Below are 144,179 nucleotides of genomic sequence, written 5' to 3'. Positions count from 1 at the left end.
AAGGCTTTAAAGTAACCCATGAATATCGTTCAGCTTAACAAAATCAATTATTTGACTTGCTTTTATGGAGCCTGCAAACAAATATACATTGATCATTCTATCATAGTGGCCACAAGGAAAATAAAATAAGGCATCCCAGTAGAATGAGTTCATTTGTCATAAATATAAAAGCTGAATTTTCTTTCAGGTCATATTTGTTATGACTCACAATCTCCAGTAAATCATTACTCACAGCGTATGACAGTTGAGTTTATATGGCACTCTAGCAACAATGAGGTGCGTGTTTCCTTTACTTTTAACAGATTTAAAAGTCTGCGGTGTTGCACAGCTACTTCACCTGTTGAGATGATTGATGACAGATGACATACCGTTTTTTTGTCAATAGATTTTGACGACAGCTTTTACAGTATGTGGGCAGGCTTGACCGGGTTAACTGCTTCATCATGATGTTCAGTATGTTTGTTCAAGCGTCACGTTCAAATCTCTGGTTTTGAACCAACTCAGGCATATTCTACTTCTAACATTCAGGGCGTCACGTTTCATGCCATAAATCTGTTATCTGCGACTTACTGTACTTGTCTGCACGTCAGCTTATGCAGATTTATTATGTAAGCATTCATACGGTTTTTTTGTAAGCGTTTTTTTCTCACGCACTTTATTTGACCTGAGGCGGGTTTGTCTTTTTCATTATTTGAAAATCCTTGAGCGTTAATGACGAACTGCCATAAGAGTCACACGTGCCACGCTTTAGGGGAGAAGTCAGCTTATAGGAGCACTTTGTCTAAAGTGATTGTTGTCTAGTGATTATACTACATCTTAATATTTTATCTTGTATAAAAGTAAGCAGGTTGATTGAGGGGGAAAAAAACATAATGTGACTGCAATTAAATATTAAAAAGGATATTTAAACGACACTAAATGAGACCTGTTAAACTGTTAAAACGTAACTTAACATACAATAACATTTTTTAAATCCACTTTTAAGGCTGCATGCCTCCTTTCTTCATCTGTCAGTCGAGTCTTCATCCCTCTCACAGTGCAGTTCTTGGTGAGCATGTTTCTCATATTGCTGTGCCATCCATCCCTGTCCGCTTGTCTGTGACTGCTTTTAAGAGGTTGTCAGCCTGCGCTAATGGCTCTAAGTGGGCATTCTGGCACGAGCCTGGAAGTGCCCTCCCTAGACCCATCAATGCTTGAACATCCACCCAGACGGCATCTGTTCTGTACTAACTCAACAGTGTTTTGATCTGTCCTTGTCCGTTCTGTTTCACGCTGATGGGCGCCCCTACAGTCGGCTGACCCAGGGAGACTTTGGGCATTGGGAGGACCCTGAGGCTGGCGCCATGGCCGAGAACAAACCAGCGTCTCGACACTTTTATCCCATTGCATTGCTGCTCGTTAGCTCCCACTTACTGGTTGTCTGGCTCATTTTAAGTCTTGTTTTTCTGCTTGCAAAATATCAATAAACTGCTGACAATGCCATCCCTATTCACTCCTTTTTTCCTGTCTTCTCGTTATTCTTTTATGAACGATGCTACAATTGATTAACTGATATTTTGTGGAAGGTTAATTAGCACAAGGTCACATCGGGATCAAGTGTGTTCATTCCCGAGCTGAACAGGAGAATCAGGGAAAGTTTCTTTTAATCAAGTGGTTTTAGGTCAAAAGATAAGAATAAAAAGTGCATAGACCTTGTACCTAAACATTATATATGCCTGTGTTAATAATGAAAAAGCCTGGTACCATTCTGTGTCTGTCTTATCTCTAACACCATAGATACGTGAGGTCTCAGGTTATCTTAGCCTCCGCATATCAGCCTGTTTTCACTCACTCTTAGTTAAAACATGAGGAATCTGTATGTGAAACTGAATAGTTACGTTCATCATGTAAACCAGAACAATAGAAATACATGGAGAGGTGGAGAAAGCTACTTAGTGTTTTATATGATCCATTTCTTTCTCTTGCTTTTTTTATTGGTGTTTTTTATTTAAAAATTCACCTACCAGAGTTAAACAACCCATGATCTATTAGCAATAGTTAAGGAGTGTAAATGTTCATTAGGAACCAAAACAATGTGAATCAATGCAGATTTTAAGTTAGAACATAATCTGTATTTGCAGCAGAAAGGAAAATGAATGTTAGATCTACAGCAAGACTCAAAAACATTCCACTTGTACAGACGTATAACATGATGACAGTAACTGAACAGAGATGTCTGCAAAAACCATTAAGTTATATATATATATTGGATTTGTCAATAGGATCACCATCATAACCGATCGCTTAAGTGGCATGACGCATTTGAGTCTTCCATTGTGGGAAGCCTTTCTACGGACGAAACCCAAAGTAATTTTAACTTTGTGAGTGTACAGAAATGTTTTTTAAAAAATGGCTATAAAGACATCCCCTTGCATAAGTTCATACAAGTAGACTTTTGAATGTCGCACAAACTAAAAATTAACACAAAAGGAGAAGAATTCATGGCCAGTTCTAGAGGCTAAAAGTTTTTCCCTTAGCGTGGTTAGCCAAAGTACTAGCCATTTGGCTGCAAAAGCATATTCTGTTTTCATTCAAAAATGCTTTGATTTATATTGTTTTGGTCGCTAATGAAGGTTTATAGTCCTGTGCGTCTGATAATAGACCCAGGGATGTTGTTTCTTTTATTTGTTGATGTTATTCATTATAATTTGGCTGTTAATATACATCCATACGGGTATTGTTTAATGGGTAATGGAACAATTGGTGATTCAGGAAGCTTTTAGAACGCTAAAAAATTCAGAGCAGACGTAATTTTCTCCGCGCTTCAAGCATCTGTTTTAGAGGCAGGCGGTTGGTCTCTGTGGGTCATTATCCTCCTCTTCTTTGTTGAACTCTCGCATCATAACAACGTGCTGCCCCGGCTGTCTTTGCGGCGGTGCCGCCTTCACATTCTTACTGTGACAGAGAAAATTTGATGAACTTCAGGATGGAAAAACAACACAAAGTGAAACATTACAAACATTATTCACAAAAGCACAGTGATCATACCACCGCACATAATGTGCTGCAAGTAAATGAAACGCTGACAGAATGCTAACCACATATACAACGAGTCCATACTTTAACATCACTGGCAAACAGGCAACAAAGACAAAGTGGACATCTGGAAATGTCTCTTTATGTGTGAGTCATACGTCAAAATTTTTAATACTCTTTTGGAAAAAGAAAAAATATATTTTTTAATTTGCTTTTAAAAAGCAAATTTATTGGCAGGATGTTTTTTCCTGGATTCAATTCCATTACTATGTGGAAGCTGTTGAGCTTGACATGTGCATTAAACATCATGTTTGAGTTAAACTAAAATGTATACATTTTTAAATGTCTCTTAAATGCTTAAGCAGCTATTTTCAGTTTCACTTAAAGATAATCACATGTTTTCCCGTCAAACAACTGACTCTCTAAAGTAAGTTTTGTTCCGTAAAAGTAACAGAAACAGAAATCAAAACTGGTACACGGAAGTCAGACTCAAGTGTTTCCTCGCTAAAAGAGAAAAGAAAAAGAAAATCATACTTACCGCAATTTCCTGTTGAAATTGTGTCACAGACGCGCTCGTTCGTGATCGTTTTTCTTGCACCATAACAATGCATTCAACAAGTTAAATGGAAAAATAAGAAGTGCTCTGCTCGTGCATTTCTTCACGTCTGTGCTTTTGACCTCCAAACCACCCTGCTGCCCTACTTCACTACATCATTCTCTGAAACGTGTTTTTACAGTTTGTTTTTAGCGAAGTGAAACCTGTATTCCCCTTTCCTTTCATATTGCTTACCACAGCAGAAAATTGAAGTTTGCTGATTGATTTGTTGGATGCCTGATAACATTCATCTCTGCTCACATTATGAAACAATATGAAGAAAATGTGCTGCAGATGCTTGCTCATCAGGTGTATAATTTACTGTGGGTTTTATGTCAGATTTACTTAGAGCCTTCTTACTTTACATTTTATTATCAGGAGCGATGAATTATACATTGGCATTATTATTATTCACTATGCAAAAACCTTACTTGTGTCAGTATTATTGGTAGTGGATTTCTTTTTTTTCTCCAAACAATTGCATTTCAATTATCCAAATTAATAAAAAAACTGTTTTGTTTTCTGATTGACAGAGTTGTTCTTTATACAGGCAAAACAGACTTTTAGGTGATAATGTTCTAAAGGCGTGTGCCCATTATTATCATTTCAAACCTTATTTCAAATCTCACTCATTTTTACTTTTGTTTTTGTTTTTTGCTCTCCATCTCTTTCTATCCTCCCCTCATTTCTCTCCTCCTTATTTGTTCGATCATCAGAGAAGGATGTCGGATTGAGAATGTTCAAAAGAACATCAGAGGCAGGAAATACGCCTTCAACATGTTGCAGCTGATGGCCTTCCCGAAGTGCTACCGACCACCGGAGGGGACTTACGGCAAAGTTGACTCTTAAGCACGCACAGCGTGTCATTTATAAATACTCATTCTGTGAGATCCAAGAAGTAAATACAAAAGCTTAAAAATAATGTTGAATATTTAAATTGTGCATTTGTTCAAAACAAAAACACTTGCTGTGTACATTTGTGTAGAAGGGAAGGTACAGTGCAGGCTCATAGCGTGGAGAATCTAACTTTGCAATCGTGTTATTGTAAACAAAATGCACTTTTCTTCTCATTTCCCACCGTCCAGGTGAAAATATGCAGTGCTACTGTGTGTGTGTGTGTGTGTGTGTGTGTGTGTGTGTGTGTGTGCGTGTGCGTGTGTGTGTGTTTATAAATCCCTTTAAATACTTAAGCAGAGTATTCTACTCTTGTACACATGAAATATAATCTATTTACTCAGGCAAGCTGTAAAGTTTTTCTGAGACCACGACTGTTCCCACGATCAAGGATAGATTGTTCAGCGATGGCTGCGGTCTAAACACTTTTTTCCACATTGTATTGTAAAAAGTCTGTTTTAACAATATTCTCAGTGTTACACAATGCAAGCTGGACTTTCAAAACAATAAATGGTGTACAATTATGTCCAAACAGTTAGTTTCTTAGTTTTGCTGCATTGGACTGTAATGTCACAGTGACCCAGAGTGGATTTTATATTGTTTGTTTGTTTGTTTTTCTCTTGAAACTGCCCGTTGAGACCAAATGAAGTACAGCTGGATGTTAAACATTGGACAATCATTTCTTAATGCTATTTTGTAATTATTTTATATTCTGGGGTAGATTCCTTGAAATTTATTGCATGTTTGAAATAATCAGTTGTATTTTTTTTTTATATATTTTGCATTTTTAGAAAAAGAAGTCTATTTAAGATAAAAAATAAAAAATAGTTTGACATTGAAACTGGTCATTTTCATACTGTTGGTCTTTTTTACACATACACACACACACACACACAAAATTAATGTACATGTTTCTTGTGTAAAAACATAATTCAAATGGTCTGACGGCAATGGGTCTGATTACTTGGCAAATAGTTTCAAACGAACAACACCATACAGCTTTTTTCACTTTCACTTTACTGGATTTAAAAAAAAAAAAAGGTCATGTGGTGAGGTGGGGAAGACTGAAATGCATGAAAACAAGAAGTGCCAAGAGTACAAACAAAGCATTTTACTAAATAAAAAATGCTGCAAGGGCAGGAAACCAATGCACAAAAAGCCTCCACTACAGGGAAACTTTAAAAAAGTTATGTCTCTTATAAATATGGAGTTTGACGATCTACAGTGATAAAGACTTCACAAAAGGAAAGCTCTTGGCAAGATAGTTACCAATCTTTCCAGGAGTGGATATGCCAGCAAATTTACTCCACAGACTGCAACACTCAATATAAAACAACCTGAGAGCTGTGGTCTGCTCATGTTGGCATAACAAAAATGTTATTTTGTCATACTGTATATTGTTTGAAATTGTTACTAATAAGTCTGAGATGTGTTTACAAAAAAACATTTTACATTGACTTGTATTTTGGATGGGTGCCAAAAGTATGTCATGCATTATGAAACTATTTGAGTGACGCATAGACTGTAAATGGTGTAAACCTCTCTCATGTCTTAGACGTTTTCCTGTTCTCTCAAAAGCAATGGCTGTAAGGTTAGTTGTTTATAATCTTTTTCCACGTGAACCACAACAAATTCACAGCTCAGGGCTGTGTATTTGCCGTGGTACTGACGCCAATTACAGACAGTTTGGGGCTAATATTAACATTTGTTAGGCAACATTCATGAGTTTACAAAGTAAGTTGCTGTGTTGCCAAAAAACCTTGTGCTCTTTGTTTTTTACAGCTTCACTCATTACTTTTAAACCTGTCATGCATGGAATTTGCCATTAAAGGAACAAGGATCTCACATGCTGGCTTGTGAAAGAACTAGTTAGACTGCCTATGCATCTGCTTAATATACAAAATGTTTGTATGTAACACAGAACAATGAAATGCAATAGATCAGTGGTTGAGAAAATAAAAACAAGAACACACCCATGGATTAAAGAAGCTAAGGTGGATTTCATGCTGTTCAAAATCAGAGGGTGAACGTATCATCAAGAGATTTCTCTCAATGATCATCCTCCTCAGAGCACTCTGTAAACTAAGACAAGGCAGAGCCTGCGCTGAAGCTGCACTTACAAGGACAGCCTAAGACACTTTCAACTTGAGAAGGAGAGAGCTAGATATAGTACAAAAATAGTCTACAGTACAAGCAAACAGAACTTGAAAAGGAACTGAAAAGGAAGGAAAGAATGCATGGGTAAATACTGAGGTCTGGGAAGCTGCTGCAGCTACAGAACAGGAAGATACAAAATATGAGGAGCTCTGCCTCATCACTAGTGGTTCAGTTGAGAACTTTGCACAAATGCAACTGACCACATGTTCCCCCCTGAGTCTTCATATGTACAAACAGTACCCCTCTTCTTATTCCAACACTCCATCAATTATAGATTTTTCAAGTTTCTTGCACACAGAGAATCTGTCTTCTGGTCTCAAACAATTTGATGAATACCAAGAGAGATTTAAAGCATATCAATCTTCATTCCTCAAAGCAATACAGAGCTCAGGGCTCGCATTGGACCTCTTAGTCAAATGGCTTGGCTTCTGAATATACCTGATCCTAATCAGATCCGAACTATTCACGTCACCAACCCACAAGCCAGAAATGATTCATGCTTTGCTTTATCAAACAGCAACCAGTCTTGCATCAAAACTTAATAGACTCACAACTTATCTTTGCGCCCTCCTTGACTTTTGGAGAAGTGCAGAATGCAGGAACACCAGGACGAAAATGCAAATTAATTACTTAAAAATCATACAATGTGATTTTCTGGATTTTTTTTCACTCACAGTTGAAGAGTACCTATGATAAAAATTACAGACTTCTACATGCTTTGCAAGTGGGAAAACCTGCAAAATCGGCAGTGTATCAAATACTTGTTCTCCCCACTGTATGTCACACCCTCTCCTCACCCACCTGTACCTGGAATAGCACAGATAGCTACATCCCTGCATCAAATGCATGTTTGCTTTTCCGCTGCTGCATCACTGACAGAAGACAGAGTGACACCACTGAAGCACCTAACCTGGTGTCAGTCTCTGGGTGATATTTAAACATAAAAACTTAAAGGATAATTGAGTTTCTAATTAACTAAATGTTCCTTTTAATCCTGGAGCTATCAGTGCCGAAAGACGATAACAGTGCATCTCAATCATAACCTTTTCAACTATGTGCACTATTGAGGTAATTCCAACAGATTCTTAAAGATAAGAAGCTGTATATTTCTTTGACATACAGCACATCCTCCCTTACTGTAAATTTACAGTGTGGAATGGGTAAAGAGCAGGTCAGCCGACAGATGCTGAGAGGGGCCTCTGAAAGATAAGTATTACACTATGGTATGCGTCTTGAAAGTTTTATTGGTGTTTCGTAACACTCCAATGTACTGTGGGGACAGGCAGTTTCACTGTAGGTGCCCCACACCACAACAGTTATGGGAAACTAGTTCATGCAGGGTGGTTTTTATACATTTCTGTTTGTGTCGCCTCACCATATGGGATTTGTGCACATTCTTAGGGGATGTATGTATAGGTGTATCATCAGGTTCTCTTACCAGGACCATAAGACCCCCTTGAGCTGTTTGACTGTGTGAGTGTGGCCGCATTATTTGTTTGGCAGCATGGGCAGCCCTTCTAGTTGCTTCATAATTGTTCATGGTTGCAGTTTTTGTACAAGTTCTGGATCTGCCAAAGCATTGGTGAAAATCTGCCATGTCTGCAATCAGCATATATGATAGAGACCTTATCATCAATGCCGTCTTGGAGAGCATGTAAGACCTCACCTTGTGTTGTAACAACATCGCTCTCTACGTCATTGCCATGGGAAGTCTCAAGTCTCTACCAAAAAAGGTCTACTGCACGTTAGTGTGAATGCCAAAACAGCATGGATTGAAAGTTAAATGTTACATCAAACTGTTGTGTTGAAATTTTGAAGTACTGATCTGGCTGCTGTATTTTATACTTGAGTTCCTGTTTAAACTCAAAATCCAAGCGGGAATATACGTAACGTATCACAAACTGGTTTATCCATTAAGTGTTTGTTTACTCACAGGTCACACATTTCAATTAGATTGAAAGTGTATTGTTCTCTTTTTATTTATTTTTTTTGTATTGATTCATTTAATGAAAATAGTAAAGTTAAACCCAGACATGGCTGAAATGTTGAAGTACACATGACCAAAAAGGTTGGAGCGATGTGACTGGGACATCCGGCCTAGCACTCACTCGCAGATCTTGAAGTTCCGCCAGAAATGTTGCTCTTGGCCACCACCGCCATTTCAACTCACAGGAACCCACTGAGTGATATGGTTGTTAAAATTAATCCTCCTAGCTCTGTGCTGGACAAATAGATCCCAGAAGAGCCCCCAGTGTTGTCTCTCTTTCAGACTCTTAGACCCCAAACCGTAGTAAAGAGGCTTCTGGTTTGTTAGACTATGGCTAGTAGCTGGTAACTTGCTTATCCAGTACTACTTGCTTAAACAGCTTCTGAATTTGGTAAGTTGAACTTCTTTTTTGCATCCACAGGGAACACAGCACAACTGCATAACTACTGACCATTGGTCTTTATCTCATAGCTATCATTTTTGTCCATCGTTCCTGTAGTTTCTTGTGCCGGCCCCCCTTTTTTCTCTTTTGTGTATGTTTGCAGGCCGGAGCCTCAGGAGCTGCGTTCTGGCCTGTGTTCCCGGCCCCCCCTCTGGTCATCCCATTGCTTCTTCCACCTGCCTACGTGGATGTCTGCTGTTGCTGCTTCCGCCTGCCTGCACCCCCCCCCCCCCCCCCCTCTGGTCATCCCGCTACTCCTTCCACATGACTGTTGTGTGCTGCTGACGCCCCCCCCCCCCCCCCTCTGGTCATCCCGCTGCTGCTTCCACATGACTGTTGTGTGCTGCTGACGCCCCCCCCCCCCCCCCCCACCTCTGGTCATCCCGCTGCTGCTTCCACCTGCCTGCTGTGTGCTGTCGACGTCCCTGACTCCCCCAGTCTGGCCTTCGGCAGGAGGGTCCCCCCTTATGAGCCTGGTCCTGCTCAAGGTTTCTTCCCTCCTAAAGGGGAGTTTTTCCTTGCCACTGTTTGGCTTAAGGCTTTTCTCCCACTAAGGGAGTTTTTACCTGCCATTGTTTATATAATAATTGCTCGGGGGTTTATGTTTATGTTTATGTTTATGTTTATGTTCATGTTCTGGATCTCTGGAAAGCGTCTAGAGACAACATCTGTTGTATTAGACGCTATATAAATAAAATTGAATTGAATTGAATTTATTGTGAGCACCCATCCCGGCTTACAGCACATTCTAGGCACATCCAAATTCCTCTTTTTTTTCTTCTAGGTTCTGCCATTGGTCTAACTAATGACCCTGACTCCTACTTCCAAGCAACAGACAGCAAACCCTTTCTTTCATGGTGTCGTCCCCAGAAACCAGGGCAGATGCATTGATTCAAGTGCCAAACAAGGCCCGTCCCTCACCTCTGTACCGCTGACAGGTCCTGATCTTAAGGACACTTTTCTTGGTGTGTTGTTGAGGTTCAGGAATCTCATTGATGTCACTGCTTATATCCAAAAAATGTGTTTTGGTGTTCTTGCGAAACCGGACGACTACTTCAGATTCATTTTACATAATGATCTGTCAAAAGAAGTAGGAAAGTACTGCATGTGGGTGCATGCCTTTTGTAATAGCCCATCCCCTGCAATGGCTATATACTGTCTCACACAAACTGCAAAGCAAAGTGAACTATAAAGCATTAAGTGGACATGTTTGTGAAAATATATTTCTACGTGGATAATAGGCATATATCACTCACCACTGAGTCTGCAGCTGTAAGCATACTTATACTTGATACTTTTAATACCTCACTGAATTAATAAAATAGTCAGGGACATGAATATTGGACAAGATAATTTTGTTTGGAAAAGTTCCAAAGAGCTTTAGCCTTTTCTGTTGAAAAAGAACATGGGAGCACAACTAATGGTCACAAAACTGCACCTGAGTGACCTGCAAGATTTCTGAACAGTGAAAGTGTTAAAACCAGCAGCAAGACCAAAAACAGCTTTTTTTTCTTCCCCTTTGTCTGTATATATATTAATGGTCTACAATAATTTATTGATCCCTTGAAAAAAAAAAAATCTACCAAAGAAGACTAAGATCACAAATGGTGGGACTAGAGAGCGGTACATGAAAGACAAGACAGTTATTAGTGTAGTTTGGTGACTGTGTGACATGGTATAGTGTATGTGAATAAGTGTTTAGCGTGTTGTGTTAGAATAAAATGAGACATTTAAACATAGGACAACCAGGTATTTACAAACAGAAGAGGACAGAGAGAAGGGGAGGAGCTTTCCCTTTTCAGTTGTTTAATTTTAGTGTGTGGCTTTTTGCCTGATACATTCTGAAACTGATCTTGGGTGCATAAGAAAACAGAAATACATTATTAAGAGCTACAACTCAGCAGCCCATCCTCCAGTTTGAGTACCGTATTTTCACGACCATACGGCGCATCGTACGAAAAGGCGCAGTCTGTTATGTGTGCCATTACTGTATTTAACACACACATAAGGCGCACCGTACGAAAAGGCGCCATCTACACACACACAAGCATACAAGTGTGTGTATTTCAAAATAGAACGGGAGCAAAACTGAGTTTGATTGTGCTTTATTAAAACAAGCGTCATTAATCAAACCCATCAAAGTCCTCATCCTCCGTTTCTGTGTCAGAGTCACTTTCCGTGCCGTGCGGCCCCTCGGAAATGGTGCCAACTTTTGCGAAAGCTCGAACAACAGTCCAGCAGACACGTTAGCCCACGCATCTACAATCCATCCGCAAACTGTGGCGTAACTTGCCCGGCGCTGCCTTCCACTCTTGCAACTGTGGTCTCCATCGGTCATCCATCGCTCCCATGCCACTTGCAGCCTTACTTTGAATGGCCGGTTCACACCGATGTCCAGCGGTTGGGGTTCCTTTGTCAGACCTCCCGGAATAACATCAAGCGCAGCGCAAATGAGACCAACCTTTCTAGCACTGGGCAGCACATCCGTCTTGGGACGTCATTCTAACCTGCACAGATTCAAGAGACTCTGTACCAGGGAGCCTGGATAGCTCAGTGGGTTAAGCGGGCGCCATTTACAGAGGCTACTGCCCTCGTGTTGACAGCGCATGTTTGAAAAACGGCCTGTCGCTCTTTCCTGCGTATTTTCCCGCGTCTCTCTATACCCGTTTCCTGTCCACTTTGAATAAAGGCTGCTTGTGCCAAAAAATCTTTAAAAAAGAGCCAGATACAGTAGAGCAGCCCCAGAATATAACAGAGTCTCCTCCATGTCAGTGCTCTTTTCTTTGAATGCATCTATGAATATAGAGCTGATGTGACTTGTCAAAGTGAGGATTTTCTAGTGAGGATTTCTTCAATGATTATGAGGCATTTTTTGATTCTTTTTTATGCTTTATTTTACAATATTTACATGGGTTTTGTTAGGAAAAGGGTAAACTTGCACTGGCCCTGACCAGACTCATCAGGCAAACATTTTACTTCACTTTACCCCCAGCTGACTCAGCTTATCAATTACCCCACACACTTCTCCCAGTCACTCAGGTGGATCCAGGGTGGGGCTTGGCAGAGTGCAGGCAGCAGACTCTTCAACTGGATGAGTCATAACAGCGTTTGTCTCATTTGTCCAAAGGACAATCTAACGGAAGCTTTGTGTCTTGTGCATATTCATTTCGACAAATTCCTGTCCAGCTTTTCATGCTTTTTCTCATTTCCATTTTTTGGATCAGATCATGTGTGTGTAAGTAATTCTTATACAGATAAAAATAAACATTAAAAAACAACAATAATAATAATTAAAGCTGCAAGCAGCGATGAACGGGCCCTCGCACTCTTGTGCACGTTCAGGCGTGCTGCAGTGGAAGCGCTTGTATGACTTGCATGTAGATGTCTTCAGGCCTGGACATTTAGCGGATGACACCACCCACAAGTCTTTATGTCAAACCGTTCAAAAGTTATGGCAGAAAGTAGGAACTATCAAATATGGATGAAGGGGGGGCGTGCTTTTTGGTGTCTATCATCGCCAAGGTAAAGCTTTCAACTGAGAAAAGTAATGTGCGTTGTCGCAGGATGGAGACTCACATTTTGATGTATAACACACCTGGGTGCACGTTACGGTTCAGGCGAAGAAGCGGCTGAAGAAATAGCATAAATTGCGCCAAAATTACAAGATTAGTAATTCAAAATGGCCGACTTCCTGTTCGGATTCGGCCATGGCGCCAAGAGACTTTTCTTTAAGTTGCATGATACAGGTGTGTACCGATTTTCGTGCATGTACGTCAAACCGTATTGTGGGGCTTGAGGCACGAAGATTTCTAGGGGGCACTGTTGAGCCATTAGGCCACGCTCATTAATGCAAACCATGAAATATCACATTTTTCGCCAGGCCTGGCTTGCATGCAAAATTTGGTGACTTTTGGGGCACGTTTGGGGGGCAAAATGGCCCTCCTTTCGTCGGAAAAATAAAGAAAAAAGAAAGAAAGAATTCCTACAGATACAGTAGGGCCTTTGCACTGTAAGTGCTCGGGCCCTAATAATAACAATATCATCTTCCTTTTTCATGATTTGCTTCCCTGCTCTTCCTCGGTCATGACGAGATATGATACTAATGTACCTTTGACCTACAGTTCCACTTTGGCAGTTGTTCTGGGCTCTTTGATTACAATTTTGGTTATCCGTCTCTTCAATTTGTCATCAATATTCCTCTTGCGACTATGAGTACTGTAGACACTAAACTACGGAATGAATCAAGCTGCTTGGCGATGTTCTTTACCGTTACCATGCTTGTCTAGAATTTTCTTTCTGATCTCCTCAGACAACTCTCACCTTTGCTTTATCTTTTTTTTTTTTCCCTTGTCTGCACACATATTAATGATTGATACCATGACGGTAGAAACCAAAAGTATATATATGTGCATTATTACTATATTTAATATATATAATAATAATAATAATAATAACTTGCATTTATATAGCGCCTTTCAAAGAACCCAAGGTCGCTTAACAGATCATAGGCCTTTTCAAGGGATGCCATGAAAAAGGATATATATACATATATATACGCATACATATGCGTACACATACATAAATATACACATACAAACCCAGTGATTTTTTTTTTTTTTTTTTTTTTTTTTTGGGGCGGTGACGACATCCACTGCCAATCCAGGAAGCAGGAACACACGGAAACACACGTCAAGCACTGGAAATCTGCAACAAAAAACAAAAAACCACAAACAAAGCACGAAACCGGCACGGAGCCAACCAAAACAATAACAGCAATCGACCTAAATCTTGAGATCTGATTGCATTCTGAGCTAAGCTAGCGCTACCGCTACCTAAACCCAAAAACTGGAGAGCCAGCATGCAGGTGAACAAGCCAGTGTGTATGTCTATGTGTGTGTGTGTGTGTATGTATATGATCATGTGTGTGTGTGTGTGTGTGTGTATATGCGTGTGTGTGTGTGTGTGTGTGTGTGTGTGTGTGTGTGTGTGTGTGTGTGTGTGTGTGTGTGTGTGTGTGTGTGTGTGTGTGTGTGTGTGTGTGTGTGTGTGTGTAATAAACCAAACAAAGTTCCACCTGAAGTGTATCTATAGTGGGGGAGGGGGGGGAGCAACCCCGCCACCCGCGAGACCAGACGCCGACACGGAAGAGCCCGGAACCCAGGCCACCGGCAGCCCCACAGAGGGGAGAAGTAGGAGGGAGGCAACCCACCGCCTGCGAGGCCCCCCCCCCCCGGCGGCGGCCGAGGGGGCCCCTTCAGGCCAACGACCCCCACCCGGCAGGGGGCCAGCCTGCCCGGAGAGACAGAGCCGCCCCAGCCGCCGACGCGGGCAGGCGCACCCGCCCCCCACGAAGTGGCCCTCCAAGACCAGAGGGGCGCCCCGCCGCAGAGGCAGCGGGGGGGACCGGAGACGGGCCCGGAGAGAGGGAACCCCCCAACAAGGCGACACCCGTGCAGGCCCGACAACGGAGGGCCCCAGACCCAGGCATCCCATTCATTCATCCATTCACCTATCCGATATCTATACTAATAATAATATGATATACTATACATAATAATAATACTAATAATAATAATAATAATAATAATAATAATAATAATAATAATAATAACCATCTTTGTATAATATAATAATGATAAATTATTAAGTTTTGATGTCCTGCCAATGGAGGCCTGAATCCTCCATGGCAGGACCCTTCCATACCGCATTCTCACCGACACAGACACACAATCACGCACCGTTTCCCCCTCCTCGGAGGGGTCCAGCACCGCCAGAAGGCGCCCCAGGCTGCACGACCTTTGCTTTATCTGACGTGGCGTATCAGTGTGGAGCACAGCATGATACCAAATAGCAGTGACAGCATTCCACTCTTTACATATGGAGACTGATTATTGATTGATTGAAATCTTTATTTCGAGCATTGCATAAAAAAAACAATTACACAAAACAACAAACAAAAAAAAAGAATATAAATAAACAGTCATTAAACAAAATCAAAGGGAAATAAAACTTCATGCCCGAAAAGGAGTAGGAGGAAGTAAAAAGCTTATGAGGTCCTACCCCTTGTTTCTATATCAATTTAGCTTGAAAATAAAAATAAGAAAAAATATAACAGCAAGCTTTACTACTTTATCAAAAAAGATTATACCTGTTATTACCTTATGAAAATAGTACAGCACTGCAATATTATACCTCAGCATTATAAATATAAATATACTTGAGCATTATAAATATTATACCTGAGCTTTATAAATAAATGATATATCAGAGCAATTATAAATAATATACAACATATACAATATATATATATTATATAATATACAATATATATATATATATATATATATATATATATATATATATATATATATATATATATATATATATATATATATATACATACACACACATCTTATCATAAACAATATAATCATTATTATATATACCATTTTATATACACATTATGCTGAATCCCCACACAATCACTACCTCATGTCTCATCTTCCCTGTATTTGGCAATTCTTTGTATTTGCTTTTGAACCTGTAGATGGTTGGACATTGTTTCAGCTCCTTACTCAGACTGTTCCATAGCCTCTCTCCACTGTTTGAAATGCAATATTTTTTGCTTGTAGTTCTACATGACTGTAATTTAAAATTAATTGGTTCCCTTAATTCATATCTCCCCTGTCTTTCCTGAAACATTTGCTGTATTTGTCCGTGTAAAGAGTTATTTCTGGCTTTGTATATTATTTTTGCAGTCCTTAACTCTGCAATATCAAACAATTTTATTATTTTGGATTTAATGAATAATGGATTGGTGTGTTCTAGATAACCGGCATTGTGCATAATTCTTTATAGCTCTTTTTTGGAGAATGAATATTGGTTCCAAAGTACTCTTATATGTATTGCCCCAGACCTCTATGCAGTAATTTCAATAAGGTAAAACCATTGAACAGTACAGAGTGTGGAGTGACTTGCTGTATAGGAAGTGTCTAGCCTTTGCCATTATTGAGATGCTTCTAGCTATTTTAGTACAGATGTATTTTGTGTGAGATTTGTAGCAGATTTTGTCATTTATTGTCACCCCTAAGAATTTGATTTCCTGTACCCTTTCTACGTCCGTCCCATCTATCTGTATCTAAGCCCTGTTATCCATATTCCTATTACCAAAAATCTCTTGCTTATATTTAAGGATAATTTATTTTTGTCGAACCAATGTTTTATTTTACTGAATTCAGATGTGACCATTCCCAAAACTGCTGTAGATTCTCACCTGATTCAAAAAAGTTGGTGTCATCAGCAAATAAAATGGATTTGAGTAATTTTTATATTTTACATATGTCGTTGATGTATATGATAAATAGTTTTGGTCCTAGTACTGATCCTTGTGGTACACCGCAAACAATGTCCAACCATCTAGACTGGCTCAGTCATTAGTTCAATTAATGCTAATGATGTTGATCTGCTATTCTGGAATCCATATTGATTGTCTGAAAGTAATGAATGTTTTTCTATGAAATCGTCTAACCTACTGCAAAAAAAAATTTCAAGAATTTTTGAAAACTGTGGGAGAATGGATACAGACCTGTAGTTTGTGAAGAGATGTTTGTCACCAGTTTTAAACAGAGGAATGACCTTGGCTACTTTCATATTGTTGGGAAATTGACCGGTTTGTAATGATAAGTTAAAAATGTGAGTTAACGGTTTGGAAATCCCATGAATCACTTTTTTTACTGTTTTCATATCTATGTCGTTACAATCCATGGATGTCTTGTTTTTGCAGATGTTTACAATGTCTATTATTTCTTTTTCTACGACAGGTTTGACAAAAATGGAGTTTGAGTTTCTATCTATTAAGTTATAATTATGTATTCCTGGTTCTTGAATTTCATTAGCTAATTTAGGTCCAATATTTACAAAATAATAATTTAGTCTATTAGCTACTTCATTCATATTGTTTATAATTGTATCATTTTCTATAAAATATTGTGGAATGTTCATATGTCTAGTTTTATTTCTAATACTATTAAGAATATTCCAAATACCTTTTATATTATTCTTGTTATTATCTAAGTTATTATAAAAATCTTTCTTACAGATTCTCATGATATCCATCCATTATCTATACCCGCTTTATCCTTTTAGGGTCACGGGGGTCTGCTGGAGCCTATCCCAGCTCATTTTCAGGTGAGAGGCGGGGGAATTCTCATGATATTAGTTAATTTAAAAAATAAATTAACTAATATCACGACTCTCATATTAGTTAATTTATTTTTATACTTCTTATATTTATCTTCCGTCTCTTTGTTTCTATGCTTCTATGAATTCTATATAAAGTATTCTTCTTTTTGTACGCATTCTGTAATCCTTTTGACATCCACTGATTATCTTTATATTTATGAGTTATATACTGTTTATTGGTTAACCATGTATCATATGCTATGTTAGTATCATTTTCACTATATATTGGATTCCAATTCTGTTGTAATAAGACTGAAGATACTTGTGTTGCTAATTACAGCACACTGTTTAGTTTGACATGTCACAATGGTCCAATTATGTTCCATCTTGTCTAGGGGTTCCGACTAGTTTGTCAAGGCCAGCCCTTTTAGAGGTATGTTTTTGGTCATTATTCCATTGGAAGACCCATGGACTGTGACTGAGACCAGACTTTCTGCCACTGGGCAGCATGGCTTTAATGGTCCTGAAACGACCATGGCATGGAGAATGTGCAGGAACTCCAGTGTTGTGGTGGTGTGCAGATCCAAGTTCAGTTTATCCAAGATGATCCTCTCCATCATCAGGATCTCTGACGGAAAACAGCTCCAGTTACTGGAGCCAGCCAGCTCCTTCACAGAGGGTTCACACCGGCCCTTTATGTATAATTCTGTACTACCATATTTCAAATGCACTGTCAGATTTTTATTAGTCAGTGTCCAATAAAATATTATTAACCATTACTTTTGTCAGTTTCAAGTTAAGGGGGAGAGGCACATCACTTTGCAGACTGGAATTTATGTACTACGTTTGGTATGATTTTGGATTCCTTAAGACTTATGTGACAATTATAATAACAATCCCTCCAAATATATGGTTCCATTCAGGTTGGGCAACATGGGCATTTTTTTAAACACCACACCCAATTTATGATTTTAAATTTTAAAAAATGTCACATTCAAAAGATAAAGTAATTCTTCAAGATTTTTTTGTAATTATAGAAATAAGAACTCTAATGCTTAATTTATTCTGGACAACATAATAACTGATGATATATCTATTTGGGTTTGATTGTATTTAGTATGTGGATGAACACAGGCCTTTGGGCTGTAAATTGATGATGTGAAACACCACCTCATCTGTAATCTCTTTCCACTAGCTGGTCTTCTTGTCATATGGGACACTGGAAAAAAGATGCTACCAATCTTATCTAAGTGTATTAAGCGTGTCACTGTCTTGAAAAGCTCACAGTGAATACCACATGCTTTACACACTTGTTTATAATGCTGGAATAAATTAGTCGTATTGCTATCTTTAGTTGTCACTGACTATAAACAAACTTTACAGTGGCAGCTGTTTGCAGATCTTTCTCAGCTGTTGCCTCTAGTTTCCACCACATTGTACAAGAAAAACTGGACAAATCCTTTTTGATGCTTTCCTTGTAACTTATGGAGCATGTTTTTGAAACTGCACCACAAAATGTTGCAACGGTAAGCCTGTTTGGACCTGCTTTCTGGGATTTTGCAGCACTTCTTCAACCTCAACATGAGCCTAAAGGTTTCAGTTCTGTGGAAAACTTCCTGCAGTCAATGATTATAGACCCGTAGCTATAACTTCTCATATCATGAAAGTCCTGGGAAGATTTTTATTGGCCCACCTGAATAAGCCAACAGGCAGCTTCCAGGACCCATTGCAGTTTGCTTATCGTCATGGGGTTGGAGTTAAAGATGCCATTATAGACCTGCTTCATTAAACCCACAGTCATTTGGACAAACCCGGCAACACCATGAAGACTACGCTCTTTGATTTCTTCAGTGCATTTAACACCATCGAGCCTACATTAATACGTAAGGAATCCCAGAGGAGAGGAAGATGCCTCCACAATCAGCTGGATTACTGACTACCTGACAAACAAACCCCGGTCCGTTAGATTGAACAGCCGTGCGTCTGACCAGGTGGTCAGCAGCACGGGAGCACAACAGGGAACTGTACTCTCACCACTCCTCTTCATGCTGCACACCTCAGACTTCCAGCACAAGTCGGAATCCTGTCATCTGCAGAAATACTCATATGACTGCAGTTGAGGAGTGAATCAATGATGGACAAGAAACTGAGTACAGAGAACTGGTGGACCGTTTTGCAGCATGGTGTGAGAATAACTCATCCTGAATATGAACAATACAAAGGAGATGATTGTGGATTTTTTAAGTCATATAGTTTTTCCATCATGGGAGAAGAAGTGGAGGTAACAGATAGTATAACTCCCTTAGTGTTCACCTAGACAGCATGAATTTGGCTGAATGTGAAGGAAGCAGTACTAACATCATTGGTTACTTACAATCCAGAATTGACTTCATCAAGCTTGCCCACACAGTTAATGTGAATATAACCTTGGCTTTTGAATAAAACATACTTTACTGACCATATCAGACAGCTGTGCTGATAAAAGAGGGCTGAAAAAAATCAAATGAAAAGATAGATTGAGATATTATTTACTGGAGTGGGTAAATACTGTAGTAAAGATACTGACGACACTGGAGTTGGTATCACACATACATTGTTCAACAGGTATTGCATTCAGTAGTGTTTGTGAGGTTTGAAAAACATGTATGGAAAAGACTGGCATGCTACACATCCAAACTGCAGACTGTATAATACAAAATAATAGCAAACATTTCATTCATTCTTAAAGACTGTCACAGGTTGTCATGGTTACAATATGATACAAAATAAAAACACTTATCTACAAATATATACATATATAAAAATGTGTACCTTACAATATTTACAATAAAGGCACAAATATATACACATAAAAATTTGTACCTTACAATATTTACATTAAAGGTTCCTATGTTTACTTTTCATTTTGACGAGCATTGATTTTTTGTAAAATAGTCGTTAGTCTTTCCAGGAAATTTGTAATATTTGCAAGTGTGTATATTTCACATGGTGGACAGCCAGTCTGAAATTCAAAAGATGACACAAATGTTTTACTAATAGAATAATAAGACAAACTGCATTAAGTAAAAATGCAAATAAAAGCTAAAAAGACGTACCTCCGGCCGCAGTGCTTCAGAGAATTGAAAGATGCAACTTGCTTTACTATCCTGTATATCCTCTTCATAAATGACCATCTTCAGTTCCAACATGTAACATTTGAGGGTCATATTTATACAGTTATCCTGGAAAAGAATAGGATCCCTCATTATAAGCCACAAATACATCCAGTATGTGTCAACAGCTATATTCTAAACATTTAATTTCTTTTCAGCTGTTTCACATCCTTTGGGGAATCCTGCCCAGATTATGGCTAAAAGGCAAAATTAGACCGAAAATATCCTGTCAAAGAATCATCTCAAAACATCACATCAGAATTACAATAACTTTATTAATCCCTGGGGGAAATTGAATTGTCATTAGCAGCGACCAAAACGAAGTAACAAGTTCAAGTTACAAGTTAAGAAAATAAGTATAAAACATTTAAAGTTAAGATTAAAAATATACACTTGTGTTTAAATAAGAATGAGAGATAAAATGAATTATCCACTATTAATAAAAGATCTGCAAGCTTTTGTCAGTGACATGTTTCCAATTATTGACAGACATGAATTGGTCTAAAATAACAAGACTGTCATTTTAGACCAATTGATATTTTACATGTCTCCCAGTAAAAATAATGTAAAGACCAAAACCAACACTGACTTTACGAAGCCTCCTCAGACTACTATACCTTTGGAGTATTAGTTTCCATTTGTGCCATAAATATCTTCACAAACTCAGATTATGTCTGCTGATAATTTAGAAGACATTTGTTCATGTTTATCCCACTTTCAGCAGAACTTCATTTGTACAAGGCTCTTTTAACAGCTACATTGTCTGTGTAGATTGCTAACCTGATGCAGCATTTGTTGTCTATTCCACTTGCACCACTGAAGTATAGACCATCTCCCTCCTCGTCATTGTTTTCAGGTTTTCAGGTAACATGGGAAGCCACTTCAACCGTTACTCAGAATAAGGGCCAAGGATGAGCACATTTCCACCATCATTAGATATGCACTGGTGCACCAAACAGTTGTTTACTTTGTCACTATTTCCTCAACTGAAGAGTGTCTATCTTGCAATGGAAACACACCTCTTCCTTTTCACTGTCATTTCACGGCCCATATGCCGCAGCTCAGACCGGCTAATCCGCCAAACCCTCTCCAATACCTTAGACAAAGGAGGAGAGATCTGAGGCAATATTGTAGCTCCTCATAAAATGTGGTATATGAGGTTAAAATGCAGCTTTAGATACTATAAGATGGGAAAATAGCACCGAAGAATATTCTAATCTTCTTGATCGACTGAGCGGTGCCAATCACCCCTCCTTTTCTTCTCTTCTCTTTTATTAATTATAAGTATCTCATAGCCCTAATTGTTGTCCATTGTTCTTGTAGTCTGTTGTGCTCTCTCTCGTTTTCTCTTTTGTGTATGTTTGCAGGCCGGAGCTTCGGGAGCTGCATGTCCCACCCTCTGGGTGGTCCCTCTGCTTGCTTCCGTCTGTCTGTGTGGATGTCTGCTACATGAATATGCTTGCTGACATCGTAAGGATGTGTTTATTATGTAATCAGTTTAAGATTTGGAGTTGGGGGAAGCAGAGGTTTTTGGGTTGGACAGAGCGCAAATATGTACTGCCACTAACTTAAACTGGTGGCTTATTCATATGTGAATTGTAGAATGACAGTTCTAAATTTTCTCTCCATACATAATATTTATCATAAAGATAATTTATTTGTTGGTTTTAGGCTTTTCATAGGCTCTGTTGATAATAACATAATAAGAAAACATACTGTCCCATTAACTTTTTCTTTTGAATTTAGGTTTAGAATTATGTTGGAGTTTCACTGACTCAACTTTGCAGATATGTACTCCTATCTTACTTTTTACTTAAGCAAAAAAGAAATGATCTCAAATTGTACTTTATAGCTTACTTTAAAGTCATTAACTGAAGGTGAATACAGCTTTGCGTCGGATTTCTGGAACAGAGGTGAAAAAACAAAAACATACGCATTAGGATTCTGGAAAATGAAGGAAATCAAACAAAAAAAGAAACAAGCTTTACAAAAGGACACAACTGCAGCCCCAATAAAAAAAAGAAGCTGTAACAGTTTAAAATGTGTAAATGGCAACAGAATGTAATGATTTGCAATTCAAATAAACTCATAGTTTATTCACAGCGAACACAAGAGAATATATTAAATCTTCATCTTAAGAAAAAAAATGGAAGTATTTTCAAATTTGACACCAATGTTGGGCCACAGCCATGGCTGAACAAAACAGACCTAACGGTAAGGCCTGACCACATGGTCTGAAATGAAGAAACCTTCATAATAATTATTGCTTTTCACAGTTAGGTGTGAAAGTCCCAAAAAAAAGGACCCAAAAACCCAGCAGGGTTCCCCGCTGATGCACAGCAGCCCTGGCCCGGCATTCTGAGTCATTTGAATGAGAGAAGTTGTTTGTGATTATTTTACACATATATTTAACATTTGTTGGCTTAGAGGCCTGTGCTCAGACTCCCTCCTCTCTGTTACTCTCAACCCTGGTGACAGGCTGGCACGCATAGAATAACAGTTATTTTGAGACTGATAGTGCTGTTTAGTTATTAATTCCTGATATTCAGGTGGTGCACCATTTTGATTTATCCATTTTGATAATTTATTCTGTTTATTCTGTTCTCTGACAATTATTATGTAATTAAAACCCCTTTAATAACCAAACAAGCACCCCCTTTGTTGCAAAACACCAATAACATGATATCTCAAAAAAGTCATGACAGGATGACGTTAACCACCCGTCTTGGTTTGCAAATGTGGTGTTTTCTACTTGGTTCTTTTTAAAGCATAGACAAATCTGTGCATACCAAAATGCATCGCCTAAACACAAGAACATCTTCATGGTTAATTGGAAAGCTGTGTCTGCCCCAGGAACAAAGAAATGCGAATAAAGAAAGAAGATCCTGTGTTGTGGAATATTCCACTTGCACTCCTTGTCCTATAATGAACTCCAACTGAGCTATTTAGTGAAAGATGAATACTGTCTCCTTGGAGAATAATTATCTAAGGACATTGTATTTATCTTTCACTAAATAGTTCAGTTTAAAAATGAAGTGCAAATGCAGTTGGACAGTAAAGGTTTAATGCACTCAAGTGGCTGCAGATGAAATAAAAAAATGGCACATGATAATACACTCACCGGCCACTTTATTAGGCATACCTGGCTAATTGCTTATTAAAGCAAATGTCTAATCAGCCAATCACATGGCAGCAACTCAACGCATTTAAGCATGTGGACATGGTCAAGACCATGTGCGACAGTTGAAACCGAGCAACAGAATGGGGGAGAAAGGTGATTTAAGTGACTTTGAACGTGGCATGGTTGTTGGTGCCAGACGGGCTGGTCTGAGTATTTCAGAAACTGCTAATCTACTGGGATTTTCATACACAACCATCTCTAGGGTTTACAGAGAATGGTCCAAAAAAGAGAAAATATCCAGTGAACGGCAGCTCTGTGGCACAAATACCCTGTTGATGCCAGAGGTCAGAGGAGAATGGCCAGACAGTAACTCAAATAACCACTCGTTACAACCGAGGTATGATAGGCTACAGCAGCAGAAGACCACACCGGGTGCCACTCCTGTCAGCTAAGAACAGGAAACTGAGGCTATAATTCGCACAGGCTCACCAAAATTGGACAACAGAAGATTGGAAAAATGTTGCCTGGTCTGATGAGTCTTGATTTCTGCTGCAACATTCGGATGGTAGGGTCAGAATTTGGCGTCAACAACATGAAAGCATTGATCCATCCTGCCTGGTAGTAGTGGTGTAATGGTGTGGGGGATATTTTCTGGCACACTTTGGTACCATTAGTACCAATTGAGCATCGTGTCAACGCCACAGCCAACCTCTCAGATTGGTTTCTTAAACATCACAATGAGTTAATTGTACTCAAATGGCCTCCACAGTCATCAGATATCAATCCATTAGAGCACCTTTGGGATGTGGTGGAACGGGAGATTCGCATCATGGATGTGCAACCAACAAATCTGCATGATGCTGTCATGTCAATCTGAGAAATGTTTCCACTTTGTTGAATTTATGCCACGGAGGATTAAAGCAGTTCTGAAGGCAAAAGGTTGTCCAACCCGGTCGTAGCAAAGTGCGCCTAACAAAACTGGCTGGTGATTGTACATGCAATAATCAAACAGAACTATAAACTATTTGATTTAGCTCAGCGTTAATCTCACAAAAATAAAAGCATATGCCCCATTCAATGCCTGCTCAAGCCATGCAATTTTTGTTATGTTTTGGTCCAGTATGTGTACCAATAGGAGGACCAAACAAGAGTTTTGCCTTTTGATTAAAATCAAGACTTCCTCTTTTTGTGGGAATGGGTCTTCTTGTTTTGTGATAACAGTGCTCACACTGCGCAAAGCAGAATCCACCAAGCAGGAAAGCATACTCAAGTTATTTTTAAATGGATTTAAGTCTATAGGAATGAAACCCTCATACTGAGCTTTAAATTGACCCAGATGTACCAACCAGAAAGGCCAAAAGCCTGCTGTCAGAACCCAAAGCCTCAGGAGGAATGCTTATTCTACAGAAAATTAATTTCCGCCACAAGTGAACTCACGTTTTTTTTTGTATGTGTGTATGTCTTGGGAGGGTGATCAATGTTATTTGTGCACTTTGACATTGTAGGTGATTGTACCTGGTCAAAGGGGAAGACTTTGTTTATTAAAAGCCTCTTTTGTACTCTGCTGTTGGTCACCCTCCAGCAGGATGCAAGGGGCTTCCTCCTGTAAGGACTGTGTCTACAATAAGTGCACACTAAACACCAACCCGACTCCGACTGGAGCATACGCTCTGCGCGTGTGCGAGGTTTAATATGTCCCCATAACTACAGGCGGCGCCAATCTGGAACCAGAAATGACGGATCGCTCTAGTCTAGAGTTCTGTACAGAGCCTGCTGTCATCAATCAGTGTTTTCACTTCTGATAGAAGTCAAGAAGGATCAAAAATACGGTGGCTTATAATGAAAATATACTGGCGTTCACAACACAGTCAAACACAATCCGAATCCAAACCAATGCCATGATAGTGTAGTGTAGCGACTGTGCCTTTGCTGTTTATCTAGTACGTTTACCATCATCATTTCCGGTTAAGTCTGATTCGCTACTCAAGGTTTAGCAATCCACCAATCAGATTTGTCATAGAGGCTGGCAGCTAGTGGCCGATTCTACACGTCGAATCGGCTAAAATGAACGCAAATGGACGACTACCCAGGACACACAAACCCGACTGGAGTCCCCAACCTCGCCTGACTACCTGACGGCGTCCGACGGCCAATTATCATATCGAGTTGGTGTGTCTCACTTTTATTATGCAAAACTGTACAAATATGTTCACATCTATATTATAGATAAATCCACTTCATGTAGTGCTGCATGCATGTTTGTGTGAATGTTGCTTGCTTAACTACATTTGATCATGACAAGAAAGGTGCTACATAAAATGTTTTTTAATCTTGAAAAGATGATTTGTAAGTGTCATTTTATCTCTATGAGGTCTAAATTCTGTTTTGATCCTGAAGTGCAAAAGCACTTTGTTGCAGTGTGCATAACTTCCCCAGATGTACTTATTCATCCTTAAAGAAAGCAAATTTTGCTAAACCAAGAGTTTCTGTTGAATTAGAAAGTGAAAAACCTAATCAGTTCCACAAAATGCTTTAGGGCTTTTGTAAGAAAGCTGTAACAAAATCAAGCACTGTAGCTCACAGCAATTCCCCCCGAAAAAATCTAGCAAAATTCAGGAAGGATCTACTGAGTATAACAGGACAATCATATACACAGTCTTACTGATTTGATATTTTCTCTCACCTCCAACTTGTCTCTCAGCTCTTCCAAACACGTCTGTAGATCTTCCGTTTCACTTACAAAAGTAGCACTCGTGCATATACTCAAGCAGCTATAAGACAATGAAGACACAATAATTACACATTAATTATGATCATTTAGTTTCTCCTGTAGGTGTTGAAGAGACTATACTGTAATTAACTATATACAAAACACTTTGCTTTTGTTGTTGGGTGTAAGGAATCATTTACGTCTTTCATCAAAAACATTATATCTAAAATAACATCAGTGCACACTTGAGTGCCAACCACTGTACCCAATTACTCGTACTAAGGGCCATGGGTGAGGGAGTAAGAGTGAGGACACGTACCCCCTGGACAGATCCCCACTTTGCCACAAGGCCAGAGACAAACAACTATGAACTACAAACTAAGTAGTTTGAATAGACACGAAAAAATCCACACAGGCCTGGGGAGAACATGCCAAAGTCCACACAGAGAGTTCCAACTAGGGTTTGAGGCAGGACCATTTTTATTGTGACGCTTGAGTCAATCTCTGTGTATTTAGAAAGTACAAATATTTGTAAATACATTTGAGAAGTGAAACTCTGGTTGACGTCCCGTTGTATTTTTTTGAGGGGGGTTGGTGTGGTTTTCCAGTACATTTGTAACACTGAATCATTTTGTTATTCCTTTGCATGATTATTATATTTTTACCAACCACTCACTGAATGCCTACCTCAGAATTAAGAAACAAAGCCACACCTGAGTTTTGTGGCTGTCTTGGCACAGGTTACAGGTCCACTGGAACCGATCTTCTTTCTAGAAAATTGTACAAGAAAATGTGATTATTTCATGCTTTAAAGTCCTGTGTCAAGAAGATGAATAAGGGTGCTGTGAGAGTAACATGGTCAACAAGATCAGGCCCCTGTGGATTTCATCAATATTGCAGGTTGCACATGAAACATAGTGTACGTGGTATAACAACCCAGTCTCACATAAAAACGTACCCTGCCTATGTCGGTCCAAAGTGCAAAAACGTAGAGGGGTTACAATAATATCCCTTGAATTGTATAACTGTTAAATTTTTCTGACTATTCGTTTTGCGTCCAAGTCACGTGACTTTCAAGATTCTGGCCGTGACAACAAAAAACATGGCGGACATTTCTAATTTTTTAGTGAAAAAAATCAATATTTTGAGCTAGTTTCTGCATATGGTAAGAATGACATACAGTAACATTGCTGTATTTGAAGTGATTCCCCCCACCCCCCACAAAACCCTCAGAATGATCCTACATGGTCAGGTTTATAGAATATTGTAGGGTAACATGGTTAAGGGGTAAAACATGGTTAAAATTAATTTTCACACATTTAACAATTATATATTTAAAGATATATAAGCGCAGACCGTACCAGGTGCAGTCAGACAGAGAGAGAGAGAGGAATAGGACTAGCAGGAATGGGCCAGAAAGTAAGATTGTATTATCAACCACTCCATTAATGCACTAACACAGCCGAGTGAATTTTTTATTTTTTATTTTTTTTCCACTAGTCCTCTTGCAAGTAGCACCGGAGCGACCTCATTAAATTTTAACTCGCACCTTAATAAATTTACAGAGTGTGACCTAATAGGTCGCACTCTGGAGCCCCGAGTGTCAGGCAGTTCTACCTCTCCTACCATTTAGCTTTAGTTTAGCTTCTTTCTTCTTAGTTTTGTAGTTGTTATGTTCCCTCGTTTACTTTTCTTCTTCTGACCCGTTAGCGGCGCTTGGCAACCAACGAAAATGAGCATTACCGCCACCCTCTGGATTGGAGTGGTATAATTTTTCTAGGTCGCCAAGTGGCGAGACAGCCAAAAATATGTCTCGCCACAGCAAAATCTAGGTCGCAAATGGCGAGTGGCGACTGCTAATTTCAAGCCCTGCACGCAAGACCGGGAAGAACCTGCAAACTCCCCACAGAAAGACCGGGCAAGGGAGTCGAACCAGGAACCTTCTTGCAGTGAGGCAACATTGCTAACCACCAAGCCACGTGCTGCTTAAGTTATCTTTTTAACATGAATTTTAAAGGGGACCTATTATGAAAAACACGTTTTTTTTTGCTTTAACATATATAAAGTGGTCTCCCCTCAGCCTGCCAACTCAGAGAAGGAGGAAAGCAACCAAATTCTGCAGTGTCTGTACAGCCGCCCGGATGAGCTGTCCAGTCTGATGTGGCTTCTACGAGCCGTTCAGATTCTGCGCATTTTCGTTTTTTAACCAAAATGCAAACCACGCCCACAACTATAAAACCGTGTGACTGCATGCGAGCGTCCGACTATCGCGTAGCACTGCGTGACATCGGACGCTCTCTGTCCATCTCCCTCCAGCCAGCTGCCACTTTATTGAGGTTTTTGTAGTGAAATGAGGAGGTATCATAGAGATAACTTCTCATTTCAACTAACTGGATCAGCCGTTCCTCATCCGTAACCGTTTCCTACAGTGCTTTCAACCGGCTTTCAACGCAAGCGGCAGGAAGAAAATAGAAGCAGGGCGTCCAACAAATGTTCAGCTCAAAACGGGGCGGCGCGCAGCCCAGCGTCACTGTGGCCAGTTTGGACAGTCCAATAGAAAATAAAGCAATGGAATTGATTTTGTCGCTAACGCTCGCTCGCATCACATGCAGTTAGGACACGGTGTAACTCCGCCAGCCGGATCTTCCGCCATTTTTTCGTAGCGCTGTATCCCGTCATTCAGGCAGCCAATCAGCACAGTGCCTCATTATCTTAGCCTCCCCGCCCACTCAGAATCCCGCATAGAGAAGGAGGTTAGAGAATGGGATGATAAAGACATGGTTCGGAGGCTGAATTTCTAATTTATTTAGAAAAAACAATCAAAAGCTTGTTTTTAAGACATTCAAGGCCTGTTTAAAATAGGGATTAGATGCCATAATAGGTCCCCTTTAAATGGGGTAAACCTATAGCTTGGATATATGAGGTGATGTGCTCCTGATGGGGATGTGATAAGAGCAATGAGTTATCAAGTATGGCAACCCTAACCCTGGCACCACCCTGTTATGTCTGCCCTGTTATGACTGGGAGACCACTGTTCATTAGGGGCTGCCCCTCTGGAGGGTAGTCAGTAGCGCTGGCCCCACTACAGGGGCCCGTGGTACACCCTGTTCTGTTCACACTGTATATCCATCCATCCATCCATCGTCCGCCGCTTTATCCGTTCCCGGGTCGCGGGGGCAGCAGCCTCAGCAAAGATGCCCAGACTTCCTTCACCCCAGACACTTCCTCCAGCTCCTCCGAGGGGAGTCCGAGGCGTTCCCAGGCCAGCCAAGAGACATAGTCTCTCCAGCGTGTCCTGGGTCTGCCCCGGGGTCTCCTCCCGGTGGGACATGCCAGGAACACCTCCCTAGGGAGGCGTCCAGGAGGCATCCGGTACAGATGCCCAAGCCACCTCAGCTGACTCCTCTCAATGTAAAGGAGCAGCGGCTCGACTCCGAGCTCCTCCCGGATGACCGAACTCCTCACCCTATCTCTAAGGGAGCGTCCAGCCACCCTGTGGAGGAAACTCATCTCGGCCGCTTGTATCCGCGATCTTGTCCTTTCGGTCACTACCCAAAGTTCGTGACCATAGGTGAGGGTAGGGGCGTAGATTGACCGGTAAATCGAGAGCTTCGCCTTTCGACTCAGCTCCCTCTTCACCACGACGGTCCGGTACATCGACCGCATAACTGCGGACGCTGCACCGATGCGTCTGTCAATCTCCCGCTCCATCTTTCCCTCACTCGTGAACAAGATCCCGAGATACTTGAACTCCTCCACCTAAGGCAGGACTTCTCCACCCATCCGGAGAAGGCACGCCACCCTTTTCCGATGGAGAACCATGGCCTCGGTTTTGGAGGTGCTGATTCTCATCCCTGCCGCGTCGCACTCGGCCGCAAACCGCCCCAGCACATGCTGAAGGTCCCGGTCCAATGAAGCCAACAGGACAACATCATCCGCAAAAAGCAGAGATGAAATCCTGAGGTTCCCAAACCGGAACCCATCCGGCCCCTAGCTACGCCTAGAAATCCTGTCCATAAAAATTATGAACAGGACCGGTAACAAAGGGCAGCCCTGCCGGAGTCCAACATGCACCGGGAACAAGTCTGACTTACTGCCGGCAATGCGAACCAGACTCCTGCTCCTGCTCCTGCTCACACTGTATACTTTTGACTTAATTCAATCCTTCTACATGCAGATGTGTTCAGATGACATTACAATTGTACGGTGTTGTAAGGATGGACAGGAGGGCGATAAAAACAACCTGGCAGAGGATATAGGGAATGGCATAGGGCAAACCACCTGCTGAAGAAGTCTTTCCTAGGCAGTGATTGTGGACTTTCAGAAGCCCATATCCACAATGTTACTAGTCTACCCTGAGGGGTTAATCTGGATGTGGTCAGGACCGACTTCTATCTGGTGCTGGTGCGCTCTACAGGGAAGAACAGAACCAGCAGTACCTCGGGAGGAGACTTATCTGTCTTCTATTCTTGTTTCCTCAACATCTGCAGTAAGCTTATGATGACAACTTTCCAGTCAGGAGGTACTAGACCGATCTTCTTTGCAGCAGTGTGTTCGGGAGGAATTATTCAGAAGAGCAAAGTGACACAGCTGAACAGAATGATAAGGAGAGCGGGCTCTATGGGTGTTAATTTGTTTATTTAAAAGGATCCCCAGGTGTACATAGACCTTTAGCCGCTTACATCAGTGACTGAAAAAAGTCCCAAACAGATTGCTGTCCATCCTATATAATAACTGGCTTCATTTGCTCATGGTATTCCTCAGAAAAAGAAGATATTCAATAACACACTGGAGTTGTCACAGTATCTCTGACCGATGAAGCCAACACATTCCCGGTATGGATTTGAAAATTGGGTTTACGCTAATAATATATGGTTGACTTGATGTCTAATTATAGTAAGGTAACATGGACTGGATGATGGTTGCTTGCCAGCACTACATAATTAGTTATCTAACGTTGTCTGACGTTGCAACCCGTATCCAACCAAGGACTGACTTCAATACAACATCCCTATGTCAGCTGGAAATGGTCCGACAATCAATCAAGTGGAGCGGCTTTGGCGCTTACCAAAGTCGCACTAAAACATTTTGACAGATTTTTGAGCGCAGTGTACCACATAAAATTGGTTTGAGGTCAGTAAGCGCAACAAGAATTCATAAGGCGCAGCTGATTATAGGACGCACTAATGATTTTTTTTTTTTAATTTAAGTGCCTTATAGTGTGTAAAATATGGTTAACTTAAAAGTTTTCCAAATGAATACACCCACAGAACATTTTTTGCATAACTGTCCAGCAACCACATATTGACAATAGTAGTTAACTAATAGGTAGCTAACAGCTATAGAAGTGTAGACGCTTGTGAAAGCAAGCTTTCATTTGATGGTACTTTTTTAAACAAATAATTATGAATTATTATTGGGCAGCACGGTGGCTTAGTGGTTAGCAATGTTGCCTCACAGCAAGAAGGTCCCCGGTTCGACTCCCAGGCCCGGCAGGGGCCTTTCTGTGTGGAGTTTGCATGTTCTCCCCGTGCTTGCGTGGGTTCTCTCCGGGTACTCCGGCTTCCTCCCACAGTCCAAAAACATGCATATTAGGTTAATTGATGATTCTAAATTGCCCGTAGGTGTGAGTGTGAGTGTGGTTGTGAGCATGGTTTGTGTGTTTATGTGACCCTGTGATGGACTGGTGACCTGTCCAGACCCCTGCCTTTCACCTGAAATGAGCTGGGATAGGCTCCAGCAGACCCCCGTGACCCCCGCAAGGGATAAAGCAGGTATAGATGATGGATGGAATATAATTATTAATTAACCCATTTGTCTACATTATTTTTATTTATTTATTTTTTTTTTTGTACTTTATTTTTCTATGTGCCACACCATAGTGACGTTCAGTATAACAACAAAAAAAACAACAACTAATATACATACATATATAGACATAAGACAGACACCAACCTCAACATATACACGAAGAAAAAAATAAAAAATAAAAAATAAAATAAAATATATATATATAAAAAAAAATAAAATAAATAAAAGGACATATCTAAAACAACAAACACAAACAAAGCAAAGAGAGGCCTAACATGCCTTTAAATACCTTCTAACCCCCCTGTTACCTCCCTCCCCTATACATCCCTTACACTTCACTCTTTTATGTATTAGCCAAAATTCCTATTTTCACAAATCCTTATTTCCATTCTTATTTCATGAACACAATACAGCTAGAGGGAGAGAGACGCTCCACATTTGTCTACATTAACCATATGAATATGGCCCTATGAGAAAAAAAATGTGTTTGCCACCACTGCTCTAATATCATTGCTGATGTCTTTCTTTTGTGGTATTGTGTTAATAGACACAAAAGCCAGTTTAGTATGTACAAAATTCATTTGCAAGTCAACTTAATTTTTGCAAGTAAAGTCAACTTAAATAAAGTAAAGTAAAATAAAGTAAACTTAACACAGTTGACTGTACTTGCAAAATGTATTATTTACATACAAAAAATGAAGTAGTTTAAAGACTAGTCTTTCTTGATCTACTGTACATAATAATCTCATGCAAAAAGTTAACTTATTTTTTTAAGTAGATCAAGCACAATATTTGTATCAGTGTAGCTGTCAAATGCAGAATTTAATTGCTGTTATTTACTTTAAAAAAAAACCTGCATGCCTTTAAAAAAAATCATTTAATCTCAGTTATACCGGTGAAACAATAATCTAGGTTTTATGTGCCTCTTGTTGTTCCCTCTCACTCGCAGCGGTGCTCAGTCACAGTGCGCCAACCACATAAACATGAAATACAGCTTGGGTGGAGCTTATTGAAACAGACCGAAAGTGAAAGTAAATTCTAGTGAAAGTCGTAACAAGTTTTTATACAAAATGTTGACCCCGACTTCATCGACGACAGGTGAAATGCCGCGCCATCACCTTGCTGCCACACCTCCGCCTATTCCCTCACCTTTTCCCACCTGCTTCCTGCGTGAAAAAGCTGAAGCCGGTAATTGTGCACCAACCACAAACCGAGTTTGACCTGTCACCGGTGATCTAGCACCTCAACCACACACACATACGCGTCCACACTCCTGCAGAAGGCGCCTTACCGCAGGCTGCGGGCATGTGGGCTGTAGGATGCGTCCAGGTCGCCTCTTCATGGAGCCTGTCATCCGCGCAGCGGCCGCGGGGGAGCTTCTACCCGGCACAGCAGCAGATCCAGATCACATTTTCGCATTTCATCTGAGACAGTGAAGCTGGTACGTCTCATTGGCCCGGATTCACTATTAATAATACTTGTGCGGGTCAGATTCCGCAAAGACCAACAACACACTCCCGCCCCGCTCCCGTCATGTTGGAGTCCACTCCTCCTCCTCGTCCTCTCGTCACTTGTAGTTGCACAGCAGTCACCGCAGTTTCCGAGATGTGTGGGGTTGTTTTTTTTTATTGCATGCACTTTCAGAAAATGCTTCTGTGTTTCTGCAAGTGTAGCTACGATCAGGGATCAGGATCAGGGCCGCTTTTTTTTTTTACTGCACAGTAGCAATCACCAAAACTTTATCAGCAGGTCTGCACTTACCCAGTCATTATGCCTTTATTTCATTATTGTCCAGCACCGTTTAAAGGTCCGATTCACCAGCCACGACCATAGCAACTTTATTTATACAGCACTTTTAGTTTAATTTTAGTTTAGTTTATTGGTCCTTTCAATTCCCACAAACCCAAAGTACAAGTGTAATTCGTGGGTGTTATACAAAAAAAAAAAATATATATATATATATATATATACAGTGCTCGAGTTGTAAAGGTGGATTTTATCATATGGGGACAGATAATTTGTGCTGATTACAAATAATATAATATATTACAAATAATAGAACTGACCAAAACACCTGCAGAAATAATGTAGGAATGATATAGCAGCAGTTAAATGCCTTCTGTAAGCTTTAAATATCCACTGGGCTTACAAATACATCAAAACACAAAAATAAAAAACAGTTTTCTGAACTTATCAATATGACTCTGTCCTTCACAGGATAAGTAAAATGGATCACTGCAAAAACTCAAAATAAGAATATTTGTCCTATTTCTAGTTAAAATGTCTCATTTTAGTAAAAAATAATCTTATTACACTTAAAACAAGATTCATCGCTGGAAAAAACAACAATTGTCCCCTGTTTCAAGTAGATTTTCACTTGAAATTAGTAGAAAAATCTGCCAGTGGAACAAGATTTTTTTGCTTGTAATGAGAAGATAAATCTTGTCCCACTGGCAGATCTTTCTAATTATTTCAAGTGAAAATTTACTTGAAACAGGTGAAAATTGTCAAATAAGTTATTTTTCTGGTGTTGACTCTAAATGTTGAAATAGCAGTAAAACCACATTCATTGATGAAATGACATAAGGGATGGAAAGGGGGGATGGAAGTTTTACAGGGGGGATGATTTTGACCGTTTTTATTTCATATATATATATATATGTATATATTCCTGAACGGCATACCATAATATATATATATATATATATATATATATATATATATATATATATATATATATATATATATATATATATATATATATATATATATATATTATGGTATGCCGTTCAGGAAATTAATATTTGAATATATTGAATGAATGAACCTAGAATATATTGACTCAACTTTGAATATATTGACTCAACTTTGATATATATTGACTCAACTTTGAATATATTGACTCAACTTTGATATATATTGACTCAAGTTTTGATATATATTGACTCAACTTTGAATATATTGACTCAACTTTGATATATATTGACTCAACTTTGATATATATTGACTCAACTTTGAATATATTGACTCAACTTTGATATATATTGACTCAACTTTGAATATATTGACTCAACTTTGATATATATTGACTCAACTTTGAATATATTGACTCAGCTTTGATATATATTGACTCAACTTAGACTGACGTCATCATTACCGCCATCTTGGACATCATGTGCAAATATGAGCCAGTCAGCTCGCAATAGCCACAGAAACCAGAGAAAAAAAATATCAGTATCACGTTATAACATGAAACGTTTCACGTTTATGTACTATTAATCACGTGATAGTTTGTTGTGGCTGGAGTCGGGCCGGGCTGAGTCTCATGTGTTCCGGTTGTGAACTGGCATCACCACGACCCAAAACATGGATAAAGTTACTGCACTGTTGAGCTTTCTAGGAAATCGCGGTGTACCAGAAGAGTTCCTCTCACGCATGGAGCAAGAACATGTAAGTGTAGAAAACTTCTTGTGAAAACTCTATTTCACTGCTGTCAAGGCTCAGTCATGCAGCTAGTATAACCTAGTTAACTTAGTCAGCCAGCCAGGGTTACCGGTAACACCGGTACTATGCACAGTTTTGCATCCCTGCCCCGAATTACCATGTGATTTCTATCAAACTATGATTTTAAAGAGTCATTACTGAGTGTTAAGGGGTTGAGTTTTGCTGCGCGGTGACGCAATTCTAGCAGGGATGCAAAACTCGGCATAACACCGGTGCAGTAACTACAGATGCTGCTGCTTCAAGTCCTCTGTATGGACCAAACTGAACCTACATTCAACCAGAATGACCCAATTTATACAAGAAACCACATTTAACGTTACGTCATAGGAATCAACAGTTATTGGGCTACTTATAAATTGTTTATACAGCCCAACATCTGCCAAGTAATTTGTCAACTATTTAGCACTTTTAAAACGGTATTACAAAGTGCACCGATTTAAGCTTCAGGCCCCAGTATAGTTGTTAAAGGTAGCCAAGTGTGTGTGTGTGTGTGTGTGTGTGTGTCGGCCATTTTGAATTAATCGAGTCATTTTGGCGCAATTTATGCCATTCCTTCGGCAGTTAATACGGCCCCGAACCGTGTTATACATCAAAATGTGCGTCTCCATCCTGTGACTACGCGCATTACTTTTCTCTTTCAAAAGCGTTACCGTGGCGACGCTAGATGCCAAAACGCGCGCCGACCCTTCATCTGATTGGTTCAGACAGAAAAAACTTTGTGCCTCAAGCCCCACTATACGGTTTGACGTACATGAACGAAAATCGGTTCACACCTGTATCATGTCGCAACTTAAAGAAAAGTCTCTTGGCTCCATGGCCGAAACCGAACAGGAAGTCGGCCATTTTGAACATTCTGAATTAATCGCGTAATTTAGGAGCAATTTATGCCATTCCTTCGACAGTTAATACGGCCTGAACCGTAATGTGCACCCAGGTGTGTTATACATCAAAATATGCGTCTCCATCCTGCGACTACGCGCATTACTTTTCTCTTTTAAAAGTGTTACCGTGGCGACGCTAGACGCCAAAAAGTGCGCCCACCAGTCATCTGATTGGTCCATATTTGATAGTTTCACCAAAAGTCACCAAATTTTGCATGCAAGCCAGGCCTGGCGATACATTTGATATTTCATGGTTTGCATGAATGGGCGTGGTCTAACGGCCCAACAGCGCCCTCTAGAAAACTTTTATCTGCCATAACCTTTGAATGGTTTGGCATAGAGTCGTGGGTGGTGTCATCGGACTCGGACTCATGAGTCCTTGACCTTCATTGGCCTGAATTAGCCCCGCCCCTTCTTCTGATTGGTTGTCCCTATTTTCTGCTATAACTTTTGAATGGTTTGACATAGGAAGTCGTGGGTGGTGTCATTTCTGATATGCTTATGGGGGACGGTGGCCATGAGTGCGAGGACCCGTTCATCGCTGCTTCCAGCTTTAATTTTGATTGTTTTTTAAAAATAAAAAAATGTAAACCTGCAGGAGGCCTTTGTATATAGGATTGTATGGTGGATTTACTGTCTGTTGATGATGGTGCTAATGTTTGTTTTCGAGTTTGACTGTATGTTTATGGTGTATGAATCAATATAAAAAAACTTTAATGATAAAAAAAAAAAAGTCACGGAGCTGCGTTTTGAACCAGCTGCTGACGTTAGACCAAAGACTGACCCACTCAAACATGAGGTTCATTACAGTAACCCAAGCAGGATGGAATAAATGTATGGATCAGTGGTTCAAAATGCTGCCTGGAAAGAAATAATTTAACTGTCCACCTTAAAACCAAGATTGATAAAGGTCTGTTTAAAATATGTTGTCAGGCGTCCCAAATCAGCAGAGATGGACTCATGGGCCACTTGGTCCAAACACTATCATGTTTTCTTTCTATTAAAATTTAAAAAAAATGTAGTGCCAATTTAGCTTTAATAACCTCCAAACAATCCAAGAGTGCTTTAATTGAGACGCCATCCTTCTGCTTTAAGGGCAAGTAAATCTGACAACCAGCCTAGCAGTGGAATGCAGCGGCAACATATACAGGGGAAAAGCAGTGGCCCTCAAACTGATCCCTGTGGGACCCCAAGTTCCAAGTCCAGTTAGGTGATTCAGGCCTTTCAGTGTTACCATGTCCTGGATGGCAACATTTAAACCAGAAATGACTAGAATTTCCCTCAGCAGTGATTGCCACCTCAGTGTAACATCTCTGCTGATGAAAGCTCATGAGTAACTGAGAACAATTCCATGTGTTTTATTGTTGACATTAAAATGTATGTTTTGAAGGATTCATTCTACTAACTTTACACGAAACCACATTGCAAATTTGTATCCAAAAAGGAAAAAGTTCATCTGCCAGTGAACTGGCATAATCCCCAGAATCAGGGATTATGTCATTTGGAACATGTGTTCACCCTTATCACATATGAACTCCTCCACAGCTTGGTATTTCATACGTGATCTCGCTTTTTTTCCCCCATACTTCGCATCCACTGAAAAACAAGCCAACTTTGCACTCAACATGCTCTATAAGCACCTCTGTGTGAGTGTTTGTGCAGGTGCGTCTGCATGGACTGGGTATGTCATATAAACTCTTGGGATATTCTGGTTTCCTGCGTGCCACAAGGACTCAAAATAATTCAATAGAACATCAGTCTAAAATAATGTGTAATGTGTAACAGGAAAAGGAGGCAGTTGGTGTCCTGTACTTGGCAGTGAAATCTTAAGTGTTACTGTACCAGGTGCAAAATGTCTGACACACTTAAAAAGAGTCGAGCCGGAAAAGGACTCAGATTCACTATTTTTATTCACTTATTTTAAAAGCTTGTTACTTTATTTGTGATAACTCCCATGTTTGTAAGAATATCAAAATAACCATCATGAATACTCCCCGAGCAGTCATCCAAATGAGGACCAACAACTGAACTCTGTGCCTCACTCTCCATTTTAGTTTAGGCAGCAGAGCCCTCTATTTTGAGTTCAGCCAACTTCTCAGACGGCCCATCTTCTTCTTCCTCCTCTTCTTCATCTTCATCTTCTTCATCCTCATCTTCTTCGTCCTCCTCGTCCTCATCTTCCTCGTAGTCATCATCTTCTCTGTAGCTGTCCTGGCCTCCTCCTCCAGCTGCCAAATTCTTCCAGTAAGCATCATATCCTGATGCCCCGTCGTCATAATCATCGTCGTCGTCACAACCAGCCTGGCGACCAAACTTCAAGGTGCGAGCTGCAGGGAGCATGCAGAAGTGAAATAAGTTTAAATCCTGTTTGCATATTTTAGACTAACTCTAGTTTTCATTGATATCCTTATGCCCCTTATAGTGAAGCTTGGGTGCATTTTATACACGCATATACAGTGGATATAAAAAGTCAAAAAGTCCCCCCTGTTCAAATGCCACGTTTTCATGATGTAAAAAAATGACAGCAAGACAAATAATTCACATGTTTTCCACCTTTAATGTGACTTATAACCTGTACAACGCGATTGAAGAACAAACAGAAATCTTCCAGGGAGGTAAAGTAAAAATAAACAACTGAGATAATGTGGTTGCGTAAGTTTGCACACCCTTTTATAACTGGGGATGTAGCTATGTTCAAATTTAACCAATTACATTCAAACTCATGTTAAATTGGAGTCAGCACACACGTGTCACCAAATAAGTTCAGCTGTTCTAGTAGGCTTTTCCTGACATTTTTGTAGCCACATCTTCCAGCTCAAGCCACGGTCTGCAGAGAGCTTCCAAAGCATCAGAGGGATCTCATTATTCAAACATATCAGTCAGGTGAAGGCTACAAAATAATTTCCCAGGAATTAAATATACCATGGAACACAGTGAAGACTGTCATAATCAAGTGGAGAAAATATGGCACAACAGTGACATCACCAAGAACAGGAAGTCTTTCCAAAATTGATGATAAGACAAGAAGAACACTGGTCAGGAAGGGTGCCAAGAGGCCAACAGCAACACTGAAGGAGCTGCAGGAATTTCTGGCAAGTACTGGCTGTGTAGTACATATGACAACAATCTCCCGTCTTCTTCATACAGCGGGGGAAAAAGTATTTAGTCAGCCACCAATTGTGCAAGTTCTCCCACTTAAAAAGATGAAAGAGGGCTGTAAGACAGAAGCTTCATCTTAAAAAAAAAAAACATCAAAGCCCGGCTTAATTTAGCAAAAAGACATCTGAAATCTCCCAAACGCATGGGGGAAAATGTGTTATGGTCTGATGAAACCAAGGTTGAACTTTTGTGACATAATTTCAAAAGGTATATTTGGCGCAAAAACACTGCTCATCACCAAAAGAACACCATACCTATGGTGAAGTATGGTGGCAGCATCATGCTTTGGGGCTGTTTTTCTTCAGCTGGAACTGAGGCCTTAGTCAGGGTGGAGGGAATTTTGAACAGTTCCAAATACCAGTCAGTATTGGCACAAAACCTTCAGCCTTCTGTTATAAAGCTGAAGATGAAGAAGAACTTCATCTTTCAGCACAACAATGACCCAAAGCACACCTCTAATCTCCACTAGTATCTACTCAGCGCGCTTCTACTCGCCACGCCCCCGTCTTGCACTTTTCCACTACGGGCAGAGGCGTGTGGAGCCGTGCCAAGCAGATACTTTTTCTGTATCTTTTCTGCCGAGGTTCTAAGCGTGCTGAGTCGAGCTGGATCTGACGTCATCACCCTCCACGCCACTGATTGGTCGGGGGGCAGGGCCGTCAGACATTTGAATCAGGAAGCGGGAGTCAGCGCGAGAGCGACTCGCTGCGATTTTATTATACAGCGCAAACGTCTGTTTGGTGATCCAACTCTGAGGTGCAAATGTTCATAAACCTGGTGGCTGACGAGAGAATTAAAAAAGGGATGTAGACGGGCGATAAGGAACGATCAGATCCACAGAAGCTCTGTTTTCTTCTCAGCCGCTCGCGGCTCCAGCTGATTTCTCATCAGCTCCGACACAAGCAAAGGGGTTGCGCAATCGAGTTTGTCACAGCAGCTTCACCCCAACCCGCTCACTTCTCACCTGGGTGTCGAAAAACAAACAAGCCGTCCCGAGGCGAGTTGGGCTGAGTAGGTACTAGTGGAAAAGCGCCATAAATCAACCAAAGAATGGCTTCACCGGAATAAGATTGAGGCTTTGAAATGGCCCGGCCAGAGTCCAGACCTGAATTCCATCGAACATCTGTGGGGTGATCAGAAGAGGGCTGTGCACAGGAGATGCCCTCGCCATCTGTCAGAGTTGGAGCGTTTTTGCAAAGTTGGCAAACATTGCCACATCAAAATGTGCCACGCTGATAGGCTCGTATCCAAAAAAACCGAGTGCTGTAATAAAATTCAAAGGTGCTGCAACAAAGTGTTAGTTTAAGGGTGTGCATATTTATGAAACCACGTTCTTTTACGTTTTTTATGTTATATTAATCCCCTTTAAAGGTTTGTTTGTTTTTCAATTGCATTGTACAGGTTATAGGTGACATTAAAGGTGGAAAAAGTTGTGAAATTATTGTCAAATAAGAACACCAACCCTTCCTTAACACCACATAAAAATGACAGAAATTTCAAAAGAAAAAATGTTTTGTCACGGTACAACATCTCTGAGCTGGTACGTTTTTGGACTGAATTTATTAAAGAAATACTGTGGAATTAATTCCGCCCCAGATTTATTTCTAGATGGTAACAAGTTTACCATCTAGTAGTACATCTTGGGTGGATTTCACTGGAATTTTCCTTAAAGCGATTGCCAGTTGCTGATCACAGTGGAAAGCATTTTAAAGCTGCTCTCACACAAAGTGTCCACCACTCCCAGTTTTATTGTAAAAAAAAACTAACTATAGGGCAACCATCTGTGAGTAGCTCCATATTTTACATATTAGCGGGGTGTCTGCTCTGATTTCATCCAACTTTAAACTGAATGACTGCTGGGAATTTGAAAGTCTATCAGCCAGACTATGGCCCTGTTCACTGTGTTGGTCATTTCCAAAGGTCAAAGCTTAATTACATGAGACTTTACACGCAGTATTCCAATGTTGCACTGAAGGGTAGTCATGAGGAATCAGATAAAATTCTAAATGGTCAAACTCCATTTAGTTAAGAAGTTATTTCCTTATAACGAGACATTTTCTTTATTTTTTTAAATCTGTGTGTCTAACGCTTCAAAATATCTGGTAGGAGTGCTGCAACTTTCTTGAAACAATGCAATTTACAGAAACTAAAACAGCTCTCTTGAGGAAAATGTGTGACACACTCACTGGACATGCTGAGGTCTTTGGTCTCTTGGGTCTCATGGCCACACTTTGGACACGGCGGTGCTTTGCCTTTTTCCTGTTTGAAAACCTTACTCTTGGCGTGGTCATCGCAGTAACAAGCCTGAAGTGGACATGATTCAATTAACATTTTAGTCAAAACACATGCTGCATAGTTAAACATGCATATTACATTGTTTTTTTCCAAACTCTAAACTTGCAACGAAAAGGCTGCTCAGTCTGGAAAGTCTTATTTTGTGTAGTGTGACTGAGATGCCGGTCAGGACGCAGCAGTTGTTTAATATCCGAGCCCAATCAGTGTCGGCTGCCCTGGCATGAGCACTGCATGACACGTTGACACCCCCCAACGCTTCTTAAAACTGTTCCATTTACAAGTTGATGCTCATAATAATGTTTTTTTTTTTTTTTTGCTTCTAGCCACTGGCTTTTGCAGTTCTTTGCTTTAATAGCTGTACTGTCTCTCTATCAAATGTCTTTGTAAAATGGATCCGTGAAGATTTCTAATCTGCAATGATTTATAAGTTATGCAATGTGACTCAGACTCTATAACCTGGTGACGCATCGTTTAATTGTCAGGTGGGAAAATCAGAGCTCAAGCACTGATCATTTTTACAGTATATGAATTTAAAGTCAGTCTGTACCTGAAAACATTTGGGGATCATTTTATTGCATAATCCTAATAATTGTAGCTAATTAAATGTCAAAGTTCAGTTATATAACACACACGCACAAAACTTCCTGATGTAACTGGGACCATTTTTGTAATTTTGCTATTAAAAGGTATCAGTCAGAAAACTACTTGTACATGGCAGCCTACCTACAGGTTGTTCTGTTTGAAGCCATATCTCTGATCGAACTATAAATTCTCTCTAATTATAAATTAAAATGGTCACCAAAGAAATGGAACTCACACTTAAAAGGCACCACAGCCTTCAATTCACAAGAAGTGCATGTTACAGCACACTGATCTATGAGATCTATTCCTAGAAATCCAGAATTATAATCTAACTTTGCATTCATTATTCAGCTATAGCCACGTTATGTCACCGTACAAACCTGAAAGCATCAAACTAATCATCGACTTTGAGCTTAGATAGAGGTTTACACTTGGTTATATTGCACAGTCTAGGTGCAGCTTGCATGCAACATCTTTAAAAGAAAACAGAAAGCGCAGATCAATGATTTACACATTTTTTTACACATGGTGTCCTTCTGTTGCACTTCGATGATCAGGTTTTCTCTAGATTTTATATAATTTTATTCTGTAACTGGTTCTGGTTTTACAGGCACACACACTGTTTGTACATTTGGTAAAAGATTTATTTGTTTTTTTACTTATATAAATGTCATTGTTTAGTAAGTTGCAAATGTACTTCATGAACAGAAATGTTCTTTGTTTCGCATAACTATTTTTTTTTTAAACACATAAATAGGTATATTTTAAGAACAAGAATACAACCCTGTAAAATTATACATATACTTGAGTTATCTTTTACATAACAATGACAAATCAAGATTTTTTTTTATCTTATTTTTAATACCAACCCAATAAAGGGGGGCACCTCAGTACATGGATTCAGCACTTCTTTGCAGCTGTGTCGGGAATAGTTTGTAAGAGTTCAATTATATTAAGATGTGCTTCACTGCTGCAGAAACAATTTGTGGTTGGTGGGTGTCAAATTTACATAGAAAAAAAATGTTGTGACGCCCGATATGTCCGCAAGTCAATCCTTTGGCACTGCCAGCCTCATGGAAAATGTTTTATGCTCTAAATATAGATGAAATCTCACCTTGCAGCGCAGGCAGGAGTGTTGTCCCAGTCTGTTGCACGAGACACCTAAAAGATATGACATGAGCCATGAGGCGAAGTGTAAACATTCACATTCCCTCCACTGCACACACACACCCTGTGGATATTACTCCTCAGGATGACACATCTGGTTTTCCCTCTTAACCACAGAAAGACTGAATGGCACAGTAAAGCCCAATGACTCACATTTGTATGTTTCTGCTTGAAGAACTTGGCAGCTCGCTTGGTGCTCAAACTGATCATCCTCACATAAGAAGTTTTGACAGAAGGAACACCGGAATATTCGACCTCCTGTTCAGGATGTTTAAACAGCTTTTGTTAATTTCTAGGAACACACTCAAATTAGCACGTGAATGTCAGTACAACAAGTAGGGAGTGTCTAACCATGATCCCACACTCCGCGCTCACACTCGATACAGTCTGCATCAGTCAGGGGACAGGAACAGGCGTGAGTGCTCAGACATTTCCTCCCATGGCATACCCAGGCTTCACAGAAGTCACACACGGCCCCCTTGTGGTTACAGAGAGAACTTACAAACTCAAAAGTTCTTACACTCCAAAACGCTGCATGAAAGTCTAAGTACATTTACTGTTTCCATGGTAATTCACCTTTTGCATGTATTTTCAATGCATGAAGTATAACACAAGCAAACACTGATGAGCTGTGCACTCTGAAACCATCTTGTTTTATATTATGTATTCAGCATTTTTCATACATGACTCATACACACTGGTGGTAATTTATAAATCCTGTACTGACAACATTGCTCAATTTACACAGTGACAGGGAGCTATAAATTATAGGAGCTCTCCAATGATACAGTCACACGCATGTGACTATGATTTATAGTTGCATGTGCAATAGAATAGCAATTTCTACAGTGCTGGTGTTTGCAGACTGTTGGGATGATCATATTACTTTGATTTCTGGTTATTGTGTGTTTTCCAACAGCACACTAAATCTACCAAATGTGTAGGACAGTGGAAGAATATTACTGCGTTAGCTGCTGCCGGGGGGCGGTGTTACAAACTCTTAATCCCTTTTACTATTAAGAAAAGACTGTTTTAAATGAGGTGAATAGGTGCATAAAATTAGGTCAAACAACCAAATATTTATAATCACAGTAAATCTACTTAGAAGAGGAAAAACATCTCTGCAAAAGGACAAGAAAGTGGCTCCATTACACCGTTTGAGGCTACATGTTTGTATATATTCTCCAGGCAGGTCACGTCTACACACGTGTCACACGATAGCAGGTAATGAGGGCCGACCGGAGACATCGAGCAGTAACCTTTGCAGCATTAGCAGTTTATTTTGTTGTTGTTCATATTCTGTTGTTCTATTTCCTGAGATGTGTTCAACGATTTGAGCTGATACTGTTGTTAACAGGAAATGTTGAAAATGTAAAACTGATCTGTTGAAAACGTATGTTTGTCCACCAACAGGGATCGTGTGTGTTCATGGGCTGCAGAAATTGGGGCAAACTTGATTATTATAAGGAAGAGCTTTTCCTTCTGTTTATCTCTGTTTGTTAATCTGAAATAATCACAGGCTTTTGTCAATATGCTGATGCAAAGCTCCGTTAGGAGTAACATATATTTAAGTAAAACAGCTGAAAAGTTGCATAATGTGGCCACTTTAAACAGGGATCAATCAGACTAGAGGAGTTTTTCATGCCAAGCAAGTTAAAACATTGAAAAGAAACATTGCAGTGAACTCACCACCATGCCCATCCCAGTGCTGTGGATCCCCGGATGCTTGATGACACAATCTGAGGACTTCATGCACTTGGTTTTACCTAACAGCACATGAAAAGTAACATTTCATTGATTAATAAAGAATAAAAACACATTTAAACATGACTGATATTATTCTGAAAGCTAAATTAAGGTTATTCACATATACACTGCCTGTCCAGAAAAACAAGGTCAGACACTTAGATTTTGTTTGTTTAGCATTGACTGTGTCAACGTTCCGACAAGCTTCTGCAATGTCATAACATTTATTTCCGTTCAGAGTTGCATTCATTTTTGCCAAGATCTTGTATTGATGTTGGGAGAGTTGGAGCACTGCACAGTATTCTCCAGCACATCCCAAAGATTCTCAGTGGGGTTAAGGCCTGGACTCTGTGGTGGCCAATCCAAGTCCATTGATGAAATAATCTGATCAATCATCAAACTCAGGCCACCAGCTGACCTCATTTTTTGGGGCATGTATCATTCCCGGACCTAGACCTGAGCAACTATAGCAACACCTCCGCCCCCACAAGCTTGCAGTGTTGTGCATGCTTCAATGAACGCGTTCATTTGAACGCGTTCATTGAACACGTTCATTGAACACGTTCATTTCTGTGAGAACGTTGAACTGAACGCAACATATTTACACATAAAGAACTTGAACGTGAACTTGTTCATTCTGCAGATCATGAACTGGAATTTGAACTGTTCAGATTATGTGAGTTGCAGCTTCACTGTTTAGGTCCAATTATTAGGGAATAATCCTTCTTATTTCACCAGCGGGCGGCGCACACATTTAAAATGCTCGACGAGCCCGTTGCAGTCTTTACGAATGTAGGCTGATTTATGGTTCCGCGTTACACCGACGTACGCGGCGTGCGGACCGTATGATTCGCGTCGCCGCGTACCTTACGCCGTAGTCTTCGGCGTCGATTTAACGCGGAACCATAAATCAGCCTTGACGGCTGAAGAGAGACGTTGCAGACGCAGCGTCAGCGAGCCGTCAGATGATGATCCGTTTATCATTATCTGCGGGAATTTTACACATCGTCTCCCAAAGAGTCTGACGGTAGGAAACTAACCTTTCTGTGCAAATTATGTCCACCTGCGCTGAGAAAACAAGTCTGAGCGTCTGCCTCGTCAACTTCAAATTTGAAACGTCATGTGGAGTTAAAGCATCCGCCCAGTGTGAGGAAATATCTGCGAGTCCTTAACAATCAAAAAAGTTCCCAGAAAGACCAAGGGGTCTGATCTCCCAGTAACAGGTAGACAAATTGATAATGCACTACAATGTTGGAGATTTACAGCCTCTGAATAAAGTTTAAACGTCACTAGGACAATACATGATTGTATTCAGCAGGGGTCTCCAACCCTGTCCTGCATGTTTTAGATGTTTCCCTGCATCATCACACGTGATTCTAATTAATGGCCGTCATCAGCTTGTCATCCAGGTCTGCACAAGTCTGTTAATGACAGTCATTTATATCAGGGTTCTGAGGGGAAATATCTAAAACATGCAGGACAGGGGGTCCTGAGGACCAGGGCTGAAGACCACTGGTATACGGTGAACAGTTTTAGGATAGGGGGGCTTTTCATTCGTACTTCTCACCTAAAAATATTGAAATGAACTGAATTTGAACTAGTTCAAAATGAAAATGGTGAACTATGAACGTGAACAGTTCATTTTTAAACTATGTGAACTGAACTTTGAACTAGTTCATGAGAAGTATGAACTTGCACAACACTGCAAGCTTGTATGGTAAATATTAAGTGTGATGGGTGCATCGCTTCAACTGAGTCTCTTCTTACCCTATTGTTCCCATCACTATGGATCTCTGGGTAAATAGGGAATAAATCAGACCACATGACATTCTTCCTTACACAGTCCAATCTTTATGCTCCCTAGCAAATGTAACCTTTTTTTCCCCACTTAGCCTCAATGATAAGGGGTTCTCTAAAGACCGCACAGCAGTTTAGTTCCCTTTGCATTGTTCATGTGGAAATGCCCTTACCTTGCCCTTATTAACAAACATTTATAAGATCACCAATCATGATCAGATTTTTTCCAATCACATTTTTTTCTCGAAGATGATGGTTGCCTACTACCCTTCCGCATTAATAATCCCTTGAACAACTCTTAACCCAATTTTAGCAGTGTCAGCAATCTCTTGGATGTTTTCTTTGGTGGTTTTATGTTAATGATTTGACCTTTTAGTTGAAAATGTTAATATTGTTTCCACAACCGCAGAATGTGTCTACCGACATGTTTGCTTAACAAATGAGAAGCATCACTGCATCAGTTGAGGTTAAATAGCTTGTTGCCTTCTGAAACATAATCACTCATTCAGCAATTACCCAATGCTCTTATCTATTTGTTTAGTGAAATTCAGGTGGTGACCTTTTTTTATTTTGACAGGCAGTTTGTTTAGCACTGACTACTGTTTGCCACCACTAGGGGGTGCTAAGATGAAATATTGTCTTTACTTCAATTTACACACAAGGCTGGTTTGCCTATCATAATTCATGCTGGCAACTTTATAAAGTATAATGGGGCTAAAGTTGTTTGTGGTTCAGTTCAGAAGGTGATGTTTAAGAGCAAACTGTGTGGGTACAAATGCCCATTTGCAGGGAATCTCAGGTTTTAACCATCAGGCGATGTAATTCTTCTCCCTCTATCTCCACATTAATCTACCTTGTAGATAGTGATTGCTGTGAAACATTAAAATACATTTCAGAACGTAACCTTCACAACCCACTGGCAGTGTCTTTGTGACCCTTAGTGGGCTGTGAGGGTTAACCTACAATTACCTTACTTTTTTTTTTTTTTTGGTACACCCTGGTAATAGCTGGTTGGATCCTCTCATGCCTTTATATCTGGCTTACTTCTTTGAAGCATTTAACTTTGTGACATGGCACCATGGATGTATTATAAAACTGGATGGGACGTCAAAAATGGCCGCCCATTCATTTCAATGCATTCTGCTCAGCCAGCGCATAAGCCGAAAAAATCTCTGACTTCCGGGTTTACTTCCGCATACAGCGGCCCATAGAGCATGCGCAGTTGAGTCACCTCCCATGATGCTCTGGGGCCTCCCATCATGCCCCGGGGCAATGACGCGAGTATTAATATAATATGTATTAATATAATATCTTAATTAATGTATATTATTACATGTATAGTATTACATATATTATTAATGTATTAATATAATTACATAATATATATTAATATAAACATCCGTGGAATGCACGGACACGGCTGTGACGTCAGCCGTGACGTCACGCCCAGAAAGAGACTTTTCTTTGACTTTTCTGGCCGTTATAAAACATTTTTGACAGATATAAAGTCCATGACTTAAAAATATAGAATACAAAGATTAGTAATAGCCGGTGATTACAGCTGGAGGTGTCCTGTGAACAGTTTTAGAGGCTTCTCTTTTACTATTGCGGTCTATGGGAAAAAAGCTTTCTGGGCCGCATGGGATTTTTGGTTGCAGTACCGCGGCTGGCCACTGGGAAAAATCGGCGCGCCTTCTGAGTGGGAGACCCGGGGGCTGCATGGCACTTTATCCTGCCATAAGGAGCCATAAGAAAATGAGTATACTGTGGTCACAGGGGGTTAGGTAGAGCGAAGCATCTCAACTATTCTCAGTTGGTATTAAAGGGTAACCATATCACTGGTCAGTTTGGACTTGAACATGCTATCTTGACCATGTCTACATCCACTGAGCTGCTGCCATGTGAATAGCAGGTTTGACATTTTAGTCAACAAGCAGTTGAACAAGTGTGTGAAATTACGTAAACGTGTTAGGAGCTAAATCTCAAGCTATCTTCACTTTCTACTCCACTCAATATTGCGTCTTTGAAAGATAAGTCTACAGTCCACCTATGCCTAAATTTTTTCACTGAAGATACTTCAGAATGAATTGACAGAAACATGATAATGTATGTCAGTTAGCATGCAATTCAATTTAAATAATTAGTTTCAGATCTGAGACATAAAATTGTATCAAGGCATAGATCTGAGGAAAAATAAAATCAATTTCTGCAACACTGAAAGAGCCTCCACTATCCTAAAAGTAAGGAAGTATGCGACCACAAACACCTTCTAGATCTGGTTGATTGACACTGCACCAGACACTGGCTCTGGTTGACGCTGAAAAAAAAAAATCAAGGACAAAAGGACCTTCTTCAGGTAACCAATAATGCAATAAAATGAGTCTCTGTGAAAATTAGAAGATAACTATCAGTGCAAAACTCAAGCTTAGAAAGTAGGGTGGGTAACAAAAGCTTTTCCTCTTTATAAATGACATGACAGGCTACTAGGAAGAAGGAACCAGAATTTGACTTTTCATTACTTGTCCAAAATTCCCAAATATTTGTACAGGAAACACCAGGAACCACACCTCATCGGTAATACCATCCTTGCAGCCAAACATGATTTTGTGAAAACATTCTTCTGCATCAGGGATTAGAGACTACCCTGAATAAAGGAAAAAGTATGATGGGGATATACCCTGAGAAAAACCCTTTCTCAAACTAAGCAGAATATCAGGACAGGAAGAAGTTTTAATATTTAAATTAAATAAGAAAACGCCACAGCATATAACCATCAAAACTCGAGAATGACTTCAGGAGAAAAGAAAATAGGTAAAGTACCACAGAGATCTTAGAGTCTGGACCTGGATCCAGTAAAACATCTGAAAATGTCAGCTCAAACCTTGCTGAGCTTGAACACGTTTGCCAGTAATATAACATCTATTGATGTTTGTTCTTTAAATATATTAGTTTAATCTATATTAACACTGGTCTAAAGCATGATTCATCATAAAAAAAAAACCCTGGACAAACTGTATCAATGCAGTCTGTTTGCAGTATGAACAAGCTTATATATCAGAACCACAGTTTAGCTCGAGGTGTGAGAGGATTTGAATGGTATTATGTAAGAATTCACACTGCTGCTAAATTAGATAAACCAAAGATAAACATGGATAATCTCTGCAAGGTACTCACCACACTGAGCGCAGACGGGCAGCTTCTGCACAGAATTACAGAAATAGCAGAAAGCTCTGTTCTTCTGTTTTCTACCAAGTGGCAAAGCAAGGGAAAAGATGTTAACTCAATGAAGTACACAGCCGTCCTAAACATGTGGTAAAATGCAGTGGTGCATATTTACCTCTGGCATTTCTCACATTCCTAAAGAAGCACAATAAAGCAACAGTTAGAAAAACCTCTTGGAAGATTATTTATACATTATATGCATCATCTGCATCATCCGCCTACCATGTTGGAGTTACAGGGGTGTTTGGCCACATCCACATGCTCCCGGTTAGCTCGACTCTGTTTCTCTCGCTCTTTGCGACTCTCGGCCTTTTTACGTGCCCCGGTTTTCTTTTTGGGCATTTTATTTCTGTCACTTTTCCCCTGTGGTGAGTCTGTTGACCTGAAAAACACTGAAAACACTGTAAATACAGTCTCTCCCTTGTAATCAAGGAGATTAAACACGGTTTTAAAAATAAGGTATCATGTACTAAGTGAGTGATTGGCATGGGGAGACTATTTGCAAGAGCAATAATCTATTACGGAGAAAGAAAGAAAATGACACATATGTATAATTTGCTAGCGTGTCAAGTGACGCCTCGCGGTCCATGACTTACATCACATTTTCACACTAACGGAGGTTAAGTTATTGGTATACAATGACGTTTTTTGGCTAAGAATCTCGCCTCTGCGCCTGGGTGTTACATGCAAGTGTCATTGAATACATATGTAAGCGAAGTTTTTATAAAATGTAAGTTTTTATCTACCTAGCGGCTGAACCCAGATGCTGCTCCTCGGTCCGTCCTAAAATGTGTTCGTGGATACACAATCAGGGATGATTTGTTCCGCAAGAGGGTTGAAATTGTTCTCCGGAAATGTGTTGCAATGTAACAACATAGGTGAACATTTACTATATAATGTAAACATTTTATGCATTTTTAGTTGTTTTTTTTTTAATTCTAATTATAACAATTTCAGCAATAATTCCTATGTATTTTACTCTGATACCTTTTTTAAGTTTATTATAAGCTATCAAACAGCTTAGACCGAACTCAGAGTCGTGCCAGCTCTTGAAATGAAACAGGCTAGTTGAAAATAAATACTAAACTAACTTTAAGCTTGACGAAGTGCATGGAATATCTATTTCATTTCAAATAAATAACGAAAAGGCAATATGTAAGTACAATGAAGCAGCCCTGGCCTGCATGTTATTACACACCTTGACAGATTTTTACGGTGCCCTTTGAAAACCCCTCAACTTTTCCTGAAATAACAATAATTAATAATTAACTAATAACTAATGAAAACCAGACTTTGCTTTTCATCTGTGGTTCAACAGAATCCTTTTAAAATAAACTAAGGAAACTGGCCTTGATAAAAAAAAAAGATGAATAAATAAAAAAGTGTTTTGTTCTTATACATTCTTGGTATTTTTACCTGTGTTTTGTCTCATTATCCTCCTGGTGGAACCATGAACTGCGACTGAGATTAAACCTTCTGACACCGAGCAACACATTTCGCCCCAGGATGCCTTGATCTTCAGATTTCATTGTGTCCCTTTGTGACCCTTGACCTGACGCAGCAGAGATGTCCCATAACCAAGACTCCTCTATGTTTCAAATAAGGTACAGTGGGGTTTTTTTGTTGTTTTTTTTTTGTTTTACTGCTTAATTTTGGAGTCTGTGTTCATAGATCTGATGTCACATTGCCAAAAAGGTCCAGTTTTTTCTCATCTGTCCAAAGGAAATACTCCTAGAAACTTTGTGGCTTGTCAAATTGCAGTTTTGACTACTTTCAGTCTGGCTTTTTATGATGTGCTCTTAACAGTGGCATCCACAATCATCCACTTTGACTCAAACAGTGACTGACAATGTGATCTGACACTGATGCACTTTGACCTCGGAGTTCACCTTAAATCTCTTTGGAAATGTTTTGGTCCCCATACATATTATCCATCTCTTTAATTGTCATAATTGTTCTTCTTATGTCCACATCCAGGTATGTTGGCAACAGTCCTGTTGACCCTAAACCTCTGAATGAAATTTACAACTGAACTCACAGAAAATTTTGCTCTACTCGCCTTTCACTGGTCCATGTTCAGTGTCATGCACATCATGCTACCAATAAGGAGAATGACTCCTTTTCATCCTTTAAATATACAGATGGACAACCAGATTGAACACATACATGATCATAATTACAGAACATGCTTTCGTTTTATAATATCACTATAGTCACATTATTTTCCACCTTTTCTACAGGTTCAGCTAATTTGTCAAGGCCAGCTCTATTAGTTCCTTTTTTAAAGTCATTATGTTGAACCATAATTCAAAAGCAATGTCAAATTTTCACAAGTCAGATTTTAGTTAATTAGTTAATTAACGTTATTACGTTCGTCAGCGTGAAGTAATACAGAGATCTTTGTGGATTCTTTAACTGAGCTTATTATTCCTATTATTTATTTATATATATATTATTATTATAATTATTATTATTACTTATTTATGTATTTATGTATTTATGTATTTATTTATTTATTTATTTATTTATTTATTTATTATTCCTATTTCTTATTTCTTATTTCTATTTCCCTTTTTTCATTGACTTGTTACTGTTTAATTGTGTATTGCTGCTTTTAAAGTTGATGTAAAGCACTTTGAATTGTGTTGAATTGTGCTATACAAATAAACTTGCCTAGTCTGAGTGGTACCAATAAATACATCTACATCTGTATATGGCAACCACATAATTTAGGTCAATTCATTTTGCGTAATCAAGTTAAACACAAGTGTTCAAATATTTCTACAATGTAACCGTTATCTGCAAAATGTATGAAAAGTAATGTGTAGTTATATAGTTATAGTTATAGTCATACCCCCTGAGAGGCAGGAAGATTATTTATTTGTTTTGTAATGTTTATTGTAATCTGAATTAACCTCAAATAAAAAAAATATATAAATATTTTCCTTGTGACTTTAACGATTAGGGTTTTTTTTTTTTTAACTTATTGTGATTTATGAACGTTAAGTTTCCCTGCTGTATGGCGATATGAGCCGTTACGTGCGCCTTGACCACGCCCAGGTCACGTGACTGTCTGCGCCAGCCAATCCTGAGCGAGGACGTTATCCAGCTGACGGGGAACAACAACACTTAAAGGCTGATTTATGCTTCCGCGTTACACCAACGCAGAGCCTACGGCGTAAGGTACCGCGGCGACGCGCACCGTACGCAGTGCGTCGCCGCGTAAAACTACGCCGTAGGGTACGGCGTAGGGCTTTGCGTCGATTTAACGCGGAACCATAATTATTCTGCGTTCCATTTACCTCGGAAGTCGGAACTCGGAACTGGGAATGACGTCACAGCCGAGTTATCAGCGTTCCAGTTACAAAGTAGGTAAACAAGTTTGTAGTTCGCATATACCACATGAAAAATGTAAATTACACTATAGCAGCATATATATGCCGAACAATACTTGTATACGACTGATTTAGTGTGACCAAAACTAGAATGAAGTGCTACGAATTATTACAGAGCTCTCTTCTACTGTTTACAACCGGGGCAGCCATCTTGGAATGTGAACTCGGGGGTGGTGAAGACTCTCCCACTTTCCCAGTGGGAAATCCAACTTCGAGGGGCGTTCCAGTTGAAAATTCCGACTAAAAACTGGGAAATCCCCACTTCCAAGGACAAATGGAACGCGGCATTATCCACGGACCAACTCCCCCCTACACAGTCTCATCTGTGAGGGTTCCTGTTTGACTCTGGATGTTATGTAAGTTTAAGATAATTTCAGGCTGGCCATCTTTTTATTTCTTTTCTTTTCTGTTTTTTTTTGTGTTAGTTTTATTTTAACGAGGGACGTGATGCCAGCCTAGGCGGACATCCACCCGTCCTCCTCCAGCACTATCATGGCACCACCGTCCCTCCTCATCCGAGCCTGCCGCAGTCTGGCTCTCTCTTCGTGGCTGCTCCTCTCGTTCTGTTTCGTCCACTTGCTGTGCCTGGACTTCACGGTGGCGGAGAAGGAGGAGTGGTACACGGCGTTCGTCAACATCACGTACCTGGACCCGGCCACCTCGCTGGTGCGGACGGAGCGGAGCGAGTGCGGTCGCTACGGCGAGCACTCGCCCAAGAGGGAAGCCCGGGGGCTGGTGCTGCTGCCCAGCCTCCCGCAGGACCGGCAGGCGTGCGACCCCCGGGTCCGGTTCCCCCCGCTCCCCCGCAGCAGCAGCAGCTCCTGGGTGGCGCTGGTGGCTCCGGGAAACTGCACATACCGGGAGAAAATCCGGAACGTTGCGAACTCCAACAACGTGTCCGCCGTGGTTATATTCAACAGCGCCAACGACACCATCACCATGCCCCATGCAGGTAAGATAAGAGGGGACAAGCCGTCAACTTCAGTCTGTTTTCCTATCTGGAATCAGGCCAAAAGTAATAACAATTAAAAAAACAAATAGTTTATATACTGTGTAAATACTTTTGCAAGCAAGGCAGACATCATCACCTCCACAGGTGTCAGGCCAGGTACCGCGGTTGAATTGGTTTGATATTGGATATTGGATATTATGAATTCAACACCCATAAAACTTGTGATACATACCACTGATTTTGGTCAAACCACTTGTGATGTGTTCATGGTCATCTAGACTATATATCACAAAACAGTAATTATTAAAAAATCATATATATGGGCTGGTTTAATGCGGTTTAATGAATTCAACACCCATAAAACTTGTGATACATACCACTGATTTTGGTCAAACCACTTGTGATGTGTTCATGGTCATTTCACTACCGTATATATCACAAGAGAGTAATTATTATAAAATCATATTATGGGCTGATTTAATGAGGTTTAATGAAAACAATTGGTGTTATGTATCACAAGTTTTATGGGTGTTGAATTCATAATATCCAATATCCAATATCAAACCAATTCAACCGCGGTAGGCCAGGTCATACCTGTCACGTTTTGGATTTAAAAATAAGGGACATTTTTTTCACCAGCCCAACCGAGGTCCAGTATAAGGAGAATGAATACATATTATCCACCACTTTAATTGTCATACTTTTTCTTCTTATGTCCACGTCCAGGTATGTTGGAAACAGTCCCATTGACCCTAAACCTCTGAATGAAATTTACAACTGAACTCACAGCAAATGTTGCTCTACTCGCCGTTCACTGGTCCATGTTCAGTGTCATGCACATCATGCAAATTTTCACAAGTCAGATTTTAGTAAATTATTAACGTTATTGCGTTTTTCAGTGTGAAGTCATTTCAGAGACCTTTGTGGATTCTTTAACTGAGCTTGTTATTCCTGTTATTTATTCTATCTAATAATATTATTATTTATTAATTTATTTATTATTCCTATTTCTTATTTTCTATTTCCCTTTTTTCAATGACTTGTTACTGTTTAATTGTGTCTTGCTGCTTTTAAAGTTGATGTAAAGCACTTTGAATTACCTTGTGTTGAATTGTGCTATACAAATAAACTGAGTGGTACCAACAAATACATTTACATCTGTATATGGCAACCACATAATTTAGGTCAATTCATTTAGCGTAATCAAGTTAAACACAAGTGTTCAAATATTTCTACAATGTAACCGTTATCTGCAAAATGTATGAAAATTAATGTGTAGTTATAGTCATACTCCTCAGAGGCAGGAAGATTATTTATTTGTTTTGTAATGTTTATTGTAATCTGAATCGGCTCCGGGAAATTGTACATACCGAGAGAAAATTCGTAACGTTGCAAACTCCAACGTGTCCGCCGTTGTCATATTCAACAGCGCCAACGACACTATAACGATGCCCCATGCAGGAAAGAGGGAAAAAGCCGTACACTTCAGACAGTTTGTTTTCCTATTTGGGAATTATGAATTTATTAGGATCCCCATTAGATGATGCAGTACATCAGCTACTCTTCCTGGGGTCCACACATAACAAACAGACATAACAATATACATTTACAAGTACAGAAACAATATGATCCATACTGATATTCCTTGCTTAAGTACACTTAACAGTCAAATAAAACAACCTTAACAGTAATAGTAATAATGCTAGATAACCTCAATAACAAAATGAGATAAAAAGTATTAATGATAATAAAATATGAAATAAACAAACATCATTATAAGTGTGTGTGTGCGTGCGTGCGTGCGTGCGTGCGTGCGTGCGTGCGTGCGTGCGTGCGTGCGCGCGTGCGATAGGCCAAAAGTAACAACAAAAAAACAAACAAATAGTTTACATACTATGTAAATACTTTTGCAAGCAAGGCAGACATCATCACCCTCCACAGGTGTCAGGCCAGGTCATACCTGTCAAGTTTTGGATTTAAAAATAAGGGGCATTTTCCACCAGCCCAACCGAGGTCCATTATCTTACATTTTATAGACAGATTTACGAGAAATGTAAAATAACTACCTGTCAACCACTTACAAACTACAATTATGTGCTCAGAATCTGATAAGTCTACCTTTGTTGACAGAAATGCTGTGGACTTTCCTATGTATGTAATTCATATAATAGAGCTTAAATGAAAACACAAAAGTGGATTAAAACACATTTATTTATTTTAAATATTTTCAGTTAATATACACATTAATTGTCTTCAAGTGAAACATTTACCGTATTTTCTGGACTATAAGCCGCTACTTTTTTCATAGGTTTTGAACCATGCGGCTTATACAAAGGTGTGGCTATTCTGTGGATTTTTCTTCCACCACTCGGGCGCTCTAACTGGAATTAGAATCAGAACTAAGACAAAATAAATGCAAAGAAGAATACGCTACTTCTTCTTTAGCAGATAGAAGTAGGTAGAAGCAGATTTCAAGCAGATAAATAGATAGATAAATACCGGTTATTTTCTCTTGGTTCTGTCCCGTTTTAATCAGCAAAGTTCCTGCCGTGTTAAAAGACACTGTTAGGAAAGGATCTATTTAGGTACAAACAAGTACATCATTTACAGTTCAAAATGGTTCTGTACATGTAGTAAATATCTAATCTAACAACATAAATATTTGCGGCTTGCATATCTTTTTTTTAAATAGAGCGGGTGCGGCTTATATACAGGTGCGGCTTATAGTCCAGAAAATACGGTAGATTTTCTTTTAAGTTCCACTCATGTGGCTCTCTGGCATTCACTGACTGATGACACAGACGTATGTTTCTGTATCTCCTCTTTAGGAAAGTAAATTCGTTTTTTGATTTTTAGAGATATTTACACCAAGTCTTCTTCTTTTTTGTCCAAACACATCTTCTTTCTCGTTACATCCATCCATCTCTGATTTGTTGCTGAGTTTGCTCCCGTTGTCACCACTAACATTGTGAGAACTGTCACCCAGGCTACAGCAGGTGGCAGTTCTCACGAGGCTAGTGACAATTCAGTTTGCTGAGTAAAAATTATTATTTTATAAAACTGTAAATTTACGGGAAAATACTAATACGGGAGGACGGTGGGACAGAGGCGTCAATTACGGTGGCCAAAACGGGAGACTTGATAGGTATGGGCTAGCTTTATGCCCAATTATGCACATGTCACTGATGGGTTTCAAGAGCTGGACATCTCAGTGGGTAATTACTCTCTCTTATTCTCCTTCTGAGGCTACAGAGCTGTCCTGCATCAGTGTAATCAGATACATGATCGATGTATATCTGGGTAAAGTAAAAGACAATCAATACACACTGGCTCCCCAAGCAGATTGGCTCCTTTCCATTTCCAATAAGATTGCTGACTGTCTATAGGACAGGACTGAGATCTTTGCTGAAGTGTGACAGTGGGGTTTGTAACATCATACCATTAGGTTTAAGTGTATCACTTTGTCCTTATGGTGGCTAAATTCATATATCATACCGTTTTGGACGCATAACTTTGGGAAAAGTAAACAGATGGGTACAGTATATTAATGTATGAAATGAACCATGTATCCTACCAAACAAACAGCTGTACAAGGTGGAAAAACTGTTCATGTTACAGATTGCAAAACCTATTTTTGGTACTCGTTATGTGTCACACACGGGCACTGGTTCGGTTTCCAGCAGTTAAATGCCCAAAAGCATACATATTTATCTCATTTTGCTTCCACAGTCCTAATTTTTCTTCACTCTGCAGTATTTTCTCAATGAGTGGTCCTCCTGAGCATTTTCTTTTCAATATTCAGTATGAAGGGTTGTAGATATGTTGTTTAAAGCCGCACACTTAATGAACCATGATAGATAATTACTTAATCCTACATATAAGTGAAAACAATGAAGCTCATCTTGTACATTATTCACAAAGAGAGGTGTAGAAGCAAAACTACAAACAGTATGTGAAAATTTCAAAATATATTGCTATTCAGTGTTTATATTAAGTTTCTCAGTAACAATTCCTTATCTGTATACATACAGTGCGTACAATCACGGAAGCTTAATACAATTTGCTTCAATGCTTAAACCAGATAAGTGTGGAAATGGCCTTTTGAAAGACAAATGGACGATCAGCAAATTCTTTTGTATAAGTACAGAAGATTTGTCTTGTAATATTAAGAAAAACAGACTGTTAGTCCTGATCTATGTCAAGTTGAATCATGTAGGCATTAGTCACCTCCTCTTAACCTGAATATTTGTTTCACAAGTAATGAGGTCCATTATACAATTCAAAGTTTTCCTGACAGCTCAAAGTGTAATGACTGCTCAACGAATAATGAATAACATTACACTTATCTTGTAGACAGTCAATAGACTTCCACAGGACCTATTTAACGACTGATATTAGTAAATAAAGGCTGTATAAATAACATAGCCAACATAACCCATGCAAAATGATCAGGAACTGCAAACCTGTCACACAGCGACTCATTCATTCATTCACCTTTTATTTGTTTGGCCCAGTTCACAACAAAATTAATCTCAAGGCACTTTATGCAGAAAAAAATCCAGTTTAGTGAAATTATATTCAGTTTAAACACATCTGTAATTCAACAGAGACCAGATTTAAAGTTCATATAATGCCAATCCATAAAGTAGCCTAAGAAAACCAACAGATTGCATTTAATCTTCCCCTGAGTGCAATCTAGCTATCTTGAGCAAGCATGAGGGGACAGTGGAGAGGAAAACAAAGCTTAAAAACCTCCTGCAGGACTAGATTAAGGGATCTGCCTCAACCTAACAGTTTTGATCCCTATGTATATTGATCAAGCACAACTATTGATTCCTTTTAGTGTTATCATGACTCAAACTCTTAGGTAGATAGTCAGATTGCACAGCTGAAGACCTCTGTTTTATGTGTTTTGTTGTGAGCTCCATGTTTGTCCTCATCCTTCCTCTGCTTCCCACTGACTCTTGTTATTGTTTACCTTTCTAAAGCAATTAGACACATTACACCCTGTCATATGCAGTACCAACAAAGATTGCTTCTTCTATAACTGAATCGAGTTTGAGGGGGCAGTACTGACCCCAGCTGAGTACAGATGTATTGCCTGGGTTGAGTCTCTTAACCTTTTACATATAATTCAGTAACTAACCCAAATTTTCAGAGCATTCTGGCATCTATACCGTGTTTAATAGTTTGAAGTTTGAAAACCGACCTGAGATGGAGAATTGAAGGGACCAGGGGGCTTATTTTTTATCTTTTACATTTCTTCAAATTAAGACACAATCAGGAAAGCACCATTTATACCAATGTTAGCTGATCGTATCCCTTTTCTTTGTAATATTGTGCGTGTACTTGTCCTCAGTCAGTGAAACCCAGCACTCTATTGCCTCTATCAGCAGCGACAACTTCCTTGGTTACAACTTCTCATCACTGTTCCCAACTTAGTAGTTTTTCTGTGCATTTTTCTTTTCCACAAAAGAAACTAATATGAGTTTTAGAAATATGATGTATTGACTGTTGCCAAATTCTCTCAAAAAAAGAAGGAATGGTCCTGTGAGCAGCAAAACCTGGTTATTCTCCTTTACATCTGTCTTCCCAGTAGTGCAACAGAGATGTAACCTGTTTTGTCTAAAATTAAAGATATCTTATTTTGAGGGCATATCACATAGCCTTGATGCAGTTTATAAAAAAAAAGGGGGGGCCCCTTGAACTACTGTTTTTATTTTGGACTTATTACTGGATCCAGAAGAATCCTATTAATGACACCTCACAGCACCTTATTATATATTATTAACACTTGTTATTAACATGCATCATGAGTGATCCAGTTATAAGTACACAGCCCTATACAGATGCTAGTGTGAATGCTCTCAGGATTGACTGAGAACGTTTTAGATACAGTTGCTAAGGTCATGTTCAGAGGTGGTCTGGAGCACTCATGACAAACATTTAGTGTATTTAGACCAACAAGCTTAAGGGGCTCTCTTGGGGTTGTGGGAACTGGAATTTTTTATTTTATTTTTTTTCCTCGTTGCAATTGAATCCAGGGATAGACAGACTGAAGTAAGGGCTAGCTGATGAGTGACAGATTAGATGGAATCATGTTGTCATTCCTGTGCTCTGCAATCCCCAAATTCATCTGGTTTCATTTAGGCTGCGAGAAGCTGACTTTGAGAATTATTGTTTTACTTTTGTTTTTTACTGAAATGACTTTTCACCAATATTTAGAAGCCACATTATTGTGGTGTTTGTGTTTTATTTATTGTAATCAAACCTGTTACTGTGCAGTAATAATATCTGGACCAATCATAATACCAAGATTGGAGCAGTCATGCTGTGTTGAGAGAGGCTTTGCTAATGCTTAGTGATGTTTTTTTGCCTTCTTTAAATCCAGACTTTATACTGTATAAATTGATATTCCTAACCAACATTACTAACACTCAATAGCAATAGATCATTTATATTTCATACTCACCTAAATCATCAGGCTCATGGAGAGGCTGGAGCCTTTCTCTGCTGTTACTGGGTGAGAAGATGAGTCAGGCCTGGACTGGCCTTCACTGGAACATTTTACTTATGTTTGCTTTTAATTACCTGGCCAATTTCATACTTGGGCAGTTTTACATGGTATCAGCTTCTTGTTTGCATGTTTAGTGGAGCCACAAGTTTCCTTTTAGAACAGGTTTAGTGATTTCTGATTGTGCTCTGCTGCAATCACTTCCCCGACTGCTTAGGTCTTATAAAGCACACCCAGGCTGCGTTGTGTTGCCATGACAACCTACTTTGCCAAACTATGTTGTCACGTCAGCAGCTGCTGCATATCTACACAATTAAGCCATTTTCTTTTCTTTTAAATCTCTTTTAGCTTGTTCCCAGCTTTTCTGTTGAGTGATTTGGCTGCAAGCTTTAGCCTCATCATTCCTTACAGACATTTGAGTGATAGCAGTCATAATATCTCACTCTTAGCAAGACTGCCCACGATTACATTTACCAAACTGTTGAGCTGTACTTTTAATCGTGATCTTAATATGTATTCTAAATATTTGTATAATTAAGATACACTGTAACCTACTTTTGTAGATATCTGATTTTTACTGATTAAAAAGGTTACCAGATAATTTGGTAGTAATCTTTTCTTGACGTTATCCACTGACAGTGGACCAGATTTTTAAAGAAGCAAAACTCACAACATGAACATGCTGGACTCACTGCATTAACCAGATTCAATATTACGCCTTCTTTGTTTTCACATTTTGGCCATATATTCTCACTAGTTCAGTCTTGGTCTCTGATATTGCGCTCCTGTTTTCGGAGCAGCTATTTTAGTCTGCCCTGGCTGCGTCACAGAAGAAGAAGATAAGAGTTGAAGCTTATGATGCTTTTCCACTAGTACTAGTATTAGAGAACTTGCCCTAATATGCCTTACCTTATTTCTCTTGGCTGTGGAGATTGAGATTGCCATACAAAAGTGTTTTTGTCCTTGTTTTTTCGTTTACAGAGGTCAAGCAGAGTAGTTGTATCCATTTCAGTTATTTAACTTCTGACCTGAGGTGATGTGGTTTAGTCTTGTTTACGAAGGCAAGAGCTGCATCATGGTGATTTCCTCATTTCACCATATGGCCATGCTCTATAAAACCATAAATCTGGAGGTCAAGACTGTGTCAGCCTCAGATTATCCTTGTGGAAAAAATAGGTTTTCAGAGCACTGTTGTTTATCTTTTTACGTTGTCCTGGAATCTTGGGAATTATTACATTGTATCATATTGTGTGATTAAATTCTCTGTACAAATTTTCTCCCTGTCTTATCTCATCAGAATACTTATTTTGTTGATAAAACCCAGGAACAAAGTGTTGACAAAGAGCTAAAGATTGAGCTAGAAATTGGCGCGAGCATCAGACTGAATAGACAGCTGTGTTCAGCAGTGCAATTTGCCATCTGTTTGCTCTGCAAACACAGGTGATCGTTGTCTTGATGATTTTTGGAAGCAATGTTTGCTTAACAGCTTCTATGTTTGGAGAAAGAACATCTAATGCATTAACATGCTTTGTGTTGATGGTAAAAACCCTACCAACTCAATTTTTCAATACCAAAAATGTATAGGTACCACAAGGGGGAAATATTAAAATCTTGACCGCACACATTAAGGGGCCAGTAAGTGGGGCAGCTATAGAGCGTCACAACTGCATTTGTTGGTATTCAAAACCTTTACTGCCTCAGGAAAGCACGTTTTCTCTCAGAATTAGTACCTCTGTGACAGAATCGCAGCAGTACAATAGTCTGCCCAGTGCTCTGCGTGAGTCTGAGCTGTGTGTTTTGTGATGCCAGATTGCCTGAAGCCGTTGTTTATAAGGACTGATGGATGGGGTATACCACCACAGGGAGCCACCCTGATTTCATGCTACCACAGCCTTAAATGGGCTGTACAGGGAGTATGATGTAACAGTATCAAGTTGATTTAGCTGTTCTTGGAGCCATCAATCTTTAGGGCTGAAAGAGTTGAGCTTTCTTGCACCTTTGTTGTTTAAAGCAATTAATTTGAGCATTTCAGCCCTTGTCATTCACTCACTACATGCTAAATATCGAAGTATTGAACTCAACCAGTGCTGAATTTTCAGATTTAAACCAACCAAGGAGCTGTCACCACTTTGTTTTAGACAAGAGGAGAATGTGTCTTAAAGTGACAATATTATACTAAGTATTATATTACCATACCATCTTATTTTAGTCTTTGATATCTCTATAGCAGCTTTGCACCCAACAGAACTCCAAAAGAAATTAATAATTTTTAGAGGATTCTGCCATAGGCCGAGTTCAGTTAGTATTAACTTAATTAAGTGCACTTTTCTGATGATGGGTCAAATTCCTGTAGAAATATGAAATGCATGAAGACAAGGACCTTAAAAAGAAATCCCACTCTCTTACATAAGACAGAGCATGTAATCTCACACAGTACTCATAACCAAGGATCTGCGAGACTTCACTGATTCACAATCTCATGTATTCTGTAAACGGGCTGTTATAACATACATATACATCCCTTTTTTTCTCTCCTTTTTTTTTTTAAAGAGCCGCTGGTCAAATGCCAGATTGCAATATATTGTTATTATATTGTAGATAAGCCCCCCACCCCCCCCAAAAAAACCCAAAAACAACCCAAAACAAAACTAAGATATAGCATATTCAGGGGTTTAAAATGGAAAAACTAAAGTGAGAACTTCACGACAACTGAGTTAATGATTTTTATTAGACTTGATTGGTATTGGTATAAGCATAGGTAAACTGTTGTCATATTTTAATCAAAATGTTACCAAATCTTGATTTTTGACTGAAAACAAGTGGCATCACATTTTCAAGCCAAGCCCTTCACTGCATCAAAACAATATGTGAAGAAAAGTGTGGTTTTAATGAAACCTTACTGAGATACATACGAAATCAATGATTTCATTATGGAAACAACTGAGACATAACCATATAATGAACGTTGTAAGCAAATCTTCCCAAATAGTATTATTATTTACTGTTTTTGATTAGTGAGACTAAAGCTTCCATTCTTTCTTCCTGGCTCTGCCATATAACTCAGAGGTTAAGACGGTTTTCTGTTCAGACGTCGTACACTGTGAATACTTTGTCCTTTTCAGACTTTTTTTATTTTTTGCACGTATAGGAAGATACCTGCTCAGTATATTGTAAAATCCTTCATTATGCACGATTAGTAAATCAACAGATGGCTGCTGGCAGGAAGTCTTTGACACTGAGAGGATTTAGTGACCCCTGCTCTCTTTAAGCTCCCAAACACCAGCCCAATTTTTCTGTTAGTTCTAGAGCTGGGTGTAAAAGAAATAAAAAGGGATTTTTCAGTTTGAATCCATCCATCCAGGGTTTTTGCACCGCTGTAAGTTTTGTACCACTGCAGTCACGTGACATTGTTGTGGACATATCTCTAGCTTGGACCCTTCTCAGACAATGTGCAAAGGAATAACACACAAGTCATTTGTGCAATGGTTGACAAAATTTTGCCCATTACATTTTTGTATATATTACCTTTATAAAATTTGTACTATACGCACAAAATATTTCATTAATTTCAAATCAATCTGTTGATGAGCCAGTATCTTATTTAATTGGCTTATTTTTTCTGCTTGAAATGTTCAGGCTGGGCTGCTCATCAAATGTATAAGATTTTAAACACACCAACACTGGACTGTGGAGCAATCAAAATGTGTTCTGCAGAGTGACGAATAGTGCTTTTCTGTTTTGGAGTCAGATGGACGGGTTTGGGTTTGTAAGAATGGGAGAATGCTGGGAAAACATTATCTGCTTGAGCACATGGAGGAATAATGATATAGGACTGTTTTTTTATTTTTTATATGGCTTGGGCCAAGTGTCTTATCACTAGTGATTGGCAAGCTTAATGCTATGCTTCCAACTTTGTGGCAACAGTTTAAGGCAGGCCCTTTTCTATTTGGACATGACTGTGCTACAATGCAAAAATCAAGGACTATAAAGAATGATTTGATTAATTCAATGTGGAAGAGCTTGACTAGTTCACACAGAGCCCTAACCTCAATCCTATCGAGATCCTTCTGGGATGACATGGAATGGATATTGCGAGCCAGGCTTTGTCTTCAACATTGGTGCCTGACCACACAAATGCTCTGCAGAATGAATTAATGAATTCCCAAAGCAACACTCCATAATTGTGTGGAAAGGCTTCCAAGCAGAGCGGACACTCTTACTGCTGCAATTGTATCTACATAACACCACAGGCAAATCTTTAAATGAAAACTGGCAAGCCTTGGAATTCAACACCATGCAATTCTTTCAAATTTTTTATTTAAATGAAAATCAGTCCCTAGGAGGAGTTTGTAAAAGAACTCGAAATAAAAAATATCACACATGATTTATTAGATGTAAATCTGTGTTTCCTTTGTGGGTCTTCACATTTTTCACATGTTCTTCCAGCATGTTGAGACCCTTTTAAACAGGGATTTTTGTATTGTATTTCTCACTATTGTATTCCACTTTCTTTCCCTGCACATTTAACTCAATGGTGCCTGTGTTACATGTGTTTTTGTAGATACAGGCCATGTTGTGGCCATCATGATCCCAGAGCCTAAAGGCCGAGAGATAATGGTCTTGTTGGAGCAGCATATTTTGGTGATGCTGCACATCACTGTAGGAACACGCAACCTGCAGAAGTACGTGAGCAGAACATCGGTAGTGTTTGTCTCCATCTCCTTCATCGTCCTCATGATCATCTCCCTCACCTGGCTGGTCTTCTACTACATCCAGAGGTTCCGCTACGCTAATGAACGAGACCGTAACCAGGTATGAGTGTGTACCACAGTTTGAGCTGGGGGATTCAGACTGCAACTGTGCTTTCATCTCATTCTTGACATTGACTCATGCATGTTTCCACAGCATTGCAGGCCTAAAAAGCTCATTTACTGTAGCATCTATTTATATCTGCATCAACCTCATTCCATGCTGATTGACGAATTTTGGATATTAAGTCAACATAAATGCGTTGCATGCAGTCATCAAAAAAAGTTAACGGCATGTAGGTCTTGGAGATAATCGTTAACGTAGGTGATGCTGATTAGTTGAAAGTGAGGTTAAGCTGGGAAGAAGCCCACAACTGTCCTATTTCATCACAAAGATAACAAAGCACCAAAAAAACAAAGAACAAAGAAGCATATTTGAAAAGCAGATTTAGTCTGCACAGGACGGTCATCATTATTTTAAAATGTAATTTCTTCCCACCACAAAACAGATTGTTGCACCCTTAAACTTCTTACTATGGCCCATAATGGTTGCAACATATAAAATGTGTCACGAGACAACGCAGATCAGATGCAGCGCTATAGACATGTTGGAAAACCTGTAAGGGAGGCCCAAAATGATTCTTGCAGTTGGTACAAATAAAAATATGAAAACCTAGCGAGACCTCAACCAACTCAGCTCTCTGATCTTTTGGGCTGGCACTGTTAATCTTTTCTTTTTTTTCCCAGTAATCATTTTATCATTGGGTCCAGGGAACTGTTATCTTTGGTGTTTGAAAAGAGAGTACAGGTGATAAGGCCGTCAGATTCCTGCTCTTGAATACCAGTGCTGATTTTACCAGTTGGTTGAATAATTTAGTGATGTGGTAAAATTCTGTGGGTTCTTCCAGTGAAACTTGTTGGTTCTGTATGTAGAGTAGTATATCATCTGCATATTTTAAAATAACCCATAATGCTATATCATCATGGATTTGTTAATTTGGTAAAGCTATTATTCTTTTTGCATTAATACGCGTTGGAAACTCTCTGTGTTACGCTATGTACCATAAGAAGTACCTTAAGATCGATCCTGAAAAGCAGGGGAAGCCAATGCAGAGACTTTAAAACCGGTGTACGGTGAGCTCGCTTTCTGTAGTAGCATCCCCATAGGCCGGAGAGAGAAACGGACGGACTCTGGCTATATTCTTAAGATGACTGAAACCGGTTTCAACCACATGATAAACATGGGATAAAACTAAGCTCAGAATCAAGAATGATATCCAGTGTAACGGCCGGCAGAGAACCCAAATGCAGCACACAGAGCATACAGTGGTAGTTTGTCTGGTTCACTTTATTTCCCAAAAGGGGCGATGAGCAGGCAGGAATGCAGGACAAGGATCAGACAGTAATCAGTGTCAGGTTCGGAAGACGAGGTCGGGCACCGGAGAACAGGCAGAGTCCAGGAACAGGCAGGGTCGGCAACGGGAAGTCAAAACAGGGAATGCTGGAGAGTCTTGCATCAAGAGGGCAAAGAGACAATCTGGCAGTGAGCGTGGAGGAGAGGGGAGCTTTTAAACTGGCTTGATTGCCGATGAGCTGCAGCTGAGCGAATGGAGCGACTAACGAGGTGGGCATGGCAGATGTGGTGAGCAGGAGAGAGGCGAGTGGAAAACCACTGAAGGCAGGTCTGTGCGGAGGGCTGACCTTAACATCCAGGTTCTTTACTTGATTAGATATGTTTAATCATACATGTATTTAAGAATGTCATTTTGACAAATTTTTATCTCTCTTAGCCTTGGGACTGATAACTAAAACCTGGTTGAGTTGCAGGAAGTTTTCTGCCATCTATGATTTAATATCTAAAATACAATTTAAAAAGGTAATCAATTGGCCGTGTGTCTTCAGGACACATGGCAATGCACAGCTGTGTGTCATCAGCATAGCTGTGACAATGAATGCCTTGTTTCCTAATGACATCCCCAAGTTGAAGCATATGTACATTTAAAAAGAATTGGGCCTAGGATTTCACCTTGGGGAACACCACATTTTATTTCATAGACCCTGAGGAGCATGTAACCTTTTATGTAATAATGTCTTTATATTTCCTGACATTGTTGAGATTTTCTGCAATTGGCGTTTCTAGATTTTCATTTACAAGTTCAAATTTTTGTTCATGTAATGTCTTAGTCTTTTATATTATAAAAATGAGATTGTATCACTCATTTGAAACCATGAAGGATGCCCAATCTCCCCTAAAAATGAAATGCTGAAATATATATGAATAATATATGAAAATGTGAATATATATATGAATAAATAATTATTATTTAGCTCATCTATGGAATTGTTTGATATGGCTTGCTGAGGAAACATCTCTTCTTGTAGTAGAATGAATTTAGATTTTTTTTTAATTATGTTTGATAATTTTGTTTTATTTATTGATTTATTCTAGGGTGATTTCCGTTGCATGCTGTTGTCAATGTCATATTATTTAAGTCTCCCAGTGAAAAGCCGTTTTCTTCCTGTTCCATCTATTTATTTATTGAAGTTTGTGTTGAAATCACTTCCCATCTTCACGTCTACTTTGCATTACCAGCTCAATGACATACCCATTATGATGTTGCTTTTATTATTTACTAGTTTTTTACGTTCTTGTTTTGACCAGTAAAATATGTTCAACCATGTCAAGTTGATAAAATGTATCTCTTTATCTCTGCAGAGGCGTCTTGGAGATGCTGCTAAAAAGGCCATCAGTAAACTTCAAGTACACACCATAAAGAAAGGAGACAAGGTAAACAAAGTTCTGCAGACTTCACATGACATATTTTAGATCAGTTGAGAGCTTCTATTGCTGACTGTAAAACATTGATTCTGTCAATTCAATTTCTTTTTATTTCAATTTGTTTCAATTTCAAGGTTAGTATTAGTATTTTCAATACTGTACCTAGATTTTCTATTTTGTTCATGTTTTTTTTAGATATGGTCGGTTTAGGAGTCCAACTTATTTCTGACATTATTTAAAGCGGCACTATGTAACTTTTCCACCTTAATATCATATTTCCAGAGTCATTGTGATGGTACATCAACTTCCAACAGGTTTAATGACACTTCTGTCATGGTCTGAGGGGGTCTGTATCGCCTTCACTGGCACTATGTAACTTTGAGGTGCATGGTAGGAACCCTGCCACACTAAAAAACTACACATTTTTACGGCTTTGACTGCTTTACGGCATACGTCAATTCCCCCTCCTTCCCGATTCGGAGTCGAGACGAAAATGGGTGGGGCTTGGAGCGCAGGGCTCAGCAGAAGCTGGTAACCCGTTGCTGTGTTGTGGCTGCAGCAGCTCCACACAACAGACGTGGGGAAAAGATCGCTAATGGTTTAACTTTTCACCGCTTTCCTGCTCGGAGGCAGAACCACGGAGGCCAAGTATCTGATATAACAGAGTAAAAGAGTGAAAGAGTCGTCGGCTCGCTTGGATCGCGGCTGTAACGACCAAACACTCACACAGACCGGTGTCGGATCAAAACACGGGTTTTATTCCCCACTTCGCCAGCTAAACACAGTTGCTGGCCAGCTCTCTGCGGTGCAATTAACCCCAATCTGCAGATAAAACTAGTTTGTTGAGGAAAAAATATTAACTCTTATTTGTAGCTGCAGAGGAAAAAAATTATCTCACGAGGAAAACAAAAATATTGCTCACGCCTCGGAGCCTCTTCAGCATAATACAGCAGTCAAAAAAAAAGAAAAGAGAAGTAAGAGTAATACAAAACATGTACTGTAAGTTGTACTATTATACAAATTTATTGAAACACATGGCGAGTCAAACATTTACCAAAGCAGCTGCCAAACACTCCTAATCAAGGTAGCCTAAGACGCTGGTTGTGCAGAACTGCGGCAGTAAATCCCTTCTAAAGAGTGGAGCTCCGACGAGGAGCTCCATTCTTTAGTAGGGATTTCATATGGATCCAGACCGTTAATAATCATTATTTTCTCCATATACTGCTCCCTGGCTTCCTTGTTTAAGGTATCCCGGTAAATTCCAGTTCCTTTCCAGCAGTTTAACATCTTTTTTTTGCGTTCCGTCTGTTCACTTGGTGAAACAGAAAAGTGGTTTTGAAAGTCCGTCCCGTCTTCATTTACTATCAAAACAAATGCACGCGACGGGGACATGATCTTTCCGGCAGTACGCGCTGGTGCTCATGGGAAACGTAGTGTTCTTTCTGGTAAAGCACTACCGCTTTTGTCCAAAAGATGCCGCCAAACTCAACAAAAGCAGAAAGTTACCTTGTGCTGCTTTAAGAAACTATAGTCCCTTTTACATCAATGGGTTCAAGAGATGGAAATGACAAATGCCAAATAACATGAGTTTGTTTCATGTTGGTTAAACACGCTCACCTCCTGAAACTGATTACCTAAAAGTCACCTTTCTTAAAGAGGAAAAAAAGTCATAATTGAAATGACTGAACTACCATTTCTGATTATTTCACTGCTGTGTCAGGCTGTCTTCACCAAATTACATTCAAATAACTGAGTAGTTTATTTCTAAGAAATCTGGCTTGTGAAATCTGTTTTGTTTTTTGTTAATTCTTATTAAAACAAATTCAGACTTAAGGGTCGTGCTACATATATCAGGCAAATCTCGGTTGAAACATTGCAAAAGATTGTAGAGGATTTTTGCACTAAATTGTGAACTGAACTGTTAAATCGTCTTTTCTTGGTTATACTGTTGATGATATATGATGAATATGCACTCTGAATCAGACCAAATTGCTTTTTTGGTTTGAGTCATATTTTAGATACACATTTAAAATAAACACTAAACTTGAGCTCCAAAAAAGGATTAGCAGATTAGATTCCAGTATTTGGTATAATCTTTATGGCTTGAGTTTGAGTGTAGAGCTACGCTATCAAATATAATGAAATGTTTAGAAATTTTTTTTAGCTTTAAATATTTTCAATCCTCTGTAAAAGTGCATTTTAGGAAGAGTGAACACAAGAAAAAGACAAAAAAAAAAAAGCTTAAGAGAGAACACCTGGTTGAGATAATGCAGAACCTTAAACATGTGTTTAACATTTGTATCCCCTCTTAACATTTTTCAGATCATGCTGTTCTTGATTTACTGTGTAGGGATTTATTGGAGAATTTATTCCTTTGTTTCTTGTTTATGCTTAAGGAAACTGAACCAGACTTTGACAACTGTGCAGTTTGCATCGAATGTTATAGACCCAATGATGTTGTGAGGATATTACCATGCAGGTAAAGTGTTTCCCATCATCACATAGCCAACAATGTTTAGACATTTCACACATATTTTTTTAAAGTCAGTTCTTGATTTAAAACAAAAAAAAAAAAAACTGTATGATTTTGTGCTTTTGTGTCTCGTTTGGGGTTAGACACGTCTTCCATAAACACTGTGTTGATCCTTGGCTACTAGACCACCGAACGTGCCCCATGTGCAAAATGAACATCCTCAAAGCCCTGGGAATCGCAGTAAGCTCCTTTTAATATATTTAGGTTACTTATACCTCATTCACATGTATTTTAAAACTATTTAAATAGCTAACTTATATTACTTCAGAAAATCAAATTAGACTGACACTATGAAGGTGCTAAAGACAAACAATGTACAGAATAACAAGTGTAGCACCTGATGGGTTTGGTACGCTTCAGTTCAACACAGACTGCACAGATGAGGTTCCTCCGGACTATGAGGTGTCTGTCGGGGATCCAGACGCCAATCCCATCAGTGCTGCAAGTGAAATCACAGTTAATGAGAGCTCCGTGGTGCTGGATCACACAGGAAGAGTCACAGACCTACACCAACAGCTCCATCATGACGCCGAGACGGACCTGCAGGCAGAGCAGAGTCACATCATTGCAAGCAGTATGTACACACTTGTTATGTGTAGTTAAAATTTGCTAAATGTAACTTTATATGAAGAACACTATTCAAAAGTATTTATTCTCTTTTTTCTCTTTTTTTTTCTGACATATGTATGAGATCATCAAACAATGGAGTTTTAATGGATTATTTAATTTATTAAGGAAAATGATTGCATTAAGCGTGTGTGTGTGTGTGTGTGTGTGTGTGTGTGTTGTGTGTGTGTGTGTGTGTGTGTGTGTGTGTGTGTGTGTGTGTGTGTGTGTGTGTGTGTGTGTGTGTGTGTGTGTGTGGGTGTGTGTGTGTGTGGAGAGGAAGTGAGTTGAAAATTATCACAATAATAAAAGCTTTAGAAATATTATTAAAAGTCAAATATGTGACAGCCTCTTACTTTTTTACTTTTAAAAACTATGAAGCCAAGTTTAAGGTGGCAGAGTTAAGTTTTGGGATCTAGCGACGTCACTATTAATGCAACTAGAACCGGATTCCTTTGTGAATCAAATGTTGACACAAATGTTTGCATGAGACAAGGCGAAAGGACTTTCAGGTAATAGGTTGATCAGGTTCATTTTGGCTTCTATACAATATTTAATTTATTTATTTTTTTCATCAGACAATCAAGTTTACAATAGATGTTTCATACTGGCAACAGTTTCGGCTGTGAACTCCAGCCTTCTTGAAGTGTCATCCAACTGATTAAAAGATGATGAAAAGAAAACTTTAAATAAAGACTTTCAATAATATTAAACATGTTTGATTTTGTTGTAAAACCAAGACAGGGACAAGGCTGGCTCAGATTTAGTCCATCCACTGACCCGAAAGTGTGCCCAAAGTCGGGCAAGAAGCTTCACAATTTTCTTCCAACTCCAGAAATGTTCTGATATTTAAAATTGCGTCCAAAATCGTTAAGTCTATGATCCATATAAGTACACCCCATAATTCAATAACTTTAAATAATTATTTGTTGTATGATGTCATACAACAAATTACAACAGATTACATACATACAACAGATTTGTTTATGCACCGGTCTCTTAAGGTCCTAAAGCTTTAGCAGTTGGACAGATGACTCACATTTGATCCTAGAACACTTGGGTCTAGAGATGTTTTTACCGGTGACTCAAGGAAATCTACAGAGATGGACCTTTTTATATTTAAAGAGTATTAAAATCTCTGCAAATTGAGCCGGAGCAAGGGCATTGATGGCTTTAGAATAAATGTTGAAATCTTAAAATTAACTGCACATTGAACCAGGAAGAGACTCCAAGGAGTCATTAAGTGGCAATTATTTTAAGTTAACTCCAGAATATAAAGAAAGAACTGTATTTACTGTGGCATGATCAGAAATGAATAACCTCTGTGTCTCGCCCCTTAGGTGAACACCAACCTCCTCTGAGCAGTGATTCAGACACTTCAGTCATCATGAGCGTTGATGTATGCATGTCTGAAGTCAATCTCTCTGTGGAGCCAGAACGTGACGAAGCCAAGTCCAGAGCCAGTCAGTGCTAAGAACGGCTGCCAGGAGGAGAATGGTGAGAGCAGGACTGAGGGATCAGTGGGGTCGGAGACGAGTTGTGTTTATGGCTAATTTGCAGTGGTCTCAAAAAAGATGTAAAAATGAGCAATACAAGCAAAGCCCCCCCCCCCCCCCAATCCCAGCTCTGTCTACATCAATTAAAAGCAGACTAAAAGCAGACTCTGTATCTGTGGACTTGTTCCTTGCTCATTCTCCAGCAGTGGTGGTGACCGGACAGCGAATCACAGCTCTCACAGTTTTTGACAAGTCAACCTTTTCACATCCTTCAGCCTAGCATCTGAACTGCACTGCAGAGCACCAGGACCTCCTTAATGCACATGTGCATTGTTTCTTAGCATGAAAATGTGTACAAATAGTTTAACTTCTTGGTATAAGATCACTGCCAACCATTCAAGAAGTGTTATTGGTGTGAAAGATGAATACACAACACATGTAGCAGTTATATGAGGAGTTCAATCTGAGATCAGAACAACTCGTGAGAATTAACATCAGATAGTCATCAGACTTGATTAAATGCCTCTGAAAACCTGAAGTTAAGGTTTCAGTCAGTCAAGAGAAATTAAAGACTTGTAATATGTAAGCACACATTATCTGAATTTATAAATGTAAATGTTTCTGTTACTATTTTATGGATCTTTAGATTTTAACATTCTAATTTACCAAGTGACTGTAAGAGAACACAATATCTCCGATTCCCACATTTGACAATCGTGGTTTGTCTTATGCAGTGTGAAGTGATGTCATTCATTGCCCTTGTGAGACATGCTGCTACTTTTTACAACATATAAAGGAAGTGCTCACTTCCATCAGCCTGTTTGGAGGGAAATAATACCAAGATCTGACCATGTGCACTCATTCCCATTAAAAAGCTACACTTGTTTAGCAGGCAAGTCTCAAAATAGATCCACAATAATTTGTGCCAAGCTTATCTGCTGAGTTTTTTTGTTGTTGTTTTTTTTGTTTCCCCCCCGCCCCGAATATTATGTTTTATTCCCTGGCTCTAGGAGAAATGGCACTACATCCTTTCAGGGAACATTTCAAGAATTATCACGAAGGCTCAGGGTTGAATTGTGTTTTTGTCTGTTGCAAAAGAAGGGGGATCTTGATGCCGATAGCACATTTTTATGGCGTGAAAATATTTCTGAGTGAAAGTTTTTACAGTTGGGGAGCATATCTGCACTGACCGTTAACTCATGGATGTTTCTGAATGTTTTAACGAGCATCTTCAAATTAGAAGGAAAATACCAAAAGTGCATCACGACCAATGTGTGCAGAGAAATGTGTGAATGTATGTAAATTATTGTACGCTGGTAAGAAGATACTTGGACCTCTATCCTCACAGATCCCAAGTCCCATTTCATCTTTAGGTTATCATCACAGAGCCAATTGGAAACAGGTATAATTATTATTATTTTTTTTTATTTTTTTACAGTGACAGTTGCTCGTTTAAATGTCTGACCTGCAGCTATAAGCTATACTGTTCGTTCACTCTGATAACCCCTATTTTCAGCATAAAATCTAACTTTTTCACCATCCATCCATCCATCCATCCATCCATCCATTGCCTGTAGCTGCTTCTTCCTGATCAGGGTTACAGGAATCTGCAGGAGAGTTTTCCAGTGTTTTTTATGCAGTTATGTTAAGGGGTACACTCTGGATGCGTCATCAATCCATCACAGGGCCACATAGATGAACAACCACACACGCTCATTCTTGGGGTCAATGCAAACTCCACACAGAAAGACCCCAGCCAGGATTTGAACCAGGAACCACAATAAACCTCCCTTAGTTGTTTTTAACAACCCTTTAAAGCTAGTAGAGACCAAAAACACAGCTAAAAAGAGGAGGATTGATTCTGGTAGGTTCACTTGTTGCAGCTACACGCTTTTGGGCAAAACTCTGTTATATTTAGATTATTTTTTCAGGGTGAATTAAGAAAGAAAGTTGGCTCCTGGTTCTCTCCACACTACCCCACATCCCCTAATGAAGCTTTTGCAGCTGCATCTGCTCACATTTTTTGCAGTTTTAAACAGTGAACAAGCACAGACTCCCTGGCTCTGTCAGTGGAACTTCTAAATTCAATTTTTTCCACTCAAAAAGTCCCTGAAGCCTTCGGAGACTCAGTTATGTAACACACATGTTCAAAAACCACTTTGTGTGAGCCCATTTTATATACTTGTTTTGAGAAAACACTGGCACTGAGAGAGGGGACTATTCCCAAGTTTTCTTTTTGTTGACGCTTTCTAAGACTGTATACGTGGTATTGGCTGTAGCAGCTTGACAACTGAGGACTCCTAGTAACAAAAGTCCTTGCATTAAAAAAAATTTTTCTGCCGCAGTGCTTCACTGTGATGTACTGCCTTTATTTAAAGAGAGGATTTGATGATTGCTATGTAACCAGCATGCACACGTGTAGCATACAAATTCAGCATCAGTACGCTGTTTTAAGTAAATTATGAAAGATTTGAGTTGTATCTATTTTCATATTCTTTTTGACAGTTTGGTAAAAACCAGTCAGTTTTAAAAAGTTTCTCTCAAGCAGCTCATCTTTTGTGTTAAGGACATGAGATGAGAAAGTGATATGAATGTGATTCTCGCCAGCACAATATGGATCCAGATGTTTTAATGCCTGCCTAATCTGAATCTTTAAGCCTCCATACGTTACATCAGCATGTGTAGCGAAAAAGAGCACAACACACACCCATCTGTATCTCTTGCTGCCCTCATCTTTGCCCTTTGCTCTTTCTCCATGTATCATTTTTAATTCATGCGAGCTTCTTCCTTCATGTTCTTTCCACTTCCCGTTTGCACATAAACACAACACAACTTTGCCATGACCGTTTGTTTGGTTGACATGGAGACAAAATTAAACAAAGCACATCTGTTTAGCAGTATCACACGGCCTGACCAACCTGAATCGCAAGGTACAAGGTGTCTCACCTACGTCTGTTTACACGGTTTTAATGAGACATTCTCTCTTGGAAAATAGATTTTAGAGACAAAAGACCTGAGAATACTTTATTTATTGACACTTCAGTTCAATAAAAATAAAACTTGTGTCCTGACCGTGAGTTTACCTACGACAACATTACTTAATACTGCTTTATATTTGAAGAGAAATATGTATTTTTGTTCTTTGGAAAAACAATGTCTTCAGGGCCCATACCATGATGCACCTTACAGGTTTTAATCCTTTTTATTCTTCTTATTTCTAAGGGTCAAAAATGAAAGAGTGGAAGCATCTGTTTACTCTTGGTTGAAATGATGCAGAACGAGCCACCAACCAGGTGTTACACAGATATGTGGTTTTTCTTTTTTATTCTGATGTATCAGACGAAAAGCCACTACAATAAATAGCAGGTTACTTCTGAAGGACGTCAATGCAACTTTTTCCAGACCTTTAACATGCACAAACAGGTGGCACAACATGGTTAATGAAAGCAGAAAACTCCAAATAGCATTTGATGTCCTCATCAAAAGAAAGGCTTTACTTTTTAATGGCGTTTCTCGTTTATTTTATAGTTTATATAAATGTATATGTTATTCAGTGGTGGCCCTGCTTAAAAAAAAAGCCCTGTGTTTACCCAGCTAGACTGTGAGGGTCCCATATAGTTTTAGTAAACACATACTTCACTTAAAATCCAGGTAGATTCTGCTCAACTCACCTCTTTCTTAGTCCATGCCCATTACGTACACTTCTATCCCTCAGAGGCTGCTCATATTGGCCCACATAGACTTCCCATTTTGGGCCCATAATACTGAAACTGTCAGGGACCCACACCATTTGCCAATTTCAAGCCAAAGCCCACTTTCAATACCCAGATGGGGCCCGCTGGGACATGCTGGCTGGAAGGGTGCTAAAGTGAAATGAGTCAAATTTACAATTTTGTAGCACCCATACATCAAAAGCATTTAGGAAAAAAGACGTCTTGTAAGATAGCCATGACTAGCGTATTTTGCATAGCCTTGTGTAAGTTCAACAAAAGATAGTGCATGTTTTACGTACGTGGTTTGCTGGTACTTTCTGCAATCCAGTTACTGAAATGAATGTATACTCATGGTTAAAAATGCTGTTTATATTTTCCCAATAATTAGTAGCTAATTATTCGTTCCTTCCTGTGAATTATCAGAAGGTGTTTTGAAATTATTGGGGAATTATAGTTGTGTAAAATGAAGCCTTAAGCAACTCTGCTTTATTATAGATGATGTAGGCTGTTCGCTGTGTTTTTATTCTGTTTTTACACTTCCTTCTGGATGTTTTAACCCTCCTGAATTGCACATTAACCATCCAGATGGTGGAGAAGGCTGATCTAAACAGTTTTCTTTTATGTATAGCTTTTAAGAATGAGGGCTACAGTGCTGAACACAACAAGAGTCACTTTATGTTGTGATATTTTATCTGTACTATATGGATATGGGGTTGAGGATATTGTTATATTGTAAGCTTGTATACCCAACAGAAATAACACCTAACTATTTTGTAACAGAAAAAGCTTTGTGTCAGCAGAGTGTCTGTGCTTTTCTTGTATTGCACATGATGCATGTGTTTGAATGTCTATGAATGTGTCTTTAAAATAAAGTTGAAGCAGGTTTTCCCAATGAACACATTTGTTTTGCGTATGAATGATGTTTACCTATTTGAGGATGAACAGCTCTAGTAGGTTTGACATATATTTGAACATATTAATTACCCAGTGATGGTTGTTTGAAAAAAGAAAGACAGCTAAAAAAACACGGTGGCAGCTAAATTCTAACCTTCTGCACTATATATGCTTACAAAAAACAAAACATAAAAAGGGTTATTTCATCCTTCAGAGGGGCGTCTTATTGCCTCCTCAGAGGCATTCCCTTTCAAATGCAACCCTTGTCACTGTTCAACAAGGGAACGTTTTCCTCTCCAGAACCGGCCTGTGGAGTCTATGCTCTGAGCTCCTTGCTTGGTCCTGCAGCCTGTGGGCTCTGAACAAAAAGCATGAGGGGAATTTCAAAAGAAACAACCCAGAAAACAGATTTCTTGGTGAAATAAACAAACATGAGTTGGTTGTGTAAATGATAAACTGTGATTTAGTGGACACAGTTTTCCAAGTATGCAGATTCAATTTCGGGAGAACATTTCACAAATGTGAACCTCGTGCATGTGAAATTCAGTTGCGGTTTCAAACTTCTTGTTTTTTCTTGTTACAGTCTAAAGACTTTTCGACATTTTTACAGTGCAATGCAATTTTCATAGGGGATGGTTTATGAGTAAAGGTTAGGCAGTCACTTGTGAATAGATTGATTTTGCAGTCTGGGACACATAATGAAGTGGACAGCTTGAGGCAAATGTTGATCCTGTCTGGAAAGGATTTAAAACCCTAACCTAATGGAAGAAAAGGGCTTGAGGCAAAGGAGGTCGAAAATAGAAAGAAGTTTAGAATCAAAGGACTGGTGTAAAGGAGGAGCTTTAAAATGGAAGGGTTTATTAAGACGTCTTAAGGAAATGTTGTTCTCGTGGAGTCCAGCAGGTGTCAGCATCCAGCTTTTACACAGCTGGAACTAAAACTGAAGAGGAAACGTCACAGAAAACCAGGTTTCATTTGGTCCATAAGGATGATATATTTTGTATATAGTGATCTGAAAGATACATTTTTAAAATGCAAGTTCTTATGATTTCAACAAGATTTAACTGAAAATAATGTACGGTAAACAAGCTTCAAAGTTGTCTCATGTGGCATGACTTTGAAAGATCCGCCTGTTCGTTTGCACCATAAGAAAACCAGTGATCAGAATCAAATGTTAATACAAGCTTTATTATATCAGGCACTATATTTTCCCCCAATAGTGGCTCCTTGTGCCAATCCGATAGATGGGAGGGGTCTCAACTGGCCTGGAAAGGTCAAACTCCATACCCTGTGTGTCTCAAAAAAACAGAATGGAAAGCTTGCACAGTAACATCTATCTAACTAATCTCAGCTGAACTTTGCCCCTCGCAACAAACTCAGAAAAGAGACGTTAATGGTTAAAAAGATGACATGCAAATAATCAGTATTTATGTCAAATAGTTAAATCTAAAATCAGCCTAACAAAAATGCAAAAATGCTGTTACGAGAATAATAAATTCAAAAGATTTTGTGCAGATGGATGCATTCTGTGTGTTAAAAGTATAAAGGCATGTCACTAATATATATAACCCAGCAAAGCAATAACACAACTAAACCCTGTAATTAAGTATATATAAAATCCCTCTGATAGATGAAACACTGTCTGCTAAACCCCCCCCCTCTCTCAGGTTAAGGAGGAGACCTGAGCTCAGTGCAGGGCCCTCCCGGGGTTGGTAGAGGATGGCAATGCCTAGGACTGTCACTTAGGTAGGAGCACTGGGTGATGAAAATGGGAAAAAAATCGCAAAAAAATAAAAAAAAAGGTCCCACTGAAACCAGTGCAGCCATCAATTTTATTTTTAAGGGGAGTACTTAGCATACCACCCAACTCCTAACCCTTTTTTCTGGGTCACCAATCTCTCCACTTTTTTACCGCAACTCTAGAATAGTAATACTAAAAACAAAATACATATATTGCATTATATCTTATCAAAACAACTACTATTAAAACATGCATATATTCTAAATTCCCAATTACATAGAACCTCAACTATATAATCCCATGTTTTTCACTTGAACATAGTCTACAAGAAAAAATATTGTGCACTTCTTCTAATTAAAAACTCTATTTAGTCAGATGAAAGAATCCAGGGAACAGTCTCAGATTTAATCTAAGCCAACCGAGTGATGGCTGTTGTAATTTACAATCTATAGCTGTGGTAATGCATTTCAGACACAGATGTCTGATGCAGGGTATACAACAACATCCACATAAAATGAGAACAACCACAGCTGCTACGAGAGAAATAAAAATTGATACCACCAAACCTTTCCACTTACCAAAATGCTGGGAAAATCAATCTTCAAGAACATTATAAATGCCAGAATTCTCAGCGAACTCCTCAGAAAGAGTTCTGAGACCTGAACTGGCTCCTAGTTATGGACCCATCTGGAGCTGTATTATTTAGGATAAATACACAACAATCCTGTCCAAAATGTGCACACACTCCTCCGCTATCAGCAAGTAAAAAATCTAACGACATTCGATTTTGATCATAAGTGAGGTTGCTGCCAACTGTTCATGCAAACCAACTAGCGTACCTAGTCATATTATTAAGGCATTGTACATTAAAATGAATATAATCTATGCAATCCACATTTTTATTCACTGTAATTGTTGGGATGATAGATTTGAATCCTGAAGCCACCTGATTAACCATATTTACATCAGATTGTCCAAAAGATAGTGTAGTGTAATTCTCCCATGTGGACACATCAATTATTCTAACGCACCAATCGTCTGGAATATGGCCCACTATCCTACCTGATTTATCATGTGACTGTTTTTAACAGGGGTTAATATAGGTGGAACTGCATTTGATGGAGAAAGAGGATATGGTTTTTCCAAATGAGAGCATGCTGTTGGAGGATTCCCTGTTAGACATAAGTAAAGCATGCAGTCAGTCTCATTCTCTGAAAATGGTGAAGATACTGTAAGTAATGTGGGTCGGTCTTGGAAGCATGCAACACAGTCATGAACAGAAGCCAATTTAACAGCAGAAGTTATCCAATTTAACCAAACATTTTCGTCGGTATAACCAGTTACAATATTGATTAATGTTTTATATAAAATTTCCTTAACAATTACCTTGTTGGGAACACCCTTTTGAGTATTATTATGTCTGGCATTATATCCCCAATCTGGACCTGTATTAGCAATAACCCATTCCCATAGAGGACACCACTGGTGTCTCTTGCTAGTTAAGCAAATATATATCTGTGATGAAGAAAAGCGCTTTTCATTGCTAACATTTAATGAGTTAGTTCCCAAACTCATTCATCTCCCTATCAATGAAACCATTCTTTTCCACCCTGACCCTAGCATCGTCAGGCTCAGTCCTGCTTTCTGTACCATCATTTTAAGATTCAAACAGAACAAGGCAGCGTTCAGCTTTTTGATGGTCTCGTCACTTGCAAAGACAACTGCTTGAACTTTGTATTGGTAGCTCTAATCAAGCAGCTGTCGAATGCCAACTCAATACCTCATATAAGCTCCTGACCTTTTCAGCTTAATTTGTGTTGAAATAATGCAGGATGGACTGCACCCGGCCAATTAACTTCTTTTCAATAGTATTTTGAGCCCTTGAAAATGGACACTTTGCTTAAAATACATGCAACTCCTAAATGGTAAATGGTTTAATAATGTTATATACCCAAGACATTCATAACGTTAAAAAATATTTTTAAATTATTTACCATTTGCCTGCACAGTTTTAAACTGAAATTTGAAGTCTTGTAGTGTTCCCAAACTCCTACAGTCGGATATTTTTTTAATACCTCATCATAATATTGACCAGCTTCAAATCAAACCTAATTCAAATTTTCGGGGGGTTATTCCATCATTTTATTCCCTTGACTCAATCCATTCAGGATTTAAAAACAAAGAGGAAAAAATAAAACTACTGCCTTGTCTTCAGGAGGCCTTGCTTTTGTATTCTGGTTATAAGACTTTGAAATTTGTGGACCTAGTGAAAATTAGAACAGCAATAATAATGTTCAAAGCAAGGAATAATGCACTGCCTGAGAACATTCAAAAAATGTTTCAAGATAAAGAAGGACAATATAATCTAAGAGGGAAATTACATTTAAAAAAACCTTGTGTACGTACTACTCTTAAAAGCATGTGCATATCAGTCTGTGGGGAAACTTTGTGGAATGGTCTGGATGATGAAATCAAACGAAGCACTAACTTTATACAGTTTAAAAACACATACAAGAAAGCAATTCTTGACAAGTATAAAAATGGGGACCTCTAAAGAACTCAATTTGCCTTCCATATGTATTTCTTTGATTGTTATTTTGTTCCTTGTGGGATGGATCATATACGATACAAATGTAACTGCCTGCATTCATGGCTGGTCATGGATCATCGTAGAGGTGACTGGGAGATTGGATTTTTGAATTTAGGATATTGTAGGAGACCGGTTTAATTATGCCTTGATCTTGTTTATTGGTTGTTTGTGTTGTATTTATTTTTTGTTATTTTGTCTTTTTTCTTTTCTTTTCTACATTTTTATATGGCATATAATATGATATGATACTGTGAGGAAGGGACAGGACTAAATAAGCGTTCTGCTTCCTCCTGTTCCCTCTCCAACACATTGTTTTGCTGTGTGTTTTATTTTTGGATGAGACTGTTAAATTGTTTTTTATATTTTGATGCTTTTAATTTGATTTGGTTTAACAACAACAATAAACAATAAAATATAATAATATTTTACATAGTCTCAACGTTTTAGAAAAAACATACTTAAAAATCATACTTATTTTAGTGAAATGAAACAAATATAAATGATAAAACGTTGTTTTTTTTAGTTTTGTTTATGAGGATGTTGCTCCTTTTTGGTTGGAACTAATTTGTAATCTGACAAATCAGCTGCAACCAGTGTTGTTGTAATTCGCTTTTCTCCTGTAGAGTGCAGTAAAGATGTAAGTATCTAAACAATTACGATGGACTTCAAATCTGAGAAGAAGAAACATCTTCATGGAGGAGAAAGGTTGTTGCACTCCTCCAAACAGTGACAGGATGGGTCGGGGGGAGGAACTGAGCGACTTCCAGCGCGGCACCGTGGTGGGATGCCACCTGTGCAAGAAGTCCGTCCGGGAGATCTCCGCCCTGCTGGAGCTGCCGCGCTCCACCGTGAGCGCCGTCATCCTCAAGTGGAAACGCGGAGGAATAACCACGGCTTTGCCCCGGAGCGGCCGCCCGCACCGGCTCAAGGAGGAGGACCGGCAGCTGCTGGAGAAGGTGGCGCTGCAGGGCTGCCTGACCTCCATCAAGGCCATCGCTGCTCACTTCCAGGCCGCCTCCGGCTCCAGCGTCAGCTTCAGCACCGTCCGCAGGGAGCTGCACGAGATGGGCTTCCGAGGCCCGGTGGCCTCGTACGGAAAACCCCGAGGTGAGGTGAGGGGGTGAGAGGATGAGGGGGTGAGGAGATGAGGGGGTGAGGGGATGAGTGGGTGAGGGGATGAGGGGATGAGGGAATGCAAGGATGAGGGGATGAGGAGAGTAGGGGATGAGGGGATGAGGGAATGCAAGGATGAGGGGATGAGGAGATTAGGGGATGAGGGGATGCAGGGATGATGGGATGCAGGGATAAAGGAAAAGGCAGGGATGAGAAGATGAGGGGATGAGGAGGTGAGGGGATGCAGGGATGAGGGTATGCAGGGGTAAAGGAAAAGGCAGGGATGAGAGGATGCAAGGATGAGGGGATGTGGGGATGAGGAGATGAGGGGATGAGGGGATGCAGGGATGAGGGGATGCAGGGATAAAGGAAAAGGCAGGGATGAGAGGATGAGGGGATGAGGAGATGAGGGGATGCGAGGATGAGGATGCGGGGATGCAAGGATGAGGGGGTGAGGGGATGAGGGGATGAGGGGATGAGGGGGTGAGAGGATGAGGGGATGAGGGGATGAGGGGGTGAGAGGATGAGGGGATGAGAGGATGAGGGGATGCAAGGACGAGGGGGTGAGAGGATGAGGGGATGAGGGAGTTAGGGCGGGAGGGGATGAGGATGCGGGGATGCAGGGATGAGGGGATGCAGGGATGCGAGGATGCGGGGCTCAAGTGTTGGTTCTCTGATACTTCTGGAGTTCAACAGGTTTTCCACCACAATGCACTGTAACTTTGTCCAATCTATGGAATAATGCTTATGCCAAAGAGAAAATAAATGTGCTTTTTGTTCTTTTGATTTTTTTTTCATTCATTTTCACACTTATTTATCTGCATTTTTGAATATAATGCATGATGCACCTTATCACTCATTTTTCAAAAAGTATTTTAAAAAATGCCAATATGTCATTTAAAAAATAAATTATTTTACTATTTTGTACCATTTTATCTATGAGAAATTAATTGACTTCTGCTTCTTTATGAGCTTGTTGTGAGGACACATCTTAATGTCACTTGTTGCACCTTTTAAACACATTTAAGGTGAGATGTTGGCACAGTTCCTGGAGTAACTGAGCAATCCCAGCTTCTTTTTTTTTTGCCTTTCATACACCACTACAATTGATCTGAAATAACTCCGTCAGGAATCTGATAAAAGTTTAGCATCTTTTAAAATTAAGAGTTTTCTTTTTTTCATAAAGGTGGCATTCACTATCTAGAAGTTGCAGGTATTTTAAGCAAAGTATGTCAATTTTCAAGGGCTCAAAAGACTTTTGAAAGAAGTTAATTGGCCGGGCGCCGTCCATCCTGCATTATTTCAAAACAAATGAAACTTAAAAAGGTCAGGAGCTTATATCAGTTGGCATTTGACAGTTGTTTCATTAAAGTCCAAGCAGATGTCTTTGCAAGTGTAGGAGAACATCAAAAGGCCTGGAGTGGGTGGGGAAGAAAAAAAAATCTATAAGGAAGATAGTAAAAACGTCCCTAATCAACAGTCTGGTACATTATTAAAAACATAAAAAGGCCTGGAAGAGGATTTAACATGCTTGATCACATCATCCTTTCCTTAGGCAGAGAAAAACCTATTGTGATAGTTGCAAAATCATAAAAAGCGGCACTGACCAAATACTTCTAGACCTAAATATATGTGTATTACATCTATAATACCCAAAAGGTTTTTCTGCTTTTCGAAGAAGCATATTTTGTGCGTCAGTGAATCCCCTCTTTTGACCTAAATACGACCTTGAGTTATAACTTCTGAATTATATTTGGATGAGTTATGAGTGATTTGTGAATTTCACTCTGTTTTAATCTGTGATAAAATAAGCGGGAGGCCTTTTAAACATTTAGACTTTAACCACTATAATATATCAAACCAACAAACAACTGAACTTATACTAGTATTTGCTTTTGTTTGTCAGAGCAACAGAAAGCTGCTGAGAAGGATTCAGTGGCCGATCAAGAGGATGGAAAGGTGGACGTGTCTCGTCTGGACCTGCGTGTTGGACGTGTTATGATGGCTGTGCAGCTGCCAGACAATGAAAGCATGTACATGCAGATCGAAGTGGGAGACTTTTTTGCCAGGACAGTGGTCAGCAAGCTGGCTAAGCATATATCTGTGGACCAGGTGAAGTGTAAAAGGAAGACATAGTTTCATTATATTCTAATCATATTCTTAATTCCACAGAGAATATATAAATATATATATACAATAAACTTTTGATCCTTTTTTGTTTTGTTTCATGTCATGATCACCTTGCCAGCACATATTTGCTACTAGTTCCGCCTCACTGTAAATGTCCTTTTATCAGTCATGTATCATAAACATCTTTGAGACTCTGAACTGTTCAACATGGCTTTTATTCCCTCATTATGTTGAATGCAGTGTGTTTGGATAAACGGAAAATAAGCATCAGTTTTATTCATGATGAGAGGATGAGTTATTAAACATGAATGCAGCAGGATACAAATAATAGCATATTGAAGATAATTCATTTACAGAAAATGAAAAAAAAAACACGTCGACAGGACTTCAGTTAATAATTTATCTTGAATTACAATGGGAATTCAACTTTAAACCTCATGCTTTTTCTTGCTTTTTTTTTTAAATAAAAAGAACAACCTTACATTGGTGTGGATGTGATCTAGAAACAAAGCCTAATAAGGGTCTCCTTCACTTGTGCTGGGGTTTCATGTTGGTAGCTCCAAACAAATGCCAAATGCCAACTCAATAGCTAATATCAGCTCCTGACCTTTTATCTGCTTATTTGTCTTCAAGTAACGAGAGAGTGGACCACACTTGGCCAACTAATTTATTTGCAGTCGGTTGAAAACGGAGGTGCAGAGCTTTAAACTGCTATAAGTAGAAAACGTCATCTTTTTTCTGAAACTTCATGAATTATAGCTGAAAATTTACACATAGATCATATTTCGATTGTGGTGGCAAAATCATATCAACTGTAATTTACCAAAATACTTTTCAGCATTTAACTGGACATGCTATCTGGATTCATTAAAAAAAAAAAAAAAAATGTTATTTATTATGGTTTTAAAAGCAATTTTTAAATAATCAGGTTATACTTTGACTTTTTTATGAGATTTGGTGTGATTTAGTCTGCCTGCCGTAAAGAAGTTGACTGTTAAAACATCCTCGCTCTTCTGTGTCCTACAGATGCAGAATCGTCCGGTGGTCCTGCTGTGTAACCTGCAGCCCGTCGTGACGGGAGGATTTGTAAACCAGGCTCTGCTACTTTGTGCCATCTCACAAGACAGGGTGGAGATCCTCAACCCTCCAAGTGAAGCGGTACCAGGAGACAGAATTTCTTTCCAGGACTTCCCAGGTAACCAATATAATTTATCTCCTCGCACTAAGCACTTTAAAATATAAACACAACATATATCCACTATAACTGTACTCTACTGTTTAGACTCGTTTACACACTGGTCGTTGGTCTCCTGTTTTTATTCTTTGTACTAAGTTTCGTGTTGTGTTGTGGTATTATGTGTTTCTGTCTTTGTTTTTTCTTATTCCTTGTACTGATTTTCGTGTTGTGTTGTGGTATTATGTGTTTCTGTCTTTGTTTTTTCTGATTCGTTTATGTTCATGTTACCATCAACCTGCCAGGGGACTACAGATGGAAATTAGCCTTAGGCTATAATCTGGCATATTTACATGTGAATGTTCATTAATATGCACTGTCCCATTTTAAATAAATAAATCAAATCAAATCAACCCAGAATACAGAGGTATTATACCACTTTGCACTATTTGTCACCACTTTTTGGGTGACAGTGTTAACATCGGTTAAGTTAATTTATAATTATATTCATAGCAGCTGGTTCCAGGGGTTATACAGTATTGTGACACTCTGGTCCACTCCACGCCTGTCTCCTGTGGGATGGTCCAGGTTGTTGCAGCACTCTTAGCATAGATGGGAATGCTGAAGTAATGTAACAGTCAGCCAGCAGAGGCAGGCCGTTTTGAATTATGTTGTAATTTCTAAGTTTCAATAAGGTGGATAACCCTTGGGCTCCATTCTTTTGGGTTTGTGTGGATTTTTTTAAAAGCTGATATGAACTTTTCTAGCTTATATAGGCAACATTTTACTAATGCTTACAGGTTTATTTTTGTGACAACAAATTCCACCGGTACATGGCTACTGATGCTGTATTAAAAGACAAATAAGATCCTGGAATGACAAACTCCAGATTTGAGAGGGAAAGAAATGGATAAAATGGCAAAAAGTGGTTAGACTGAAGTAATATTTATAAACTGCAACTTCTTCATTTGAAATAATTCCACCAAAACGTTTTAGGCCAGGTAAAAATTAAGACCCCGTCCACACGTAGCCGGGTATTTTTAAAAACGAATATTTCCCCCCTCCGTTTATAAAAAAATTTGCATCCACACATAACCGAAGATCTGCGTTTTCGACCACATTCATGAGCATTCTAACCTGTAGATCATCTGCGGCTCCCGGGAAGCTGCACCTCCGCGGGCACCGCGGCTCCGCGGGCACCGTAGGGTGCGCGTCGCCGCGTACCCTACGGTTGTAGGCTCTGTGTCGGTGTAACGCACTAAGCGGTGGTCAAGACCAGAGACCATTTATTTAATAGCTTGGAGAACAGATGCTGGATCATCTGTAGTAAACAAAAGGCGCACGTCAGAGCAGATTTGTTGTTGTTTTGGAGCATAATGTGACGTTCGAAAACGCAAAACTCCGGTTGTGTGTGTCTACACGCATCTACATAAACGGAGTTTTCAAAAATCTTCACTTTGCCCGGAGTTTTTTTAAAGCTTCGTTTATTTGCGTTTTCGTGTGGATGACAGGTCAAAACGTAGGAAAATATCTCCGGTTTAGCAGATATCCGCAGATATCCGGCTACGTGTGGACGGGGTCTAAATCTTTCCTTTTTATGTACATAAAATAAACATTGCTCATGGTATTGCCTAATTTCTTTCAAAAGTGAAATAAATAACTCATGATGAGCATTTTGCTGTTAATTGTGAAACAAACCGGTCTGTAGGAGCTCTGACTTCCCACTTCTGAGGTACATGAATGCTTCATCACATGATGCTCAGAGGCTGGATAATTCAATGCTTCAGCTGGTACTGTGATGTTACTGCGATGGGAAAATGGTTTTGCTAAAAATAGATATCTAAGTAGGTGTAGAAGGATGTGACAAACTCAAATAAATGTTATAAAGTCCAAAAATGACCTTTTCTGGCATGTGTTGCAGCTTAATAAAGTGTATTGAGAAAGAACTGTCTGCTTTGATTCCAGGTGAACCAGACAAGGAACTGACCCCAAAAAAGAAGGTGTGGGAGCAGATCCTGCCTGACCTGTGCACGGACGCACAGTGTGTCGCAACCTACAAAGGAGCTCCATTTGAAATCATTGGAAAAGGGGTGTGCAAAAGTCAAACCCTGAGTGACAGTGAAATAATGGGGGATTTTTACTGAGCTGCTCAGAATAGATGAGTGCAAATCCTTGCAGCTGGCCAAAATCCAAAGTGTTGTGTGGAGAGGTTCCCGAGAAAGCTATCGAAGACGCACAATCACGGCTTTAGAATCACATATCCAACAATCAGAGGGCGTGGTTAATAAGTGTACATGCACTTTTTTGCTGTAAACAAAATGACATTCATGAGGAAGATCCCTCTGCTGGACAGATGTAAACCGATATGTGGGGTTTTGTACGGTAGAGGGCGCCACGGGACCCATGAGTTGACACAATACCTGTGTGATGTTTGGTTCCCATGAGACGGACAGAGGCAAAAAAAGGAAGTTCTTTCAGAGAGTCCCCTTTTAAAGCTGGGAACTACGTGGTGAAAAGGGTAAAACTTTCAAGCCGAGACTATGAAGGTCACTTCCAAATAATCATAGCTGACACTCCCCAGGAGTCCCTTTTAAAAACAGGGGAGTTTGAGCAGTTTTACTTTCCTTTGGTGGTTTGGATGAGTTGAAAACGAATTCAGAAATGATTCAGGCATTATTATAGAATCTGTTATTTTGTCACGATGATTTGTTTTTTTAACCAAAAAAAAAAGTATATAGTGTTACGTCTTCGTCTGTGTATGGATGTTTTTTTTATGTTGTATATTCAGACAATGTTGCCTTCAAACACGTTTTTCAAGATTTAACTCTGCTCTTAAAATATTACAACAGCTTTGTTTACTCTTGATTGTATTTTTCTGTGTCCTGCATCATGAAAGGTATTTCCATCTCTGCCTATATTGCAGATTGCCGATGAGCTTAAAAACAATTGCAGAGAGAAAATAAACCAACATGTTTTCGTTTTTCAAACAGTGCCTCTTTATGTCAGACCCTATGATCCAAGCTACTTGTAAAGGAGGGACAATAGTTTAAAAAAAAAGTATTTCTTCCCTTATTTTTGAGTCTGAGATGACCAACTTCATGCGAAGAATGAGGATGTGATTCAGGAACTGGTAAACGGAACAGTTTGTCTGAGACATTATGTTTGTGTTTTTTTGTTGTTTTTTTTTTTTTTTACCACAGAATGACTACCGGGGGAAAAGTTTCAGTGATTTCATGAGCAAAAATTAACACTTCATGGGACAGGATGGCGGGACATCCCCGTCACACTCAATCGTGTGTCCATTAAAACCCAACAACCTTTACATCTTTGTGAAAAGCCACAACACATAAGCACCTTTCAGAAGGATGTTTCACCTCTTGTTCCAGTGTGTTTTGATTAATATGTGTAAGTGTAATAAAACCAAATTTCACCACCTTGACATTCAGGTTAAAAGGTCAGGAAATGATATTCGTGTTATCGCCCAGCAACAGCTCATTCCCGTCATGTGCAAATGCAAACCTGAAGCCACAATGAAAGTGATACGAAAAGCTCATTGCTCATTTCTTTCCTGGCCTTTGCAGTAAACATTGACGTATTTATAAGTTCTGAAATTGCGGCGGGGTGAATCGGTACAGTTAAATGGAGGGGAAAGTTTGTAAACAACCACCTGAAACCAAAGCTGAGTCAACCTGTAGGCGAAGTGCTGCTCCCCCACGGTTTCTGCATCCTGTTTTTTAAGGCTACAGAGTGGAGGAAGCACAGCAGAGCACGGTAGCAAATGTTTTGAACTATGTGTGGTGGTTTCCCTCTTGGAGGGGGTGGGGGTGTCTTTAAACAACAATAAGATAATTAGCTTGCTGTAGTCACCAATTTTTTTTTACATTTTTGTTGGGTGCCAACTCAACAAATGCCATATTAAAACAAACTTTCACTCATTCACTAAAAGGCTTAATTACTTTAATCAGATTGAAGACGGTCCCGTCATTACCTGATAGATTTTCAGTTCTGCAGTTTGTGGTTTTCACTCTTTTATTTTTCATTTTCATTATTCTTAAAAATCTTTTAGTTGTGCTGGCTTTTGGGCAGATCAGTGATGCACCTGAACGCTTTACAAACCCTGGCGCCATGAGATATGTGTGAGATGATAGTATTGATGCAATCGAGCAGAATTTCCTTGAGAAACATGCCAGAAGACCTCACTCAGAACGACTAAGCTCCACCGCATCTTAAAGTTTCCAAAAGTAAAATAAGAGGCAGAGCCTTCAGTAACAGGCTGGTCTCTTGTGGAATCAACCTAGTTTAGTGTTTGGGATACAGACAGCCTCCCTACCTTTTAAGATTAGCCTTAAACTTTACCTTTTGGTAAAGTTTAAAGGTTCAAGTCTACTGGACATATGATCCATAATCCCCCAAGCGCCTCTTACTTTCTCTGTGTGTCTGTATTTTGTGTTTTCCACGTGTTAGTCCTGTACTGATCCTCTCTGCAGATATCACGGCCTCCAGGCGTGCGTGTTTCTGAGATGTTGTTCAGGGCATGACCACCCTGTGCAGTGGCCGTTGTTGAGGATGCACATTATGAAAGAAATCACTTTTTATGGCCACGAGACTGTATATTTGGGTGTCTAACGACACTACCTACCTTAAAAGCTAACACGACCCTGTCAGTTTGTTTAGGTCAGCCTAGGTTTGCTCAAAACCTAAATGTTGCAAATAAAAAGCTTTTATGGAAACTCCTCTAATTCAGAAAAAAACTGCCAAATATCACAGAGACCTTTTTACGCTTTCAAAAGGTGTTTTTTCCAGACATGTCGGTTTATCGCAAAAGTATCATGTAAACACTTTTTTTGCATTTGCACGTGTCAAGGAATGTTGGCGGTGAATCAAAAGTCATCAAAATCTGTTTTCCAGCTGTTTTTCACCTCAATACAATCTAGTTGTGCTATAACACTTCTTTATCATTAGGCATTACTGTATAACATAAGAGCTTTGGCCTCAATTATCATTTGAATTATCATCTGCTGTCTTCTGTTGTTTGGTTTCACAACAGCGGTAGCAGCAGTTACAATAATTTGTCCAGTCTTAAAGATGTTTTCGTCCATCATCTTCAAAGTAGAGATCTTTTTTTAATTTTATTTGAAGAGAAGTCTCACAGGATGAAACATGAGGAGGGAATTATGCTCATACAAAGAAAAACAGTGTTCAACGGAAACCCCACCCCCCTGCAGTGATACCTTTAGCCCCTTTTACATTGGCGGATACCCCGTGTTTAACATCTAGACGTGTCGCCTGTCCTTTTTACATTGACCGACGTGGGGTGGCGTGCCCTCGGAATAACTCGCCTCCGAGGGTACACAGATTAATTGAAGGTCAGGTCTAATGTAAACAGAACTAACGCGGGGTGGCAGGTCTTGGGAGGGATTTCTTGATCACGTAACCTGAGTACAACCCACCAGGGGAAGTGGGTTTTTTAAAAATGTATTGTTATAAAATAAGGAAAGAGTTGACGAGAGTAACAGCAGCAGGAGGTATCAGGTAGGGCCTATATTTGCAAGATGAGTAACTGGGGAGACAGGCAGATGTCCGGTACCACAAAGGATGATGGTCCATTGTTTGAACAACTGGCCACAAAAATGACAAACCAGGGCCTTAAAAAGAATCAAAACCCATCTCAACAAAATGCTCACTCTGATCTTCATCCGTCCTCGTTTTGAAAGTGACACCTGTCTGACGCTGCATATTTCATTCTGCTGATGCATGGATAATAGGTCATTTTACACTCCCACACATCTGTTTTGCTTCTTTTTTTGCTTTTAAACGTAGTGTGATGGAAACCCACTCATACTGACTTTAAAATAGCCACACCTCACAACATATGTGGGTACTTTTCATTAGCACAATGTACCTGCTGCCCCTTTTTGCGTTTAAACAACCCTTTGAATTTGAATAGTGCAGGCATTTGCTAATATAAAGATGCTAAATAAGACTGCACTTCTGTTGTTTCCCCAAAATCTATAATGACCTTGCTGTCTACATCTGCTTTTATAGTCATCCCTGTAGTGCACCAGTTAGCCATTGTGTCTGTGTCTCTCCTTTCTCTGTTCTTCATTCTCTCTGTCTGTTTTCTCTTTTCCTTTTCCAGGTCCTGCTCAAGGTTTCTTCCCTCCTAAAGGGGAGTTTTTCTTGCCACTGTTTGGCTTAAGGTTTTCCTCCCACTAGGGGAGTTTTTACCTGTCATTGTTTATGTAATAATTTCTCGGGGGTCATGTTGTGGGTCTCTGGAAAGCACCTATAGACAACTTCTCTTGTAATAGACCTTATATAAATAAAATTGAATTGAACTGAATTGAATCTCAGGGTGATGCAATGATGAAATACACCAATAAAGCAGTACATCTGGCTATTTTAGCATCACAATATATGTTAAAAAAGCACAATTCAACACAAGGTAATTCAAAGTGCTTTACATTGACATTAAAAGCAGCAAGACATAATTAGACAGTAAATAACAAATAAGATTGAATAAAAATATGAATAAGATGATAAGAAAAGAAGTAAAATAATAAAAAGCACAAGCTGTTAAAAGTAAGGGCAGTAGAGTACAGCAGGTAAGTATTTAATTTAAGAGTACGCTTGAGCAAACAGTAATGTTTTTAGGCCTGATTTGAAGGAGCTGACAGTTGGAGCAGACCTCAGGTCTACAGGAAGTTTGTTCCACCGGTGAGGAGCAGAATAACTGAACGCTGCCTCACCTTGCTTGGTTCTGGTTCTTGGGACACACAACAACCCAGATCCAGATTAACCTCAGGGGTCTGGGAGCTTCATAGGAACTAACAGATCAAGCATGTATTTTGGTCCACGATCATTCAGTGCTCTGTACACCAGCAGTAAGATTTTAAACTCTATCCTTTGACTCACTGGAAGCCAGTGTAGTGATTTCATGACCGGTGTATACCCATAAAACTCTCCTTTTACTGTCCTCTCTTGAGTAAATAAGCAAAAATACTGACCAAGATCTATTCATTTATAAATAATAATTCAAAAAGCAAAAGCATCGCAGCTTTTAGCACATACCAGTTACGTTTGCAATTTGTTGCCAATAGTTTTCTTCTGTCATTTCCCCCACAAGGGAGTGAACTGCCACTTATCTGTGGAAAGGGGAGACGGAGCTAACTCCACCCTGCAAAAACTGGCTGTTATGAACAGAGTTGCAAACACATGGTTGAAAACTCAGGGAGTAGTGTCAAGTTGAAAAATGAAAAAGAAAGCTCTAAAAATGTGTTTCCTTTATTTTTATGTTTTTGTCTGCATACATATTAATGGTTAATACCAAATTGGTAAAAACCTAAAGCATATATTTTAGCTGTTCCACAGAGTAGAACTAAAACATTTGGTGATGCTGCTTTTAGCCACTATGCTCCAAAACTGTGGAACAGCCTGCCGGAGGATCTGAGAGGAGCTGGAAATGTGGACATTTTTAAACGTAGACTAAAAACTCATCTCTTTGTTCTGGCTTTTATGTAGCATCAAATTTTATAGTTTTATTCTGTTTAAAACTTTTTTAGAAGTATTTGTTTTATTTATTTATTACGGAAGAGTGTTAGGTCCAGGCAGGATATATTATTTTAGAGGAGGAAGATTTTTTTTTCATTATACACTTTGAGAAAAAAGTCGAAATGTCAAGAAAAAAGTTGAAATGTTGAGATTAATGTTGAAGTACAATTTTGAGAATAAAGTCGAAATTTCGTGAATAAAGTTGAAGTGTTGAGGAAAAAATGCGAAATTTTGACTTTATTATGAATTTCCCTGCCGTGGGACTAATAAAGGAATATCTTATCTTATCTTTATTCACGAAATTTCGACTTTATTCTCAAAATTGTACTTCAACATTATTCTCGACATTTCGACTTTTTTCTCGACATTTTGACTTTATTCAAGAAATTTAGACTTTTTTCTTGAAAGTGTACTTCAACATTAATCTCGACATTTCAACTTTTTTCTCAACATTTCGACTTTTTTCTCAACATTTGGACTTTATTCACGAAATTTTGACTTTTTTCTCAACATTTCGACTTTTTTCTCAACATTTCAACTTTATTCACGAAATTTTGACCTTTTTCTCAACATTTCGACTTTTTTCTCGACATTTTGACTTTTTTCTCAACATTTCGACTTTTTTCTCAGCATTTCGACTTTTTTCTCAACATTTCGACTTTTTTCCTCAACATTTCGACTTTATTCACGAAATTTTGACTTTTTTCTCAACATTTTGACTTTTTTCTCAACATTTTGACTTTTTTCTGAACATTTCGACTTTATTCACGAAATTTCAACTTTTTTCTCGATAAGTGCATAATGAGAAAAAAAATATTCCTCTAAAATATTATTTTCATTTTTCTCTTTGCCTGGCCCTACTCTTCCGTACTTCCGTACCAATACCAAGTTGGTAAAAACCTAAAGCATATATATGCATTTTAATATAATAACATATAATATAATGTTCCTTTGATTTTAAAAAGTCTGCTGTTTACCTCCCCGCCGTGCGCGGTGACGTCGCTGGAGCTGCGGGGGAGGAGGAGGAGCAGACCGCGCTGCTCGCTTTATTATCGGCTTCTCCGACTCTGCGTCTCTTGTATATTTCAAAACAAAGACAGACATCGCTTCTGGACCGTGTTTTCAGTTCGTCCACCACAGATTTGCGTCGAAAAAGTCGAAATGTTGAGAAAAAGGTCAAAATTTCGTGAATAAAGTCGAAATGTCGAGAAAAAAGTCGAAATGTCGAGAATAATGTTGAAGTACAATTTCGAGAAAAACTCCAAATGTCGAGAAAAAAGTCGAAATGTCGAGAATAATGTTGAAGTACAATTTCGAGAATAAAGTCGAAATTTCGTGAATAAAGTCAAAATTTCGCCTTTTTTCTCAACATTTCACTTTATTCAAGAAATTTAGACTTTTTTCTCGAAATTGTACTTCAACATTAATCTCGACATTTCAACTTTTTTCTCAACACTTCGACTTTATTCACGAAATTTTGACTTTTTTCTCGACATTTCGACTTTTTTCTCGAAGTGCATAATGAAAAAAAAAATATTCCTCCTCTAAAATATTATTTCCATTTTTCTCCTGCCTGGCCCTACTCTCCCGTACTTCCGTATTAATACCAAGTTGGTAAAAACCTAAAGCATATATATGCATTTTAATATAATAACATAAATATATGTATATGATACCACTCCCAACGAACACCAAGAATGCCTTCACTGGCTCTAATAGCCGACCAATAAGTTTGACACCAGCTCTTAATAAAATCCTAGAAAAAATAGTTTTCAACCAAATACAAGATTATTTTACTGTGAATAATTTGATAAGTGAATACCAGCATGCTTATAGAGAGGACCACTCAACAGCCACAGCACTTACTCAAATGACAGAAGATTGGTTGAGAGAGATGGACAGGAAAAATCTGGTGGGAGAAGTACTATTGGACTACAGTGCAGCCTTTGATGTAATTGATCATATACTGCTAATTAATAAACTCAGGTGGTATGGTTTCACTCCAACAACGACTGCATGGATGGAGAGTTATCTATACAATAGAACCCAAAGACTATTTTTTAATGGTAGCTTCTCAGAGATTAGAAATGTTGAGTCTGGAATTCCACAAGGAAGTTCTTTAAGGTCCTTTACTCTACTCTATATTTACTAATGACTTTCCTCTGGTGCTGGAAAAAACAAAAGTGTCTATGTTTTCTGATGACACAACATTATATGCACATGCACCCACAGTAAGAGAAATCAGTGAAATCCTAAATAAAGAACTGATTGCAGTAGTAAGATGGGTAACTAGTAACAGACTCGCTTTAAATATACAAAAAACAAAAGCATTATCTTTGGTACAAATTATTCACTGAGTGTTAAACCCCAGTTAAATTTGATGTTAAATAATGTAAATGTTGAGCAGGTCAAAGAAACAAAGCTCTTGGGTGTCATCTTGACGAACAATCTGTCATGAAAAAGACATACAGATGCAGTGGTTGCTAAGTTGGGGAAGAACATATCAATTATAAGAAGATGCTCCGTGTATTTAACTCCACAACTGACCAAAAAGGTAATGGAGACACTTGTCTTGTCAAACCTCGACTACTGCTCAGTGATATGGTCTGGTGCAAATGTGAGGGACCTGGGAAAGCTGCAGCTGGCTCAAAATAGAGCAGCTTGGCTTGCTCTGAAATGTACATCAAGGTCTAATGTGAATGAGATGCATGTCAAGCTCTCCTGGACAAAAGTCACGGAGAGGCTGACAATGTCACTCCTTGTGTTCTTAAGGAAAATTAGATTGTCAAAACATCCCATGTGTCTATATAATCAACTTACATTATGTTCTGACACACATACTTATAAAACAAGACATGCCACAAGAGGTTGTTACCAACTGCCTAAAGCAAAAAAGGACGCTATGCAAAGTACTATGTTGTATCGAGCCAGGTCATCATGGAATGCACTGCCAGAAACCATCACCAAAGAAAAAACAAAACTGGGTTTCAAGAGGCTACTGAAATGTCATCTGACAGCCCATAGGAATAGTAATATATAGTAATAGGTAGAAGGCACACGACGAGGGCACGGGCAGAGACACATACACATACACACTCACAGATGATGATGATTAAGATTGTTGTTACTGTTTTATTTTGTTTTATTCCTTAAGTTGATGTATGAGATAATTATTTCTGTTTCATTTTATTTATTTATTATTGGGTAGTATTTTTTTCTTGTTGCTTCTGTTTTTTTTTGTTTTGTAATTTTACTTAATTGTTATCATAGTTTTAATTATTGCTGCAATGGTTGCTGTCATCATTAATGTAAGTTTTTCCTTATCACTATAATTTGTATTTTAGTTGAACTTTTTCATTACTCTATGTGAACTTACCGGGGGACCCCAGGAAGATTAGTAGCTGCTGTGCAGCTGCTAATGGGGATCCAATCAAATAAACAAATATAATGTTCCTTTGATTTTAAAAGTCTGCTGTTTACCTCCCCGCCGTGCGCGGTGACGTCGCTGGAGCTGCGGGGGAGGAGGAGGAGCAGACCGCGCTGCTCGCTTTATTATCGGCTTCTCCGACTCTGCGTCTCCTGTATATTTCAAAACAAAGACAGACATCGCTTGTGGACCGTGTTTTTAGTTCGCCCACCACAGATTTGCGTCGAAAAAGTCGAAATGTTGAGAAAAACGTCAAAATTTCGTGAATAAAGTCGAAATGTCGAGAAAAAAGTGGAAATGTTGAGAATAATGTTGAAGTACAATTTCGAGAATAAAGTCGAAATTTCGTGAATAAAGTCAAAATTTCGCCTTTTTTTTTCAACATTTCACTTTATTCAAGAAATTTAGACTTTTTTCTCGAAATTGTACTTTAACATTAATCTCGACATTTCAACTTTTTTCTCAACATTTCGACTTTATTCACGAAATTTTGACTTTTTTCTCGACATTTCGCCTATTTTCTCGAAGTGCATAATGAAAAAAAAAATATTCCTCCTCCAAAATATTATTTTTATTTTTCTCCTGCCTGGCCCTACTCTTCCGTACTTCCGTATTAATACCAAGTTGGTAAAAACCTAAAGCATATGTTGTTCAACATTAATCTCGACATTTCGACTTTTTTCTCAACATTTCCACTTTATTCACGAAATTCTGACTTTTTTTCTCAACATTTTGACTTTTTTCTCAACATCTCGACTTTTTTCTCAACATTACGGCTTTTTTCTCAACATTTCGACTTCTTTCTCAACATTTCGACTTCTTTCTCAACATTTCGACTTCTTTCTCAACATTTCGACTTTTTTCTCAACATTTCGACTTTATTCACGAAATTTTGACTATTCTCTCGACATTTCGACTTTTTTCTCGAAGTGCATAATGAAAAAAAAAAAAATCCTCCTCTAAAATATTATTTTTATTTTTCTCCTGCCTGTAGTACAATTTTGAGAATAAAGTCGAAATTTCGCCTTTTTTTTCAACATTTCACTTTATTCAAGAAATTTAGACTTTTTTCTCGACATTTTGACTTTTTCTCGAAATTGTACTTCAACATTAATCTCGACATTTCGACTTTTTTCTCAACATTTCGACTTTATTCACGCAATTTTGACTTTTTTCTCAACATTTCGACTTTTTTCTCAACATTTCGACTTTATTCACGAAATTTTGAGTTTTTTCTCGACATTTCGACTTTTTTCTCGACATTTCGACTTTTTTCTCGAAGTGCATAATGAAAAAAAATTCATTCATTATCTATACCCGCTTAATCCCTTGCGGGGTCACGGGGGTCTGCTGGAGCCTATCCCAGCTCATTTTAGGTGAGAGGCAGGGGTTACACCCTGGACAGGTCACCAGTCCATCACAGGGCCACATATAAACACACAAACCATGCTCACAACCACACTCACACTCACAACTACGGGCAATTTAGAATCACCAATTAACCTAGCGTGCATGTTTTTGGACTGTGGGAGGAAGCCGGAGTACCCGGAGAGAACCCACTATCCTCCTCTAAAATATTATTTTAATTTTTCTCCTGCCTGGCCCTACTCTTCCGTACTTCCGTATTAATACCAAGTTGGTAAAAACCTAAAGCATATATATGCATTTTAATATATAACATATCTAATGTTCCTTTGATTTTAAAAAGTCTGCTACCTCCCCGCCGTGCGCGGTGACGTCGCTGGAGCTGCGGGGGAGGAGGAGGAGCAGACCGCGCTGCTCGCTTTATTATCGGCTTCTCCGACTCTGCGTCTCCTGTATATTTCAAAACAAAGACAGACATCGCTTGTGGACCGTGTTTTCAGTTCGCCCACCACCGATTTGCGTCGAAAAAGTCGAAATGTTGAGAAAAAAGTCAAATTTTCGTAAATAAAGTCGAAATGTTGGGAAAAAAGTCGAAATATCGAGAATAATGTTGAAGTACAATTTCAGGAATAAATTCGAAATTTCGTGAATAAAGTCAAAATTTTTCCTTTTTTTTCAACATTTCACTTTATTCAAGAAATTTAGACTTTTTTCTCGAAATTGTACTTCAACATTAATCTCGAAATTTCGATTTTTTTCTCAACATTTTGACTTTTTTCTCGACATTTCGACTTTTTTCCTCAACATTTCGACTTTTTCTCAACATTTCGACTTTATTCACGAAATTTTGAAAAAAATTTGAATTTTGAAAGTGCATAATGAGAAAAAAAATATTCCTCCTCTAAAATATTATTTTTATTTTTCTCCTGCCTGGCCCTACTTTTCCGTATTAATACAAAGTAAAAACCTAAAGCATATATATGCATTTTAATATAATAACATATATAATGTTCCTTTTCCATATATCCTTTTCCTTTGATTTTAAAAAGTCTGCTGTTTACCTCCCCGCCGTGCGCGGTGACGTCGCTGGAGCTGCGGGGGAGGAGGAGGAGCAGACCGCGCTGCTCGCTTTATTATCGGCTTCTCCGACTCTGCGTCTCCTGTATATTTCAAAACAAAGACAGACATCGCTTCTGGACCGTGTTTTCAGTTCGCCCACCACCGACTTCCATCGACGTGTGCGTCGCCCAGCGGCTCGGGACGGGGTCGCACCTGCAGCGGAGCTTAATGGACAACAAAGGCTGGGACCAGCCGAGCCGCAGCGAGCCGAGGAACTCGCTGGTTTAATTATAGCAGGACTCGGTCCCGGAGGGATCAGCGTGGCGGCCGCCGTCACTCAGCAGTCCTGAACACTAGAGAAACGACACAATCATGTGGGTCAGTCCCGAAGACGTGCTGCTGGCGGGGGCCTTGTGGATCACCGAGAGAGCAAACCCCTACTTCATCCTGCAGAGACGGAAAGGCCACGGGGATGGAGGCGGAGGGCTGGCCGGTGAGTCCCGACTCCCCGCTGCAGCTCTGTAGCTGCCATGACTCGGTGAAAACGACAGCAAAACCGGGCATTTCCTTTCTTTGCTTGTGGTCACTTTTATGGGGTCAAGTTAAGCCTGAATTATGGTCCGCGTTAAATCGACGCAGAGCCTACGCCGTACTCTACGCCGTAGGGTACGGCGTAGGGATCGCGGCGACGGACACCGTACGGTGTGCGTCGCCGCTTACCCTACGGCGTATGCCCTGCGTCGGTGTAACGCGGAACCATGAATCAGCCTTTAGACGTGAACTGAACATATGGATGACAAAAAGGGTCACGTGACCGGTCAGCTGCCATCTGTAAGACATTTACACACTGATTTGTCAAACTTTTAATAAATGACCACTAATGGGATTAAGAGCAGCACCATATAATAAGAAATTTGTTCTTAATTTGCTTGCCTGGTTAAATAAAGGTTAAAAAAAATAAAAATATATTTACTGTTGGCTCATATGGGGTTGTGCTACATTATTGATTGATTGAAATCTTTATTTCGAGCATAAAAAAAAAAAACAATTACACAAAACAAAAAAGAATACAAATAAACAGTCATTAAACAAAATCAAAGGGAAATAAACTTCCATGCCCGAAAAGGAGTAGGAGGAAGTAAAAAAAACTTATTGGGTCCTACCCCTTGATTCTAGTTTAATTTTGCTTGGAAATAAAAATAAGAAAAAATAAAACAGCAAGCTTTACTTTATCAAAAAATTATACCTGTTATTACCAAAGCAATTATAAATAATATACATATACAATATATACACACATCTTATCTAAAACAATATAATAGTTATTATATTTACCATTTTTATATACGTACATTGTGCTGAATCCCCACACAATCACTACCTCATGTCTCCTCTTCCCTGTATTTGGCAAAAATCTTTTCTTTGTATTTGCTTTTGAAACTGTAGGTGGTTGGACATTGTTTCAGCTCCTTACTCGGACTGTTCCATAGCCTCACTCCATGTTCAAAATGCAAAATCTTTTGCTTATTATCAAATGATTTGCCTGCAGAGAATTACATGTCAACCACTGCAATACAAACAACTGCATCTATGGCTTCATTTGTTCAGCTGCTGATGGCTGTGGAGCCTCAACAACAGTATATCTATGTGACTATCAAGCTGAGAGCCGGTCTGTTTGCCTGTTCGTGCTGAATCATTCCCCTTCTCCCTCTCCTCACTGCTCCTCCTCTTCCTCCTCTCCCTCTGGTCCAACTCCATCCAAAATGGGCCAAGCAGCAGCAGCAGGAGGAAGAATAATAAAAGGAGGAAGACAGGCAGGTGATTGAAATGACTGGCCAAGGTTCACAGCTGAAAGACCTTGTGTCTTGCTTTCTCTCGAGTTGTGAAATTGATTTTGTTGGTTGACCTGGATTCGGCAGAGCAGCAGTTTATCACAGACGGAGTTGCTTCCACGAGTTTAACAGTTAAATTAACCTTATCTGTTACCAGACATAGGTTTTTGAATCAATAAAGGAGTCTGTGTTATTAAGTTCCATGCAGGAAGACTGTACTAGATTATAGTGTCTAGGTCCTTTTCTATAGAGCTTTAAACCTGGAAATACTATGGCTGGATTTATTTTTTCCAGTTCCTGTGTCTCTGGAGATGCAGTGTCTCCAAAGATGGTGTGGGTGATTTTTATAGGAAATCTTTTGATCTGTTTCGAGCTGAGAGGGTGGTAGTGTCTTGCAGTATCCGCTTTGGAGATTCAGCAAATATAGCACAATGTAAATTGTGGCGGATTAAAAAATGGGGGATAGGGCTGGGCGATTTTGGACAAAAATAAAATCCCGATTTTTTTTCTCTGAAAACCCGGATTTCGATTTTTTTGGTAAAACTACAAAAGACAATGGAATAAATTGTTTCAAATATTTTATCTTTATTTTTAAAGAAAAATAGCAAACAAATTTCCCTATTGGGAATGAAGTGTAATTGAAAGATACTGTAAATCCTCCTTGAGTGACATTTACAATTTTCTTGACCAAACAAAGATGACTAGACGAGCTCTGTCTTTAATGCAGCCAGCTGCAAAAAAGGAAAATCGATTTTCCGATTTTCCTTTTTTTAACATCATCTTGATTAATAAATCCGATTTAGATTTAAAATCGATAAATCGCACAGCCCTAATGGGGGAAATTACCTGACCGGGGTTTGTGATGTCACAATACTCAGCCAGCCTGAACACTCCATGACACATTTCCAGACCTAAGTGACCCACAAGACCAAAAAGGTGTGTTGTGTTCACGTTTTTCAGTTAGTTGACATTTCAGACAAACATGTTTTCTCAATAATGGAAAAATACAAAAACAAACAACTTTCAGTTTTTCTTTGCTGCATCAGATCATGGTATCACACATATTGATTTGATATAGATTTCAAATCTTCCTGGGACCCTCGCCGTCGGTCTGGTTTAAGGACTGACACTATGACAACACTAGCTTGTGATCCCTCGTTGGCTGGCTGCTGGGGTCATGAAGTTTCTTGACGATATTAGATACGACTCAAGATCATTCATAAGCCTGTGCGCACTTGCGTATTCCAGTTCAATATACAATTGTAATAGCTGAAGTTAGAGAATTTCCCCAGTCTTGCCTGAATTGAAGAGCAGGTGAAACCCGAGTCAGGGACTGGTCAGTGTTCATCAACTCAGTTTCAGTTCTCCATAAATAGTGTCTCACTTTGTGTCAGTGTCAATGCTCATTTAACTTTAACACTTGATGTGAGGAGACTAAAATCTGAGCACCACTCTGGCTGAAGAGTGGGCGGCACTAAGAAAAGGACTCTACAACCGTTGCACGATTCATCCATAATGCACTTAAAAAAAAATGTCATCATGCCCTGCTGTGTGCTACTCGGCTAAATACTCAGCTACTACTCTCTTGCTTTTCACATATGAGAATCTGGATCTCTACAGTTTTAAAACTGCTTATATCAATCTAATGCAATCTTGAGGTCCTCTTCCTCAGAACGGGAAGCAATGGCTCAGAAACGAAAAGCTGGAGAATCCAGAACAAAGTACGAGGGTTAACATTAAAGATAAAGGCTGTTCCTGCATACATCTAGAGCGTGATAATGCTAATAAGGCTTTCTTTGACATTAATGAAAAGTCTTGTCTTCTCAGTCTCTGCTGAGTTCTTGCTGTGGCACCTCAGTGTGCTATGGTGTCGGGGGATGACGTCATTGTTATGTAAAAGCAGAGCTCGCTGACTCGTCTTGTGTGCCAGTTGGCACCGAGCAGCACCCAGCGACACTGGCGTGAACTGGAAGGTGGAAAATGTGCATTTTCTGAACCACGGCTCTGAGAGAAACTGGAGCATCTAGCAGATGTTGAGGCAGTGAGGGATACATGCAACAGCCGCATGGCAAATTGCACATTATGCAGTGATGACCTGGGGGAAAAACTGTTCTGCTCATGTGTGGAGATGAAGCAGGTTTTGATATTCTGGTTCTCGGGCCTCTGAGAAACTGGATAATAGAAACTGGGCGTGCATTCGTTGGAAGTTCCTCCAGAAACTTGTCACACTGATGTTTCAAACAGACCTCCCCCTCCAATAGACATGCTCAGACTGACATTTTCACATCCACCTCTGCCAAGATGAGAACAAAACCTAATACACACCCAAAAAACTCCTAGCTTTTTCTGTGTGCACAGTAAAAGTGTTTCGTTGGAGACAACAGGGGGACATTTTTATTGACGTTCTTATTCAGCATTTCATAATTGTGTTGTTTTTAGACACAACGAAACATCTACTCATCACGCTGTAAATAAACTCAGAATCATGCTGTCGTGTTGCATAACTTAACACAAGTACTCATAGCAATAAATTGTGCAATAATTTGTGTCCGAGTGCAACAGATTTTGTTACAAGTTTGCCAATTCTCGGACAGAAACTGTCCCCATCTTATGTAAGTCTCTTCCTGCACCCTAGACTTTATGGAGAGCGGCTGCAGCTCCCTCATTTTTGGGAAGTTGGTATATAAAAAGGACAACCAAGAAGCAAGAAACAAACAAGTAAAGCAGTTGCATTTTTGTCGTGCCACGGTTCTTGTTTCCTGTCCTTCTGCTCCGTGGAAAACCACCAATGTCCCTGAGAATGTGATTAGTTTTGCTCGAACAATGAAGAGACGTGATTGAGTTCTGGTTTCTCAGTAGGGAAGCATGAAGCATCACATGATTGTGCAGCTTATTGTGTTCAGCTGCCGATTGCTCATTCTGCAGAGTTTTCCAGGCAGTCTCAGATATTCTGTGAAACATGCAGCGTTACGGCTGCGTTCTCCGGATTTTGTGCGTTGTTTTTGTTTTTAAGTAGCACCCACTCGTGAGGTGTGTCGGAACAAGCCGTCACATGTTTTGATGAGTTGACGCTGCAGAGACAGGTGACGTCTTGGGTTGCCAGGTGCTGGTGAAACACCAGAAACTCTCAACCCAAACCACATACAGGTGCAAACAAAAGCTGACGTTGCTTCTCTTGGTCTGGTGTGTCACTTAGAGCCGTGTGCCAAGCAGATGAAAAGGGGTCTCTGAAGTTTGTTGGTCTCACTTAAGGTTCCCGTGTTAAACCTCAAGCTCAAGCATCCGTGTCACACAGCACAACCAGGCCCCAGCTGTACCGCTTTTCACACATTTTCACCACAAGACCGTTTCACTCAACATTTTTTCTTTTCTTTTTTTAAAGTAATGCACATTGGCTAACACCTCAGTCTTATCACAGGTCAACATGCAAACATCAGTTATGACTCTTAATTTTTTTTTTTAGCTTCATCATTTTTGCCTTACACAAAGAGGAAGCTGTCTTTGCACTTGACACTGTTTTTTTAGGTGACTAAACCAAAGTGTGAAATGTCTGCATTCTCTTGATAATTTTGTTTACGACTCCACCAAAAAAAAACAGGGGAGTTGCTTTAAAAAAAAATTATTTTGAGCATTTAGTGTAACAAATAAGGGAGGGGAAGTAACACATTAAAGAGTATATACATCAAATAGGTTGATGAATATGTCAGTCTGCCTCTTCCTTCTCGAGTGTTTCATGTGTGACTCAGTTTTACCCCAAAGAGCCGGGGAACGAAAATAATCTGTCAAGAGTTTCAGTTTAATATGTACCTACTGAATATATTGATAATATTTCCTGCAACAGCATCTTCACAATTAAGTTGACAAAACTTGTGTCTGAAACTTTGTATAAACTATGTCATCATGGGAGCCATGGGAGGTTTTTACAAAACCTCTCTAGCTCATGAGGTGGCTTTCGCAGTGAACCCCTTTTTGTTTTTTAACTCTGACGTTTCCTTTCAAAAGTATTTATTTATTATTTATTTGCACTTCATTGTACATTGTTGCACTCAAAGTTGGAATAATTGGAAGTGTTCTGCAGTAGTGAGTTTCTACATATATAAAGCTCACTGTCCTTTTCAAATAAAGTGTAGAAACGTTAAAAAAAAACTAGTCACACCCGAACAAAGTACCTACAAACTGAAAGTGACATTGCCCTCTGAGTATATAAAATAGTTACATTCAATAATATGTCAGTATCACTTACCCATCTAAGCAAACATAGTCTCTATAGTATATAGACTGTGTGGGGTTCATTTTTGAATCGTATAGTCTATACGACTCAAAAATGAACCCCACACATGAATGAAGATATCTTCTCTCCCACTAATCCTGAGAGTTGTGTTTCACAATATACAGCCATCTTGGTCATTAGTTAAATCCATTCCTTAAAACATAGAAAATAAGACGATTTCCAGTGCTTCAGTGTTATCCTACACCCCATAATGGTAGCTAGCCAGTCGCATCCATAGTCTTATGCAGGAGTTTGTTTCATCCAAAAATAATTAAAACAAACAAAAATTTGATCTCATGCACAAACATGAACCAAACAATTTTGCATGTATTGCTACTAGTTCTTTTAAAAACTACTGGATTGTGTGTTTTGTTTTTTTTCCTCAAAGGATTCACTTCCAAAGAAAAAGAGAAGAGGCCTATGTGCTGGAACTGTCCAACTGTTTTAATCGGGACTTTCATAAAGATCTTGATTAATAAAAGATTGGATGCAGGCAGAAGCCAAGATGAAATGTTTTACAGTTTGAAGTCCGCCTGTTCTTGAAACTCCACCTCCTTGGTTTGTAAACTAAATTTGCAAATGTAAAAACCTGCCAAAAGCCACCACTGAGGCAATTGTGATGGAAATAAAATAATCTGCTTTCACATGCAAAAAAAGGGTGCTCTGACTTTTTAGGAGCATTAAATCCTCAAAAGACAAACCATGACGGATTATAAATGTCAGTCACTTCTATTTCCTTATAAATCAAATAGATACATAATGGCTATCAACTAATTTATAAAACAAATGGATTCATTAACGATTAATAAGGCCATCGGTCACAACTTATAAATACTTTATGGATGAGTCTGTTTTCGAAAATAAGTTGAGGGACAGCAAATGTAATAATCCAGCCCAGAGGTGCTTAGATGAAGATTGCTGGTTCATCATGACTGGGACGTAAACTAAAATGCATACTGTACAGAAGTTTAAGCCTCAAGACATGGTTTTAAATGTCTTGATCTTGAATCTCAAGATCTCTGGGTTTTCCACATTTGGGTGTAAACAGAAGAATGGCACTCTTTTTTTGACACGGATCTCATGTTCTTCAAAGGTTGTTGAACATTTGGGATATTTTTTTTATTTTTTACATCAAATTCATGCAGAATCTTTAGTCATGAGTTGTTGTGGAAGAGCTCCTTATCTTGAGACAAAGAAGTGTCTGTTTTTAATGTTTCTTCAGAAGATGGCTTGCAGACAAAAGTGTTGCTCTGTTATTTTTGTTAACGAAAAATGTTATTTTCTTGGTCTCTTGCAGGTTTGCTGGTCGGGACTTTGGATGTGGTTCTGGACTCGAGCGCCCGGATGGCACCTTATAGGATCCTCTACCAGACTCCTGACTCGTTAGTTTACTGGATCATTGCTCATGGTATGTGCACCTTAACCCCTCAGCCCCAAACCTATGACACCGTGCATTTGTTTAAAGCAAAACAAGCCACTAACTGGCTGAAAAACCTTGAGGGCTGAGTATATTCACTTGGATCACTTCAAGTTCTGCACATTTTAGGATGACAGTAGGTATGAGCTGTTCCTGTATGCTCCTCTCAGTAACTTTATGACTGCTTTACACAACCCCTTCAGGTTATACTCCTGGTATTCTGCAGTTCTGCTCTTTCCCATGCTAACTGCATTACATCATGCCCCAGTAGTTTTGGAGTGTGACATTATAGACACCGGTGCAGGAATCAGTGGTTTTTTCAGCTGATTACTTGATGAAATATTCTTAATAATTCATTTCATCTTTTTATTTTTTCACTATAAGGTAATTGCACGTTTTTTGCAAACTCCCATATGCTCTTTTTTAGGGGGGGATCTAAACACTCCTGACTGACTGGAAGCGCCACCTTCTTTTCTTTTTTTTTGCATTGTATGCATCACTGACAGAGCCCTTGATTAATTTAGAACTGGGAAAAGTTGGAGGTTCAAAAATGAAATCTCTGATACTCTTGTGCAGAATGCCAGTTAATTTGAGAGGCCAGGACCAGAAATCAAGACCCTTTTTTTTTTTTTTTTTGGGAAAGGTCAAGTGTTCTGGCGCTGAACCTAATCTGTCAAGAGGTTAGCAGCTTTAGTGTCGGTCTCAATCCTTTTATTCCTAATTCTGGTGGATGTAACCATAAATAAAATGGATCACATTAAGCCTTGAGGGTTTTTCTCACTGTGTTGAATAGCTTTCTATTCAAATGAGTTACAGTGCTGAAAGTCTGCATCAAACTGTTATTCTCTCACAGAGAATTTGCTTCCTGCTAAGGTTGGTTTTTAGTCCCACTCATTTTTTTTTTTCTTCCCATTACTTAATGGCATCACTAAAAACACACTTGCATTAGTCTCTCAAGCCGCTCCATCCATCCCCAAGCATTTTGTTGAATAGTCGAAATAACCTCCTGTAGACTCTTCTCTTTGACCTCTTTTGAAAATATGAGGTTAGAGATGGATGGTAGTAGAAATTCATAAGAACTTAAGAAACGATGACCATTGATATGAGACCTGGGCTACATTCACACTGCAGGCAAAAGCAACTCTGTCCTATACTCCTGGCTCGCATCCCTCATCCAGACACTCTTCCGTACAGATTCTGAAGCCATCGCTGATAATTACCTTATGAATTTGATTACTTCCATTGCACAATAAACTTAAAACGGAAATCATACACGCTCACTGCTGATGCATCAATATTTACATCCGACCTGCAGTGCGAACGTAACCTAACACGAAACTTTGTAACACTGCAGTAGTAAAACTACAGATGTTAAAAAAAAAATACTCCACCTAATACACTACTGCATTCTTTTTGAGAAGAAAGCACTTCATACATATCACAGTATAAAATAAGTATAAAATATAACCTATGATAATAATTCGAACATTTAAAGACAACAAAAAAAAAAGTAAGAGTTGCTGTCTTCAGTTTTATTCATGTAAATCTCAGATAACAATAACATGAAAATAATCATCAGTTAATTGACTGTTGCTGCCACAAGCAGTTTTGAAGCACTGAATTGCCTTTTTTATAAGGATTGGACCAGTCTTTCATATCCTAAAAGCTATTACAGGAAGCGCTGAAGCTCTTAGACCTTTTCAAATGTTTGGTACTCAGTTAGAAATTTCCCTAAAAAATCCTTAAAGAAATGGTAGAAAAAACTGAGCATTTTAGTCAGACGGTGGCTGTGATGGAAATGTCCCGTCTCTGTGAGGTCATTATTATTACAGTAAGGTCAGACTAGTATTGCGTCTGCACAGTTTGGGTTTAGCTGTCTGACAAATATGTTATTTTGAGAATTGCAGGTTATTTTGTCAAAATAGCACGAGTTCTGTTCTGTAAGACTGCTGTAATGATGACTCTCTTTGTCACTCCTGCATTGAGATTCAGGTTTTGACCCTTTTGCATGCAAAAAAATTATTAAATAATTCACTAATTTGAGCCTTATTGCCAAGTCTTTATTTAAGAATGCTATATTATTTCATTATATTCCATTGCAGTCACCTTGAGTGGTGTTTCTACACCACTACTAGAAAGAGTGTTGTTTAAACATTAAAGATGTAAATCTGTATTAGTAACCCCCCCCCCCCCAACAAACAACATTCATTTTTTGGTTTATACTGGATTATAGATTGCTATTTTTTTATAGCTCTAGCTGTCCTACTGGAATGTTTTGTTTTCCGACTAGTAACCTAAAACCTAATGGTTTACATACAGTACAGACCAAAAGTTTGGACACACCTATTCATTCAAACAAATGGGGAAGTGTGTCCAAACTTTTGGTTTGTACTGTAGATAAGGAAATAGTCTTAATTAAGGTGGAAGCAGAGCATTTAAAAAAAAGAACCTCAGTTATCTGTTAACAGTTGATATTTCAGATTTAATCATTGTTGATCACTATTGGGAAACGGGTTCAGTAAGATTTGCTTATAAAAATGTTCAACCTTTTTTTTTTTTTTTTTTTCTTCTACCAAATCTAAAAATTAAACGGTGGTTTATCTCCTGTATGTGAAGTGGAAGCCTATTTAAAAAGGCCTTGGCGTTGAAATGGACCTGGCTTTCCTCTCCCCAGTTCTTCATTACTCCTCCTAGAGACGGCGGGATCACGGAGCAGTCAGGCACAGTTAATGCAGTCAGCGTGCACTTACCGACCGCCTGTTTGCAGCAGTGTTGAGGGATAATGGTCTTCAGTGGCAGCCATTTCTGTTCTGCAGCCAGTTCAATCATGACCAAGTGTATCAGAATTGCCATTTTAGTTTTCCTGATAAAAAGTAAAACAAAGGATATTCATGTAATTGTCAGATTTTATTTTTTTGATTTCCCACTGGCGTTCTACTTCAGGGCAAGAGCTGGAGGAACAGTCTGCAGGGATTTCTCTAAAAAGCAGATCATTGCATTACAGTTTCAGGTCTGCTCTGCTTTTGGAAATCTATCAGTTTCTCTCGTACCAAATTAGCACACTAATACTATATTACTTCTTAAACAGCCCACTTTTATGCACCTGATGTGAACTCATTCCTGAGCAGTCTTGACTCTCCCTTCCTCCCCCTTTCCTCTCTCTTCCGCAGGAACGTCCCGTAAAGAGATCACGGAGCACTGGGAGTGGCTGGAACACAACCTGCTGCAGACTCTCTCCATCTTTGAGAATGAAAATGACATTACCACCTTTGTTAAAGGGAAGGTGCAGGTCAGTGCCCAGAGTTAGGGTTTTAAATGCTAGATTTCTATTTCGAATCGGGTCAAAATTACTGGCTATTTAAGATACACATGCTTGGTATTATTACGACCTGTTTATTTGTTGAAAACCAATTTACCTTTATTTGTGGAACATCATCAAATGTATTTAAGGAAGAAGTCCTTAATCAGATCTGAGCACTGCACTGACAGTTAACATATTTTAACCCTTTCTGAGCAAGTACACAGTTGCAGGTAAACTACACGTGAACAGTTTCTGTGCCAGAACTGTCTTTATAGCATGCTGCCATAATGTAATCAAATATTATGTACATGTTTTTATGAAATTGGCACATTAGGAGTGGGAAAACATTTGTTAACACCAACTTAATGTAAATGCATATTTAAATAAAGCATACATGTATTTTTACTGTGTGCACATCAATAGAGATCCTTCAAATAGTCAGATTGTGGGTATATTCAGTGATTGTTTGTGTTTAGAGTATCATTATTATGCAATGCTAACATTTCTGAGGTGGCGGTGTGTCTTTGCTGACTGGAAGAAAGTCTATTTTCAAGTATGCAGCAGCCATCACTGCAGCTTAGTACTTTTATTTTCTGCCCAGAAATGGCATGTAGAACATTATAATACTCATTTTTAAGTTAATTTTAGGTCTTTGGCAGGAAACCTAAAAGGCCCAAGTTCAAGAAAGACAAATACAAAATTTGGAAATTCAAATATGGGTTCTTACATTATGAATTTTAGTCTCTTAATCAGCTGTCAGGTGACATCAGTCGCATATGCTGCTACAGGCCTTCTTTACACAATCTTAATTTTCTTTTTTCATGTTCTTTATTTTCCCCGTAGGGCATCATAGCAGAGTACAACAAGAACCATGATGTCAAAGAGGACGATGACACAGACAAGTTCAAGGAGGCCAGCGCCAAGTTTCGTAAGCTGTTTGGGATGCCCGAAGAAGAGAAGCTGGTCAACTATTATTCCTGCAGCTACTGGAAGGGGAAGGTGCCGCGGCAGGGATGGCTGTACCTCAGCATCAACCACCTCTGCTTCTATTCCTCTCTACTGGGAAAAGAAGGTTGCACATCAACTCTTTCATATTCTGAACAATCCCATTGTTTTCAGTATCTAACCACCGTGGACGTTTGTTATGTTTTACGCACTTAACCGATATCTTTCTCTCCCACTTTCAGCTAAACTGGTGGTACGCTGGGCAGATATCACCCAACTGGAGAAGAGCGCCACCCTCCTGCTGCCCGATGTGATCAAAGTCAGCACTCGCGCCAAAGAGCACCTCTTCTCTGTCTTCCTCAACATCAATGAGACCTTCAAACTGGCGGAGCAGCTGGCCAACATCGCCATGCGCCAACTACTGGACAACAAAGGGTTTGAGCAGGACCGCTCGCTGCCCAAGCTCAAAAAGAAGTCCCCCATGAAGGTGTCGGCACTAAAGAGGTAGGAGCCGGGGCTCAGTAGTGATAAATCCTGTTTATACGTGTTTACAACTTGTGTTGGATTGAAGGTTCAAGGAAATCAGAAACAGCCTACAGTGTGTAACCATAATCCACAGTGTGTCAGATATAAACGGTTAAAGTCCAAAATAGTATTGCAGGTTTACATTTTACAGCTTAATTACGAGAACAAAATGTCACTGTGAATTTAAGCTTTCTTGAGCTCATTGGAGCCTCTCAAATGAGCCAAAGATCTTTTTAAAAGCATGGTCTTTGGTTTGACTGTGGTCTGTTTTTGTTTGCATGTGCTCTGTTATTCTTTTGTAGATGAATTAATTCATCCAAGCTAGTTCATATATTTGAATATGAACATCTATGCTTTTGCTTTTTTATGCAAAAAGGCTGCTGCCTAATATGAGAATTTTGCATGTTGCAGAGACCTGGATGCCAGAGCTAAGAGTGAGCGTTACCGGGCACTGTTCCGGCTGCCCAAAGATGAAAAACTGGATGGACACACAGACTGCACCCTGTGGACCCCCTTCAACAAGATGCACATCTTGGGGCAGATGTTTGTCTCCACCAACTACATCTGCTTCACCAGTAAAGAGGAGACCCTGTGCAGCCTCATCATCCCACTGCGTGAGGTGAGCTGTTACAAGCGAGGAAGGAAAGACGCATGGATACATTTTGATAATGCTTGATTACTTTGGACGCAGGGGGTTTTCAGTACCCCTCTGCTTTAAGAAAGAAATGAATGGTGCAAACTTCACACAACATGATACCTATCTTTCATCCCTCTGAGACTGGATGTTTCCTTATGTCCTGCAGGTGACCATCGTAGAAAAGGCAGATAGCTCCAACGTGTTGCCCAGCCCACTCTCGATCAGCACCAAGAATCGCATGACCTTCTTGTTTGCCAACTTGAAAGATCGAGACTTTCTGGTGCAAAGGATCTCCGACTTTCTGCAGCAAACCACCTCCAAGATCTACCTAGAAAGAGAACTGAATAGCAGTCTTAACAGCTCAGATGATGAAGTAAGTAAAACTTTGATTATTATCTATTTTTATCCCAGCACAGCGTCTAACTCTCTTTTTTTTTTTTTTTTTTTCTTTTTTTTTGGCGATTGTATAAAAGCACTGACATTAAAGCCCGTATCTGATGTGTGTCCAGGTTTACTCCCAGCATGGATCCCAGCACTCCAGCAGTCCACATTACAGTCTCGGCTCAGAAGGTGAGCGCACGTTCAACCTGAATGACAGCAGCGTGCCCACAGCCACGGAGGCCCTGATGACCATGTATCGCCGCCGTTCACCTGAGGAGTTTAATCCCAAACTGGTGAATTAACTAGCATTTTGCTGAATACAAAGAATGTAATGTTTTGCACCCTGTAAATATCCCGTACTACATGCGGACCTGTTCTTTAAGCCTCTTTCAGACAAATGCAGTGAATGGGGAAAATAAAAAAGCTGCATGTAATTGCTTATGTTTCTGGATTTTTTCCCCCTGTTTGTGTAGGCAAAAGAGTTCCTGAAGGAGCAGGCGTGGAAGAACCACTTTACTGAATATGGAGAGGGAGTGTGCATGTACCGCACGGAGAAGACGAAAGAGCTTGTTCTTAAGGGGATCCCTGAGGGCATGAGAGGAGAGCTGTGGCTGCTCTTCTCAGGTGAGCAACACGAACACCATTCAGTCATGCACGATACCTGAGAGACCAGGCCTGCATACTAAACATCACATGATGCATATGTCATGTGTACTGGTGTCGTGTAATCCACAGGCTTCCTGTGGTTTTAGAATAGAATAAACTTTATTGTCATTGTGCTCAGGTTACAACGAGATTGGTTGGGTTGTTCCCACCAAAGTGCAAAGGAAGCAAAAATAAGAGGAATAAATAAGTATGAAAAGCACAGTATAAAAACATAAAAGCAATACAAACAATATCTGGATAAAGTGCAACAAACTGTGACCTAGACATCACTCCCACATCATTCAACAAGATACACCTGTTCTGTTCTGTTATGTTATGTTTTGTTGTGTATTATTTAACAGTCTGATGGCCCAGGGATAGTAGGTGTTTTTGAGTCTATTTGTCCGCTGCTTCAGGACTCTGTACCTCCTGCCGGAGGGCAGCAGGTCAAAATAAGAGTACCAGTACTGGAACAATCTGGCAACATAATTAGTTTTTTTTTTTTTTAATCCGAGCTAAAGTGTGTTGGCCAAAGATATTGAAAATATGTTTTTGAGAGAAAATTTCTTATGTCCTTATTTCACCATGGAAATGGTCATATTTGTGATGCAACTTGCTTTCAAAATGATTAAAAACTTGTTTCAAATTTAATAGCTCAGTGAAGCGAGAATTTGCTGAAATATTTGCTTTCTGTACTTTTTATAAACTAAAATTTGCCCAGCCGTCGTACTGGACTCCATTTTATTACCTTTAAAATATGCCGTCGCAGGCTGGTGTGATGAATTCACATTTCAAAAGAGACTGAAACATCTGTCGACATCTAGGGTTATCAAGAACAATAAGCAAATATTAGGTAACTGCATATATTTAAAGTGGGTTGTTTTATTTATGTAAACACGGATGGCAGTTTTCTCAAAATATTCTGCCTGCCTTGTATTTGAATAAAAAAAAAAAAGTATTATCTACCCCTAAAGAATCGATTTCACCTGTATTTCTGTTACTTTAATTTTCTCTTCTTTCCTTCAAACTTTTAATGCTATACCACCAAACGTAAGCATGAATGTAACCAGATCCCCTCCAGACAGCATGAACGCGTGGCTTTAACTCTTACCAAACGTGCTGCTGAGGCGTGCGCATGCGTCAGGGGTTTTGGTGGTTTTGGCTTCCAGGTGTGGCTTCATTCTCAGCGGCGTGTACGCACGCTCACCTGAGCGCGACAGAGTCACTAACAAAACTGACCTACTTATGACTCGCTCTGCAGAGTGTGCACGAAGGATGAAAAAAGACTCTGAAAAGCTTTTGTTTATTCATTAAATTTAAAGCAAAGAATGTTTTAGATTGATGGTTTTGTATACAAGGGAAAATAAACATAACCTTGGCGATCAAAAACATAAAAAAACAACTACAGGAAATTAGAGCAAAATAATAAAATATTTGTTACATTATGATTTCAAAGACACTGCTTCACATTTAGATGTTATTACTGTTACAAAATCATGTCAAGTAGTATAATTATTAATTTTTTATATCAGTTTGTTAGTGCTTTTACCAAAACAATTTCAGGTTTAGTGGTGCATTTTGTATTTCAGCTACTTGAATTTCCCAGCTGGGGACTAATTAAGTAATAAACATTGAATATTATAAGTAATTAATAGCAGCATTTTGTTACTAATTACCTGGTTAATAAACATTGTAGATTGGTTGTTAAAAAGGTTCTTTTCACAGGGGCGATCAATGAGATGTGCACTCACCCTGGCTACTACGAGGACCTGGTGGAGAAATCGATGGGCAAATACAACCTGGCTACGGAGGAGATCGAGAGGGACCTGCATCGCTCTCTGCCGGAGCACCCAGCCTTCCAGAACGAGATGGGCATCGCCGCCCTGCGCAGGGTCCTCACTGCCTACGCTTTCAGAAATCCCAACATCGGATACTGTCAGGTGCGCACGGTCTCGTTTTTTTTTTATATCGTGACGTGAGCTGGCTGAAAGCTCGGCGGTCCTTGACAGTGTTTGTTCTCTGCCGTGACTCCACAGGCCATGAATATTGTAACATCTGTGTTGCTGCTTTATGCCAAAGAAGAGGAGGCGTTTTGGCTGCTCGTGGCGCTCTGTGAGAGGATGCTGCCCGACTATTACAACACTAGGGTCGTAGGTTAGTATTTGTGACCAATTTTCTAAGGCTTTATTGGTGGTTTCTGCCATTTTAACACAATTCCCTTTTGTTTCCCAGGAGCCCTTGTTGACCAGGGTGTTTTCGAGGAGCTCGCCCGAGAGTACGTTCCCCAGCTGTACGACTGCATGCAGGACCTCGGCGTCATCTCCACCATCTCGCTCTCCTGGTTCCTCACCCTCTTCCTGTCCGTCATGCCGTTCGAGAGTGCGGTGGTGGTTGTGGACTGTTTCTTCTATGACGGCATCAAGGTCATCTTTCAGTTGGCGCTCTCGGTGCTAAATGCCAACATCCACGAGCTGCTGGGCTGCAAGGACGATGGGGAGGCCATGACTGTGCTGGGCAGGTAAAGAAAGAGATGGAGATGTCTTTTGTGTTGTGTTGTCATCATCATGTAAAGCTACAGGGCTCCGTTTTTACTTTCTTCTTCCACGTCTATGCTAGGTACCTGGACAGTGTGAGCAATAAGGACAGCACCCTGCCTCCTATCCCCCACCTGCACTCTTTACTGACAGACAACGGAGAACCACATCCAGAGGTTGACATCTTTAAACTGGTCCGCAGCTCTTATGAGGTATTTAATTGGATAATTAGGCACTTTTGTAAACATACTGTTTGTCCACCCTCATCTTTGATCTGCAGGGATGTTGGTTTTGATATTCAATAAGCATTTCCATAAAGCGATAGACCCCCCCAGTCTCTATTTTGTCCTGTGCCGTACTGTGGGCTACATAGTCTGTTGAATCTCCCACTTCCTCTTTAGCACCAATGACTGTTAAAGGATTGCATGTTTATCTTAAGAAATATATTTGATATATATCTAGAAATGCTAAGAACTATTTAGCAGGCTAAAAGAACCAGTCCTCTGATGTCCGAGCCTACAATCACACTGAACTAATGTGATTTTATACCCTTTACAAATGCATTATGCGTACTTCCTTTCTCTGCATTCCAGCACAGAGGTAATGATTCACAGAACTGCTGAGAACAACCATGTTTGTGTTTTTTATTGTTTTTATTGTTGCCGCTGTGATACCGACTGCTGCCAAATATGCGTTAGTTTGACCTATATCTGTTTTTTTTCCCCTTTTTCTTAGAAATTCGGGTCAATCCGTGCAGATGTGATTGAACAGATGCGTTTCAAACAGAGACTGAAGGTCATCCAAACTATTGAGGATACAACTAAACGCAACGTGGTAAGGACCTAATGAAGCTGATAAAACGTTTCAATCCCCCACTCCCATTGTGCTTAACTGTCGAGCAGAACGGTAAAAGGGGACGTTACCAATGTCAAATGTCTGCAGGTTCTGCAAATCAAATTGGATTTAAGATTTGAAGCAGAAGGAATGACTCTAGATAATCTGCTCTGTGTTGACGCTCGTCATTATTCACTCTTTTGTTGCAGGTCAGAAGTATTGTCACAGAGATGTCTTTCAGCATTGATGAGCTGGAGGAGCTCTATGTGCTCTTCAAGGTAAGTTGTACAAATAAAAGGAATGCAAAACAGTCAGTCTTGGCTTAAATGTTTTGTAGTACATTTCTTTGGAAAAAGCATTAATCTCTGTCCTGAAGGCTTAAGAAAACAAATAAAACTGCCTCTTTATCAATGGCACAGTGTTTTTATTATGACTTTATTATGATTGTTCAAGGGTGAAATTATGTTACAGCCACCGTCCCTGTTTGCACTTGATAAATTATGACAGCTTTTAAGACAAAGTCATCCCTGTCTTGTTATGCATACCTATTCTATAAAACCCTTACCTTTAAATGTTTTTTCATGTTATTAAATATCCCCTCTGTTTGTTCAGGCGGAGCACCTCACCAGCTGTTACTGGGGAGGCAGCAGCAATCCCACGGAGCGCCACGACCCCAGTCTGCCGTACCTGGAGCAGTACCGCATAGACATGGAGCAGTTTAAGGGCCTGTTCAGCCTGCTGTTCCCCTGGTCCAACGAAGCCCACTCCGACCCCTTGGCCGTCCGCTTCTTCCGTCTACTTGATGAAAATGCGGATGGCCTTATCAACTTTCGCGAGTTCAGTAGCGGCCTGGGTAAGAAGACAATCAGCAGGAGAGTCGGGATTGAGTGGAAAAATGGATGTGGAAGATATTGTGTCCCATTTATAGGCAATTTAAAGCTTTTGGGATGTTTTCCAGGTGTTCTCTGTCACGGGGACCTCACTGAAAAGCTGAAGCTCCTCTACAAGATGCATGTTTTACCAGGTGAGTGTGTATATACACATCATTGATCTTTGAAAGTCTGCTGTTGACAACTACGGAAGAGATTTCACATCAGTGTCAGAGAAATTATTATTCCCTTCCCTCTGAGGGCTTCCCTTATTATCAATTAAAACCTGGGAAAATAAAGGAAATATGAAATATAGAAATTTTAGAAGAATGACAAAGCTTATAGAAAAAAATGCAAGTAGCAGTAAAATATAAATAAAGTGAAAAGACAAATACAACATAAAAATATACACAATGCACAGAAAAAAGATTAGTGAGTTAAACAGGTGAAGTTTAAGATTTGTCTTTGAGGCAAAGTGGCTGGGAGAGGGAGTTGGAGCGGGAGAGAGAAAGAGAGTGAAAACACTTCTGCATCCCAGTCCAGGCCTAGGAAACTCTGGGCCCCAAGAGGTATGCATAGGATGGTGGTTGGCAAAAATATCTTTCATACAGATCATAACTCAGGCTTTTAGACCTTTTTTTTTTTTTTACAGAGGTTTAAAATTCTGCTTTTAATCTCATATGGTATTTAATGTGAGCTGCTGGGGGGCCCATGTACTGAGGCTACAGCCCTCCTGCAGCAGTCGCAGGTTCCAGTCTGGGCCTGCAGCCCTTTGCTGCATGTTCTCCCCATTCTCTCCCTCTACCACCTTCCTGCCTGAATACTTTTGAATAAAGACCACTAGAGCCAGAGAAGAAGAAAAAAAAAAGACATGAGAAATGTGACCTCTCATGGCGATGCATATCAGCACTCTGATGTTCCTCGTGACTGATTTCACCCTCTGTGTGGAGTTTGGAGCCATCACACCCCTGTTGGGCATTTCCACCATGCTGATTCAACCACCCCCAGTACATTTATTTATCTAGTTGGTTAGTACTTAATAGTGTTTAAATAATGTTTTCAGTGATTAAGAAACTAAATTAACTCTTACGTTTGCAGTCGGGGAAAGCTTTTTAAGCAGCTTACAGTATGTGATGGTCTGTGGTAGTGTTGATATTAAGTAATATATCCTTACACAGTTTAGTCAAATAATTGCAAATGTATTCCCTTTTTCATCTATTAGCAGTTCATACATAGTGTAAAAGTATATTTGGGTGGTATTGTTACAGTAGTCTGTGCCAAGGTGAAGGTGTGGCCTTAAGATGTTTGTTTGTTTTTCTGCAGAGATCATTCATGAACAAGAGGAGCCCGATTCTGCCTTCGAAGCCACTCAGTACTTCTTTGAAGACATCACTCCAGAAACATCCATCGGTGAGATCAACTCCTTTACTTCAAAATTTAATTTATTTTTCTACCCATTTTCCAAATCCACGTGAAGGTGCACCAAAATCTGATAAACACAGTCAGCACACTATTTGTTTTTCACTGTTCTTAGTAAAAGCGGGACTTTTGAAACATTAATTCTAGTTTCCCAAAGAAAACAAGACCTAATGAAAGGAGCTGAGCAAGAAACCATGCATTGTGACATCAAACAAACACCCTCTAGGCTACATTTCATGGTTCACAGCCACAGAAGGCTTTTAAGGATGTATTTACTCATTTGGAAGCCTGAGGCCCTTTTCTTTTTGAACTAATTTAGTTTTGTTGTCTTTTGTTCACATGCGGTAGATGCTACTAGTCACATTGATGAGGACTGGGGGTTTTAGTCAGTGTGCATGTGACTGTTATGAGATACTAAAAATTGCGTGAGTTGATTTTAAAACGGGGTCTGCGAGGGGTATCTTATGTCAGATGTGCAGAAAACAGAGAAGCCGTTGTAAATAATCCTTGTGCAGTTTATCAGCAGTGGTATTAACCATGTGGAGTTACCATATATACATTTGACGGCACCAAACTGTAGTCATATTAGGTCCAAAACCTCTGCGAAACAGACATTTTTTTTAGCTGTTTCAGGGTTAAAACTTAGGACAGTTTAGAAACCATCTATCATTTTACTAGTATGTACTGAATTTGGTCAAATTAGCATCCACTGTGCAAACATTATCCCAAAAATTGGGTATCCACTTTAGATTTTGAAGAAGAAAAAAAGAATGTCCAAAATGTAACTCACCAGTCTGTCTCTCATACTGGGCCACACGGTCACAACACGGGTTCCTCTTTCCAAAACCGGAAGCCGGCCTCAGCACTGTTGAGTCAGACTGTTATTCATTTCTAGCCAACAGAGTACAAACTGCTGACCACTATCATCATCATTCTGGTCATCCAGACATAAATCCAAACACTATTCTAACAGGAAAAAAAGGTAAACTTGGATTACACTTTGGTTTAGATTTCACCGTGAGGATCCAAGTGAAACGGATATTTACTTTGTATTCAAAACATCAAATATTTTATTGTTTGATCCAGTTTATGTATAAATTAATGTATTCCTTAAAATGTATCAAGGGTTAGTTCATCTCTCATAATTAAGACTACTTTTCAGAAATAGCCTAAAAGAAGAGTTGAAAGTTTAGCATAGATTACTTCTAAATCAGGAGAAAGAACCACATGTCATAAATCATGACATGAAGGGCCACATTTGAACTGTATGTATATTTATTCACAATAATGTCCCTTTCTGTAACACGCCCACTACAGTGGCAGGAACCGTGGGGAGGGGCATCCGACATAAAACCTGTGCCCCTAAAGGGAAAAACTGAAACAAGTTGCTTGCTTTAGTCCTTGTGTTAAATATATTCCTGATGAATGTAGAGTCTAGCTACTGGAACCAAATATTCAAACTTTAATTACTTAAGATTTGAGGTTCTGGATCACAGTCCTGTTGTCCTACATGACTGAGCAGCTCAGCTCTCTCTCACATATCTTGGAGTTTATCTAGATAACTATTTGAGTTGGGATGTCTGTGTGCCCGTCTGCAGCAAAAAAAATACTTTTTTTATGATTTTGTTATAGCTTATTTTGTGACAAATTGACTTGAATGTTTTATTTGAGATTTGCACAAATGTTTTGTTATTTGCACAACTGTCAACCTCAGTGGAAAAGTCTGCCTGTTACTGTCTACATTGTATTAATTGCACAGTGTATTTTAATTTAATTGTTATGCAGGAAAGGGATATTTGTTTTATTTTATTCAAGAAGCATTTTTATTCTATATATGCAGGCAGTTTATTTTTATTTCATTTGTTTTATACGTTTTGATATTGTGCAGACCTCTGTTAATAAAGGTACCTGTGTGACATTTGGCACGAGGCTTTGTATTAAACTGTTTTTTTTAAGGGTTTGCCTCAGAAAAAAATGAAGCTAACAGACATGCTATGCTATAATGCTTTGGGGAAAACCCCAATTATGGCACAGAAAAAATATCGATATACTGTATATCTAGTATCGCCATTCAGCTAGAAAATATCGAGATATGACTTTTGGTCCATATCGCCCAGCCCTAATGGGATGTCAGCCTGGTTTGGGAACCTCATTGTCAGGCGGAAGACCAAACCGGCCCGTCTGGTGCATACAGCCATGAAGGTGATGGGGAAAGGGACCATCATTCCTTGCAGTTGATCTATGAACAAACAGTTGTCGGGCAGGCCCAGAGGACGGTAGCTGAGCCTTCCCACATCCTTTACTCGGAAAATGAGCTCCTGCCCTCTGGGAGACGATACAGGGTTCCCAGGTGCAAATTGAATCGCCTTAAGAACTAATTTGTGCCAACCTCCATCAGACTCCTGAACAATGTTCCATGAGGCCAAATGACGTGCGATAATTGTATTCATTGATTTCTTTTTTATATTTAGCTTTATTATGGTGAATAATGTTTCAATTAGTATATGTGTGTGTTTTTAATTGTTGCTGAAATGGTGTGTCGGATGATGTATTGTTTTGTCACTGTAGCTGCCAAGGCGTTGGTGGCTCAGCTGTCGAGTCCAAGACAAATTTCCCCAAGTGGGATAATAAAGTATATTGAAGTGACTGAAGACATCTGCTCTCTTCCCAGGCCATGACTCAAAGTGCAGAAGTGAAAAGGACGATGGTTTTGTCAGAGTTACATTCAAGACTGAGAAAGGTAAGCCACATTTATCACAAAACATCTAGAACAGTCTGGATTTAAAAATCAAAAACAACGTACTATATAGTTATTTTAGCTTGACTCAAGCATCAAACAGGCTTTATATGTAAAACTTGAAAGCAGAAAAAAGATCATTGTTGAAATAAATGTAATCAAAAACATTATCCTGAGGACCAGTGGAAGTCTGTCAGCATGTTTAGTTTGTTTTATATAATGTGTTAAACCAAGATCTCTATTCAGCTAAAAGGAGAAACAATGAAAAACTCCTAAATAACTTTATTATAGCCTTTTAAACGACATTGTGAAGTGGGGCAGCTCCTAATGAAACTTCACTGTTCTTAAAACCCACAAGCGTTGAGGTTGAGTTAAATCTGGACTTGGGGAGAGGGATAACAAGCTTCCCTCCCTCCACCACCTGCAGCTCTGCCCTTTTATCCTAAATCCCTGTCAACAAACGATCACTGGCACATGTGTGCCTGACTTCACTGTATAAACATGAAAGTATAAAGGCTGTTTGGCCATCTGCTAAGTTAGCGGTTAAATAAACCATTTCAAACACGGTTATACAAAAGTTATCAACACATACTGTCAAGAGAAATCTCCCTGTGCATTATGAACACACATTTAGACATTGGCATTGCGTGCCAGGTGTATATTATTAGAACGTCTTACTGTGGATCAGATCTTGCTCTTGCAACTCCAACATGGCTCACAAGAACATTTGTGCTGACTAAGCCACCCATTCCCAAAATACGCTTTTTGTTCTTAAAACACTTTGGTAATAAATGCAGCAAAGCAAATTACTTTAGACTCTTTGAGATGTTGTTTCTTTTTCTTTTCTTTTTTCAAAGCGTATTTTGCAGTGTAAGTGGCTGTTGCTAAGCAGCTTTTTCCTGCAGGACTTTCTAGCACTCAGTAGGAGTTCCTCCCTCAGAGGGAGTTTGCACGTGCATCTGCAGTAGCAGTACAGCTGATGGGAGCATGCTCTCTGAGGAGAAATGGGATGGACAAAGTGTCATGTTGCCGTAGGATTTATAAAAGCATGAATATGTGCAAATGACTAAGTTATTGTGGAATTTATGTCTAATTGTGCAAAGAAACTTTCTAATTTGAGTTTTTAGCTTATTAATGATAATTACGGGTGTGGATTTAGGGATGGATGATAATTACGGGTGTGGATTTAGGGATGGATGGTAGAGACATGTCCTTACTAATAATTTGGACCAAACTTGAAGGAAACATGTTCAGGCTGTACCAATACTGAGACCAAACCTTCACCCTTGATTCTATGCAAATTTTGCAGTGAAAAGACTGAACAACCCAGATTACCGCCATTACCTGAAACTGTGGAACCAGGAGACGAAACCCAAACGAGAAAACACAAAAAACCTCCCGAAGCTGAATCAGGTAAGACTTTTATCTGCTGTACGGGTTTGTGCAAGGTGCAGGAATACAGCTATGTTGACATTTTTCTGTTTCTGTCCTCCAGAGCCAATTCATCGAGCTTTGCAAGACCCTCTACAATATGTTCAGCGAGGATGTCGCAGAACAGGAGCTCTATCACGCCACAGCAACGGTCACCAGTTTGCTGCTGGAGATGGGAGAAGTGGGAAAGCTCTTCTCTTCCTTGGGCAAAAAAGATCTCAAACAGGAGGGGAAAGCGGAGTCGAGCACGTGCGAGAGAGACTTCTCGGATCTCCAAGCGTCCCAGGAGGGTCAGGATATGGGAGACGTTTTCGTCCCCGCTAGTCTGGAGAAGGAGTCCGTGCCCCCCATGCAAGACATCAAGCTGGAGGACTCGTCTCCGAAAGACACGGGCACGTCGTCCGCCATGCTCATCTCCGACGATGAAACCAAAGACGACACATCAATGTCGTCGTACTCGGTGCTCAGCGCCGGCTCCCACGAGCTGGATGAGAAGCTGCAGTGTGAGGACATTGCAGAGGACACCGTGTTGGTGCGCAGCGACGACTGCTCCAACGGCGATAGGAGCAAACAACCTCCCGCCGGCGGGCTGCAGGACCGCGGGCTGCCTCACAGCACAAGCATAGACAAAGACTGGGCCATCACGTTCGAGCAGTTCCTGGCCTCCGTCCTCACCGAGCACGCCCTGGTGCGTTATTTTGAGAAACCGGTGGAGGTGGCGGCTGTTATAACCAACGCCAAGAACGTGCGGAAAGTCGGGCGCCCGCTGCTGTCAATGAGTGACTATGAAATCTCGCTCTCTGGATAAATAGCAGGATTATCCACCAGTGGTGTTTTTGGGAAGAATGAAGGTTTATGTAAAATGTAAGTGTATGATAGTTGAAAGAATGTGACCAAACTTGCTTCTATTAATGTATTTTACCAGAAAGTCAAGACTTTTGTTACTTTTATCACTAGATTCTGGCCATCAGAGGGAACAGAACATTAACTTATGGCTTACTCGGATGAAGTCGGTGTGTACATGTAGTAGCTGTACTTTATAAGATATCATACATAGATGTGAATATCGTAATCTCATGTACTCTTAGGCTGTGTAGATGTAAATGTCCACGGATACTATTCAGGTCTAAACTGGAAAAAGTGACGTTCTACAGTGCGTATGATCACTTACATGTGGTCAAACTGCTTTCTTACTTTACGATTCCATTTGCTGCTAATTACATTTTTTTCTTATAAAAAGTCTAGAAAAATTATAAAACAAAGCTGTGAAGATTGTTGTGCAAACTTTCCAGATAATTTTTTTTTCTCCTCCATGCACATGACATCGGCCACCTGAATTTAAAAATAATGGTCTCTGTCATGTTTCCACTTTATTTTTCTGCTGTTGTCAATAGTTGCCACAACAATTTATGCAAGAAGGAAAAAGCAATGCGTGTGTTAATATCTTATTCTTCTCAGAAAAGGAAACAATTCATGCTTCAGTAATTCTGCTGGATAGAAATATTTTGGTTCAGGAAGGCAAAAGACAGTACATCTTTGCGGGAACAAAATGATGATTACACTAAAATGTTGTTAAAATTTTACTTTTTTATGTTTACAATGAGATGTGACCTACTAAAGCACATTTTCTTGCCTTTTACCCAGTCACTATGGTCTGCACTCCCAACTTTAAAGATTTTCCTCTGTACATTTCATTTTTTTTTTTTTTTTTTTAATATTATGTAAATACATTGAATTTTAACTGTCCAAGTGTGACTACTCTGGATTCTAGTACATTGTGTATCACTCTAATTAAAATGACACTGTCATTGACTGCTGTTCTCATTTCATTTTTTGCCTATGAAAGTCGTCTAAGTATATTATCAAGAACACCTTGTGTTTCACTGCCATCTAGTGGCAGAGAAACTGGTCCACATCTCTGAATGGAGAGCAAATCTTTTTATAAAACCAGAAAACTGGTGTTTTATTCATGTCGTTCACAATCATTTCAAGTTGAGCTCAGCTTGTCAGCTCTCGTACTGTACGTCACTTCACCGATGTGTACAGTATGAAGTGTTGCAAAAGTATTCACCCTCCTTGGGATTGTTCTGCTTTTGTTGTGTGGCAATCTGGAATTTAAATGGATTTTCACTTTTATTTCATGTAATCTAAGACCGACGTGTGTTTGTGTATATGTGTGTATATGTATGTGTGTGTGTGTATATATATATATATATATATATATATATATATATATATACATACATACACACACATATACATACATACAAGAATACTTGTTTTGAAAGACTCCAGAGTTAGCAACACAAGCAAGAGCCACCACCAATCAGGCGTGATGATAAGGTTGCTCCCTTACACAAGTTGGGGGCAAATTCTGGAGGAGTAAAAGTCAGCTTTGGTTTATGAAAAGATGTTCAAAATTTGGAAAAATCCCACAGAACATCATTAAATTCATAATCTCAAGATGTAAAGACAATGGCACCACAAGGAACCTGTCAATGGTGGTACCCACCAGGCAGTGAGAGCCAAAGATGACGGTGAAGGAGCTGGAGAGCTCCACGGTAGAGACTGGAGTTCCCGTTGACAGAATCACTACAAACTCCACTGATTATGGAAGAGAGGCCAGGGGGAAAAAAAACTACTTCTCACAGAAAAGCGAAATTGAGTTTAGACAAAATGAATGTTGGAGACTCGCTTGATGTATGAAAATATATCTGTATGTCGGTCGGATGAAACTAAATTGGAACTTTTTGGCCATCGTCAAGACAAGAACACCGTCCCCACAGTGAAGCATGGTGGTGGTCGCATCATACTGTGTGGATGGGTTTTTTTTGTTTTGTTTTAATCAGCAGGAAATGATGGATAATGCTCAATATAGTTTTTTCTTCTAGGAAAACTTAATTCAGTCTCATGTTAGACATTTAAGACTGAGATGGTTTTCCTTCTAGCAGGATGATGAGCATGCTGCTAATGCAATACTTGTGGTTTAAAAAAAAAACATTTAAATGTGTTGGGACGGCCTAGTCAACGCCAAGACTTCAATCCAATTGAGAACTTGCTCTGATATAAGGATTATTATTTACTAGCTGCACCCATCCAATTTTAAGGAGCTGGAACACTTTCATCTTGTACCAACCTCATGGAAACATACCCTGGGAGACCTGAAAAGCTGTAATTTCTGCAAAAGTGTGGCTCTACAAAGTAGAGGTAAATCCATATGAAAGGAAATATAGAGACTGGAACTTTTTTAAAACAGTTTTCAAGAAAATATTGAATAGTTTAGAGTTTTCAGGGTTAATCAGAAATGTTTAATTGTTCATGCAAGGTCCTCCAGGTACTCCAGATTCCTCCCACGGTCAAAAGCTGACTGGTGATTCTAAATTGTATGTATAGTGAAATTGTGCGTGCATGGTTGTTTGTCCAGTGACGTCAAAGATCTGTCCAGGGTGTACTCCCCCTCTCACCTAACGATAGGCTGCAGCGCCCTTTAGGTGACACGGAACAGGATGAAGCTAGTATAGTAAAGGGTTGGATGAATCCGGTCTGGGGTTCACATAATTGGTCCTTTTAAAACAGTGGGAGGAGATAAAAAAAAACAGATAAATAGAATCACCTATAATTTAAGAGGGTAAATAATCTACTTGCATTAAGATACATTTCTTATTTGCATTTTCTCATAAATTAAAAAACACTTTATAGAATGAGCACCGAACAGTGTTTTGAAAGTGGCAGTGAAGTGGAAAAAATACAAGAAGGTGTACTTTAAAGGTTAATCCCAGGTACTGTTTGTGATTAAAACAGACTAGGGTTGTGGCCGTGGTTGACCAATCACAGCCCAGAGAATCCCCTCACAACAGTGTACATTAATATGAGCCTTCTGCTGACACGCATAACAGAGTGAGACATTATTAACCTATCAAAGCCTATGAGAACTCACCTGTTACACCTGCTCTACCTAATAAAGTACTGTGTGTGTATAATTAAACTAATATAAAGTATATTATATATCTTTTGAGGTGTCTAATCAAATTGATGGGAAGAAAAAAATAACACGCTTGTCTTATGCTTTTTTGTATTTTGTCGCTTAAATCATATTAATGTTATTCACTATGTTTGGGAATTTTTAAATAAACACATTTATTTTAAATCTTTAAATTATATTACCTCTCTATTAACATTAAATGTTGACCTGTTCCTACAGGGAGCCTTGAGATTACATAGAATTGCGGGATTTTACATTTTGGCTTCATGTAAACAAGGTTGGATGGATAAAGACACGTCTTGCAGTCAGAAAATAAGCCTGTAAGATCCAAACATTAAGAGTAATATTTTGTTGAAATTATTTTAAATTGAGCTTCTTTTAAGACCAACTAATTCAATTCACTTTTTTGTATAGCACCAATTCAGAACAACAGTCATCTCAAGGCACGTTTCACAGGAAAAAAAAGGTAAATATGGCCGAATTATATCCTAAGTCACAGACACAACAACAAAAAAACTTAACAGGCACTTCATTAAAAAAAAGAAAGAAAAAAAAGGACAAAGGACAAAACTCATATGACTTATCATCAGTCCATTTTGACCAGTTAAGAGTCTGAGACACAAAAAGACCAATATTACCGGTAAAAAAAAGCCCAGTGCATCATGGGAGCTGCAGAGAGTCCCCCAACAGCAGGCTAACTGAAGTGATGGTTCAGGGTCTCACGCCACCAACTATAAATTTTATCACAAAGGAACGTTTTAGGACAAATCTTAAAGAGTGACGGGTCTGTTAATGGTTTTTTTCTTTAGTGTTTTCGTGCACTCTTATGATGTGCATAAAATATGTTGGCAAAACATTACAAAACACATATTAAATTCAAAACAGCCATAAACTATAAACTCAAATGTAATTTTAAAACTTTAAAACCTTTTCAACAAAACCCGAATCTAGACATTTCCTGATGGGATTTAATCCCGAGCTGTTGTTTTGGACTCCATCAGTATTTCTGATCTAAAACCGAGTTCATTTTTAGTAGGTAATTCTACATTTATATGTGCATGTTTCCATTTTCAAAGCATCAACTTTTCCCGTAAGTTCCTGTTAGAGCAGCTACCGAGGCTGCGTCTGATGTTATGTAACAGGATCAACTACTGCCTCACTGCTGAGACATCAAAAAAGGTCTTATCTGCCTCACATTGAACTTCACTCAGCAGTTTACGTCACAGCTCTCCCACCCGTGCCCCCCTGCAGCTGTGCTTTTACAAAAAAGTAAAATTGAACGATTCATAGAAATCATATAGGAACTTGTACCATAATGCTCTTTTCAAAGTAAGAGACTAAAACGTCTCCAGAAGTGACTGAAATAGTCAATAAGCTCTTACGGCTGTTCACACACACTTGCTCAGCTATTGGCTGAGAGCACAGACGGGCCTCCGGTGAAATCCTCTGATAGCTCTTATCACTAATGTCCAGGACTTGGTCTAAATGTGTAAATAATTAGTCAATGTTACAGAGAGCCTAGCTGACATGAAGGGGGGTAAAAACATAATTCTGCTGACAAACAGTTCTGCTCGCTGCGCTGAATGCAATGCAATTTTTTATTGATTATATTAAAGGCGGGGGGGGGGGGGGGGTCAACTTTAAAAAATTAATTTAATTTACAGAAAATGTTAAATATATACTACAGTGTGGATGAGAAAAAATATTTTTACAAATTGAGGAAATGCAATTGTTTTTTTTCCCCCGATGGGTGTCCCCTGAGGTAAACTCAACCTGGACTATCAGCCGCTCGGTGGACTTTGATTTGGCCCTGCCGTTTGGAAGTACACAGTACCGCCTCTCCATGGATGTCATAAAAAAAAAGAAAAAAAGGGCCAGCCAGAAAATATATAAATGCACAACTAAAGATGCTTCTTTCCTTCCCGTGCAGTGAGGCCTTTCATGGATTACAGTCTGGCCGTTCAAGTCTTACCTGGCAACAAGTAACCGAAGATCAAAAGGACACTTAAGTTGAACTAAAACAATGTAAGTGTGTTTTATGTATTTTTTATATGACTCTGGACTTCACTGTGGCTTAAGTAATAAGATAAATCATTAGTTCATAGGGTTAATTGTTGATGTGTTTTTTAAAGAGACAATCCATCCCTGATTTGAAATGTACATGTCTGTTGATGCACACCTGTCTGCACAGAGACGAGAACCATGGTAGGACTAAAACCCTCAGACGTCCCCCCTCCTCTGGGGGTGAAGATGGTGAGCGCCGGGGCAGCTGCCTGCGTAGGTGATCTTGTGACATTTCCTCTGGACACAGCAAAAGTCAGACTACAGGTACCTGTTCAGACATAGTATTTCAAAATTTAAACAACTTTCACTTTCTCACAATGAGCTTCTTAGGAACACAGTGGGATGTTTGCACCTCTGACTGAGAGGTCTTTCAGCTTCATCTCCCTCTGCTAATCTCAAATCAGTCGTGCTCATCCACCTTTCTGCACCATAAAAAAACCTGTTTGACCCTGAAGTGGGTGATGTGTGATCCCAGATCCAGGGAGAAAAGGTGCCAGTGGGAGGCATCCGCTACAAGGGCGTGTTTGGGACGATCAGCACCATGATCCGGACAGAGGGGCCCAAGTCTCTGTACAATGGGCTGGTGGCCGGGCTGCAGAGGCAGGCCTGCTTCGCCTCCATCAGAATCGGTCTCTATGACAGCGTAAAAAACTTCTACACTGGTGGCAAAGACAGTAAGTGGTTTCTTCTGGAACATATGAAATAGTTAAGAAATATATATATATATATATTTAAATATATATATATATATACATATATATATAAATATGTATATATATATATATATATATATATATATATATATATATATATATATATATATATATATATATACATATATATATATATATATACACACACACACACATATATCTTGATGACCATCAGTCACTAAATAAAAGTGGATAAAGAAGGCATGTCAGTTCAGGCCTGTTGTGTCTGGACAGCTCCCGGAGGATTTTACAATCTGTGTTTTATCTGCATAAAAACTCTGGATTGTTTGACACTCAACTCTGAGATAAGCATGTTTGAACATCCACCCTGCGGGAAGTACAGACAGCAGATTTATGCAGAGTAGTCGAAAGAAAACTTTAATATTAAGGTTGATAAGGAAAAAGAAACATAGGAAATGACTTAACAATAGATCTATCTAGCTGAGGAAACTTGATCATTTTAATTTGTCTTCTGTACTGAATTATCAGGCTTTACATGTAAAATCCTGATTAAAAAACAAACTCATGAATAATAGTGTACTTTGCAACTGTCTAAAACTGGTATCTCTCCGTCCTCCCCCAGACCCAGGAGTGCTGGTGCGGATCCTGGCTGGCTGCACGACAGGTGCTATGGCGGTGTCCTTTGCACAACCCACTGACGTTGTCAAGGTTCGATTCCAAGCCCAAATGAACCTGAATGGCGTGGCCCGGCGCTACACCGGCACCATGCAGGCCTACAAACAAATCTTCCAGAACGAAGGCCTACGTGGACTCTGGAAAGGTGGACTTCGTAGTCTCTGACATCATGAAAGAACACAACCGTGAAATCCTGGATCAGTAACATATTTTTTGTTTGTGCCATGCAGGTACACTTCCCAACATCACCAGAAACGCGCTGGTCAACTCCACAGAGCTGGTGACGTACGACCTGATCAAGGAGGCCATCCTCAAACACAACCTGCTGACAGGTGAGAGGGTTTATTGTTTATTGATGGCACCCCCCCTGAAATAAAAACGGCCCAAATCATCCCCCCTGTAAAACTGCCATCCCCCCTTTCCATCCCTTATGTCATTTCATCAATGAATGTGGTTTTACTGCTATTTCAACATTTAGAGTCATCACCAGAAAAATAACTTATTTGACAATTTTCACTTGAAATAAGTAGAAAAATCTGCCAGTGGGACAAGATTTATCTTCTTATTACAAGCAAAAAAATCTTGTTCCACTGGCAGATTTTTCTACTTATTTTAAGTGAAAATCTACTTGAAACAGGTGAAAATTGTTGTTTTTTTCCCGTGATGAGTCTTGTTTTGAGTGTAATGAGATTCTTTTACTAAAATGAGACATTTTAACTAGAAATAAGACAAATATTCTTGTTAAGATTTTGAATTTTTGCAGTAATCCATTTTCCTTATCCTGTGAAGGACAGAGGCATATTGATAAGTTCAGAAAACTGTTTTTTATTGTTGTGTTTTGATGTATTTGATGTAAGCCCAGTGGATATTTAAAGCTTACAGAAGGCTGCATTTAACTGCTGCTATGTCGTTCCTGCAGTATTTCTGCAGGTGTTTTGGTCACTGCTACTATTTGTAATATATTATATTAATTGTAATCAGCGCAAATTATCTGTCCCAATATGATAAAATCCACCATCCCCCCTGATTTTATTTTACAACTCGAGTACTGCTTGTTACCACGTGGGGTCACCTGTCTCAGAGGGTCTTGGGATCCACCCATACTGGATGGTTACTTTACAGAAACCATTTTAACTGCTAAATATTTCTATGCACGCACACACACACACACACACACACATGGCTCCTGATTGGCAGACTTCCTCACACCCAGTTAGCTCCACTACTCCACAGCTGATAACGGTACACATTTGGGCACAGTGTAGAACATGCACCAAATAGTGCTTATAAAGGCCGTCGTTGCTTTGACATCCAAGGCAAGGCAAGTTTATTTATATAGCACAATTCAACACAAAGTAATTCAAATGGCTTTACATCAACATTAAAAGCGGGATAACACAATTAAATAGTAAATAACAAATAAAATTAAATAAAATGATAAGAAAAGAGGTAAAATAATAAAAAGCACAAGTTGTTAAAAAGTAAGGGCAGTAGAGTACAGCAGGTAAGTATTTAATTTAAGAGTACGCGTCAGTAAACAGTAATGTTTTTAGGCCTGATTTAAAGGATCTACAGTTGGAGCAGACCTCAGGTCTACAGGAAGTTTGTTCCACCGGTGAGGAGCAGAATAACTGAACGCTGCCTCACCTTGCTTGGTTCTGGTTCTTGGGAACCACAACAAACCAGATCCAGATGAACCTCAGGGGTCTGGGAGCTTCATAGGAACTAACAGATCAAGCATGTATTTTGGTCCAAGACCATTCAGTGCTTTGTAGACCAGCAGCAAGATTTTAAACTCTAATCTTTGGATCACTGGAGTCCATCACAATCATTCACATTGTCCCAATTTCAGTGTTGCACAACCCAAACACTTGGACGTCACTGATATTTTCCTACTCTCTTCACAGACAATCTCCCGTGTCACTTCCTGTCCGCGTTCGGTGCCGGCTTTGTTACCACAGTGATCGCTTCCCCAGTAGATGTGGTAAAAACCAGATATATGAACTCTCCGCCGGGCCAGTACAAGAGTGCCATCAACTGTGCCTGGACCATGATGACCAAAGAGGGACCGACGGCTTTCTACAAAGGGTAAACTTCTTATCCCCGGAAGCATGTATTTAACATCTCCCTGCTTCACAGCTAGCCTGACCTCCTTTTCCCCATCTCTGTGCAGATTCGTGCCCTCATTTCTGAGGTTGGGATCATGGAACGTTGTGATGTTTGTCTCATTTGAGCAAATCAAAAGGGCCATGATGGTCACGAAGAAGAGGATAGAGGGTGCGGACTGAGGCCACCAGCAGGTTGATGGAGCATCAACAAGGACATTTAATTTGACTTCTTAACATCGTTCAATCTCGGTGCCCTGCAGCAACAAAAGGAGACCATCTTACCTTGAAATTGTAGCGACATATTGAACTGTGTGTGTGGAGAAAACTCGATAGTTTTCATTTTATATTTATAATTTGCCACCATGAGCCCAGAGTGGGAGCAAATGGTACGGAACCAAGTCAAGTTTGCAGGCTAAGGCCTGTAGATCTAAAATGGTCGGTGATACGTCTCATGCAGCTGACAACACTGCACATTTACATGTGACAATACTAAATATATGACTAGTTTTACAGATGATGTTGTACTGTTTTTTATTTTTGTGGTTTAACTTTCTTTTTAACAAATGGATGCGAAACACATTTCAAATCAAATGTGAATTTATTAACTTTGAGCAAGACAAACCTTCCTCCACGATAAATCACAGCATAAAAATAAGTAATAAAATATCAGTCTTAAGACATACAAATTTGTGAAAAGTGGAATATACAACCCTATTTAGTTTCACTGATATAACACATAATTACGACATGAGTGGAGATGAATTAAACCGAGCACAACGTTCAAGACATCCTTCACGATGGAGCGTCGGAGAGGGAGTTGTAGTCGTGAGCGCTGAATGTTAAATACCTGAGCGGGTTAATCCCGAGAACACACGTGACAGCTGAGTGGAGATGCTCATCACGGCTTTCATTTAAATGTATAAAATTTGATCAACAAAAGTGCTTAAAGCCTCACAAATCTTTATCTCCTCTTCTTTCTCCACCACGAACCATTTAAAACTGTGGAATGGTTATTTCTGAGGTACGGGGAGTTTGTGCTCTATCTGGGAACCTTCACTGTGGCAGTGAAAGGACGGACGGCAGATCGCTAATGAGTCATCTAACTAAACAGAAGGGGACTGCTTTATTTATTTATTTATTTTTTAAACTGGCCAACTTCACGATGCTTCACGTCTCCAGTAGGAGTATCCCACTTCCTTCTTCCAGGTCAAAGATTCACACAGGCAATGAGGGGGTCCGGGGTGACGTGTGAAAACATGTTAGTTTGAACTGATACTCAGTGAGAGAGACACATCAGGGTCCTGTAGATGAGTCTTAACTATGCTATGGAACTTTTCTCTGTATTGATTAAACTGCATGATGCTTTCTGGTTGCTCTGCCACCCAGAACTTGTCAAACTGGTACGCCAGGTAACCTGAAAGAGGAAAGAGGGAAAAGTTGTGCAAAATTCCTCATTAAAAACTACAACCACAAAAGAACAGCAGATTGATGTGACTTTAAAACTCACAGTACAGCTGATGAAAGTGCCACAGCTCCGGCGTGCCCTGCGCCGTGTTGTAGAAGTGCGGCTTCAGAGCGCCGCTCTTCAGCAGGCTGTAGGCCATCTCTGTCAAGTTAATCCCGACTATGGCGTACGAATACCTGAAACACATAATGATAATGATTGGAGAAAATGTGCACAATCCCAGTGCAAAATAAAGTACAGATGTGCTCATGCATGAATGAAGTCTCTTACCCTAATTTGGGATGGTTTGCATGAGACAGAACTTGACGAGCTTCCGCTGTGTAGTTTTCACTGAAAAAACTTAAAAAAAAAAAAAGAGGGTCAGTGTTGGTCAATTATACATATATATATATATATATATATATATATATATATATATATATATAAGGATGAGACATGAGACAGCATTTCCCAGCAAGCAAGCTATCACTCGCCATAACTGCAGCTATTAAAAATAATGATATGTTTATACATCCTAAATACTCAAACATTTTGCATCTGAATCTTAGTTGAAATATTACATCTCAATTTGGAGCATCTTGAAAAATGAATCCACTCAGGAGTCACGTAAGTGATGTTTTTTTGTTTTTTTTTTCCCCCAAACTTATAGCATGTTTACTACAGAACTTGAGTTTAATCAGAGAAAACCAAGGGAAAATATTCCTCATTATCATATCCATTCATCTATTTTCGACAGCAGCTATAAATTATGTTGTTTAAGGTCACAGAGGGACTTGAACATCTACTTTCTGTGATAAATTAAATCCTTTGCCTCCAAAACAAAAAATAAGAGCAGAAGCACTACTGATTTGTTTGAGGCACAAATCTTGTTTTGGCTATTTCTGTCAGAATGTATTATCGTGTCAAAAATAATAAGGCAGTGCCTAAAATATTCCTGGCACTGCTGCATCTGTATTTACAGGACTTCCAATTCCAGGGTGCAGAATTCAGGGATGGGATTATATAAATGAATCACTGCAAACTGGTTTATTGCACGTGTGCAGTGCACCAACAACTGCATCAAGAAAAATGCATGTCTTAAATTTTGCACTTGACCTGGTTGTGATTGAGCGAATTGATCGATCATGCACGAAGGACACAGAAGCATTAATCAACAGGCACAGAAGGAGAGTGAGTGAAAGAGATTTTCCGTTCTTGCAAACCTATCTGGAATACCAGCAGACATTATTTTGAATGGACTGCGGGAAATCCTAGAAAGACCTGGGTTGTGTAAATGAGAAGGAACCACCAGCCACCACGCACTGCCCTCAGCAGGAAAAGTTGAAAGCATCTGTTCTTAATTTTATCTACATTTATGTTTATGACCATGCCATAAATTTTGTACCTGGGATGTTATTCACATTCTCTCTGGCGGTGTCTCTGTAGTTACTGTGTCAAAATGCACACTTTACAGAATAAAAACTTGCATAGCAAAGTTCACTGTGAGACCATTTAGATGTGTATGTGAGAAAGGCTGACGAGGATATTCGTTGATAATACAACCTGATTAATAAATGTCACCTTGCTTTGTGGCGAGTACTCACACCAGATTGATGAGGCCCAGCAGGCCCATTCCTCTGAAGTCCGTCTTTGGGTCGTCTCCCTGGAATCCAATGTCTCCCCACTGCTTGGTGATTCTGGACTCCAGTTTGACCGTTGGCATCAACAAATCCCACAGCTGAAAAACAAAATCATTCCTGGGTAAAACATTTTAACTATGAGCTTAAGTACAAGAGTTTTTGTTTTGTTCATTTTAACAATTTGATTGAATAAACTGGGGAGAAATGTACACAACTCACTGGTGTTTTAAAAAAAAAACTAAAGTGACACATGCAAGATTTTGATGGCTCACAGATGTCAGACTGTAACAGAATATACAATACAAATGTAACTACAAAGTATAGATCCAGGGGCAGGAATCCACACCTTCAAAAGCATTTTTTCATGTTCAGGGTTGTCTGAGTTAAAGATTTCCTTCCTCAACTCTTCAACAGAAGTATACAAACTGCTGTATCCTGAAATCTGTAGCAGACAGATATGCAAGCTTCCTTTGAACCTAAAGAAAGACAGAAGACAGACAGAAGAGATTAGGCCATTAAGTGTGTGTGTGTGTGTGTATGTATATATATATATATATATATATATATATATATATATATATATATATATATATAAAAACACAGTAGTATAATACAATTAAAAGAATTGTAGATATACAACAAATTCAAGGTAACAGAGATAACCGTACTGGGGATCCTTCTGGGGTTTAATGTTCTTTTCTTTTATAATTTGATCCACACATTGTTCTGAATTCTCCTTGCTGGTTTCCAAAGCTGCTTTTAAAACCTACGGAAGAACAACACAGAGGTTTAGGTAACTTAAAAACAGATATAGAGTCAGATAGGGAACATCTAAATATCTAAAAGCACATCTGTCTGAATAGTGAAAAGAATCAGCGTGCCTACACATTTATCAAGGTCAAATTCAAGCACTTTCAAGGGCTATTTTCAAAATCTTCAAGCACCTTATCGCTGGGGTAAAATATCTACAGGAATATATATACTCGTAATTATTTTTTACGCTTTTTAATCACAATTATGTACATTGTATCATGCTGTAAACATCTAGTTATGTTTCATCTTAATGATTTTATTTCTCCTTGTAATAACTAAACTATACAGTCTGATCCCAATTTTGTGAAAGACACAGTTATAATTTCAAGCACTTTCAAGCACTTAAACTAAAATTCAAGCACTTTTCAGGCCTTTTAAACACAACATTGAAATTCAACCACTCAATTTCACTTCAAGGATTTCAAGCACCCGTAGGAACCCTGTAGAGTCTACACTGTACGCTGGAAACTCCTTAGCAGACCAAAACTAAAAATCACATGTACAGGCACTTTATTGAAACTTGGCAGCTATGGCGAAAGATAGGAACTGATTAAGCTCAGAAGATATGATGTACCTAAAGTTCATAAAACCAACAGTCTAAAAGACCATGTAAAAGTTGGCAGCAAAGCAAAGGATAAAACTTTTCAATGTCTGTGTATCTAACCTGGTCCCGAATCCAGTTCGGTTATTATTCAGACTTTTATTTTTTAAAGACGAAGCCTATGACAATATTTTCTTTTCTATACGTCTGCATGTACTTGTTTTTTCTTCCATTTTTCTTATCTACACTAAATGCTTACCATTTTAATTTACACAAAAAAGCTTTTAACTTATCTATTAATCTATTATTTTATTACAATACTAATCTAACTCTAGCTGTAACAAGTAAACATCATATACTTTTGGTTAACAATTAACTTCAACAGGATGATAAATACTTGTATATCAGTTTACCAGGAATGAGCAGGCACGAGTGATCAGGAGTAATCAAGAATGATCAACTGTATAAAAGACGCCTGAACATTAAACTAGAGAAATTGTTCCACTTAATCCTCAAGAATTGCAGCTGCATTTAAAGCTAACACGGATTTAAACTAAATTAAACAGTGATATAAAATTTCTTACCTGGCTCTTTGAAGACTGGAGAGAGTATTCTATAAAAGTGCACACGAAAAAGATTAGTGAACAGACAAAAGGTAGATTTAAAAAAAACAAAAAAAAAAAAAAAAACATCACATGAATTTACCTGCTTTAGTCGTTCTTGACGCCCCTGGTTTGTATCCTGAGCATATTCTCTGCAGCTCACACGTTCCTGTCGCTTGTCTGATGAGCCACTTCAGCCAGTACCTCAGAAACGATGTGTAGACGTACTGCCAGATGTACCCAAACATTTTCTAGAGAGACACACACAGGAAAAAAAAAAAAAGCTTCATGGAGATGAGGAATTTTCTTTTTATAACTTGTTAACAAGTTATAAAAACCAATAAACATGCTACAGATCTAAACATGGCTTAGATCTGTACTGAACATCAAAGTTCCTTCAATAACCACCAATCAATATCTGCACATACTGGTTCTAAACGATCTGATCAGTGGTTTCCACTATTACTGATCGGAGGATCTGATCAGAATTTTTTTAAACCCTGAAAGGCGAGGTACGGGATTCTACTTCAGTTCGTTTTATGTTTTTGTCACATTGAGGGAACATCTCCTTTCCTTCCGCTTGCTGCCAATTTTGTGATCGCACACGTTGTGGCTGGTTCTTCTTGTTTCGTTGATGTTTTGTTTCAAATGTCAACATAAGAAGCATTTTCTAGAAATCCTTCATCCTGCCTTTAAAGCTGATGTAATACAGTTTGTGCATACTTTGATGTTTTGACAATGACGCTACACAAAAGCCCCTTATTGATAGTTCAACTTTTTGAAGATACAAATATTAATAAACATGATGGAAAATTCAACCTTGGCTACTTGATTAAACCAAAACTGCTGAGAGCAGCAAAATAATAGCCTTGGCCCCGCTAAACGTACAGTAGTCTGCTCAAAAAAATGATTAACACCGACCTTAAATATGTTTTTGTCGACTCGAATTGTCAGAATGAATCATACTTTGTGTTTTAAAATCATTACACTTCCTCTGTTTCATTGTCATTCTGCATCGAGAGGCCTCAAAACATACATCAACAGGCCTCTCGGAGAGGCCTGTTGATGTATGTTTTGACCATTTAACATGCAATTGTTTAATTAAATCTACTGAAATCTGCATGATTTCTCAAGTCTTCTTTTTGGTACGGTAACTTAGACACTCAGTTTCAGTCCAGATGCTTCACATCCTGGTCAATTAAGCATTTTTCTAGGAAGATCTTTTGCACTTACTTAGCAATGCATAGATGTCAACAAAGTATAGCTAATCATAAAATCAGAATAAGACAACCAAAGAAGAAAACAGTTATCTGGTTCAACCAAACATTGTAGTAAGAATTTAGTAGTGTTAAGTATAATAAACTTGATAATAAAAAGTAGGTTAAATAATCTAAGTGAGTAGCTTTGTTGTTACTATATTATAATGTTTTAGCTAATGTTGAGCTGAAGCTAATTCAATTAACGTTTAAAAAAAATTGCAGTGCAACATGCACTACGGCGATTGAACCAATAAGAACACAACACAACACATTCTGGATTCATTACAAATCAACTGAAATATTGCAAGCCTTTTATTATTTTAATATTGCTGATTATGGCTTACAGTTTAAGATTAAGATTCCCAGAATATTCAAATTTTTTGAGATAGGATATTTGAGTTTTCTTAGGCTGTAAGCCATGATCAGCAATATTAAAATAATAAAAGGCTTGCAATATTTCAGTTGAATTGTAATGAATCCAGAATGTATGACATTTTTGTTTTTGTAATTGTATTACAGAAAATCACAATATTCTAATTTTCTGAGACAGTCCTGTACATGAAGATGCCTCACTGAGATTCGGCCTGAATTTATGGTTCCGCGTTAAATCGACGCAGACCATATGGCGTAGTTGCGCGTCGCCACGTACCCTACGCCGTAACTCTGCGTTGGTGTAACGCGGAACCATAAATCAACCTTCAGTGTGTGGTGTGTCGACGTGACTGGAGCAGATGCTGCTGCTCGGGTCACAGGAGCTAACAATTGCTAAAAGCATCCACAGTTCAAATCAAGTGTTGCATCTGAGCTGCTCAGGTGACCGTGAGCTACTATTAAAGAACAACTTAGAGGAAGAGACTGGAGGAGATGCCAACACAATAATATCAACAACAGCCTTGCTGCTAATGCTAACTACACACACATGCAGTCATTCCTCTTTGTGACAAACATCAAGAGAGTTTAGAGTCGCTTTACCAAAACTACTGACTATACACGTTTAATTTGATTAACTAGTTATACTAGGAGCCTTCTTCAAACTCTCAAATAGCATTTCAGACAACAGGTTGTATTGTTTTAGTCTGTCATTGTATCATTTTGATAGCTTGGCATAATCAGATTTAGTGGGGTTGAAAGAATAATGGGATTGAATTCAAGATAATCATACATTAAAAATTCACCTTACACTGCTATGGGTGCTTAAAAAAGGTAAGAAGTTGAAGAGACTTACCTGCACTTTGAAGATGCTCTGCGTGGTAAAAGGTTAGCAGCTCCAGCTACGGTGCGTTCAGGTTCACACTGGACAATACATGCACACTCTCGAAACAGACACGCTTATTAGAAAATATACACATTCGAGTTTTTAAATGGATGTAAGACACGACTAAACAATTTAGGATGTAATATTTTGCTAATTTGTTAACATATACTTAGGTTAAATTTGGCCTTTTATCTAAAAGACATGACGTCTTTGAACACAACATGGTCGTAGCCACGCTTAGTCAGCGCCATCTAGTGGTGACTTCTTACTTAGGCAAGGCAAGTTTATTTGTAGAGCACAATTCAACACAAGGTGATTCAAAGTGCTTTTACATCAACATTAAAAGCAGCAAGACACAGTTAAACAGTAAATAACAGATAAAATGAAATACAGTGATAAGAAAAGAGGTAAAATAATAAAAAGCACAAGTTGTTAAAAATAAGGGCAGCAGAGTACAGCAGGTAAGTATTTAATTCAAGAGTACGCTTCAGTAAACAGTAATGTTTTTAGCCCTGATTTAAAGGAGCTGACAGTTGGAGCAGACCTCAGGTCTACAGGAAGTTTGTTCCACCGGGGAGGAGCAGAATAACTGAACGCTGCCTCACCTTGCTTGGTTCTGGTTCTTGGGAACCACAACAAACCAGATCCAGATGAACCTCAGGGGTCTGGGAGCTTCATAGGGAACTAACAGATCCAGCATGTATTTTGGTCCAAGACCATTCAGGTCTTTGTAGACCAGCAGTAAGATTTTAAACTCTATCCTTTGACTCACTGGAAGCCAGTGTAGTGATTTCATGACCCGTGTAATGTGGTCCAGTTTCCTGCTGTTTGTAATTTGTACAATTAAAAAATACATCAAATACTTCTACTTCTTTTCTAGACGAAAATAACTTACTGGGCACAAGGATGTGGGCTTGAACAAAAATAAAATTATAGATGATAAATTATAGAGATGATGTCAAAGAATACAGACAACCTAAGTGAGGAACATAAACAAAGTGTATGTGTATATATGGATACAGTATGTAGCCTATGTATGTGTGTATGTATATATATATACCGGTATATATATATATATATATATATATATATATATATATATATATATATATATATATATGTATATATACATACACACATACATAGGCTACATATATATATATATATATATATATATATATATATATTTTTTTTATTTTGGACAAAGGGGTGAGAGCTAATAAGCTATGCTTCTTCTCACTCCTTTTCGAAATTTGTCATTTAGTTTCGGTTTTTCTGTGCTTTGTTGTTTTGCTTCCTGGTAATTGGCATATCCGGAATAAACAGTACAAACAAAAAAACAAACATTCTAGGATTGTGTCAATCGACAATTACCAAAATTTGAAGTAACAGTCACAAAAACACAGGCAATGGTAGATTTGACTAAAGAAAACCCCACACAAGATGAAGGAAAAGGTATAAAAGACAGAAACAAAGAAAGGAAAATAAAATAATGTTTATCGATACAAAATATGGGCAAGATATACGAAAACTGAGAAGCAGCAAACAAAATGAGATCTATAGATATTTGTAAATTTTGTGGTTGCTCTTTATTTCTCTCAGTGTAAGGGCTTTGATTTCCTCAGGAGGAGGAAATCAAATCATTGCTTTTCCAAATTCAACCAAAAGGTGATGCCAGATTTGAAATTTGTACACTGGATTGTACTGACTGTAAAGACTAGCAATGGGCTGTTTATACAAGAAAACCAGTTATATTATACAACTTTTGGACATCAAATCTCTATTTATCCTATTCTGTGACATGCATTGTCAAATCAATATTTAAAACTAAACCAAAGTTCAAATCCCAAAATTTTTTTCCACACTGGCTGCTCTCAAGCTTTCATGTCAAAGCTGCAATCTGGTTGATCAGCAATGTATGCAACCAGTCCTGAGATGCTCACCAATCATAAAGAAGGAAATGAAGCCACAGTCTAGCCTCTCATCTGATCAGCTCGTCTGGGTTTCATAGGCTGCAGGACTCGGCTGTATTATGTTACAGCAAGAACAATTCCTCTCCAATACCCTGGATACATCTGAAAACTGAGTCCTTTATAACCACCTAGTTTGTAGTCTATTAATAGTATGAAGGATTAGTCTATGAGCTGGGAAATAACCTATAATTCTCATATTAGTTCAGATAATAAAGCCCCAAGAGACACGAAACAACTAATTTTAAGCTCCATTTGAAAGATGAAAAATAGCTAAATGAAGTAAATGTCCTTTCTTGAATGTTGCATTGACATATCTCTCCATAAACACATAATGACGTGTTTATATGGGCAGTGTTTTTCTGGCAGCATTTTGCTTTTGCTCTGGGCGATTCTGAATCTTTTTAACATCTGTCATGGGAGAAGCTGATGAGGATGACCTGAAGAGGAGACATCAGTGATGTAGAGCAGGAGCAAAATGGAGAGCAAGGAGGAGGAAGTTTTAATACGATAATTTCTTCCCCTGATTGTCTTGGGGGAATGTAAGATCACCGTAATATAAAATGTACATTCTTGGAGCTCCATTCTTCCATTCCAGCTTTCTTTATTAATGTATTTATTTATGTCAGTTTAATAATCAGGTAAACAAAAGATAAACTTAAAATTTATGTGCAAACTGTAAGTAAACAAGTGACTGAGATACTCAGGATCTCTTCCTAGATCTTGTGTCCCCCAATGGACCTTTATCAAAAGCACGGATGCTGTTTATTTCTAATGGGTATAATGAAGTCAGAAAGCCTGTTTGTTTAGCAAATGGCTGAAAAATAAAGTAAAGAACAAGACTCGTTGGTCTTTACAGCGAGGAGAATCGGATGATGATGTTATTTTGATATTTACTGCATGATTTGGGTCTGCTTGTCAACCTTCGACCAAACAGCGGGAGTTATTTTGCTGCAGCTGGTTCTTGCTGCAGGCTTATGACAGTCATTGAAGTAATAATTATTCCTACTGTACAAAGTTGCTCTGAGTGATCACCTTTATTGTCAATGAAACTGGTCTCCTGATGGAAGTGGTTTCATCTATGTCTCCATATGACAGGAGTGGATGCATGAAAATGATGAACATATGCTACAACCCTTCACTTCTAATAGAAATTAGGCTTATTTAATGCTTAAAT

The 144,179-nt window shown here is 39.2% G+C and overlaps 8 protein-coding genes across 20 annotated transcripts in view; 5 read left to right on the top strand and 3 right to left on the bottom strand.

Annotated features, from left to right (window-relative positions):
* inpp4b (inositol polyphosphate-4-phosphatase type II B) overlaps positions 1-5,352 on the top strand; it is a 217,084-nt gene extending 211,732 nt beyond the window's left edge. For 10 of the 11 annotated variants that reach the window (XM_061718074.1, XM_061718063.1, XM_061718089.1 and 7 more), the window contains one exon: positions 1,292-4,307. In XM_061718074.1, coding sequence (XP_061574058.1) covers positions 1,292-1,466 — 175 coding nt within the window. In that variant the 3' untranslated portion in view covers positions 1,467-4,307. The other variant, XM_061718069.1, reaches the window with a different exon arrangement.
* Positions 5,353-19,785: 14,433 nt separating this feature from the next.
* Positions 19,786-33,621, bottom strand: il15 (interleukin 15). The gene is made up of 6 exons (XM_061718054.1): positions 33,357-33,621; positions 26,942-27,024; positions 26,228-26,315; positions 22,281-22,325; positions 20,367-20,492; positions 19,786-20,272 (listed from the first exon to the last, which is right to left on the bottom strand). The coding sequence occupies exons 1-6, from the start codon at positions 33,417-33,419 to the stop codon at positions 20,165-20,167; spliced, it is 513 nt and encodes a 170-aa protein (XP_061574038.1). The 5' UTR covers positions 33,420-33,621; the 3' UTR covers positions 19,786-20,164.
* Positions 33,622-38,342: 4,721 nt separating this feature from the next.
* znf330 (zinc finger protein 330) lies at positions 38,343-51,237 on the bottom strand. 2 transcript variants are annotated; one of them, XM_061718156.1, is made up of 10 exons: positions 51,165-51,237; positions 50,641-50,810; positions 50,534-50,553; positions 50,371-50,441; positions 45,343-45,419; positions 44,005-44,131; positions 43,807-43,911; positions 43,601-43,647; positions 41,796-41,913; positions 38,343-38,777 (listed from the first exon to the last, which is right to left on the bottom strand). In XM_061718156.1, exons 2-10 carry the CDS (start codon positions 50,758-50,760, stop codon positions 38,506-38,508), a joined length of 957 nt encoding a protein of 318 aa, XP_061574140.1. In that variant the 5' UTR covers positions 50,761-50,810; positions 51,165-51,237; the 3' UTR covers positions 38,343-38,505. The 2 variants fall into 2 exon arrangements, with proteins under 2 accessions (XP_061574140.1, XP_061574149.1); XM_061718165.1 differs by having other exon boundaries at positions 50,641-50,800; positions 51,165-51,223.
* A 2,320-nt stretch (positions 51,238-53,557) lies between these two features.
* Positions 53,558-78,041, top strand: rnf150a (ring finger protein 150a). Of its 2 annotated transcripts, XM_061718148.1 has the most exons (8): positions 53,558-53,786; positions 53,929-54,765; positions 65,841-66,091; positions 68,744-68,815; positions 71,203-71,285; positions 71,423-71,519; positions 71,700-71,913; positions 73,286-78,041. In XM_061718148.1, the coding sequence occupies exons 2-8, from the start codon at positions 54,306-54,308 to the stop codon at positions 73,417-73,419; spliced, it is 1,311 nt and encodes a 436-aa protein (XP_061574132.1). In that variant the 5' UTR covers positions 53,558-53,786; positions 53,929-54,305; the 3' UTR covers positions 73,420-78,041. The 2 variants fall into 2 exon arrangements, with proteins under 2 accessions (XP_061574132.1, XP_061574126.1); XM_061718142.1 differs by having other exon boundaries at positions 53,558-54,765.
* Positions 78,042-83,078: 5,037 nt separating this feature from the next.
* On the top strand, positions 83,079-89,530 carry LOC133451521 (aminoacyl tRNA synthase complex-interacting multifunctional protein 1-like). Its single transcript, XM_061730647.1, has 4 exons — positions 83,079-83,486; positions 85,399-85,604; positions 86,649-86,817; positions 88,762-89,530. Exons 1-4 carry the CDS (start codon positions 83,114-83,116, stop codon positions 88,938-88,940), a joined length of 927 nt encoding a protein of 308 aa, XP_061586631.1. The 5' UTR covers positions 83,079-83,113; the 3' UTR covers positions 88,941-89,530.
* A 10,688-nt stretch (positions 89,531-100,218) lies between these two features.
* On the top strand, positions 100,219-124,896 carry tbc1d9 (TBC1 domain family, member 9 (with GRAM domain)). The gene is made up of 21 exons (XM_061718045.1): positions 100,219-100,691; positions 107,598-107,708; positions 110,888-111,006; positions 111,862-112,090; positions 112,206-112,467; positions 112,900-113,107; positions 113,292-113,498; positions 113,635-113,799; positions 113,980-114,130; positions 115,877-116,091; positions 116,188-116,305; positions 116,384-116,669; positions 116,768-116,897; positions 117,421-117,519; positions 117,729-117,797; positions 118,132-118,372; positions 118,478-118,543; positions 119,712-119,798; positions 122,479-122,547; positions 123,854-123,957; positions 124,040-124,896. The coding sequence occupies exons 1-21, from the start codon at positions 100,571-100,573 to the stop codon at positions 124,781-124,783; spliced, it is 3,801 nt and encodes a 1,266-aa protein (XP_061574029.1). The 5' UTR covers positions 100,219-100,570; the 3' UTR covers positions 124,784-124,896.
* Positions 124,897-129,609: 4,713 nt separating this feature from the next.
* On the top strand, positions 129,610-133,993 carry ucp1 (uncoupling protein 1). Its single transcript, XM_061718176.1, has 7 exons — positions 129,610-129,982; positions 130,149-130,285; positions 130,497-130,695; positions 131,318-131,515; positions 131,601-131,702; positions 133,278-133,458; positions 133,544-133,993. Exons 2-7 carry the CDS (start codon positions 130,160-130,162, stop codon positions 133,656-133,658), a joined length of 921 nt encoding a protein of 306 aa, XP_061574160.1. The 5' UTR covers positions 129,610-129,982; positions 130,149-130,159; the 3' UTR covers positions 133,659-133,993.
* Positions 133,921-141,134, bottom strand: elmod2 (ELMO/CED-12 domain containing 2). The gene is made up of 9 exons (XM_061718187.1): positions 141,003-141,134; positions 138,622-138,769; positions 138,501-138,529; positions 137,231-137,328; positions 136,909-137,038; positions 136,527-136,660; positions 135,214-135,282; positions 134,986-135,119; positions 133,921-134,892 (listed from the first exon to the last, which is right to left on the bottom strand). The coding sequence occupies exons 2-9, from the start codon at positions 138,764-138,766 to the stop codon at positions 134,738-134,740; spliced, it is 894 nt and encodes a 297-aa protein (XP_061574171.1). The 5' UTR covers positions 138,767-138,769; positions 141,003-141,134; the 3' UTR covers positions 133,921-134,737.
* Positions 141,135-144,179: the final 3,045 nt, after the last annotated feature.

The sequence above is a fragment of the Cololabis saira genome, chromosome 1 (assembly GCF_033807715.1).
Source record: "Cololabis saira isolate AMF1-May2022 chromosome 1, fColSai1.1, whole genome shotgun sequence".
Classification (NCBI taxonomy): domain Eukaryota; kingdom Metazoa; phylum Chordata; class Actinopteri; order Beloniformes; family Belonidae; genus Cololabis; species Cololabis saira.
This window is presented reverse-complemented; position numbering and strand designations above follow the sequence as displayed.

Excerpts from the sequence above, each read along its gene's own strand:
- elmod2 (XM_061718187.1), bottom strand. The coding sequence starts at position 138,766 with ATGTTTGGGTACATCTGGCAGTACGTCTACACATCGTTTCTGAGGTAC. Across the intron at positions 137,039-137,230 it reads AAACCCCAGAAGGATCCCCA|GTTCAAAGGAAGCTTGCATA; the intron begins GTACGGTTATCT and ends GTCTTTCTTTAG. Across the intron at positions 135,120-135,213 it reads GCAAACCATCCCAAATTAGG|GTATTCGTACGCCATAGTCG; the intron begins GTAAGAGACTTC and ends TATGTGTTTCAG.
- ucp1 (XM_061718176.1), top strand. The coding sequence starts at position 130,160 with ATGGTAGGACTAAAACCCTCAGACGTCCCCCCTCCTCTGGGGGTGAAG. Across the intron at positions 131,516-131,600 it reads CCTACGTGGACTCTGGAAAG|GTACACTTCCCAACATCACC; the intron begins GTGGACTTCGTA and ends TGTGCCATGCAG. Across the intron at positions 133,459-133,543 it reads CCGACGGCTTTCTACAAAGG|ATTCGTGCCCTCATTTCTGA; the intron begins GTAAACTTCTTA and ends ATCTCTGTGCAG.
- il15 (XM_061718054.1), bottom strand. The coding sequence starts at position 33,419 with ATGACAGGCTCCATGAAGAGGCGACCTGGACGCATCCTACAGCCCACA. Across the intron at positions 22,326-26,227 it reads AGCTGAGAGACAAGTTGGAG|AAATCCGACGCAAAGCTGTA; the intron begins GTGAGAGAAAAT and ends CCTCTGTTCCAG. Across the intron at positions 20,493-22,280 it reads CTTCAGTTAATGACTTTAAA|GATAACTGTATAAATATGAC; the intron begins GTAAGCTATAAA and ends ATTCTTTTCCAG.
- rnf150a (XM_061718148.1), top strand. The coding sequence starts at position 54,306 with ATGGCACCACCGTCCCTCCTCATCCGAGCCTGCCGCAGTCTGGCTCTC. Across the intron at positions 68,816-71,202 it reads CCATAAAGAAAGGAGACAAG|GAAACTGAACCAGACTTTGA; the intron begins GTAAACAAAGTT and ends TTTATGCTTAAG. Across the intron at positions 71,286-71,422 it reads GTGAGGATATTACCATGCAG|ACACGTCTTCCATAAACACT; the intron begins GTAAAGTGTTTC and ends GTTTGGGGTTAG.
- znf330 (XM_061718156.1), bottom strand. The coding sequence starts at position 50,760 with ATGCCCAAAAAGAAAACCGGGGCACGTAAAAAGGCCGAGAGTCGCAAA. Across the intron at positions 44,132-45,342 it reads GCACTGGGATGGGCATGGTG|GGGGCCGTGTGTGACTTCTG; the intron begins GTGAGTTCACTG and ends TGTAACCACAAG. Across the intron at positions 41,914-43,600 it reads ACTCCTGCCTGCGCTGCAAG|GCTTGTTACTGCGATGACCA; the intron begins GTGAGATTTCAT and ends TGTCCACTTCAG.
- LOC133451521 (XM_061730647.1), top strand. The coding sequence starts at position 83,114 with ATGGGTCGGGGGGAGGAACTGAGCGACTTCCAGCGCGGCACCGTGGTG. Across the intron at positions 85,605-86,648 it reads AGCATATATCTGTGGACCAG|ATGCAGAATCGTCCGGTGGT; the intron begins GTGAAGTGTAAA and ends TGTGTCCTACAG. Across the intron at positions 86,818-88,761 it reads TTCTTTCCAGGACTTCCCAG|GTGAACCAGACAAGGAACTG; the intron begins GTAACCAATATA and ends CTTTGATTCCAG.
- tbc1d9 (XM_061718045.1), top strand. The coding sequence starts at position 100,571 with ATGTGGGTCAGTCCCGAAGACGTGCTGCTGGCGGGGGCCTTGTGGATC. Across the intron at positions 112,468-112,899 it reads AAGGTGTCGGCACTAAAGAG|AGACCTGGATGCCAGAGCTA; the intron begins GTAGGAGCCGGG and ends TGCATGTTGCAG. Across the intron at positions 122,548-123,853 it reads TACATTCAAGACTGAGAAAG|TGAAAAGACTGAACAACCCA; the intron begins GTAAGCCACATT and ends CAAATTTTGCAG.